General features: G+C 41.7%; 2 protein-coding genes across 2 annotated transcripts in view; one reads left to right on the top strand and one right to left on the bottom strand.

The window, feature by feature from the left end:
* DEK (DEK proto-oncogene) overlaps positions 1-12,234 on the bottom strand; it is a 17,144-nt gene extending 4,910 nt beyond the window's left edge. Inside the window, exons 1-8 of the mRNA XM_059481083.1 lie at positions 12,030-12,234; positions 10,221-10,370; positions 8,455-8,556; positions 7,828-7,937; positions 5,930-6,024; positions 4,403-4,523; positions 3,248-3,430; positions 1,313-1,445 (exon numbers count right to left, since the gene is read on the bottom strand). Coding sequence (XP_059337066.1) covers positions 1,313-1,445; positions 3,248-3,430; positions 4,403-4,523; positions 5,930-6,024; positions 7,828-7,937; positions 8,455-8,556; positions 10,221-10,359 — 883 coding nt within the window. The 5' untranslated portion in view covers positions 10,360-10,370; positions 12,030-12,234. The remainder of the gene's footprint in view (positions 1-1,312; positions 1,446-3,247; positions 3,431-4,402; positions 4,524-5,929; positions 6,025-7,827; positions 7,938-8,454; positions 8,557-10,220; positions 10,371-12,029) is intronic.
* Positions 12,235-55,132: 42,898 nt separating this feature from the next.
* Positions 55,133-108,413, top strand: RNF144B (ring finger protein 144B). Its single transcript, XM_059476876.1, has 8 exons — positions 55,133-55,340; positions 72,272-72,461; positions 85,443-85,547; positions 93,570-93,630; positions 98,188-98,392; positions 99,547-99,691; positions 101,408-101,497; positions 101,694-108,413. Exons 2-8 carry the CDS (start codon positions 72,297-72,299, stop codon positions 101,832-101,834), a joined length of 912 nt encoding a protein of 303 aa, XP_059332859.1. The 5' UTR covers positions 55,133-55,340; positions 72,272-72,296; the 3' UTR covers positions 101,835-108,413.
* Positions 108,414-144,179: the final 35,766 nt, after the last annotated feature.

Genomic DNA, 144,179 nt, shown 5'->3' with positions numbered 1-144,179 from the left:
AGCATGTATATGCCAGGGGCAGCATTAAAGGAAGTATTTTGCAGTATGGATATAAACTGCATCAGTAACTCACACTACAACTGTGACAGACCTGTCTGCTATCGCAGAGTGTCAGAGAATTTAGGGTGGGAAAGGACCTCGGAAGATCATCTGGTACCAAAGCTGCTACTTGGAACAGGGCCAGCATGGAGCTGGTTACTTGGGCCCCTGCCAGGCTGATGTCCAAACATCTCCACCAGTGAGGATTCCCCTGCTCCTCCAGGCCCCATTTCTGTGACCACCCACATGGTGAAGTTTCTCCCCTAACAAATAACTGCAGAGTCCCTGGTGGCAGCCTGGGCCTGTTGCCTCCCATCCTGTCCCTGTGCGCCTCCAAGCAGAGCCTGGCCCTGCCTTCCCCATCCTCTCCCATTTGGGAGGTGCAGGCTGCAGGATGATCCCCCTTCACCCATCTCTTCTGCAGCCTGAACAGGCCCAGCTCTCTCTGCCTTCCCTCCTCCACCCTGTGCTCCAGCCCCCTCACCATCTTGGTGCCCCTCCACTGGACTCACTCCATGATGTCCATGCCTGCCCACAGCTGGACCCTGCTGCCAGGGCCAGCTCACAGGTGCAGAGCAGGGTGCCAGTCACTTCCCTGAGCCACCAGCCCCACGCTTGCTGAGAGAGCCCTGAGTGCTGTCAGTGCTCCTTATCAGGAGTGCCCATTGCTGAATGGCCTCCATGAGCTGTCTGCAAGAACCATCTGCCCCTGGCCGGGCCCTTTTTGGCAAACTGCTTGGCAAGACAACCCTGCCCTCATTACTGCAATCTTTCTAGAGTTATTAAGAAACTCAATGTCTGTATACCCTTTATGCACATCCTGAGATATGAAAAAATCAACTGCAACAGGATGCATGGAGAAAACAATTTCTATGTTAACAAAACACTTGTATCAAGCTGCTGAACCAAAGACACACACATGGGATACACACCACTGGATCAATTACAAGACTCACATAAAGACAATACAGAGGCCCAAACAGAACTTTACCAATGATTCTTCCAGCAAAATAGAGAATTTGGCTGAAACTTTCAGTTTATACGCAATTAAAAACCATACACATGCTCAGCAGCATGACAGCAGGAAAGGCATGAAATATATCCAAACCAACAGCTTTTAAAATTGCTGTTTCAAGGAAGGAAACATCAAGTAAAAAACCAACAATTTACCAAATTCCATTTTCTTTCACACTAAGGTGCAAAAGCTTGCTTTCTAATAAGCATGCCAGTTAAGCTACAGGGCAATGTATGCTGAAAGATTTAAAGCATTTACCTTTTCTAGAACTGTTCTGGTTTTTCTTAGTAGTGCTGCTGTCTGCCTTCTTGACATTTGCACCCTTCACAGCTTTCTTGGTTTTAGAAGGTGTCTTTTTAGATTTTTCTCTTTTAGATACTTTTCTTGGGGGCTACAAAAAAAAAAAAAAAAAAAAAAGAGAAAATTAAAGTAATGTGTATTACTTCAACAATCCATACCTCTTTTCCAGAAAGGAGAATTTTCCACTCTAAGGACAATTAACTCCAGCCACTCCATGCCTAAGTTTCCAACAGAGCTGGTGGAGCAAAACACTGCCTACATCCTTCCAACTCTAGTATATCAAAAGCTGTCATAAACCTAACTCTTTTTAGAAATTCTGCTATCTTAAAGCTGTAAAAATAGGTATCTTCCATTTCATCAAGCCCTATTTTCAAACTAATCTGACAAAGCAGTGCTTTTGAAATAATTAGGCTTTTTATTCCATGCACCTAAACTTCCACTTTCTGAAGACTTCAATCCACTCAGCCATTGCAGACATACCTAACTCGCACCTTTTGAAAGAAGGCAAAGATAACCCAGTTAGATCAATGGAGTTTACTGTTAGACCTTTTTGTTTGTTAGAATTTTGTTTGTTTGGAGGGTTTTAGATTTTTGGGGTTTTTTAAAAAATAACTGAGTTCTTGGAAATATGGCAACAACTGCCTCTGAAAAAGATATTCCTCTCCTCACAGTAGAAACCCTGTTTTCCTGAAGAAATTAACACATATGTCAACCTTTAATATTTCAGCCCTCTTTCAATTTGCCATTTATAAGTAAAGAAAAAGTCACAATAAGAATTAAGGTTGTTCCCTGGAGGCATAGGAATTTCTTTGAACATTTCCTTTTAACATTAAACCCAACACCTATCAAAATGACCCCAACAAAACAAACTGTTTACATGAACTGCCTTTCAACAAAAGATTGCTACTATTTCCTATAGCTCAGGCTATTAACCTAGCAGCCTGTCACACTTCCAACAGAGAATGTAACCCAAGTGAACAGGGGCCGTATATGACAGTCAAGGGTTCCATAGCTTCCATAAAGAACTTTCCTGGACACCAGCAGTTTGACTAATTGCACTTTGTTGCAGGGGCCTGATAAGGCATAATGGTTTTAAACTGAAGGAGGGTTGATTTAGGGGAGAAATAAGGAAGAATTTCTTTTGCAATGAGGTGGCGAAACACTGAAACAGGTTGCCCAGAGAGGCTGTGAATGCCCATCCTTGGAAACATTCCAGGCCAGGTTGAATGAGGAAACCTGATCCAGCTGATGTCTCTGCCCACTGCAGGACTAGATGACCTTTAAAGGTTTCTTCCAACCCCAACTATTCCATGATTTGATGCTTCTCATCTAGAATGCAGAAAGTTTACAAAAACCACAGAATACAATGAGATTAAGACACTTCAGAGATTGCAGGGATCTTTCAAAGGCCGTCTACTATGTTGTCTACTTTAAGACAAAACCTGAAGAGAGAGTTTAAGATACAAAATCCAGGAGGAATATGGAAACAAGATCCCAAACCAATGTAGTCAGGTAGGTCAGTGACTCCTACTGAACTCAAAGTTAATTCCTAGGTATCAAATCAAACACTGAATTATGAAATTATAATGAAATCATCACAAGATGATATAAGAAATACAATCAATTAATTAGCAATCCTGGCTGCCCCAAAATGACACATAGGAAATGGTTTTATAAGGTGCATACATACACACAAGAACCAGAACTTTTGCCTTTTATCTAAATGATTCTCTAAATTCAACACACTCAGAATTTAAGAAAACCTCTTCTAAATTGCAGATGCGTTCCCTGTTCTTTCAGTTAAATATCACTTGCTCCCCAACTCTGTGTTCCAAGAGTTACCAATTCATAGCAGTGACCATAATGTTGAAAACAAACAAAACAACTCATTACCTCATCTTCACTTTCTTTTTCTTCTGAAGACTCATCCTTTTCCTTTTTTTCATCTTCTTCACTACTGGATTCATCTGACAAGATCTCTGGGTACTTGGTACGTTTCGCTTTTCTTGTTGTTCCAGAGCTAGTGCGCTCTTTTTTACCACCTTTGCTTTGTGGTTTTTTGGACTTAGGCAATGGCTGAGAGACAAGAGATGTGTGTAATCCAAGTAAGAATACAAAAGTGAATTTAAAAAAGATAAATACTTTCCAATCACATCAAAGAATAGTAAACAAATATGGAGGTGTCTAAACACAACCCAGGACTATTTTATGTACACTTAAGGCATAATATTTTGCAGCAAGCAAGTATTCACTATTGAGACAGATTTGAGCAAAATGAAATTTCAGTTCTAAGCTAAGTGCACCACTTCCCTAAGCAAACAAATCTTCAAATACTGGGCGTTAGAGAGGGAAGCAAGAAAAGTTACCTCTAGATTGCTCTTTTACCTACCAATCCGTAAAACAAGCCTTTTCTTCAGGTAACAAGTCAGCTGAGAACTCAGAAGACTTAAAGGCAAGAATTTTGTCACATCTTATACAAACCTGCATTTTCTGCAACTCTGTCTCTAAAGCAGCTTGCTGACCCCTTATTCACATCACCTCCCAGTGTTTGAAGTCTAGCAGTCTTGGCAGTGACACTCTGTGTCTAGTGCACTGGTTTTGCACCCTGCAACAAATTCCATTTGGGGATGTCCAGATGTGATAACATACATGTGCTAAATACAGCAAACACAGGTAACACCCGAAGCTTGATTTTCCTGTCCTTTCATGTATCTTTTCTCCTCCACCCACAAAGCAGAGGCTAACTGGTATTTGGGAATGGATATCCTAATTAGCTCCATGTGTTGAACTCACACTCTGTGCACTATCAGTGTGTAATGGGAACTGCCATATGTAAACAGAATTTCTATTTAGGCCCTCACCCCATTATGGATGCCTGCAGTAGTAGAAGGCATCCACTACTCTCTCTCAACAAGTCATTCCTCCTTCAGTAAGTTAGAACAGAAATCGTATTATCACTGGAAACAAGCAAACAATGAGCAATAGAGAACAGATACATTTTCTATCAGAACAGAGCTATGAAAGCAAGCATAACAACCTGTACCTCACCTTGCCCGAAGATTTTGGATGCATAAGGAAGTTTAATATTCTGGTTACGAGCTCACTATTGACTCCTGATCTTTCCAAGTCAAGAACTTCACAGATACTTTTCAACATTGCATTTCTAAATCTGTAGGGAAAAAAAAAAAGAAAAGAAAAGATTCAGTATCACATACTAAACAATCAACATCTGACTGCTAGAAGCTGCTGTCTGGTTTGCATCAGCCACCTGACAATATATATACACAGTCAACTACATTTCCAGTCTTATCTATGGTCAAGCAAAGAATCACCACTATATTAGATAAAGCAAAAGAAAACAGAATTCCCAAATCTCTATGTCTGTATAACAGGATATTAAAAAAATTAAGGAATCACAGTAAAGAAAGTATAACATTCTTTATGATCTACAGCCTGAATAGTAAGGTTCTGCAAAGTAGATATTGACCTTTGCTCATCTTGTTCAATGCTGCTAAAATATGACATGCAAGTGTAAAGGCTGGGCAGAAATCAACCACAGAGGCAAAACAAATTAAGAAACTGATCAACAGTTTGTGTTCTACACAGCTACAAATAGCAGCAGAAGCTATCACAGTAAGGCAAGCACACAGGGCTCTGCACCTTCATATGCAACCCAAAGCAACCAGGTTTCAGAATATTTGCTGCTAGCAGTTGTTTCATATGGAAAATATGAAAAAAATTGTGCAAAACTACTTTATTTTGCAGCCTCTTTTTTTGATAAGGGGAATTAGCCAATTAAACTTTGGGAAATGGTCAAAACTCCCATCAGGATCTTTTAGATTCCCATGTATTTGACAAACCATAGTCCTGGAAAACTGCATATCTGAGGAAGAAAAATTTAGACATTCCAAATTCTGGAAGCTTTCCACTATCAGCAAACAGGCACTAAAAAACTCCTAAGTTTTAGAATATATTGTGTAGATGTTACTAGTTCTTTCATTTGTTACAACTAGCTACACAAATATGCAAGGGCATTTTAAACCCTTTCAGGACAGCAAAAACTAAGTTGCAGCAGCTTCTCCTGTTGATGGAAAAGCAACTTCAGAAGGGAGTCAGTAACCAAAAAAAAGTTTCTGAGACTAGCTGCTATGGCAATTCTAGTATATTTCATACATAATAAGCAGAAATGGCTTTGGTTCTGAAGGAGGAAGATTTTGAGGCATAGAAGGATGCAGGTTTGCACCATGAATAAAGTACAATATGTTCACAACACTATGCTTGCCCCAGGGAAATAATGCCTTCCTCTCAACTTGGCAGAAGAATCTAATAGTTAGTATGCAATAGTTAAAGTTAGGAATGTAGGACATGTGAATAAAATGTTTACAATATAACTTTTAATACATTTTAAGCTGTCTTAAGAGATCAGTTTGTGTGATTAAAATGAACTTAGAAAAAAAACAGCCACCAGGTTTATAGTTCAACTTTAATCTCAAGTAAAATTGTAGAAGAAAAAAAAGGAAAAATATAGAGTGCAAAACATGAGTCAAGCTATGTTAACTATCAAGAGATCATTACTTTTTTAACATTTCTTCCTTCTTTTTATATTGGTCACTTCCTTTTTCAAATGGAAACCCACTGAACTGACCCACATTCTTCTTTAGGGATGCAACCTAGAACAGAGCACACAGATTACTTTTCATTGCAAGCAGTTTAAAAGATTTCATCAAATGACATTTGTTAACCTTTCATACAAGAAATGTCCTAACATTTTGTTTTCTGTTGACACAGCTACACCTTTTAAGTTATAACATACATGGATTATGCCTTTACTCATCTCATGACAGACAAACTACAACAATTAAGTTCAACTTCTTGTGACTGTGGTACTTTTAATAACTTACTAGACAAAGTTACCTGCCATTTCAAGCTCATTTAAAATGTACTGCATGATGATTTACAGGTTTGCAAAACTATAACATTATGAAGCTTGTTGCTTGCTTTGTATCACATAATTTGTTACAAAATAGGGAATTTTATTTTTTATTCTACAATCTGCTGAAGCAGATTTACTTTACTAGCTATTGTGAAGTCTTACATAGGACCATGACTGTATTTTTGAACCTCTTATTAGTAGGACCAATTTTTGCATTTATGTACCACCCAATCTACAACTTCTACCTGATGTCTGATCTGGGTTGAACTTTCATTGCAACAACCCTTATAATGGGAAAATTGCTCCCATCAAGATCAGAAGTGTATTTAAGGTTTGTTTTTGCTTCATCTTCTTTTGCAAAAAAAACCCCCAAAGTTGTTAAAATGCAACCCCAGATCTCTCCATCTTCTGAGATCTTTATAACACTATCAATAGCTTTCAATACTTTTACAGATTTTGTTTCTGCTGTTACTCCATTAGTTTATAATTTTACCAAAGCTGAGCTCCTTTTCCAAAGAGCTTTGTTCAGCACCTTAAGAAAATTTGCAGGTGATACTAGTACGTTTTAACAAAAATGTTAATTACAATTAAAAGCACACACAAATATGTGCATATGAAACAAGATCTGACCTTCACTATATTAAACAGTATTCTGAGTTGCCAAAAACTCTGATTAAATATAGTTTTGACTGAAACCATACTGATATATTCTTTTTTTGAATACTTGTGGCAACAGATCATTCTTTGCCATTTAAACAAACATTGCATTGGAAGCAGTGGTCTGGCACACAAGTGTACTAGTAGTATTCAACTTCTGGTTTCTATGCTAGCTGTTCAAGTCTCCAAAATACACAAAGGTATTTTAAAAAGTTTCAATAATTATAGTAAATGTATAGAAATAGTACATGTAAATCTGCCTCAATTTTGCCTCTATTAGCATGGAAAACAGGTCATATTTACTCAAAATTATAGGCATAATCAGTGATACATAAACCACTCCAAGAAAGAATTGCCATTATATTTTAAGTGTCACCCTTAAACACAAAATGGATGATATAATATTGTAATTAGCTTAGGAAAACTGTTATATATAAAATCCTAATAGTGATTTTTATCACCTTTAGCTTTCAACTGCTTAGTACAAACAAAGAGAAAAATAGTAGATAAGCAGCAATGTATTAATACATAGAGTATTTTGAGTGTTATCTGCATGTCAGCATCTTTTAGCATGTGAACCATAAATTATTTCCAACTCATCCTTGTAAGGTAATCCACGATTCCCCCATTAAAAAAAAATCCAATCTACATTCAAGAGACTTTTGATTTAGTACACCCTGCTACAGGATTTTTGCAGAAGAGATTTTATAGGAGTTAAAAGGAGGAGACTTACTTAACTGGTCCTGCAAATACCCATTTTCTAAGTAGCTTGTAGTAAATAACACTTAAGAAATCGATCAATATGTGCAAGTGTAAAAAACTGCACTACAAACATTTTCACTATACGTGAGAACTAATGGATATACAAGTTTGAAATTCTTACAGTGCCTGGCCTGTTGTAGAGGAGTTTGTGCAGGTTCCTAAGTTCATCTGTCTTCTTTTTACTCAGAAAGAACTGTATCCTCTCAATTTCACAGAGTTTTTGTCCTTTACCTGAAACAATTAAAATCATTTATGCTATTGCATCACATTTGTATTTACCTATATGTTTATAACTTAAAGTTTCTATCTTTTTTTTTTTTTTTTTTTTTTTTTAAGCAAAGAAGTTGCTTAAAACCAGCAGTAGACATTATAATAGGTCAAATATTAAGCAGGCCTTTTCCTATCAGTTTGGCATCCTGAAAGGCTCTTTACCTGCCTTACTTGATACTACTTATATCAGGGTACAAGAATTTGGCATTTCTTTATATTTTGGCTGTTCTTGCCTTTGTTAGTAGTGGTGAGGCACCAAAGGTCCTATTCCAAGTAAGCTCAAATGTCATGTAACTTTTACAGTTTAAACTGATGCTACAGAATAAAAGAGGGTTTTCATATAATAGCCTTATTGTTTTAAGAAGGATCATGACTCATAAACTAGGTCTCACCTACAACAAATTAGTAATTTCATCTTTTTAGAGTTTTCATTCTCATTGCTAACGCTCACAATTCGTGTGTGAGAAGTCAAGCTTACCCGGTGTAATTGTAAAAGGTTCCTTCTGCAGTGAGGACACTTGCATGGTCAGTCGGTCAACCTTCTTCTTCTCCCTTTTTCCTTCAACAATGAGGCTCTTCTCTGCAAAAGAAAGCTTCCTTAAACACAATATTCTTCATTGCAGATCTGACTGAAGTGACAGGCAACACAACACTGACTCTTTGAAATAGCAAATCAAAACCAGATGATGGTATTAGCAGGTACCATGACACTTTCTGACCTTTGGCTAATAAGCCAATGTGATTCTATGGAGCTTCATGTACATAACTAGAAGCCTCTCTAGCTCTTCACCACAATCTTGTACCCAAGGTAACCTTGAAGACAAGACTAAAGGTAACTTTACATTACCTTTAGACATCTCCTAAAGGTAACTTCAGCATGATGAAGACTGCAGGACTAGGTGTATTCAGAAACCCATCCCTCTCTCCTTTCACTGCCTTTTTCAGGTACAAAATGACCCTGTTTACACATTCTCCTTGGATGCTGCAGTCAGTACACACACAGCTCCACACAAAGCACTCTGAAGAAGAATACTACTACCAAATGGGCAAAAGCAGAGTCAAGGATGCCTGCATACAGATTTGTTTCCCACTACTGGACTGGAGAAACGACACATTTCAGCAGGGGAGGGAGAAGCACAAGTGCAGTGGGACTGTACTACACAGAGAAGGACACTGCAGGGCACAATAACAAGTGTCACAAATACAACAAGAGTATTATTCCCAGTAATTCTGGTAGTGCTTACTAATGAATACATTTGGATTGTTTTACATACACCCTGCACATCACTCATTTAATACCACTCTGAAGAAAAAGCTAAAGCTTCATTTAAACATTTCATACTAAAACACTTGCCCTCAAATAACTCTATCCTTAGAGCTAAACAGATGGGCTGTCCTGGCTTTAACATCTAAAAGTAGCTTCAAAACCTGTATGAACATAATCAAAACCAGAGCAAAAAGATTTTTTTCCTGAAAATCTGATGCTGATTATAATTACTTCACTGTTTTCCAAACCTGTTTTCCTTCTACTACCTTTCCTAAAGACAAACTGCATCTCTTTCAAGGATCCAAGAGCATGAGTGACTTGGTTTTTACTGTGCCACATTACAGCTCTATTTCCATGAATGCTTTCCTTTTGAAAACAGATGCCTGGAGAGTTCACAATAGAAATTAACATTTTTGCATAGTAGTTCCTTTATCTTGTTTTGTTCTCCTTGACTATCTTCAATTACATGCCACAACAAAAAACTTGCCTTGCTTGCTCATCCTTTCATATTGCCACAATTGTTTATTACCAAAATTAGTCTAAAAGAATTTCCGCTGACCCAACATAATTAAATTTGGATACCCAGAAAATTAATTCACTCTAGTTAAGCAAAGACATTTGTGTTGTTTTCAAAACTACTGCACACTTACAAGTTTCTCTTTTGCAAACACAGATCTCTTCAGAGCGTTACGGGCAAAAAAATAATCTGATAAGGGACACTACCTACTATAATCATTGAAAAATTTACACATCAACGAAAAAATCCCTGGTACAGAAGTCCAGGATACTGGCAATTCCTTAAGTCTTTTCTGAGAGAAATCACTGCCTGCTATAGACTACTGGGAAGCTATGATGACACATGAGACAGATGCACCATGGAATCTCCTCAATAACAGTACAATTAGCCAGAGACAGGAGACTGCATTCAATAGCTTGGCATTCATTAAAGAACAACTTATTAAATGGGAAAAAAGTACCCTTTTCTTCTTCCTCTTCCTCCTCTTCCTCTTCTTCATCTTCATCACTTTCCTCAGCTTTGTTTTCAGTTTCAGGTTGTTTCTCGTCTGTTTTTTCTGACGACATTGTATCTTCTTTTGATGAGTCAACAGAAGACATGGTATAAGCTTCTGTAGAAAGAGTCAGGGGAAACCATCAACAGAACAACATCCATAAGAAACACAGGAATCTTGCTTTCAAAAATGATCTCCTTGTGCAGCAGAAGCAGTGTGCTGGTACTGTGACTGTTCACATTCTCTAATCACTGAGGTGTTTGCATACACACAATACACACAACTTTTCAGAACAAGTTGCCACCCGTTCTGCAATTAGTCTGGTTAAGAACACTCCAAAAGGTTATAAATTCTATTCACACACAAGTCTTCAAGCTGCTTTTGTGAAGCATTCGGAAACACCCACTCAAAGCAGCTGATACTGATATCTATTAAAAACTGCAGTGTTTTAAGATATCCCAATTTTACTGCACCCTCCTATAAATTTAATACTTATTCTTGATCATGGTTAACTATGCATACAAGTCTCCTAGTAACTTAAACAAGTTACTTATTTAGACGGGAAATGGGAACAGAAACATTTAAAAAAAATAACTTGCAAGCAATTCAAGAAAGAATTAACACTGCTTTCATAACCCAGACAGCTGCTGCATCTTTAGGCATAAAAATACTTCCTGGTTTTAATTTACAGATCTACAGCAAAAAAGAATAAATGCTTCATACTTCACATATTTAAGAGTCTTTTCTTAACATCTGAAATGGCCTATGTGTAAACTTTAAAACTAAAATATCTTAGTTATACATATACCATTTCCCTACTAACAGAAAGCATCTATCCAATAGAGCAAGATAACCATATGTTTCCTTTTTTTAAATTCTAGCTTTCAAAAATTTTCACCGTTTAGATCTGGAACAGAATTTCACACAACCATTTTCTTTTTGCAATACTAGAGCCAGTATTATCTGCTAGGTGCAATAAGTAACATTTTAATCTGCTGCTTATGTGCAGCATTAGTAGGTATCAGTCACGTTCCAAATGACAGAAAACATGAGTTAATATTTATTACCCATAGTACGGGAAAAGTAAAGTTTCCTGGCTAAATCATCAGGGAAACATACATCCTTCAGGAATTACTACCAGTATTTCATTTGTAGTAAATAATCTGTCACTTCAGTAATCTGGCATTTTCATTTTACTTGAAGGCATGAGTAAAAGCAAGAGAAGCACTACAAGCTGACTTTCCGTTCCCTTTCAATGGGAACTGAAGGGGGAAAGTTAAGAGACTTCTTAGCTTTCCACCGCCGGGGTTCGGGACGACGTTTTGCTTAGGGAAAAAGGGTTCTGGGATGCACCTTTACCGGGAGAGGGTCTCCCGCCCTCGGCTGGGGCTTTTCACACGAGGACTTTACACCTATCCCCCCTTCCCGATCTGTACGCTGGATGCCGGGGCGAACGGACGGCGATGCGCAGCGCCCGGTGGCGCGGGCGGCCAAGGCGGCACCGCCTCCCCGCTGCAGCGGGGCTGAGGAGCGCCCGGCCCGCTCCCGCCGCAGGACACGGCGGGACCCAGCACACACAGCCCGGGCAGGGGCAGGGGGGAGGCAGCGCCGGTGACAAGCGCCCCGCACACGGCGTGTCCATGGGGCGGGACGGGAGCCCGGCGGCGCGGCGGCCGCGTTTCATTTCTCCTCGTCGCAGTCCGTCCCCGCTCGGCCCGGGCGCGGCGAGGCGGGACCGCTCTCGGGCGCCGTTACGGCCATGGCGGCAGGACCCACCTCAGCACGAGCCCAGGCTCCCTCCTCAGGCGCGGCGGCAGCAGCTGAAGGCGGCAGTTACCGCTGGACGAGGCGAGTCCGGGCGCAGCGACACACACACGTCCAGCCGCGGCACAGCGCTACGGCCAGCAGCCACTCTTGCCCTTTCCCTCTCCTTCTCCCTCTTCCCTCCCTCCCGGAATCAACAAGGTTTTCAAAATGGCGGGTTCTCGGGCGGCGAGGAGGAAGCGGGAAGGCGGCGGCCAATCAGCGCCCGCGTTCCCGCCGGCGCGGGGAGGGCAGGGGAGGGCGCGCGTCACGCCCGCCCGCCCGCGGTGACGTCAGGCCGCGCGCGGCGGCGAGCGCGCGCTTCTGCTGAGGGGCGGGGGGGTGTGAGCGGCGCGGCGTTGCGTTTTCCCTTTTAAAAGCGGCACCGTCTGGATTTGTAGCGGCTTAAAAAAACCCAAACAAAATCCCCACAAAACCCAAAAACTTTAAAATAAGGAATCCGTACCTCTTATCCTGCCTAAATTGGGCAGTGATTAATATACGTTCCCTAGACTTTCCTTTTATACACAGTAGCGTTTCCCAATAGCTCTGGCACAGGTTGCCCAGAGAAGCTGTGGGTGCCCCATCCCTGGAAGCGTTCCAAGGCCAGGTTGGATGGGGCTCTCAGCAACCTGGGCTAGTGGAATATGTCCCTGCCCGCATCAGGTTGGGACTAGATGATCTCTAAGGTCCCTTCCAACCCAATCCGTTCTAGGTTCTTAAGTATTTAGTAGTATTTGTGTTACACATGTATCCTACTTTTACTACCACTGCTACGTGACTGCTTCCCGCGCGCCTACGATGAACAATTCTCAGGAGTGTGGCATTCTTCCCGCTTCCTTCGTGTTACTCCAGCGCGGCTCCTCCCCGCGGGGGCTGGCGCAAAGCTCCCGTTCTATGCCGCGGTTCCGTGGGGGGGATCCCTTCCCTGCGCGCATCCCCGCGGCGGCGGCGCCGGGCGGGCCCGCGCCGTGCAACGGCCGCGCCTCGCTCGGGCCGCGGCGGGCCCGGGGGTTGCGGCCAACGGGAGGGAACGGCTGAGGAGCCAAGTCGCCTCCTTGCTCCTGCAAAATGTAGGGTCACAGGCGGCCCCAGAAAGAGCCGAGGGGCCAGCCCCACTCGCTGAGGACTGCGAGTGCGCTGTGGCCCGAGTTCAATTCTTAAGTTTAAGATTTAATCTTGGAGTTTGAGAAGAGGCCAGGCTGGTGTCCACGTTGCCTACAACAAGAGTCGGGAGTACACAGGCGGTATGTTGTAGGAAAGCAGCCCGAACAGCCAGTGCAGGTGTCTTGTCTGAAAGCCATGTTATCCCAAGAGCAGTTTCTTGGCTGCTGTGAGGAGCTGTAGGCACATGGCTCTTTGGGAGGTAAAGGGACAGTAAAACAGAGAGGAAATGAAAAGAGTGTCGCACTTCTGTGAATTGTTCATCTTAGATGCATGTAAAACATAGTCCTGTAGAATTGGTAGTAAACCCAGGAAATATGTGTAACACAAATACTACAAAATATTTAGAATCAAAGAACAGATGGGGTTGGAAGGGACCTTAAAGGTCATTAGGTGCCAGTCCCCATGCTGTGGGCAGAGACACCTTCCACTAGCTCAGATTGCTCGGAGCCCCATCCAACCTGAACTTGAACACTGCCAGGGATGAGGCATCCACAGCTGCTCTGGGCAACCTGTAGGATAAAGATATTAGGAAATACTACAATTTATATGCTGTGTACAAAAGGAGAGTCTGGGGACCATATATTAATCACCGCCCAATTTAGGCAAGAGAGATGCAGATTCCTTATTTTTAAGCTTTTTTTAAAAGCTGGTGCAATCACAGATGGTGGTCATTTTAAAAGGGAAAATGTAAATTATGTACCAACAATATGTAATTAGACAAGCTTATTGTTAACACACAATAATGAGACAAAAATATAATTGAGCCATGGGCTACACAAATGGCATGAGACAGATGTTTGAAGACAACAAACTACTTCCTGTAAGATGAATAAGTTTGGATTAATTCAGAACTGTGACAGAAAACATCCAAAGGCTGTGCTTCGGGTTGTGATGATAAATTAGATCATCATTTTGTAAAGAGGGATGTATTTACCCAGTGGAGATGATTTGCCTAACTGAATTACGTATATTGATATTCTACACATAGCACATTAGATGCACCTTCATCTTGAGGAGAAATAGAAGATAATGGTTTCATTGATCCTTTTAGTGAAGTCATGCCACTTTAGTAGCTGACAGACCCTAAAACATAAACCAAATCGACTATTTTAGGAACTTATATACTTGGCGCAGGTAAATTTCATTTTGTCACAGATTCCTCTGGCAGAACTTCAACAGCTATGATAACTTCTCTTGATTGTGTTTTTTGAAACCTTTGCTGCCCTTCATAGTATTTTTTTCATTTACAGCTTTATGGAGTCATTTCAGTACTCTCTCAACAGTTTAATAATTGGTTGTTGCATTCCCAGATAAACTGAGACAATATGGGTTAAGAAGACTTCACAAAAAAAATCTTCAAAGCTATAATTTAGGAGAAGGAGGGGACCAATTTGAAAAAAAATCAGATATGTTTTAAAGGGACATTTCTAAATTCAAGAAAATAGTTTGAAACTGGTTTGTCTTCTCATTTTGAGTATAAGTAAGAATGCTGATTCTCAATGTACTGCTTTGGGATGATATGCTGTATCAACACTTCTATATTGCTGTCTTCTCCCAGTCTGAGGAAGTTCACTTAATTATATTATTCAGTTGAGATTTGAAACACCTAGATGTGATAATGGTATTGGTATAAAATATTAGCATTATCTCAGGAGTTTAGACAGTTTAATGAAAGGTTCTAAATGCAACCTAAAAGCCTTAATCCTGGAAGAAGGACAAATTAGAAGGGGATAAGTAATTTTAAGTGGTTCTTAAGAGTTGCTTCCTATAACCTGCTCTTCTTATTCCATCACAGAGAGTGTGCTTCTCTACTGTCAGAGTCCTAATGTTAAGGACACACTGAGTTTTGACATCTAGCTCCATCTGCAGAGGCCAGTTCTGTGAAACACTGTTCTCCTGGAGGTATCTGGGGCTCACTTTTAGATGTCAAAGGGTATGTTTCTTAGACATCATAGCTCAGTAGCATTAAATGGTGAAAACTGCTTTGAGGGGGCTGTAAAAAGAGGCAGCTTCATGTTTCAGCGTACATTACAAGCTTGTATTTTATGTTGAAGTGCAGTTTTAAACATGGTCACCAGCTGCTGTTAATTAATAAAAACAGCTCTTTTCAGTTAGTTGGGAGCAGCTTGTATTAGCAAACAACGTTTATTGGCTCTCAGTATAGAGCATAAAACAATGTATGAGAAGCTTTTGGGAGCAGAAATGTAGGCTTCCCTTTACAAAGTCCCCCAGGGTTGCATTTATTTTGTTTACAAAATGACCTGTTTCCTGCAGTGTCCTGCCATCAGCACAGAAACTGGCAAGTCTGTGGGCAAAACTACAGCAAAGGTCATCTGTGGATTGCACAGAGAAAGTGCCCTGCATCAAAGTAGACACCAAGTACCTCTCATTTGGATTTTTATCCATAGAGTAAAATACCACAGCAGCAAATGATGGGATGCTACTTTTCTAGTAATGTAGGTACTGTAGCTTTTGTGTTCCTATGAGTAATTTAAATATATATGTGTGTGTGTCCACACTTCAGGGTTTTTCTAACAGTCATGTGACAAGGTTTCCTAGAAATGTCAAAATGCCTGGCCTGTGAAATTCTGAGAAAATTCTGTTCAAATGCCAAGTACATCTTTATTACCATTAGGAGCAGTGTGTGGTTTTGAATCTAAGGGTTATTTAATCGCTGTTGAAAGCAGGAATCTAAATATGAACCAATAGTTGTGCTAATTAATACAATTTAAAAGACAAGAACTTGAAAACTATTTGGGTAGTATGCAGTTAAGTCGTGATGTGATCAATAGCATAAGCTGAGACTCTTCAGGTTTGCATATTTGTGCAAGGTGTTTTACTTTTATTGACTGATAAGAAGACTCAATTTGCACAGTGTTTCCTAAGGGGGTCCTGCATCCTACATTAATTTTCTTTTTTATACCCCATCTAAGTGTTTCAGAATTTTAGCAGGCTGTTGCATCTATCATCAGGCTTGTCATGCCTGATCCTTAAGAAGCTTAAAGAGCTGTCCCTGTAAATACAAATACTTGCAAGCATGAAATGCGTAATCAATGTGAAGTCAATCCAAACAGTTTCACTGTACTTTAGAAATCTCTTTTTGTGCCATGATTCAGGGTAAGTATGTGCAAGATTCAGCAAAATTGTAAAGTACAAAGAAACATCAGAGATAGCCAATGAATCAAAGGAGGGTATGAAGGCACATTTTTCATCTGTGTCTAATAACAACACTGATGTTTTGTCAGACTGAGCTCTGTGTGGGAATTTCTGTTTACCTTCCACTTACCACAAAGTCAAATCTTACTTTGCAGGGTTTGAAAATTACCACTTTGTGTGTGTTTGAGAAGACCTACAACTCTGTGTTCAGTCAAAGCATGCATGTCTTTCTGTGTTCTATGCAATGCTCCGATCTACTGCTAGTTGCAGTATTTAGAAGGAAGAGCCTGGGAACTGTGCACAGACGACCTGTAGCTCCCATAGGTGACAGCCCTAAAGAACTCTGCTGTTGACACCAAGGAGAGGGGTGTAAAAGGGCCCTTGCCTTAGTGTCTCACTATCGAGCTGTGCTCAGGATGGTTTCCAGAGCAAAGCATGGCAAGGACAGAATCTGACCTGCAGTGAATGCTCACTCAGTTACCAGCCTCCCGCTACCTTGGGAGAGCGTTGCAATGAATAGTCCCTGGATGTGCCAGCAAGCTATGCAAATGTTATGGAACCCACACTTTGGAAAAAGAAACACTGTCCATTCATTTATGCCTTAAAGGTTTGAGTCTGCAAATTTCTACTTGGCAAGTCCATAGGTATTTGCACAATTCATTTACAATTACACATTTTTGAACTTACTGTAAATGGAAAACATCGCTGAGGCCATTACTACGTTGCACTAGAAGGAGTTTACACTTAGACCATCAAGTTGTATGACATGGTTTTCCACATGCATTGCATGTAGGTATTGGCAACCTCTATTTAAACAAAAAAAGGAAACACCGAAGAACCAAAGATGAGAAAAAGGAAAACACTGTGGCTTTCTAATAATTTAAGGTGATCATGGTAATAACTTGTCTTCCTGACATGATATAATTCCACGCTGTCCAGAAGACAAGAGGCTTTTCTTTCCCGAGCGAGGTCCTCCCCCCGCAGCCGCCCGGTAGCGGTGGGACCCACCCGCCCCCGAGCCTTTCCGCCGCCGCGCTCGGGACGTGGAAAATGAATTTGTCCTTTGTGGGAGGCGGCGGCGGCGGCACCGCCTGCAGCTGCACGCCCGGGGCCGCCACCGGCAGCGGCCTGGGCGGCCGGAGCCCCGCGGTGCCCGCGCTCGCCGCCAGTCCCCGGGCCGGGAGGCCGATGCGCGACACAGAGAGCGGCTGCGAGGGCGGCAGGAGCCGAGCGCTGCCCGGGGGCTCGCAGCAGCTCCCCGGCCGCCTTCCCGCGGGATACCCCCGCAGTGCCGCCCCCCCGCACCCAGGAGAAACCCGCGGGCGGGCAGAGGCAGGGAGCGGCAGCCGGGGCTCGGGGGCCCCGTAGCGGCCCGGCAGCGGGAGGCGCTGCGCTCCCAGCGCCGGCACCGCGCTGTTCCCTCAGGGACCCGGGTGGGCGCCGCCCGGCACCTGCGAGCGCGGGGAAGGGAGCTGAGCCCTTCCCGCCTTCCCCCCGAAGCTTCTCCACCCCCGCCTTTCAGGTGAAGAGGAGGTGATTGCTAGCTCGAGGCATGTGTGTTAATTGCGTTATCTTATGCGAAAGAGGTGAACTTTTAAAGTTTAACTGAAGTTTGCTTTGGGATTTGCGTGGGGTTCCTCTCGACTGGATGCTTCGGAATGCAAGTATGCTCCGGGGCTAATATAATGGGATAATGGCATTTAGTGGGGTTTTCATTTTTCATTCTTACAAGTAATATTCTGAAGCCTAATTGAGGTTTCATTTTTATTTTAAATAACATTCATTTAAGCCTGTACTCTTTGTAATTTTTGCAGTTGTTAAGTTGTTCTTCACATATCTTTTTTTTAGGTGTGCTTTGCTACGTGTAAGGTGCAAGTGCAAGTCTACAAAAGCTTCTTAGCCTTGAAGAGACTGCTGCTCTGATTAATTTCACATTTTCCAGATTCAGGCTATTGGTGTTTACTATGAAATGCATAAACTAGATGCAGAAACAAGTATTAAAGTATCTAAGTCTTCCTAGTTGGAAGATACTAGTTGGATACTTTCAACTAGTCCATAGTTGAAACAATTACATTTATTATATGGAAAAAGAAATCCCAACTGAAGTTTAAAGGTTTATACATCTGGCTGTAACAGTCAATCTAATTTAAAATTCCATGTGAATTCTGTATGAATCATACCTTATTTTTAAATGAATGTAATTTTACACTGAAAATATTCATAGCATATTAAAGCAATATCCATGGCCTGGCTTAGAGTAACAAAAGCCATAAAGTTGAGTATGGAAGCAAAGCATTTATCCTCATTTCACCTCTGTATCCTGGGTTTCTAGGCATTTCTTCTCACAAACTATGTAGTTATTCATTGTTTGACCCTTGCAGGGCTTTAGGTTTAGTGAAGTAAGTAAATGCCAGGTGACCAAGTTCATTTCCCAGCTACTTCAGACTTTACACCATGGTAACTTTATTTGTTTCAGAGCTGTCACCACAGATTTACCTGATTGTAACTGAAGCCTAAATTTGTTCCATAGCTTCTGTCATATTTTTTAACTTTGTCAGCTCAAGTTAAAGTTTTTAATACAGGATTTGTATGTAAATTGAATAATGCCATTTAATTAATTCCCCTCTTCACTAGGATTGCAGGATTGCAAATATGCTTTTAGTAGAGACAAGAAACTGCAGTGCTGTTTTGTATGGCTAAAAGCTATAAGCTTTCAGTCCTGGTGACTTTTTAGTGAAAATTCTGATATGCCAGAACTAAAGGCTTTAGGGAAACTATTTTATGTGTACACACATAAATAAACTTGCAAAGTTGAGATGAGAAAGGCTTTTAAAATGTTACAAGAATTCCAGCAATGACATCCTGAAAGAGAAGCAGTTTAAATATAGGAAGCTCATATTTTCCTTTTTGGTGGCTGGACTTCAGAGGCTCCACTGGTTTCTGCATCTGGCTTCTTCTTGGTGTGAGGTGGGCTCCACCATGGCCTAGGACACCAAGGAAAGTAGCTGGGAGCCTGTAGAGAGCTGCAGAGATTTAACATAGGACAGAAGATATACTGTTTTGTATGTCAGGTCTTGGTTTGTTCTTGTTCTGTGTTAATGCATATTTAAGGGGGCATTTAGATAAGTTTCAGTATAAGAACCTAGAAAGGCATATTTTAAATTACTAAAATATGTAAAGGGAAAATGCCTCATTTATTATACAGAAATTTGATGCTCAAATATGCATGAATGGAAATGGATTGTCAAAGTCTTACTTAAATGTTGTCACAATACTTTTAAGTGGAAACAAATTTTATAACACTTACCTGAAGTATCACTTTTGTTAGCAGTATCCTTATTTTGGAGAAAACATGTTTTAATACCTAATTTTGTATGCAAGACTCAACTGCTTGATACATGAAGGGGAAAATTAAACATTCTGAAGTTTTTGCAGAGCTGCAGCCTAATCTAAACATTCTAGAAAGGTTGCTTCTGTCACTATTTCTCCACCCTGTTGCTTTTTTATTTATCATTTTTCCAAGTAAACTTTAATTGGTATGTTTTGAGTTTGGAGCATGATAGATTTGCACTGACACGCACACGTTACGTAATTCCAAGAGGTATCCATATGCAGTAATGGTTATGAAAAAACATAAAAAGGGAGAGTGCATTTAGGCTGAGAGGACAATCAATCACCATTCTTTCTAGTGGATGTACTGGCTGTAGAAGCTCATCATTCTGAAATGTGCCATTGTATAGTGCATTCAAATGATGTGGCAAGGTCTGAAAGCTGTGAAAATAATAATTCCTGACTAGCAGCTGTGGACATGGTGATAAAAATTTCTTTCTTACCAGAGCTTAAAATAAAGACTGCACCTTGGTAATCACCAGATAAAGCAATCTGGCTTGCAGGAATTATAATAGGTAAGAGAAAATTCCCCATGTTAAAACGTGAGGTGGATAATTTTGCTTGTGACAAGCAGGAGTGAAATTCAAGGACACTCATTACTTTTGGTATGAATAAAGAGATGAAGATGCTGGATAGGAGTGATTTGAGATGCTGCTATGCAAAAGCTGGAACCAGTTCTGCAGAATTTCACTTCTCCCAAATTTTACCACTAGGACATCAGCCATTCTTTGTGGAGGAAGACACTCGCTTAAATTCACTGATCTTAAATGGCTGCTCAGCTTTTTTTTCTGTACAGAAGAGGAGCATGGAGTCATAAATTTTATTGTTCTTCTAAACAGACTTTTTGGTATTTCAGTCTTTTTTGCACATTGATAACAGATGCATTCTGAAGTCTTCCTAGTATAAAGCAGTGTATTTACATGTGTTGATGGACTTTAGAAAATATTTGCACAAAATTTAAATATGTTTTAGCAAATATTGCTTAATTCTTAATCTTTGAAAAAGTGGAAAGGCTTTTTCAGTATGGAACTAGAAGACAAGTTGCAAGTCCTACATGTATGAGTCTGATAGTGACCTCCTGTGTCACCAAAGACAAATGATGAAGGTTTCTGTACCTGGGCTTTGTAGGTATAATATGGAGTAAAAAATTACAGATTCACAGAATATTCTGAGTTGGAAGGGACCCACAATGATCCTCAAGTCCAGTTGTTAAGTGAATGGCCCATATGGGGACTGAGCCCACAACCTTGGTGCTGTGAATGAAACATTGTGTGATGCCCAGTGAATGGAAGCTGTGTAAGTTCTCAAAATGGACAATGGAATTGTAGATTGTATTTTAAGCCATGCCTGTAAAGTTGGGCTAATCTTTTCTGGTCAAAATACCCAAACACAAAGAGTATCAACTTACATGGAAATCAGTGCTTTAGTATCCTATTTATTGTGCAGATGATATCAATACACTATTTTACTTGATGAAATCCTGAAAATTGGATTGCTCTCTAAAATACTTTGGTTGCAGCAATCCCTGTGCAAGTCAAAATCATTGCAAGGCTGTCACAGAAGGCAGAATTTGAGTACTGAATTGCCTGAAGATGCCACTTCTGAAATGTGGACACTACAAATACACTTTCCAGGAATAACATCACATTGCTACCCACAGGCATCCATGGGTAGTTGGTTAAGCTTTTCCAGAAAATGCACAGACTAGCTAGGAAAATTCTTAAACCAGTTGGAGTTTGCCAGTTAGTGTCTCTAAGTGAAACTACCTCCTAAACACTGAATTTGGACTAGCTGCTCAGGTAAAGGCAGTGGTTTCTTCGTTTCTTCCTTTTTTTTTTTTTTTTTTTTTGGTTGGTTGGGTTTTTTTTTTTTTTTCTTTTTATGTCTTAGTAAAATGAGGATTAACATAGTATGAATATTATTTAATAGCAGATCTGGAAATAGGCTCTAAGTCTGCTGATTTCCATCCATACTGTGTGGGCAGTGGAAAAAGAAAATGGAAATTTACAACATCTTTCCTGAAAGTCAGTAGAATATTAAGCTGATCAAACTGTACAGTCCCAGAAGACCTTTAATTGCTAACAGGAACAGTTTATCTGGAAATTGTTCTGATGCCCATTCTGACACCTTTGGTGGTTTTGCTGCCTATGAAGCAGCAGCCTCACTGTGCTCTTCAGCTTGGTGTGTTAGGATGAAGTACTGGGTTGCCATCCATGAAAGGCAGCTGGGATTTGGGATAGAAACCTGAACATATACTGGATATAAGCTGATGACTTTTGTCTTCCAAGTATGATTTTCTGTGTTTGTGAATGTGGATGTGTTTTATGATGCATGCTTTGCTGGCATGAAAACTGTGACACAATTATTTTCTTCAGTTTTTGAGGGTGACTTTAGAACTTTGGCTGTTTGTGCTTTTCAGGATTCGAGCTCAAAGCAACCAAACATCTGTTCCTGTAGGTGCCCTATTTTAGGTCAAAGAGGTGCTAGTGACAGTAAAGTATGCAAGGTCTGATGTCTCCTGTATTCTCACTACCACATTTTTATGTACATTGTGAGCAGGTTTTAAGGTAGATCTTGAAACGCAAAATTAACTTCAAAACTGCTATTTTTTGATGTTTGTTAAGATGGTGCATTATTTAGAACATTATGTAGAACAAGTATTTCACTTAAATCTTATTAATGATCCAGTATCCACAGATAGGTGCATTACAAAAATTTTAAAAGATTTAAGAATTGGTAAACTAGACCTTGGGTTTGTTAATTTTCTGCAAAATTTCTGGAGTGTTTCAAATTTTACCCTATAGTTTTTAGTATAAATAATTTTACAAGACACTTCAGACTTTTTCTTCTTACAAAACCTTTGTTATTGCAGGTATATTTATTATTTCTTCTGTTTAGAGTAAGGTGATAGATATTTCAAAATAAATATCTCAGCTTTTCTAAGTAATTACTTTATAAATAAGCTGAAAGTCTTTAATATTGGAAAAATGAAAACCATCAAACTTATCAAAATCCTGTGATTCTATTAAATTATCTACTGTTTTTTGGAACAAAACATGCATAGTTATGTGGACAAAAGTAGCTTTGTGGAGTAGAACATATTCATTCTCATCCCTTTTGATCATTCACTCCTGATGCTGAAGATTAATGTACAAAACTCAGACAGTGGTAGACAGCACACAATATAATGCCTTTGCCTTGAATTCAGTTGAGTTTTTGGAAATAAATGATTATGTTATGTTCTTGTTATAGTAGGTGGTAGTCTGTAGTAGCTGCTAAGTGGAAAGTTACATAAGGATTTTCTCCATCGTGTTATGTCTGAATGTTGTCTTTGCGTATTCACAATTTAATGAAATATTCTCCTTTCCTGATGAAGGTTTTATGTTTGGTTTTAGTCCAGAGGTTGACTTTCCTGGAAAGCTTATGGGAAAATACTTTGGCTGGTTTTCATTAAAAAAAAAAATTGTATGCTTTTCCCATTTGAAATGTAGCTGGAGAAAGAGACTGGTGTTATAGAAACACAACTGTATAATCTGACAGTTTTAGCCTGGCCATTTCTCACTGAGGGTTTAATTACTTTGGAAATAAAAAATTGAAAAAGCATTTTCAAATTTTGACGTCTGTTTCTAGTTTACTATTAGCTGCTTTATGTTGTTTTGAAAGACTTGCGTGCTGTTACTACGTTTTGGTGAGGCTTATAACTGCTGTGCCCTTAAACTGCTGTAAATTAGTACAAATTAATAAATACCTACTACACTTGCTTGCTGCCTTTGGTGGGATGAGGCTTCCTTGGATGCTGAGTTAGGCCTTAAGGGAAATTCTTAACACCCACTATGTAAAGCAGCTTCTATTACTCATGAGAATTAGACTTTTTGGTGGTGGATTGCACATTGATTACAAGACCCTTGGTCACATGGAGCTTTGTAACTTGAACACTCTGATGTGTTGGAAGAAGTCTGCATCTCAGAAACAGGTCCTGAAACCCCAATGCTTTAAATACCTATGAGAGTGGTTTCCTGATTTGCTCACCATATAAAGATGGATTATTCACATACTCAAGATTTCTACAGTTGTGCAGGATTGTAGACCTTAAAAATGTAACATAGCTGACATCTCTGTAACAGTTTTTAAAGCTTTATATAAGACAGTACTACCTAATATTATTAGGTCTGGTTGTTCTATAACACTTGCCATTTTGGGCTTTAAAAGTAAACATGTCCGAAACACTAACAATTTGCTTAATTTTCCTTAAAATTTGCTATAAGATCTGTCAGGTCCTAAAGCCTCATAAAATCTTTCCAATGTTTTAACAAAGTCCTGGATGTAGCAATTGTGAGAAAAGTATTTTTGTCCATGGTGAATTGCAATCTGATGTATCCTGTTACTGAAGCCAGCTGGGAGTGTACCCAGACTGAGTGATTCAATTGCAGAGTTTCTGTGTGTCACTTCTGACTTGTAAATGTCAGTTCAATTTGTAAGTTTAAGCCTCCATCTAATCTGCAGCAGGCTTTGCTGTGAGGGAATGCAGATGCTGAACAGTGAAGCAGGATGTAGCATTTACTACAGAACTTAAGGCTTATTAAAAACAAATGCCATGGCTCTCATTAGAGTAAGAACTTTGTTATGTTGTGGCTATTTCTTATTTAAAATGTGCATACATATGTCATTTTCTGTTTTTTTTTTTTTTCTGGTGTGTTTAAGAGGTGACTTTGCAAGGTAGAATTTGGCCTGCAATATGCATCAGAATGGTCAATAATACAGGGGTGGTATCATATATGCATTTTCTTAGAAGTCTGAGTGTTGTTAGATTACATCTCTTTTGTGTGTTTCATTGACTAAGCAATTATCCTTTAGAAAATGCATTCACCTTTAGTTTTCCAAAAAAGTTTTGCTTGTCTTTTCAGAGTATTTTTTACTTTTAAACTGTATTGAAAAAAACCCCAAAACCCAGATATGTGACCTTACTTGGCATAGAAGGTCACATATCTTGGCTTACCATCTGGTTAAGTAATTCAGCTGAAAAATGAGCTAGGCAACAGAGCAATTTTTGTCATATTTGCAAGTGCCTTACAAAAATACTTACTTGAAATGCTTTCGCTTCACACTTCTTCATAGCTACCTTCCTGCTCAGTTCTAAACAGAGCCCTCTGTCTTTACTGCATTTTCTGTCTCAGAAAAAATGAATAGCAGTCTCTCAGCTTGCATACATAGCAACATTCAGGAAAAATATTCTAAATTGCTGCATGAACATTCTTTATTTTTAATTTGAGCTAACTTCAAAAGTTTATCAATTAAATCACATTCAAATCTGTTATGGGTTTTTATTTGGAATTTACTTTTGTTTTGAATTCTAAAGTAAATTAAGTTAAATTTACTTCTTAAGTAAATTAAACAAGAGCATTTAAACTTTAGTTGTGGTTTAACTAATACATTTTAAAAGCTTTTTCAAATTAATCTTCCTGAAAGTTCTGGCTAATAAACCCTTCTAAGTTGTGGTATGGTGATTGCAGAGTTTACTATGTCTAGTTCTCTGTTCTGCTCCTCTCCTCAGTCTGCTGAACAAAGAGCAGCAGAACAACATGGGTACTTGTTGAGCAGCCAGGGTGATTCACAGATGGTGCACAGCACAAACTTACATTCAGAAAAACCAAATTCAGGGAACTGCGAACTGGGGAGGCACGAGGCACGGACAGGTTGCTTATTGTGCTGCATCAAGGGCCATCTTCTGCAGAAAGTGGGCCAGGCAGCAAAAAGGGGTAACATCTTCAGTGTTCCCTGACACCTTCAGGTTTTGGCAGGACTTGCGTCAGTAGCAAGAACATCCCTGTAAATGATCTGTCTACAAACAGTGAAATAGGCATGTGCTCTCTCCTGGAAATCTCTGTTAAGTTAAGTGAGGTACTTTTGGTTATTTGTTCGTTTGTTGTTTTGTTTCTGCTTTTTGTTTTAAGTTTGTATTTTACTGATACTGAAAATGCTTCTTCCAAGGGAATTTGCTGGGGGAAAAGGCAGAATGTACAAAACACACGTTGCTCCACATTGACTCCACTTTTGGGTGTTACTGAATATTCTTGTTCAATGTAAATTATACTGAATTATAATGCTCATTATACTGGAGTGTTCAGCTCATTGCATGTGGAAGTAGTTGTTGAGTATTTGAATTTGTACTATATATTCATACTCTCAATTAATACTGAGTAATTTATTTGTGCAGATAAGCTGTAAGAGTCCTTTTCTTTATTCATGCAATTCTTGAATGTATTCTTGATATCTTTCCACACTTTTCAAGGAGTACAAAAGTCTTCTTCGCATGTGGGCATTCCTGATTCCAAAGATCCTCACACAGTGAAACTCTGGAACAGAACTGGAGAAACTGTGCAAGAGGAAATTTTGAATGCAGTTAGTGGTGGGATAAGGCAAGCTTCCTTCTCTGGAATTATGATTATATTCTATACAGATAGATTCCACATGTTCATCCAAATCATTCTTGTTTATATGGTTCTGGCTGGGAACACTGACTGCTTTTCAAACTTAGCGTGGAGTAATGCATATTGAGCTTCTTTATAACCTGTAAGTAGTTACACATCACTTTCTTCTCCTGTAATATAGACCAAATAATCTGAAACTTTCTTGGTAGTAACCTGCAAAAGCCTCCAAATATGCCCCCTTGAACATTCCTGAAGCTTCCCAAACCAAATACTCCCTTTTGACTAGTGAAACAGATCATGTTCTTTGGCACGGACTCTGCTCCTGACCTCAGAGAAACAGTCATGAAAATCAATTGAAACAGTTCAGAGCAGTTGGAAGCAACTTCTTTGGAATTATTACTAGGTGTTGGTTTCTGCATTCTTCTGAGGATACCTGGTTTTGTGCTTGGGGTTCTTCTGTAAAGGGTTAATAAGTCATCTTCATAGACTTGCAGCTATTTCTGTTCTGTATTTTGCTCATGTAAATTAAATGTTTCATCCTTACAGTATATATTTTTGTGCCAGTTGACATTTTCAGATACATTTGAGAAAGAACTCAGGTGTTGCAGGATATTTTAAAAGCAAATGTGTAGGTAATTGAAAAAATGAATTAATCTATGTTTATAGCTGATGAGGAGAGGCAGGAAGGGACGAATGTTGCATGTAGAGTTATTGCACATTTGTTTGGCAGTAGATTTCCAGATCCTTTTAGTGTACAATGAGATGAAGATGGGAAGAAAACAAACCAAAAAACAACAAAACAGCTTAAATGAAATGATTTGATTTATTTATTTTTTAAAATAGTAATGGACTAGGAAGAGAACTCCTATTTATTTATTGCAAAAGTGGTGCTGCTTCAGCAGGATCACTCTGCCATTCATTAAACTGTCAGAGGAAAATGCACAATACTGGGGAGTGGAAGGATGTGAAAACTGTGGAACCCACTGAAACACAAAAAAGTTTCTCATGTGCCTGACTATTCATCCATCACAAGGGACTGTGCAAGGATACAGAGAATGAATGTGCTGGTTGGTGCCTGTTGGCCTCACGAGGTGGAGCTGCTCTCCTTCCTTACCTTACTCTGGGCCCTTGGAGGAATTGCCCTTCTCCTCAACATTGCATAGAAATACCTTCAGTCTGTGCTTCTGTCTCTGTCCTCCTCCTGGCCTCTCACCAAGTGCTGCTGCCCTCTTTTGTGCTACTTCTAGCATTTATTAGCTACAAGATTAAGTGGGTAATAGACATGGACCAGTTGGAGAGGGATCAGGTTTTTTGCTATTTAAGGCTCTGACCTTGCAGATCACGTGCCTACACCAGTGCTATTCTGGTACAAATAGAAGTCAGGACCCTCTTTCTTTTTGGGGAGCAAGATGAAATTAGATCAGTTTTGGCTTAAAACTATGCCCTGAGCTTGTGGCTGGATATGAAACTGTCTAGTACAACTGCCATTCCCATAGGAAGAAGGGGATTTCTGTTACATTTTGGTGCCAATTCATATATTTCCTCTGTTGATGGGGCAAGTCCAGTGAACTGGTCTGGTGAAAATGATTTTTCTTTTTCAAAGGTTGGCAGAAGACTGACTAAATCTTCTGTCAGGCCAATCAGCAGGACTGTCTTTGTAGTTGCACTGTTACCAGGTCTGGTGGAGAGGATGTTAAGGAAGAGAGAGATGAGGGGGAACAAGGCAAGTAGGAGCTCTTCTTTCAGGGAAGCCCACAGTTGCACCAGATTGGAAGGTGTTGGAGACATATTAACTCTAAATATTTAAAATAACAAAGTACAAATTTGAGTAGAATTTAATTTCTTTCTGTCCTCACAGTTCTAATGACTTGCTTTTGAATAAAAAAAGTTAGTCTTCTGTCATAAAGGGAAGATTTAATAAGAACTACTTTGTTATTAACAAAACGAACCACTGTTTTAATTATTTTGAATGCTTCTGGGATATTTTAGCACTTACGAAATATTTTTCTTTTTTTTGTGTGTTAATAAAGTCAGACTTAATCATCAGATTTTGCAGTATCCACAGAGATTAGCTGACTTGGGTCTTAAAACCAAATGTAAAGTAATATGAATAATAGTTCATTGAATAACTTTATTTACTGAATAAAACATTAGATTTTTTACATAGTATACATGGACATATTTTTATGAATAAAACAAAATAAATTACAATTCTAATATCTCTTAAAACCTGAAACTTATACTTGCTTGTTTTTAACATTTGAATACGTTGATTTTTTTGTTACAGATGACTCAAATTCCCACCAGCCTGCTAAGTGTGTTAATTTACAAAAGCTGTAAAAGGCAAGCATTAAAAAAAGTCACAGAGTGTGCAGAGTGCCCTCCAGCACTGATACATGATCATTTCCTCTGACTCTTCTTGTGCACTTTGTATCCTGGTTCTTTATTCTCAGGAGACACATGCATGTGCTACTTTGTCCTGAGCTGCTGCCTGGGAATTAAGGGAGCTGTGATGGTCTGTTGTCCAGCAGCTCAGGAGATCCCACTAGGGAATGAAAGGGTGCAGGAATGAATTAAAGCACAGGCAGAAGCACTGGCACAATGTGTAGAGAAATCACAAGTGTGTATGTGGTGACACCCTTGGGGTGGCAGGAGGGAATTGAAGGCCCCTGAGGACCTCCCTCATCCAGAATATTGGTGTGTGTGTGTATTCACTGAGCTCCCGCCTCTCTACATCCATCTTCTGGATGAGTGCCACCAAGCACTCGTTTGTCATTTTCCTGTTCATTGGCTGTCCTCTGACAGAAGAGTTTGGGATACAAAGCTGTTAGTTCAAGTTCAACTCAGATAACCTGATGACATAAACAAGGGAAAGGGGGGAGGTGTTCTGAGAAAACAGTGGGTTCTTTGTTCACTGACATTATTTTTGGTTTAGGACTACTGTTGGTACTTGAGTAGTACAAGCAAGACCAACTCAGCAAGTTTGTTGATGACACCAAACTGTGTGTGGTGAGGTCAACAGGCTGGAGGGAAGGGATGCCATCCAGAGGGACCTGAGAGGTGGGAGTGTGCAAACCTCATGAAGTTCATCAAGCCAAGTGCAAGGTCCTGCGCCTGGGCTGGGGCAATCCCGAATATGGATACAGGCTTGGCAATGAGTGGATTGAGAACAGCCCTGTGGAGAGGGTCTAGGGGGAATTGCTGGATGAAAAACTGAATATGAAAGCCTGTTGCATTCTGGGCTGCATCAAAAGAAGTGTGATGCATGTTGAGGCAGGGGATTCTGCCCCTCTGCTGTGCTCTGGTGAGACCCAACCTGGAGTGCTGTGTCCAGCTTTGGGGACCCCAGCATAAGTAAGATGTGGATCTGTTGGGGCAAGTCCAGTGGAAGGCCATAAGGACTATCAGAGGCCTGGAGGACCTTCCATATGAGGCCAGGCTGAGAGGGTTGGGGTAGTTCAGCCTGAAAAAGGCTCCAGGAAGAACTTAGAGCAGTCTCCCAGTACCTAAAGAGGGCTCAGCTATGCCATATGAGCCACAGATATGAAAGTACACAGCGAAGCTTTGTGGAGCTGGACAACTTTCCAGAACAGGTCGTTTTCCCCCCACTACTTCTTCATTAAATAAATAGTTAAATTTATATAAAGACTTCTGCAAAGAGCACTTTTAAAAACTCCCAAATTCTGTTGCTTTTCCAATTAGGTTTATTTTAGAAGAGAAAGCTTGCTGGTTCTAATGTATGGAGCCAAGTTCTAATACATTCTTTTCTTTTTCATTATGTCAATGTTGGTAAAGTTGAGCTTTGAAGGCACCCTAAAAGTTTGAGTGTATTTTTGTGGGAATTTTTGAGTGTATTTTAGTCATAATAAGTGCATAAAATCAGGTTTTATAATGTTATTTAAATATTGGGGATTCATGTGCCAAATATTGCTTCTCATGTGATATGTTACCATGAGGCACAATGCTGTAAATGCAGGGAATCAAAATTATGCTTGTCTAAAGTCTGTGCACAGCTGCAGGCAGCCCCTCAGCACTGCAGAGCTGTGCTCAGAACTGCCCTGCTGGACCAGGAGAGCAGCCACTGCTGAGATGTGAGCATTCCAGTTGCCTCTGGAAGGTCCAAGAGTTTGGCTGCTTTTCTGGTTGTTTGCTATTATGATTTGCTCTGAAATGCTGAATTTTAATGTCCCACCATTCTTAATTCTGTATAATTCAACCAGTTTCCAATGTGAGGCCTTTGAAGATCTGGTGGCTGCTCTCTTTAAAGCTTTCATAGCTAGAAGTGAGCATTGAGTACAGGGCTACAAATGGATTTTTCTAGGCAGGATGGTGGCTGTAGCATGTACTGCCATTGTGCAGCAGCTCCCTGCTTTGTTCTGGGTTCCACAGAATTTGAAGGAGCTTCAGTTTCAGCTACGAGCTCAGTTCACACTTGACTTTACATGAAACAGTTGTAAAACTTTTAATGTCTGACTTTTATTTCACTTGAAATGGGTTGAAAGCATCTCAGGCAAACATATAAATCTCCTCATCTTTCACATGTAATGTTAACAGGCATTTGAAGAGATCAATGTAGAGTCTTATGAGATCCATAAACCTTTTTGATTGCAGAAGGAAAATGCATTCATTTCTGAAACTTCTCTGGGAAGTGGAAAAGAAAAATAGGTCATTAATCCAACGTGGAACAGAAAGTGTGAAGCTACAGCTTGCAAATTATTTTTGTTCAATGTACTATTAAAAGATGAAGACAGAAGCACTTGTAACCTTTGTAACTACAGAATTACAGTTCTTTTTAAAGCATTTGCAGAAGATGCTATGGTTTTCAGTTTTTATGCTATGGTTTTCAGTTTTCAGGTGAAGAAAATATGCTTACTTACTTGAGTTGACCTTTGCAGAGTCATCTCTCAACAGGGATCTGTGGTGCATGGTTTTTTCCTTACCCTGACCTTTTTTGAAGGAGGAGAAGAAAAAATGTTGAATGAATTTGGTATATTATGTCTTTCTCAGGGGATAGATTGGTTGATAGTTTTGGCTATATCAGGGTGAAAATGAAACTGTGTTTGTGACAGTTGACCTGAGAGCAGCCGTCAGACATGTTTTTGAGTCATGAAAGTATTTGAAAATGTTCTTGTCAAATAATGGCATACAAAGTTCTTCCCCGACCTTGGAAATCATTGCTTGTTTCAACAAAATCTTGTGGCATTTCTAGTTTCTGTGACTTAGGACCAGTAGGGTTCTTCAAAATTAATCTGTATAATCATTAATATAATAAAACAATCCAATCCCCTCTGTCAGAGCATCATAATTAATTTGTTCTAGTGTCAGTCTGCTTTCTTTCATGCTGCATTTCATTTTCTAATGGAGGTTACAGGAAGAGAGAAATCATAACAGGACACTGAGAATTGAACTCTAATTTACATGGGAAAATATAAAAATAGTAAAGTAGCAGTAAATTTCCTTTGGGAAAACAAGGTTTTCTTTGGTATTTTTGTTCTTGGTGAAGTTGTATGTGCTTTGACCTTGTCATCAATGACCTCAACAGAATGATTCCATAGACCTGAATTCACTACAGGATTTAATGTATTTTCCTTTTTCTTATATTCCCTAGATAATTTTACTGATTTAATAGGAAACATAAATTTCATTTACTTTTAGATAACCAGCTTCTGCTAATGCCAGGATGTTATGAACATTTCTAAAGCTTTTGCACAAATGTTCTGTAACTGAGTTAAGTAAATTAACATTTTCATTCCATATTTAAAATAATTTACACTTCTTATTCTTACAGTGACTGCAACACAGAAATATCCTTTCAAGTCCCTGAAGAGAGAATTGTGTAAGTAAACATATGGGAATTAAGACTGTGTTAAATATTCTATATTCTTCCTAATGGAAGAGTGAACAAAAAGTCACTCTGTGGCTTTTCATATGTCCAGCTTGCCTAACAGAACTCAAACAAAGGCAGATGTAACACCTCCTAATCCTGTTAATTTAGCAGTGATTTTGATTGCACGTAATATAACATTATACTAAAGCAAATCTAAAGGTGGGCTTTGAAATGACATCTCAAGGATGAATATCAGTTTAGTCAGAGGGCCTGTCTTTGCTACCAAACTTTATTCTCAAAACTTTTGCACAGTCTTTCTAAAAATGAAGTAATTATAGAAATATAATATTTTTGTAAGACTATTTAATACATTAGCTTTTATCTCACTGCAGCATTACATTTCTAGCCCTTTTTCAATTTCAGTCATGCTGTGGATATAAAAAACTACTACAAAAAATGAAAGACGCAGAAATAAAATATCATAATACTTTGACATTTATTGCATTATCTCCCTAAAGAAAATGCTTTGGTGTAGATGAAGAATTGCTTCTCTTGCTGACAACATGGATCCTTCAGGTTGAGAAACTTTTAAAAATTCACTTTTAAGAGCTGTATCAAGTGCTGTAGAAGTACCAGTGTAACCATTTAGTCGATACAAGTAATAACTTAAAGAACACAGTAGTTTTATTTTTGTCATCTCATTATCCTCTAGACACATATATTCCCTACTCCTGGCTCAGGTTATAGAAGTACTTTGTCCTGGACAATTTTGGGTGCATACTGGAGTCTAGAATTGTGCAAGCTGAAGAGATCTCATAATCTCCCATGCAAGTTTCATGTCTCTAAGGTGGCAGTCTTATATCCAACACTTGGCTGTTGCTAAGACCAAAGGCTCTGTCTGTCCCTCAGTAAGTAGAAGATATATAGGTCCTCAGCTAAATTAGAGGGGAGCTTTGGTACTTTGGGGAACTTCACAGGTTTTTTGTGTGGTTTTTTTTTTTTTTTTTTTTTTTGAAAGCTTCCTACAGAGTCTGGGCATGGACTTTTGTATGATGCTGGCATGTGTTTGTAAGTATACGTAAGTGTAAGTAGTTTCTTAAATTCAAAGTGCAGAGAATGTGTATTTCTTTCACATCTGAATTCTGACTGCAGTTGACTAAACAGTGTTTCTAAGGTATAAGTGACAGTAAATTTCTGATATTAGGATAAGAAAAGGAAATTAGTTACAATTTTGTATTAACTTCATTCTAATATTACAGCTGCTTGGATTAGAATCAGTTTCCCCTTAAAAATGGGAATGGTATTCATTGTAGGATAGCTGGCAACCACCCTTCACTGGTAAATCCATTATGTGATTGTTACTGGTGGGGGTTGGAAGATTCAATAACAAGTACTGTGCTGCTAAAAGAAACTTTTTTAGGATCAGGAACTCAGGATATTGGACATTACAGAGTGGATCAAATTAGTCTATCAGTAGACTTCCTCCAGACAAAATGTAAGAAAATTTTGTGCAATTTTATGGATTGCCATATCTCTGTCTTGCAGCTCTTTAAAGTGGGGAAATTGGTTAAAATGCCTTCTCAGATGGTGGATAGGGAACTTGAAGCCATACTCTCTATATGTTTTTTCTATAGCCTGTGGTAGCACTGAGGAATGTTGTGGTGTGGTTCACAGCTCATCTCCACAGGCAGTTTTGTTGACCCAGATGAGGGAGTGGGGCATGTGAATGAATAAGAAGTCTTAAGCTAATAGCACCTTTTCTCCACAACATGATCTGGAGGCTTTCGTTTAAAGTGAATTAATTGTTTAAAGTGGAATGGGGTGGTCCTTCATGGACTTACCTGAATAGAACCACTGTGGAAAAAAATACTCTCTGGAGATGATTGCAGTGTGGCTCATTAGTCACTGACTTTCATCAGTGATGACTGAGAGAGCTGAATAATTTTGAAAACTGAAGGCTCTTTTTCTATATATAAATAAACTTATTAGTTTATTAAAATTATTAGTGGATGACTGAAATGTTGTTTAAACCCATGAGTCCTTTGAAATTATAAGAAAGCAATGTAAACATATTTTCCAAATAGCAAAATATGGAATTTAAGTTACTTGCTTCATGTAGATGTATCATCCAGTGCCTCAGATTCATTTTTTTTTTCCCTTAGCTGGAGGTGTTTGGTAGAGCTAATAGGCAGAGATTTGCAAGGAAGTTCCTTACTTATTTGAGATAATATATTATGGTTGCCATCAGTGAGCACTAGAGGGCTCCTTAGACTAAAGGAAAAGAATACAATGTCATGTTTGTCATCAAGGATATGTCTGAGGCATTTTGGTATCTTGAATTAAACAATCAAAACCACTGTTTTCATTAGAATAGTTTAAGGCTTCCCTTTTCAAGAAAAAAATAAATCAATGTATTTGAAAGGAGAGGAATATAGCCTGTTGTTACATAGCAAGTGTTTGAATTTTTGAGAAGTGTTGCCTTTATATGTAGGCATCCTGCTGGCTTAAATTTTTATACATTTTTTTCATTAGCAGTAAAGATTTTTTTCATGTTCCCTTTCCAAGTGGTTTATTTTAAGATAGCTTAAGTGCATGGTTTATATTTCTTTCTGCTTATCTGCTTATCTGCTTTCTGCTTATCCACCTTTAAATGTCTTTCTTTACATGGTGGTTAGTTTATAATTGCCCCCTGCATTATAAAGCCCAAGTCTGCCTTGCAATCTAATAAAAGTGATTGCTGTATCCAGAGATGAATGTAAAATATAGCTATGCTTCTTTGGAAGTGTTTTTCAATCACTTTGGACTTGCTTTTCAAAAAAGGGCCGAACATTATATATTTCATGAGTGTCAAAAATGATTCTTAGCTGGTCTGAATTTCTAGTGCAGCCCAAAGAGGCTTTGCCATCTTACACTGGCTGATATATGGATTGAGTGTGTTTATTCCAGTGTTAGTTGATGCCTAGTTAGTTGATTTGGTGGGAGAGGAGGACCTATAAAACCTACTCTATGCTGATGGAGAAAAAAAACATAAAAAAGGGCCTCTCTATAAGCTGTAGGGGAACAGTGGTCTTGTTGTCTTGGTTTACAGAGTCTTGTAGTCAGATATATTTTTTTTCATACATCCTCTTGATTTTTCCTTGTATAATGGTTCTTGTGCAGAATTTTTTGAGTATTTTTCAAGGACAGCATGGTGTTGCAGAAGGTAATTGACATTAGAAAAAGGGAGAGACATTAAAAATTGAATTAGTTATTATAGTACCCAATTTACATCACTCTAGGTAGCATAATTTTTTATTGTCAGAGGGAAGTCTGAAATTATGAGCCAAAATTAGTTCAACTGTGCTTTCAATATGTAAAGCTTTTACATAGACACAAATGTACCCTTGTTTCAAGTGTAGACTTTGTAGAGAACAATGAGTAGGCTGCTTATTTAGAAAAATGAAGGGCATTTTTTTCCCAATAGCAAGTCAATCATCAAAGCAGAAAATGAGACTTTAAATTAAGGCTGAGAGATAGTTTATTTATGGGACCAACGTTGTAGAAACCAGTGGAGATTTTTCTGTCTTAAATAATATTGGCAGCAGCAGCAGCAGGGTAATTTTACTTAAAACACTTTCTTTGTCTGTCATACATTCCCCACTTTCTTGAATTTTCCTGGCCCTGATGTACTGTTTCCAGTCACAGGTATATGCAACTTATTTTTAGCCCTTGGTGGTGGTGTTCTGTACAAAACATTCTGCCTCCAAGTGGAATTTTTGGAAGTAAAGAAATGTAATGATGTAGTGGGCCCAAGAGCAGGAGATCTAGTTGAACTGTTTCAAGAGTGATCTATTCCCATCTGGCTTTTCTTTCAGGTTCCTGACACTTGGTGACTCAAAATATCCACTGTTCAAAGGGGGGCTATGAATTTACAAGAAGGAATCTTTTCTGGTCAGAGAGGATTCTTACTGATGTTGAGTGAAGTGTTAACTGACCAGAACAGCTTGCAAAGAGAGCAAGGAAAGAACATTGTGGTCCATTTTATAATTTTCTCTCCCCCAAGTCCCATCAAGTTCACTTAATTGTTCATACATGGTCTTGGGGGGAGTGGGAGAAAGAATATTTGGAAAATGGTATCTAAGAGTGATGTAGGTGGAATTGGGGTGCTTTTCCTGCCAGGAAAAAAGATAGGGAAAGAAGATGAAAAGCAATGTGTTGAAAAGCAATAGGCTAAGGCATCTGCTGTATTGAGGTTAGATTGTGAGGAGGAATGGGGAAGGTTAGGGGGAAAGGAGACAAAGAAAACCTACTACAAGCACAAATTGTCCCTGGCTGCTCCTAAACCTTCTACCCCTCTCACAACCCTCTAATCCCTTGCTGGTACCCACTCCCTAGGGACATTTGGGAATCCCTCCAGACCTCTTTCATATCCTCACCCTTTCTCCACTGCAGTCCAACAACTTTCCCACCTACCATAACCCCACTCCTATCACCTCTGCCCTACCTTTATCCCTGCTCTGCTGCTGTTTCCAAATATTGCTGGCACAGGAATGAGGACAGAAGTACTTAGTTTCTTCTCATCCTCGGGGCAGTAGCATTTGGTTTTATCCATCTTGCTGAAGTGCCTTGAAGTGATTCCATGGAGGATAGCATAGCTCTCTTCTCCCAAACACTGCCAATATTAGACCTAACAATTACCAGAATCAAAGTAATTTCAGTTTTCTTTGAGGATGAATGCACTGTCTGTGTAGTTCAGTTTGCTGCACACAAAGTGAATTTGAGCTAGGATGTTAGACTTCATTAAAATGTCTTCTGGACACTCTATGGCCAAAGATGTGTCTGGATGCTATATTTCTATTTTCATCACTGATGAAGCATGATGCCGTGTGGTGACTTAGATTAGAAGATGACAGGCTTGGATCTGTCTCAGCTGCTGCTTCTAACTATCATAGAACCAAAATAGCATAAGCTACAACACAGTTCATAGAGCTTGCAAAACACACTTGCCTAGGGAAAATGCCAGCCAGGTATCAAACACTTTGGCAATGAGAAGGTTCCTTTGATATAATCAGCAGTTTATCCCATGAGTGCAGTCTAGGATTTCAGGAGAGCCTGTGTTGGCACTAGGCTGAACAGACTGAATGCTCAGTGGAAAGAATATAATGCATTTAGAAAATATTTCAGTCTTCTGTGTCATGTTAGCTCTATTTGGCTAGGCTTTGCTTGAATAAAAAATAGAATGTGAAATTCTGTGATTCTGGGAAGCCCAAGCTCATTTCCTAGCTCTACTAAGTTTTTGCTAATGTGACTTAATATATACATACATCTAATTCTATGTAATTCCTACTTGAAATAATATTTTTAGCTTTTTCAATTCTAGGTTTTAGGGCAAGATTCAAATAATTGCCAAGAATTGCAGCACATCAGGAGGAAACTAAATTGTGACAAACATAGTCAGGAAAGATTAATGTGTTTCACATTATTAGAAGATAAAGGCTTATGTTTAAAAGAATCAAATAATTCTAAAATGCTAACTTGTCCAAGGACAGGGTTCTTTGAAAGAGAGTAATTTTGTTCAGTATTACATAAATTCTGAAGCAAAAACTTGCTGCAGACAACATTTGACTATATTGCTGGTAAAAACATTTTGAACAATTAATGAAATGTATAATTTTGACATTTTGTAAACAAGTAATTATGCCAAGCCTAATCATCAACAAAAAAATCAAGAATTAAAAGCACATTTAGAACTCTGTCTTTCTGATGAAAGAAATTCTGTTGGGAATTTTAACAAATGTAGGGATTGGGAATTTTAACAAATGTGAGGAATCCTCTTTAATATGTAGTATTATTTGCCTCAATGCCTCTTTCAGTCTATAACAAGTTATATTAATATTGTTCTTCAAAGGCATGGTTCTTTCTAGACAAAAAGATAATGTCTACCTGGATTGTAGAGAGGCAGTGAAAGAAAAGGAAGGGAAGAAAGGGAAATGTTAATGTTAGACCCTGACTTCTGCTGATAGAAAACAGTGGTGATGGGGCCAAACCAATTCCCATTACTTTGTATACCAGTAGGTGTGGGAATGCTGAAGAGGTCTATGGTTTTGATGAAGTTTATAAAACTCACAGATATTTAGTAACCCATATAAGCAATATAATTAATGTTAATAGCTTTTCATATAAATGCAGCTTATTCTCAATCTCAGAAGGTGGGAGTTGGAGAATATTATCACAGCTAAATAGTTTTCTGTGATAGGTATGCAGATATATTTTTCTCTACCCATTATCTAAAATTGATGTTTCCCAGTTTTCAGCTGAGAAGTTAGATGGAAGTGGGAAATTTTATGTTGGTGGTGGTAAAAAATAACCCCTTTTCCAATGCAAAACATACAGATACTCTCAGTGTAACCACGACTGTGTCCCTATCTTTCCATTCTTGCTTTTTATTTAGTTTTCATGGGACAAAGATTCACAAAGACAGGCTGGATCCTGTGGACTTGCCCCAACCATCCACGTTCATTTTGCCAAGAGTTCATACTTTTTCCAATTGCACATTTCCTCCATAAAGCAAATTTTGCTCTAGGCTCCATGACACAGTTTAAAAATACGAACACAAAAATTGCCTGACTGCTATTGAGATCTCTCTTATAATACAGCAGCCAAAACCTTATTAAATCTCTTGCTGATACAGCTCTGATAGCTCACAGCTGAGGGGAAAAACTGAACAGCTTGCCACAAGTCCATCTTTTTTGAGGAACTGCATAGTGCATCCTCTTCTGTCATGCCAAGGCCTTTCTGTAGGTGGAAGGTAGGGCTGAGAACCTCAGTCTGAGGCAGCAGCACTGATCCTCTTAGACAGCTTCTTATTGGCTTCAATAAAGTGCATAAAACTTAATATCACACTTAGTGGCTATTTTCTTTCTTTTGAGTTAGCTGTGCAAGTAAACTCCCAGAAGCAGAAGTTGTGCAATGAAAATAATTATCTCAGGACATTTTGAAAGGTAAATTTTCTGGTAAGTCTGTCATGCTGACATGTTTCCTGAAAAGAAGCAAAAAGAAGCATCTCAGCAGCCTTCTCAAGAGACTAGATTTTCTGCTTTCAAGAAAACACAGTGTGTGCAACCACCCTATGTATCCCTTTGTCGGTCCATCTTCCCTCTCATGGTGTTGGACTCGCTGCCCAGCTTGTAGTGGTTCCTGCCAGGTTGGAGGAGACAGAGCTCAGGTCTAGTTCATCATGTTCAGCTGCTGCTGGTCACCCCTCAGTGCAGATGTAGCACCAGGCTGGCAGGAGTTGGGAGGGAGGAAGGATGAGTGAGGTGACTCTGGGAAGGGGAAGGGCATGGAGAGGAGGCAGTGGAGAAATGCTGTGGGAGGACACTGGGGCAGAGCTGTGTGTGTTGGAGCAGTTCAGGTGTTGTGCAAGATTGCTGTGAGGGAACATGGGCAATACAGCTGTGCTGCACTGGAGGGCTCAGGAACTGCATTACACTGTGGGTGCTAAATGTAGGACATGATTCTGTAGGAAACCAGGCTTCATTAGTCCTGCTATTCCCAGGGTGACTTACAGAACAGTAGGCATGCTTTGACATATGGCTGTGTACCAGCAAAACTTTGTGTGAATGGCTGGAAGACTGAGTGCTTTCTTTTGTTCCAAAGACACATTTTCATTTCTACAGAAAATGGAATTATTGAGGGCCTGCTGAGGATAGAAAGCCTGTAATTTATCGAGGAACTGCACTGGTAGGCATATCTAATCTGCCTAATCCATTGCCATTAGCATTGAGCAGACAAAATGTTGAAAGCATACCTAAGCCTGCTGGTGATACAAAAGCGCCTAAAGCTAAATAGATTTTTTTTGTTTCTTGAGATTTATAGCTCACATATGTTTGCTCTACAAAAAAACCCAAATCCAACTGAATAATATTACTGTAACTTAGTTAAAGCTTTTCTATTGACAGTATAAATCATGAGGACAAAGCTAGATTCCCTTTTATGTGCCTTTAGAATGTTGATATAAAAATAGATCTTTTTCTGTTCATATTTCTTCACAATAGTTTAAAAGAATGCAGAGGCAGTTGCTCTACTGAAATGTATCTTTAAAATTGAGACTGGCATGTAGTTGCATCAAAAGCGAAATTCAAGCTCTTCTCACAAGCCACAGTTTTGGAGGGGATGGAATCATATTTGCAACTCCTCTGCTGATTTTCCCACTGAATTATTTCAAAAGGATACTTTTTTCTAACATTCACAAATGTGGTTGTTTAACACCATTATCCCACACATTGTAATTCAGAGCAAAATAAAAAGACAGAAAGAGGAGTGAATAAAGCAGCTATGGTCAGTAGAAAAACAAGCAAACAAAAAAAAAGGTAAAGTGTAGTTTGGTGCACTGTTTGGTGCTCTGGATCTCAAAGGCATTTATCCTGCAAGTGAGCCACTGGGAACACCAATAACTTCCTCTTCCAGGAGCGTCTATCTGATTTCAGTTAACAAAGATCCTCATGAACCTGTTTGGTGTAGTCTGATGAGATAATGTGTTAAATCCTGTGATAGCTGGTCCTAATTGCACACCTCTTCAGACATTATTCATCTTTTACACAGTAGTGTGTTTTCCTTCAGCCTACTAATGCCAGACACCATCCAGTTATCGCAGCTCTTAATTTGCATTCTCTCTTTAATGTTTTCTGTGTTTTTTTACTGCGGTAGCTTTGACTGAGTAGTCTTCTATTTTATTGACTATTCCCCTTTTAAGCTAGGGTAAATAATAGCTGTGACCTGCGTTTTGAAGTGTTCAGTATTTATTTTTGTTCTTGAAGATCCACTGAATAACTGGTCAGAGCTGGTTTTCAGGTGACCTTGTAGCATGTTCATTTAGCACTTTGCTCAGCAGCTCTTTGAAGGAGATGGGGTACAGAAGCAAAGGGCTTTCATCACCTTTTTTTTGCTTCTTGGAAATCTTATTGGAAACTCACACACAGTGCTAGGATGCATTAGTGATTTTGCCTTTTGCAGAAGTTGAAAAGCTCATTAGATACCATCAGGTTTGTTTAGTGCATGATATTAAGACAAATAATGCAATTGTATGATCAAAATACTTGACTAAAGGTTGTCCAACACTCCAGATATTAGTAACATGCTGTGTGAACCTTTTGACTTTCAGGCCAGACCCCTCTGTCTGTGGTTTTTTGTTTTACTGTAGTTTTACCCAACATGGAGCAGTTGTCCCAAGAGGAAGTCTACAAATGTAGCATTGCCCAGAAGAGGCTGAATAGCTGCAGGGAGCACAAATGGACCAATACTGTTTCCTTGCAGTGGGTGTCAATATGGGGGGAAGGGACTGAAATATATATATAAAACTATAAAAGAGGATAGCTTGTTCAATTGGGTCAGGCTGGCAAAAAAGATTAATTGTTCTCATTTGGAAATGGAGAGGGAGCTCTGGAGGCCATGATGTTTCTCAAAGGCCGAAATCTTTCCCAGTGTCTAAAATCATGGCAAGGCAATGCTCAAGAGTTATCTGAACTTCAGGGTAGCAGAATACTGTTCTGCACACACATCAAGGGCTTCAATTACTCTGGCAGACAGTATTGAGTAGTATTGAATCTGCCACTTGAGTGGAGACAGGCTTGATAAAGACAGCATTCATGATAATTAAATGGCTCAAACGGACTTTGAAAAGAGAAACGTGTCTAGCTAAGGACTAGGACAGTTGATCCCTTGCTGACTTTGTCAGCAGGGCTTGGGACTTTGTATCCAAGAAAAGGCAAAGCTTTGTGTGACACTACAAGGGGACTGAGTCAGGAGATCACTAACCTGTCTGCCTGGCTACTGCCAACCCCAGTGACAGACAGACACACAAACAGATGCTTTCTAGAGCCTGGTCTCTGCATTCTTCTACGTCTGTTTTTCAGGAAGCTAATCCACACAGAACTGTTCCTCCAGAGTGGTCTGTGGAGCGTTCCTTGATTTCATGGCATTTAAACACTCTGCTTTGTTTCTATCTCCTAACTAAGAGCTAATCCCTCCTAGAATAGTTTCCTTGTATCATTTTTCAGGACAATCAGTTACTGGGGCTCCAATTACAAATGCCAGGGAAAGCTCCTCTCAGTTGTGCACGTCAGCAAAATGTCTTCCTTTATTAAGGTGACTCCCATTGTGGAGGAAGACTGCATGGCAAAACAGAGACTCTGCCAGAAACACCTCCGCATCTGAGGTGTTGGCAATATTTGTGTCATGATGAAGTAATTGGAGCATCCTACTGATTACTAAAACAGGTTCTCCCCAGACCTGGCTGAAACAGTGAGGATTTTTGAGGGGGGGTGGGGGTTGGTGGATGAACTAGGAAAAGCTGAAAAGGGAGAAAGTCTCCCAGGAATTGTTCATTTAATGCCATGCAGGGACTGTCAGCTTTGTGATAAAATGTTTGACATCAGCTGATGCAGGAGTGCTTCATGGGATGGGGCTCTTGAGTCTGGAAAAGTGTTCTGGCCAATGGATAAAATCTGCTTGAAAAAGTTTCTCGTTGTTTTGGAGATTTTTTTGGGTTTTTTTGAAGTGACAAAATGACTGATTCTGGAAACAAGTGAAAGGAAATGTGTGGTTTTGTTGTGAGTGTTTTTTAGGCATTAGGTGTTACCATCAAACATCCTGTGGTGCTGGCTGTGGCTGTTCAGCTGTTTGTACAGTCCCTACACTGGCCAGTAGCTCGTGCTGAGAACCCTCTCTCCGACCCACAACCTTTCAGCAGGGAGGATTGCTGCTTCTCCTCTCTACCCTTCTAATCCTCCACAACTCACTGCTACTCCCTTGTCTTCTGCCATCGATGTCATCCTTGCTTGTGTTGTTATGTTCTATGTGGGCCCCTCTATAAAAAAAAGCACCTTGCCTTATTATTCATAAGGGAAACATTTCTTCTTTCAGCTTCTTTGCTCCCTCTATGACTTGTACCAGTGGCCAGCCAACAGTGATGACTAGTTAATGCTGGTCAAAAATTGTGGCTATTTATTTTCTTGATGAGGAGGAAAGGAGGCTGAAGAAGAAATGTCAAATATTCAGACTGGTTTAATTGTGAACAAAGGTATCTTGTATCTTCTTCCTGTCACATTCTTCCTGCCTTCTTTTTCGTGTTATTTCACAACTCTTCCTCTGGTTTCCTCTGACTGCAACTCAGACTGTGAACTCTTTCTCTCAGTGTGTTTGGGTGATGCCTTGCGGGGGACTGCAGTCTGAAGTAGGGTACAGAAAATCTGTAACATAAAAAGTATTGACACCAGGCTACTTCATAGTCTCAAAGTACAACCTCTTATCATTACTTTTAAAAGTAGAAATCTTAGCTGTTAGGAATTGTCAAATAGGTGTTACCTGAAGGAGTTGCCTTCTGATAATCCTATGCACACATTAATGACAAACATTAAAATGTCATGGTGATGCACATTACATTGGCAGTAGCATAGGAACCCAGATGTAAATACTGAAGCAAAAATTGTTTGTTCAACACATTTCACAAGAAGGGCTTTAAGGCAAAAACAAGATCAAGCACACTGGAGCATGCTATATATTTCTACAGATATAAAAAATCATGAGCTAGTGCCATATTCACAGTGGGATATTTGGGATTTTGCTTACTGATGGAAGTAACTATTCTGAAGAAAAGGTGAAAAGATTTTAGACTTTTAGAGTAGATTCAGACAGGTTTCAGACAGGTAGTGCAGGAAGTTTTTGGAACTGTCTGCCAAACATTTTGTGTGGCTGAGATAACAAGATAGAAAGGGCATGAGTCAAAGGGAAGATGGTGGGAAGGTGGGAGGAAAAATACAGGAAGAGATTCAGAAATGAGAGGTATCAGTGGCCCTTGGCTCCTCTGCAAGCATTTGTATTTATTTTGTATTAGCATCTAATATTTAGGCAGGTAGAATGTATATGGCATTTTTTTCTTCTACCTCAGTTTGGCAGGATTGATGGAAACACATGTAGACACTTTGTATTATTTAAATGATCATTTGTATAATCTTCCAAACAAATATACTTCATCAGATCAGTGATGTTCACTAGAAAACTTATTTTTATAGGGACTAACTTTTCATCTTTGAATTCACTCCAGATTTCCCTTTGAAAATTTGTGTTTCACTGCTTTGCCCTTGAATGCAAGGCACTTTACAGTCTGTAGCAAAGCACACGGGACAGCTGAGGCATGTGTTGTATACTTTGTATACAAGTAAGTAAGTGGTGTTACAGATGATAAAATTACTGTGCTTTTCCAAGGTCAGAGGGTGTTTGTAGCAAAGCATAGAAAAGAAGAAGAAAAAATTCTAACCCTTTTATTTGTACTTCAGGTGTTTTTTGTTAAAGAGATGGAAAGCCTATTGCAAAACTCCTGAAGTTGACTTCCAATGGTCAAAACCAGCATGTCAAATGAAAGTGTTTCCTCTTCCTACTGTGTATAATGAAACTGAAAGGCTGGGTATTCTCCACACATTTGGAGACTACCCAGTAAAGAGCCCTGATTTCTGCTATGATTTTGTGAAACAATCAGTCTAATCCTAAAAGGTTTGAGCTGATTTAGGTCTCCTGCTTAACTGAATTTCTTAGGGAAATAGAGCTCATGTGGATTACACTATTTGTCTACTGATATGCTTGACAACTTTCTGAGCCATAGATGTAAAAAGGCAGGCAGGACTCCCCTGTTGTACATTTTCTGCTACATCCAGTCAAAAAACCAGTATCACATATAAGGCTCACTAATCAGTGTGCATGTGGGGCAGTGCAGTTTATGACTGCTCCAGGGGCACTTTGGAAGCAATACCAGGGAACTAGGGTTATTGTTTTAGTAGTCTTAAGGCACATAAATCCTTAGAAACCAGGCTTTGTCAGTTTTGCTGTTCAACCATTTCTTCACATACAAGTTTGGAGCATAAAATTTGCCGAATTAATAAACCTCCATTCCTGAGGAAAACCATGGTTTGCAATTCCTTCTGAGTGAGGAAAATAATTTACTCACTGACTGTTTTTCAGCCACATGCTGGAAACACTTGTACAACTGTTCATTATTTTAAATTCATAAGCTTTTGGGAATCTTTTCACAATAGAAAAAATAAAGTTGTTTGGCAATGGATGGTATAGAGAGCAGAGATCTTGATCAGCAGTTCAGGGATGCTTTAATGTGAGAGAATCTTAAACCTTCATGCAGTGCCAATAACAGAGTTTGTGTGGTCTAGACAGAGTGATGGATGGGTCTTGTGACCCATAATAGTACTGAAACTCAAAACATCTTGGTATGTGGAGTGTTGCACATTTGGGTTATCACTAAGAGATAAAAAATTTATTGCGCACTTGTTGCCATTTGAAGGAGGCTGAAGCAACTTCTCTATTTCCTGGAAAGACAATCAAAGAATGAAAGCACATTATTGGAATTTTTCCTTCACAGTCACTATCTCCATTCCCGTCATACTCTGCTGTGTTTAGGGGAAATTAACTGCAGCAGAACATCCAGAGAACATCTGATTTCCTGTAAACCATTAATTTTATTTATTCTTCCTATGGGTTTTTCAGTTCTCTCCTCTCCTTCCTAATCCTATTGACAACAAAAGAAATCACACAAAAGATCAGCTGTTGGCTTTATGTAAAATATTGCATCAAAATAATGATTCATTAGAAAAAGATTTCACACAGTAAACACACAAATACCCACTCAGGCCACAAAAACAAAAATGTTATCAATAAGGACAAAGGAAGTTGTTATTTTAGTTTTTGAACAGTCTTGATTCATGTTTCCTGTCATTTTCCTTGGGGAAAGAGAAACAATTATGCTTAAATAAACAATTTAACAGAACTGCCAGAAATTCTTCAAATCCTTAAACCAGTATTATCAGGAATAAATCCATAGTTGAAATAAGCTATGTTCTCCTGCTGTCCAGATTTGGTTTCCACATTCAAGTTTGAGTGCTACATCTCACATCATGATCTAATACTGTTTTTAACCCAAAGGTGAGAAGCCATTGTTGTAAACCCTGTTCCTGTGGCATAGTGTGATGATCACCATATTTCAAGAGGATTTCAGGTGGAGTTTCTTGGTTCTTACCAAGTTGTGCTGTATAATTACTCTGAGGTTTGCTCAGTAGGAAGCAGCCTGTTTGTTCCAGTTTTGTCAGCCCAGAGAGATGCTTTGTGCTGAAGGCTGTGGCAGCTTGCTCCCTGGGACACCCAGAGACTGGTGGGATGTTTGTGATCAGCAAGAGGGGTGCTGGGGATGCTACATGTCTAGATTTTGACACTGAGTTTGTTCTCTGCAAGGCTATTGGGAAGTGTTGTTTGTCATCTTTTTGTTTATGTTGTTCAAAAAGCCATTCAGATATACAAAGCTAAAAGGTCTTAATGTTTTTTTCATACAATGTTAGAAATATTCTGTAAATGTGTATGATTCTTCTTTCCTTTCACTTGCTTTTTATTCAGTGTAGCAAAATTACTCTATTAATGAACCAAAACCAGAAAGACTGGAGAGTGTTATACTCAGTCTCTTCATGTTGCTAATTTCATATTCAGGAGAGTCAAGTGGTTTCCATGCCTTTGGCTTCTGTTAGAATTATGGAGCATCTTGGCTTGAAGGGACGTGTCTAGTACAACTCCCCTGCAATGAGCAGGGACATCTTCAACGGGCTGAGGTCTCTCAGCGCCACATCCAACCTGACCTAGAACAGGAATGGGGCATCACCAGCTTCCTAGGCAATGTGTTCCAGGGTTTTACCACCCTACGTTCCTAATATCTAATTTAAACTGACTCTCAGTTTAAAGGCATTCCCCTTTGACCTGTCACTACTTGCCTTTGTAAAAGGTTTCTCCCTAGCTCTCATGTAGGTCCCTGGAAAGTGCTATAAGGTCCTCCTGAACCCTTCTCTTCTCCAGGCTGAAAAACCCCAATTCTCTCAGCCTGTCTTCGTAGGAGGTGTGCTCCAGCCCTCTGATCATCTTTGTGGTCCTCCTTTGAACTCACCCCAGCAGGTCCATGGCCTTCTTGTGTGTGGGACCCAGGAGGGGCAGGCATCACTGCAGGTGGGGTCTCATGAGAGCAGAGAGGGGGAGAATCCCCTCCCTCACTCTGCTGGCCGTGGTTCCTGTTATGCAGCCCTGCGTACAATTGGCTTTCTGGGCTGCAAGTGCCCATTGCTGGGTCATGTCCAGCCTCTCATCACCAAACCTTCCTTGAACTTTGTGTTGAGTTCCTCTTTAAGCTTCATGTTCTCTCACACCTCTTCGGCAGATTTCAGGATCCTGGAAGTTTCTTCCCATCTGCCTTCTGCAGGTGGGATCTGACCTAGCTTTGCTCGTTTGGTAAGTGAGAAAGGTGTCAGGTTCTTCCTTGCAAGTAGGCCAGTTGTTTCTCCTTTTGTCTAAAGTCTCTTTCTCTTCTTCCACAGTGCAGCATTTCCATTCTCTGTGATTTAGGATATTGTTTTTCCCAAGCTATGTAAATTGCAAGCATGTAGAGAGTTAGCCTAAGGATACAATAAGAAGAAATTTAGTTTAGAAAAATTTACTCACAGTCAGAGGTCACTAAACAGATTTCTTCACCTTGTAAGACAGAACTCATGGAAACTAAAAATTCAGAGTTCACACTTAAAAGCTTTATTTATATATTATATATATTTGTTTATATTGTATAATGCAAAGTAATTCTCAGTGGAAACAGATTTATTGATGCATTTTGCCTTGACTATGTTATGTCATGTCCCAGGAAGTATATATACATGTACAAAATCAAAACTTGGAGGAAATACTTGATGTGTTTAAATTTCTTCCTGATGAGTATAGGGCAGTAAAGTGGAGCCAGGGGCTTTTCAAAGATGAAGTCAAGCTTAACAAAAAGATGAGCTCACTTGTAATTTCTTCAGTGACCGCAGATAGTACTGAAACAAAAAACACCTTTTGCTTGGATTTTAGCAGCGTTTGGAAAACCAAAGGTTTTGGTATTCCTCTTGCCCTCCTGCCCCTGATCAGTCTTGTAAAACTCAGATTTCTTTTCCTAGAGATTCTCTCTGCCCAGCTGGGTATCCCTAATTTTATAAGAGTCTTAAACAAATTGCTAGGTTAAAAGCACATATTTTTAATGAAGTTATCTGGCAGTTAACATAAAAATAAACATTAACAAAAATTGTAACATACACAAATTTAAATTAATTTTTAACAGACACAAAAAGACCCATTAAGTAAACACTTCCCAAATTATTTCAGTACAACTAAATAAATTCTTACGTCACTTGCAAGCAAGCCACGTGCTTGGTTTTGAGTTCCCACTATCCTAATTTTGGAATTGTTGAATTTAACAACTGCTTGCTAGCTGGTGTGTGGAAGGTGTCCTTTCAAGGAGATTGTTGTAATTGCTGTCTGCTCTGCTCTGAGCAAAGAAAAAAGTTTTATCACTATCCTAACAAGAATGTGAAGCAATCTTGGATTTTGTTACTACAGCTGTGATGTGATAAGAATGCTGACAGCAAACAGTTGCACATGTTTTAACACTTTGCTGCTTCTCATCTGGGAAGTGGTACTGTGTCCTTGTTGGATGCTGCCATTACAAAGGTGGCCAGCCTAAAGCAGCAGGCAGAAAACAGGATCACTCAAACATTGCCCTGTTGTGTTGTGGTGCACTGAGAGGCTGAAATCCTTAGAAACTATTAGTTGTGTTACATGACCAGGTGATTGAATTCCATAGAGAGAAAAGTGGATCTGGACAAATCTTTTCATATCTGGTCTCATCATAAAAAGGCGCGATGTAAATTCTGGTGGGGAAAGGAGACTGTAAAAGGGAGTGGAATGGCATGGAGACCCTTCCTGGAAGTTGAGTAAGGAGAGGGATGCTGGGAGAGAGGATCGAGTTCTTGGTTTTCCCCTATAGGTATGCTTCAGCTCCATTATTTCCCTGCATAGCCAGTCCTTTGGAGTAACCCCTCTCCATCCTCTCTTGGAAAATATTTCTCACCCTAAATAAACCAGAGGCTGTGTGTGTCATACTTAAATACTAAAGAAAATTTATGACTCAAAGATACATATTAGCTCCTCACCTTGGTTCTTCCTGCCAGATGTCAGTGAAAGTCCTCTTGTTGGCTTTTATAGCCATAAAATTAAGTGCCTCAGCTCTGTCTCATCTCTGACCTGCCCATCCTTGGCTTCAAAGATTAGTTAAATCAACCAAGACTGGGCTGAAATGTATTATTAGGTGCCCCCTGCCACCCTCTCCTCCAAATTCTACCTGTCTTGTAAATCTGTACATAGAGTCTCACCAGGCTAAGGCAAAACCATCACCTAGGAGACTGGCTTGGGTTGGACGGAATAAAGCTATCTCTTACTATTTCCAAGAAAAACAGTCAAGAGCTTGAGGCAGGACAGAAAACACAGTAGAATCAAAGATGAAAACAGTGCACATTTTTATCTCATGACAAGGACAGGTTGATGACCTCCTCTGTTACAGAGGAAGCTTCCTGCATTGGCTGCCAGGATGGTTTTCCCCTCTCAGTTTTTAAACTGATGGTGATTCTGATGTCTGAAATCATTGCAATTCCAGGTACATTACAAAAACACTTTGTTAAAAGTCAACAGAATGTGTCATTTTGGGCACACAATCAAAAGGAGAAAAAAAAAATCTATGCATGATTGAAGGTCTGTGCCATGCTCTGAAGTTAGCTATAAGCACTGTTAATAGAAAAGAAATTAATTTATCTGAGTCTTAGGTTATCTCCATTCAATTGTTATATTCTCTTGTTAAAAATGTATGCTAACTTTAAGAGAAGGCAGGAGAAGAGGACAGCTTCAGTGCCTCCTCTTTCATGTGTAATTAGTGTGGTTCCTTCCATGCTGCTTTATAAATTACTCTTTTCACATCTAGAGAATCTCACCTGTTACCTGATGCCCGTAAGAACTGAGCAACTCCACTTCTGTACGTGTAACACATGAATATGAGAGCAAAGCAAGCTGTTTGGTTCCATTTTATTTTTTATCATCAGTTCCCGAGGTGGTGCTGGCTTGGGGGGGGCTACATGGGCCCGAGAGGTGTCCCATGACCCTGGCTGCAGTGTCTCCAGAAGCAGTGCTGTCACCTCATTGATGGCCACTGTGTGGCTGGGGAGGGACAGAACTGCCTTGTGAAGTGGTGGCTGGCACGTCTCGTGTCACAGGAGAAGGTCAAGGGGGAGTGTGACAGCAGCCTGCCCCCAGTGTGTCCCCAGTGCAAGGAGGTGCCTGCGGACGTGCCCTGAGCTGAGGGTGCTGCTCTGGCTGTCCCTGGGCTGGGTGACTGCTGCTCACTGGCAGCTCATCAGTGTCTTACTTATGGCAGGCTCATAGAAACCTAGCTTGTTTTCTTCCAGCAGACTGGTTCTTCATGCACCTAGTGAGCAGGAAGGAGTTAGCCTAAGCAAAAATTTCTGTAGAGCTGTTTGGTGCCAGTGGCAAAATGCCCACTCCTGGTGGTACTGCCAGTAGAGTTCTGCCACCAGGAGGTTTTGCTATGGGGGCAAATCCACTTTGTCTCTTTTGATGCTTCCAGATCCCAAGGAGAGAAGTTGCACTGGAATTCCAGTAATATGCTGTCAAAGCCATCAGCCTGGATCTTTAAGCTGAAATTTCTAAGCACCTGAAACCCACCCACTGGGTTAGCAGGCTGATTTCTCATGGTTTTCTGCTGAGGCTCTATTTTATTTTTTCCCCTCTAGCACAGTTCTGTATGGATCAAATACCAAAAGATAGTTTAAAGTATAAACACAGGAAAAAATACGAATGGAGAAGAAATATAGAACTTATGGAAGCCATATGATTTTCTTTGGAGATTATCCACTATGCCAACAAAGTCTAATGAATATTGCATTTTGCTTTGTTCGTAGGAACAGGATGAGTGTAAGTCACCTACCACTCTTCTTTGTGTCTGAGACAAATTCACTCATTTTTGAGATCATAATCATAGATGTTCAGTAGAGACAGTGGGCCATCCCACTCCCTTTTTTACTGTAAGATTAAAAGCTCTTTACATAGCACCTACAATTATTTAAAAAAAAATTTAACTTGATTTATTTCACTCTAATAGAAAACTCCTTATAATAAAGTTTTATGTTTTAGCTAAAGGGATTAATGAAGATTTCAAGCCTGGTTTGTCAGTGAGTGACTTGCATACCAAGTCAGAATTGTAGAACAATAGGGTTATTTAAACAGAAAAAGATGTGGTCCTGATTTTCTTGTAGCTATACTCATTAAAGCTTATCTGCATGCAAAATATTACATAGCTCTGTATTTTTCTGCACTGTCATCTGATTTCTAGCACCGTGTGATTGTATAAATACATATATGGAATAGAGATCCCTTTTTAAAACATTTGGTTTATGAAGGTACCACAAATGACTTTTTATGGTTTAATTCCCCTTTAAAATAGTTCCCATTGAAGACAACTATTAATAGTCCATGACTTCAGGGGCGTCACACTTTCAACTTCAGATAATATATGTATACTCCCTGTGCAAAACCCCTTCCTGTTTTGTTTTCAGTATTGGTTATGTTACTCATTAGTATCTATTTTTGTTGTGAAACTGTCTCTCTCACATCTACAAATACTTTCTTTTTCCATAGCAAAATGGATTATTTGCATGTACACTAAATAAAATTGATTCTCATTTTTTTTAGTCAGGCTCTGATTTTAAAAAGCTTGTTATAAAACCTGTTTTTACATTACACCTATGGATGCCAATTGCTTTTCAGGTGATTTGTTTTCTTTTAGTTGAAAACTGTGAAACAGGGTAGTGAAATTTTTTTTGCCCTCATAAGCTAGTCCTATTTTCTTTATGTAGAATTACAATGAAACCGTTAGTTATACACTAACTCAGTGTTTTCACTCGCTGTTAATGGTATTTTGTTTGTGGGATGTCAGCTATCTTTTCACTGGTCACGCTATTACTTTTTTACCCATCTATGTCAAAAATTAATTAGCAATTTCAGTTAATGAAGAGTGGCTTAGTCATTTCTGAAGTATTTCAAGTCACTGCAAGGATGACACAGCCATGTTAGTAATTAACTAGGCCAGCCTTCATTCTTATTTTGGCTAGTAACTCAACTAAAAGTTTCCAGTGATAGTGCATTTTGGCATCTTAAAGGCTCAGCTATTCCCCCAGTCTGGAGGTATAAAAGCATCAGTTAAGCTTGTCCAAAAATTAATTGGACCCTTTCAGTTTTGTGCTTTATATCACAGCTGTCCAAGAAGAAGGCAAATGGGGAGAACTTAGCTTGTGCCTTGTCTGGAATTGTGTGACAATGTGAACTTCTTTTCTATTTGCTGGCTCAGAAAGGAAGCCAATCAGTCTGGGTTAAGAGATTCAGGGATTTGAGCTGGGTAGCAATTTTAGCATGACTCATAACACTTCATAAAATTAGCTTGCCAAGAAGATGTGCTTCTGTGAAACTGTGAAGTACCTGGGCTAAAGGTACAGCTGGAAGAGAAATCATTTTGACAGAAGAGCTCATAAAAGTCCAGCTCACGTCTTTGGGTGACGGCAATTGAAAGAATCATCAGTATCGATCATTTCAAGTCCTTATAGCCTGAGCTTCTGTACAGTGCCACATCACCTTCAGCTCACCTTTGCTGTAGAGATCCTGGAGAAGCACAAAAGTAGGGGCAAATACTGAAGAGAAGATGGAAGCAGAGGCATAGCCAGCTGTCCAAAGAACATCAGTAAGTGATTGTCTGCCATGGAAATCCGGGCCCCACAGTTTAGGATTTGATACCCAAGAAGTGGAGTGCTTGAAACAAGCATTTCTTAACATTTCTAGTTAATTAAATGTCTCGAGAAACATTATTTTTCTCACTAATTTTGTGATGTCTAAAGGAAAATAATTTTGTTGTAAGCAGTTTTGCATGTTTATGGAATCACATTATAACTTGCATGGAGACAGTAGGAAATGGGATAAAAATACTGTGGGATGTTTGTAGATGAAGTTTCCAGAATGTCTGTGCATTTTAATGTACTAAATCTAGTTTTCATAGTTTAAAAGAACATTCCCCCCAGATACAAGCTGGTCTCATCATTTATCTGAAGGGAAGATGGCTGATCTTTGTTGTAGTTCTGTCTCTTCACTGGTGGAGGCTACTTCAGTGAAGCTTGTTTTTGTTTTGTTGTGCCAGCAAGGAGTAAGTACCAAACCAGATGCTACTTTTGCTACTCTGCTATTGGCAGCTGCCCTGCTATTTTTCCTACACCTGCATGGATGACTTGATTTCCTTCATCCTCTCTCTCTCACCACTCTCCTCCTTGAGATAATTGCCTTTTGCTTGTTTATGTGCTGTGGTGCTGAGCACAGGGGCTGAGAACAGGCAGAGTTTTCCTGCTGATCTTCATCTGTGGCCTACCAAGTACTTGTGTGATTGAGGCAGAGTAGCAAAGGGGGAGCTGCAGGAGGAAAATATAGGAGCTGGAAGCAGAGGGAAGGTAGTGAAGAGAGTAGTGATAGAGGCTCATGCTATTTCATACTAGAACAGAACATGGAGGATGAAAATCTAATCACAGAAGGAGAATAGTTTTCTACTTGTAAAGTTTTCCAAAGAATTCCACATTTTCAGTACTGTTCTAGAGCCTAAAAAATAGCTCTGAGCCTTCAATGTTTCTTGAGTCTTGTCTAGGACTGGCCACTGCTGAGAATACATACGTCTGCATCTGCTGGGAAATGCTCTCCTAGTTCAAGTGGCAGTAAATGTGACATGGCTCTAGTTTGCCTAATCCTGTTGTAACCCTGTTGATGAACACCATAAGAATCAACAACATCCCACATGTTAGAGCAGCTGTTTTTTTTCTGGTTATTATCCCCTCCCTCCCTAAATATATATAAAAATATATGAAAATTGTATTGATAAAATTATATAAATTATATATATTATATAACTATATATAAAAGTATTTACAGCACCCAGTGTTAAATAGATAAATTCTAAGTTTGTACTTGTTCTGAGATGAAAAGAGTATATGATGGTAATTCAAGCAAAGCTGTAATATAAAGGAATAATTTAGCAAGGAGGCTGAATTGAAGTTGCACAAGCTTTTTTTTTTTTTTTTCCTTAAATTAATCTGATGCAGTATAATTGTCTGAAAATAACTAAAAGCTCAGCTGTGAGCTTTTATACACCCCGGAAGAAATGCCTATATATAATTTTTCACAGGAAAGTACTGAAGGCAAAATGCCAGCAATGATTGCATGAAATACAAAGTAAATTTATTTCATCATAAGAAAATTGTAGATTAACATTTATACTTCCTTCTGTTTTTGTGCACTCTCTGCACTCTGATGTATCTATATTTCTTATCTGTGGGTGTGGTGCATTTCCTACAGCAGGAAAAGTTCTTGAGGGTTTGGTGTCATGTGGCACAATTAGATATTCTCTCCTGCTGCTTGGCTGCTGTGAATCACACCCGTAGGTCTGGAATACGGAACTGCAGGATTCCCAACCCCTCTTGCACACAGGGACCGCTTAAAGAGTGTAATTTTAGTATTGACAGAGTTAGATGAGCACCATCATCATTAAACACTCAGATCTGAAATTACACGGGTACTTTACTTTTGAGTTCAGATTTTTTGCTCAATTCCTCTCCAACGTGAAGAAATAATTTTTTTTAGATGACATTTTTCACAAGCAGAAGCCAGCGAGGTTTCAGACATCAGCAGCTATGCAAAGTGCTCTCCCCAAACAGGTTAATTTGGGAGGGTTTTGATGAGTGTCACATCTGAAAGAAGCCTCGCTGCTTTCAGTTTTTTACCTTGCGGGGCTGGGGTGGGAGCCGTGGCCGGGAGCTGCCCAGGGACCCCGAGCAGAAGGTGAGGCGTTCCCTGGCCGGGAGCTGCCCAGGGACCCCGAGCAGAAGGTGAGGTGTGCCCTGGCCGGGAGCTGCCCAGGGACCCCGAGCAGAAGGTGAGGTGTGCCCTGCCGGGAGCTGCCCGGGTGCCGGCGATCACCTGCGGCTGAAGTGAGTCTGGCATGGGAAGTAGGAAGTGCTGTGCTCACGCTTCCTGTACAAATAAATGCGGCTTTCCCACAGCCGCTGCATGCGGGCTGTGAGGCGCGGGTGAGATATAATGGCAGCACGCACTTAATAGCAGGGAGGGGATGGTTTCTCGCAGTGGCACAGGGGCTGGCAGACGAGCCCTGCTGCAGCCCTTAGAAGCGTTCAGCTGTCAGAGCGCCAGGGACCAGGAATCGGCTGCGCTCCTCGCTGCGAGCTGCGCGGCTCGGTGGCATCGTGGTTCCTTGGGAATGCCCGAGTCTGAGTGCAGCTGCTGAAAAGTCACACGGCTGGCACTGAGCGCTGCTCTCCTTTCAAGGTATGTTGGAATGCAGCTTTCTGTCTGTTTTAGGATACCTGCAAAGAACAGAAAGCCAGCATTTGCTTCTAATGCAAGAAAATGGAAAAGGCTTTTTTTCTTTTTTTTTTCCCTTCCCCCCCCCCCCCCCCCCCCCCCCCCCCCAAGGTAAGGACTAGAATGATTAAATAGCTAAAATAAATGTTATTTGTGGTTTGGCTAAAATCAAACTACGTGGTGCTTAGAGCTGAGGCAGAAGGAAACCTTGGTGTCCTGACTGTTAAAAGGCTGAAAATAAATAGACGTCAAGTACTTCCCAAAAGGGTGAAATGACTTTTGTCAGTGTAACTTTTGGAGAAATATCTATGTGAAGTGTTTGAAAATGCTGCAGAATTAGGATATGTCTGTGTGAAAGGCAGTTGCTAAAATGGCTTATGTTTTAGTTTAAATAGAGGAACTTTCATACTGAAAAAATACCTGATTAAGCTGGAGGAAGCCTGAGTTTAAAATGCTGATACTTCCTCCTGGTTTAAAGGCATTTCTTCTGGCAGAGTTTCATGCAGCTGGTATCAGGAAGGAAAAAAGGCATTCATCTGTATTGTGCATGTGTTAACTTCTAATCCGTGTTAATGTACACTTCTAATCTGATCAGGGTTTAGGGTTATGTCGTTTATGTAAGCACATACAAAATCTGCCATACTTTAGTTTCCTAGTTTGCATTTAAATTTTTTTTGATGCTGAGAATAGACAACTGCATTTACTGGAATGTTTGCCCTGCTTTCTCATCATAAGGCTTTCTCAGTGCGAAGCAGCTTTAGTAATAAAGATATTTCAGTCTAGTTTATTTTAAAGCTCTGTATTTTCTGTAATACAAAAGTACTTTGCTTCCTAACTGCATGCAGCAATATCGAATGTCTTCCTTCAGAGAGCACTGTAAGTTGTAAAATATTTAGAATTACTATAGTAAAGAAAGCATTGCAGGGTGCCTTCGAATCTTCTTGGTCAATAGACACCGAATGCTTTAAAGAAGTAAATTTTAGCAGAGATACACAAGCTGTGACTGAAAATACCCCCATGCAACTTTCCATGTGCCTGTGAGCAGGCAATCTGATATGTTTGGCTGCCCTCAGCCTGAAGGGCAAGCGGTCTCGGTTAAGGGCAGGCACTGCGTTTGGGATTCCAATATTTACGGAAACAGAAGTTTCAAAATCTTGTTTTAAATATTTTTCAAAACAAGCAGATTGTCCTGATGCTTGTCCTGTATAGGACTTGTCTGTGCCTGAATGTGAGTGGGTGTCTGGGTTGTTGCTTTAACATGAAAGTGGCTGAAACGCTTCCATCAATGAACATAAGCTATTTTGGAGAAAGAACTGCACATTGATAGGGCTGCATGGCTGCAGTTATGCTGCTGAAAGTAATACTTTAGATTATGGATTGAGAAGTGTGTGTTTGCAGAGTGTCTAAAGCTGTAGTAAAGTGGAGGTATTCTTTCAGAATAAACCACAGCTACTCCAGAGCCAAGCAAGTGTGATGACAATCAAACTCCTTTTCTTCCATGCATCTTACTGGCTGATGGGGGTGTTTCACACAAAGTCCTGTATGCTCACGTCAGGACACAGAAACCTCCCTAGGCTTCATGTGGAACTAGCATTTGGCAACCTGGAATAGTTTCTGCTCCCCATTCTGCATGCACTTCAGTGGTGGTTGTGGGCTTCTTTCCCGCAGATGTGACATTTTGGTGATTCTGTTTTTGTGGTAGTATGCCTTGGAGCAAAAGTTAGCAGTATAAATAGCAAACAATATGGAGTTTTTTCTTTCTAGCTAGGTTTTTTGATTGCACTCTATTCTCTAAATGCTTCATAACCTTTGTAGAAATAAACAGTGTGGAAGTGATTGTCTGCCCTTTCCCTTTTGGTGGAGGAAAGTGTCCATATTATTGTGCACATACTTGTCCATATTATTATTGTGAGTTTAAAATGCAGCTGTGAGAATCAGCAAACCCCTCTGTAGGGAAACAAGCAGTGCTAATGCTTAACCTGGTTCCCAGCTCATTAGTATGCCTCTGATATCATCTGTGGTGTGAGCCTGAGCCCTGTGCCTGCAGTTCACCCTGTTCAGACCTTTCAGTGACTGAGACCCAGTGGAGTGTGTTGCTTTGATGTAGCTTGAAAGAACTGCTACAGACTTGCTGTCCCTCTTCTGGAGTGGGGAGTTTTCTTGAATGTGCCTGTAACTTCACAGTGCCTATAGGTTGTGCGTATCAGATCCATAAATATCTCCTGGGCTAGTAGTACTGTGACATCTGAGACCATAATTACAGCTCTGGGCCCATGGATAGCTCAGGCACACGTGAACAAAATACTGTGGCAGGCTGCCAGTGTCGCCATGAGCTGAGTCCATCAGACCTCCTTGCATATCTTAAAGCAGACTTTGCCTTCAGCTTTGTGAGGCTGAAAGTGATTCTGGAGCTGTGCTTTTCCTCTGGTACTTGCCCAGAGCTGGGTACATTTCCCTTCTCTTCCTCTGGTTTCTCCATGCCAAAGCGGAGCCCAGTAAAATGCACTTCACAAATCGTCTTCTTTGCCCTTACATTCATTCCATTTGAAATCTGATCTTCTTTTGGTTTGCAAAAGGAAACATTGAGGAAAACAAGAAAGAACAGATCCAAAGGGAAAGACAGCAGTGATATTAAGCTCAGCCTCTAGCATTCTGTATTTCTCCTGAAGCATAGCTGAGCTGCAGTGCTAGACTATGAGCCTTCTCACTTGACAGAAGCACAGGTCTGAGGGCCATCGTACACTGCAAATTTACCTAGTCTTGGACAAACATTTACAGAGATGCTTGTGCCAAATAACTTTGTGCTGATCAGTAAGAAAATAGTGTTCAGTAATCGTTCTGTGTCTCTTCTAAATAGTTTCGGCTCAGTGGGAACTGAGTGGGCTTTACATTCATAAAGTAGGTCACTGCTAGGAGATACTAAAACACTAAAACAAAAATAAAAAATCTCAAGTTACAAAGGTCCTTATCCTTCCCTTCCTGCTGAAGTAGAACTTTTCCAACTCCTAGTCTTCCAGGAGGAACAGAGGTGCCAAGTAGAAATTTTTAGGCTCCAGAGCATAACTAGGTTAATTGCATTGCAAACATACTTTCAAATAAAAATGCAGCTATGTAAAAAAACACTTTTTTTTGAAGTTTCCTAGATCTCTTTGTATGTATTGGTACTTGTGCACAATGACATACGTGTTGCTCATTTTTAGTTTCTTTTATTCTATTGTAATAATAAAAAAATGTCATTAGTTACCCAAGATCTGGGTGGGTTTTTTTTTTATATTTTTAGGGGAATCTGCTCAGCCCGCAAGAGAAAACCCATAATATGTAGTTAGAAAGGTCACCAGTGTACCTTCTGCTCTGAGTGTACTTGGTTCCTGCAAGCACAGTTCCAGCTTTGGTTGAGTTTGGGCTAACTTAGCATCCTTGCTCCTTCTGAGTGAGTCAATATCTCTCTGGAGTCAATATCTCTTTGGAGTCCCAAAGCCAGCCAGCAGCAGGCACAATGATTTGGGACACATGAATCTGGGTCACACTTTTGGGTCCATGCACATTAGAACAAATTCCCTGCATGGAGTTTCTTCCTGTGTATTTCCCAAGCCTGTTGTAGGCACAGCCATCAGGGGTACTCGTTATACATGCTTTTTGTTGCAAGGAGAGACAAGAGAGCATAGAATCATGGAATGGCTTGGGTTGAAAGGGACTTTGATGACCATCTAGTTCCAGCCTACCTGCCATGGTCAGGGACATCTTCCACTAGACCAGGTTGTTAATAGTTCTGTCCAACCTGGCCTTCCAAGGATGAGACATACACAGCTTCTCTAGGCAGTCTATTCTGGTGTCTCACTATCCTTCTGAGGAAAGAATTTATTCCTAACACCTAATGTAAATCTCCTCTCTTCTAGTTTAAAACCATTCCACTTCTTTGATCACTATCTGCCTGTGTAAAAATTGCTTTTCCTTTTTTATAGACCCCCTTTAGCTACTGGAATGCTATACTGATGTGTTCCGGGAGCCTTCCCCTCTCCAGGCGGGACAATCACAGCTCTCAGCCTGTCTTTGGAGGAGAGTTGTTCCAGCCCTCTGATCATCTTTGTTGCCCTTTTCTAGATGTGCTCTAAACAGGGCCATTGTGCTTCCTGTACTGAGGACCACAGGGCTGGATTCAGAATTCCAGGTGGGGTGTCAGCAGAGTAGAGGGGCAGAATCCCCTCCCTTGATCTCCTGCCCGCTTTGCTTTTGGTGCAGCCGAGGGTGTGGTTGGCATTTTGGACTGCAAGCACTGATGCTGTTGACTCATGTCCAGGTTTTCATCCATGAGAACCACCAAGTCCTTTTTGGCAGAGCAGCTCTCAATGAGTTCTTCTCACATTCTGTACCCATGTCTGGGATTACTCTGACCCAGGTGCAGCACTTTGCACTTGGACTTGCTGAACCATTTAGTTCTTATGCACCCATTTCTCTAGTTTGTCCAGATGCTGGTTAGGAGACAGAATACAGAATCACTTTTTATTAGAAGGAAAAATTACCATTTTACTGTCATGCTCATGCTTCTGCCCTTTAATTGAGACTGTCAGTATTTGTGTCTGTTGCAAGCTTTTCTGCCTTTTGCTTTGTTGTAAAAATGAGGAGAGGATGGAAAGCATAAGACATGAGTCATTACTCAAGGAGTGGACATTGTCTGAGTATCTGACAGAGGCTTTGATGATATTGAATTCATGTTGAATTTTCAGATAGATGGGAACAAAACTTGCAGATCTGAAAACATTGTTGTGTTCTGTATATTTGCAAAAGGAAAAATCATGGGCACAGAAGAGCTGTATCTGTTTTTGGGGACTGAAACGATTAATTGGAGGCTACCACTGCTTACACTCTTAGTGCTGTATGTTGCTGTGGCGTGGGGGAGATTTCTTTGCACATGTGTGCATATATAGCTGCAAATAGTTCAAAATTGCACGCTCTAAATCCCTATGTACGTAGAAGGAAAAACACATTTAATGACAACTCGCATCCAGGCTAATCCTTTGCATGCAAAGAAAATTCCAGAATTAAGTAGAAGCAGTGACACACAGGCTGGCACTGGTTATGTCTGAGCAGTAGATGGGAGAGTTCATATGTTCTGCCTGTGATTAATTTTTGAAGCATTCTGATGGAGGTGGGGAGATGATGAAGGAAAACAAGCCAGTCTCCCCACCCCCCCCCCCTTAAAAAAAAAGAAGGTTACAGTGCTGTAGTCATTGGGGAAATGGAGCTGATCCTGTGGGCTGTTTACCATTGCAGTCACTGGAACATTTTTCACAGCAGTGGGTGCTCTGCCAGCCACTGATACTGGAACTCTTCCCCATGGGGTTTGCCCATTTTAGGGCTATGATAACATCCACAGGGCCAGCAATAACTTGCTTGCTGAAATTTTGCACAATGGAGAAGATGCAATCTTGCACCCTCTTGACCTCTCCACAGTTGCCCTGATGGTTTCAGTGGTGGAGATTCTTCATCACAGTTTCCACAGAAAATCTGTGGGAAAGGCAATCATGCCCTTTGCCAGGGGTGAAGTAGAAGCCACATACATGTACATAATTTAGACAATACTACTATGAGGATGTGTATTTTTAGTGTTGGTCAATGTTTTTGTTGCAAATACCCAAGCAATGAGCATGGCTTGAGCAATTTCAACCCCCTTGTTAACTTTGCTTATCGCATTTTGGGAGGAAGGACCAACAAATTAAGGAAACATACACTTTTGAAGAGTAGAAAAAAGTCAGGAATTCTTGTCTTTTCTCCAAATTCCACAACAACGAGGACAAAATGCCTATTTTGCCTATGGGCATTAGTTGTCATGGTCATAATTAAAAGACCAGCTAGCAGAAAGTTTCTAGAAAATTTTCTGTAAGACTGTAATCCTGTAATGTAACAAGTCTATGAGCTCTTTTCAGCTCTACTTACTCATTTTTCTGAGAGTTTGGGAGGTGGGGCAGCTTCTTACAAAGATAAGCTCCCAGTTGCTTATCTTTGCACACATAATGCACAGGTCTATTGAAAAGCACTCCTTTGGAAACACTCCTCTTGGCAGGATTTGGACTGCATGGCTAAGATCATGTAGAGACTAGCCAATTGTTAGCAGAGGCTGAGGCACTTGAGGCTGAAATCTCATATGTTTACAGGTTGCTGTTCTCCCTTGTAATTATTTCTGCAATGAATGTTGAAATTTGGATCTGAAGTGAAGGAGTGATGAATGCAAACCTCTTACTGCACTTGATGGACACTTCTGGTTTATTACATGTCTTGTACTAACATCTGGATTTCTGAGTATTACATCGAGCCCCTGAGAAACTAACTGTGTTCCCTGTGCTTGGCACAATACAGGCAGAAATCTTCTTGTAAATGCTTGGAGCCTGAAGCACAGAGACAGAAGGTGGATGTAGAAATAGGGTGGGAGAGGGCAGGGCAGCAATGAGACAGCGTTGTGTTGTGTGATATACAGTGTCATTAGCCAAACAGCGTTTTTACCCAGGTTTAAGCAAATACTGTATTTGTCTTACACTGTTAATAAAATGCAGAGCAAAATAGTGTGTTAAAAATGTTTATTAATAAAAATGTTAATATACAGTTGTTTTAAAAATACATGTCTGTTAAAGTTCGTCAATAGTGTAAGACTAATAGTAGTTGAAGGTATTCCAGCATAGTTCACATCTGTTCAGTAGCATGTCCGTGAAGTCTGTCAGTGGTTAGAGGTGCCCCGAATTCAAAGCCTGGGCACATGGGGCTCCTCCACACTGGAGCAGTAGGCAATATGGAAGGAGTTGCCTGCAGCAGAATTCCTCCCAGGATCTGTCTCCCAGCGTGCTGGGTTCTTACCCTTTCCCATGTGTGGGCTGGGAAAGAGGGAGATGAAATGTGAATACCGAGAGGACAAGCAGAGAGATGTAAAGTCAGGGGACTGCTACTGGTGTTTACTTCTCCTTTTTTGCCTCTGCAGATCAGGTCAGAGCTGGAACTTGTCCTTTCCTCATCTCCAGTTGCCTTTGGAAGGACTTGTTGAAGAGCTGGCAGAGGAGTGGTTTAGGGATAGACTCTGACTAGTTTAACTACCAGTCATGAAAAGCAGTAGTAATAAATGTGTTTAGTTTCAAAACAGCCTCATGTCCGGGTCCAAACCTCTACTATTGTTTCTTGCCAAATTTCAGCATAGTCAGTAGCTGTTCATGTTGTTTTCTTAATGGCAAAGGCTTATGTTAGAGATAGTGACTTCCCCAAGGTCTAATCCTCAGATTTGACTTCCAGTCTTTGATTCACTGACTGTCCTTGTAGCTAAGACTTGAAAGTTACCACTGGGTAAGTTTTCTAAGTCACTGAGATACATTTGGGTCAAGGGCAGTTTTCAATGTTTCAGTTTTTATTTTGGTGACCTCAAACAGCATATTTATTGTATAATAATCAGCAGTGTATTTGGCTGTAAGATTAGATAGGGGCAGATTAAAATATTATATGTATTAGTTTTGTTCACTGAGCAGTCACACAAAAATCATTATAGGAGGAAAATCAACTTATTCTGTCATTTCTGTTGATGTAAATCTAAAGTTGCTAAAAGTGCTTTTCAATGCTTGCAGTGAAAAAAGTTTGTAGGGCTATATTCTTGCAAGTTTGCACTTTCTGTGGCTTAACAAAACTATATGGACAGAGATGTTAAAGGTATTATCTTATTGCAAGCACTGAAAGAAAAATTCTCAGGTCATCCCTTCTAAAAACAAACACACGGTAATTTTTTTTCCCAATAGTTGGCTTTCAGTACCTTTTGCAGAATTCAGTGAAGGATCAGGTTCATTGTTCCTGTCAGTTGTGTTGTTCCTTGGCTTCTGGCAAACTCTGCATTCTCCTCTTGACACCAGTAAGGTTCTTGCTGGCCCTTTGGAGGCCTGGCTTTGTGTCACATCTCTGCCTTGACCTGCTTGCCTTGTAGTTGGGACACTGCTTGCTCCAGACACAGCTTTGGCAGTCTCCAGCCAAGGGACCCCAAGAGTCCAGTTAGTTTCTTGTTAGAAGAAGAGTGCAGACTACAGTCACATGGAGCTGGTCCCTCTGTTTTCCACTGTTTTTCCATTGCTTTCACTTTAACAATGTGTGTTTACAAGTCTCTCCTAAAAATCTTTTATGTTAGAACAGGCTAGTGTTGCAAATGTCTTCTGAACACACCCTATTAAACTGTAAACATTCCAGCTCAGAGATTTAGCATATCCCAGGGTTTTGTTATCTGATTAACAAAAATAAACATTTTTTTCTGTGTCAAAGGCAAATTGTTACATCTGACTTTCTATTCCTGTCTTAGCAAAGACAGCTAGCCAAGTTATCAACCCATTTGACCTGCCAAAAGGTCAATTCCTTTTACTTAGTAAATTCCACAGTTACCAAAAGCCTTCATGTGGTCTGAAAGAAAGATCTGTCATTTGTCATTTTGAGGAATGTGTTTTTATTTAATAGTGGTATATTACCTCTTGTCAACAGGATATTAAAAGTAAAGTACACCAAGCTAGTTTGAGTGGAAATTCCTTGTAGCTTAGCATTAGCATATGTTGCATTGTGTCATTAAGAACAGGGGATGTTATTTAGAAAAGCTTTAGATTTTAATCTCAGACCTGGTAACCAGTACTTGGGATTCCACTTGGTATAATTTTGTTGTTTGAATGTGTTTTGGAAATATTTGGAAATGTTTGATGCCAAAACCACTCTAGTTCTCTTTTCTGACTGCATTTTGTTTCACTGCATTTTGTGCTGATCAGCTTTGCTGAGCACTGTGACCAGGATGAACATAAAACCTTAGGAGAATCCTGCTGTTGACCTCCTGCAGGACCAGGGGTCACTATAAGCCTGTGTCTGGGGCCAGCACCATCCCCCTGCTCAGTAAGGCACAGTAAGCCTGATACGTCTGAGTCACCCTGAGATGGAAACCCACAGGCCTGCCCAGCACTCACATCCAGGAGATCTGGTGCAGGAAGCTGTGGCTTTCCAGGCTGCCAGTGTTGATAGAGCTGTGTCCTGAACTTGGATATGTGCTGGTTTCAAGCACAGAACTGAGTGAAAGTGGTGGCTTCTGCAATATGGTCTGACCTCATCCCATGCAGAATGGCTTGCTCCCATCCTCATGGACTCCATGAGTATTGCCATTGTGTGGCTCCTGTCAGTATTGCAACGAGTCAAATACCATGTTTTGATTATGCCTTTCAGTTTAATAACAGGCTGAATTATTTCTCTTTTAGCTGACATGTTTTTATATTTAAGTGATCCAAAAGTGCTTTTCCTAGCTCCCTTCAGCTGTGAGTGGCAGCATTTATTTACCATTATCTTGTAGATTCCCTGTTCTTGAACTCTCCTGCTTTTTAAGAGTGGAAGGGGGAAATTCCCATTTTTTTCCCCTCTTACCTGTTCTCAAGCAGTATTGCAAGGAAATCTATAGAGGATTCCCACAACTGCAGTCACATCTGTTTCAGAAAAAAGGTATATATTCTGCTATTTTCAGTTAATAACCATGGTCTTCTTGCAAAAAACCCCACCTCCCTGAGGACATATTGACATAGGCTCACAAGAAGTTGCTGTGAAGAACTGCTGTTCTAAATGTTCAAAGTTACTCATACCTCACAGTATTGCAGTACAGTAGAGAAGTTATCCAACAAGTGTATTCTCAAAGCCTTGTGGAGACTGATCTGCGTGTGTTCTAGTGGTGTTCTGGTTTATTGGGAAGCTGTTCAATGTGTATTTTAAATATCCTAAAGTGCTGGTATAAAAATTCTTGGCAGAAATCCAGATCATATTCTGAATTACTGTAGTCAGTCCCTTAACTCTCTTAATTTTTTTTTTTTTTTTTTTTTTGGGTGCAAGAGGCTTTCCACTCACTGCATTTCTTTAGAAGTATTTGAAATATTTATTTTTTGGTTGCTAGCTTGATATGAAAATACTCCATATAGCTACTGCTTCTTGAATAGCAGCTCAGCAGCTCAAGGTTTTGGGTTTTTTTTCCAGGCATTCCAATGAAAACAAGTGAGAGAAATTGCCTTTGGTGTGTTCTCATGTACCAGCGCATTTACTTAGGCTGCTTGTCCTTTAAACAAGTTTTCTGACAATAAAAATTTCACAGTGTAGAAAGCTGTCATGAAATATTATACATCTGACTTTTCTTAAACCTTGCTCAAAGAGAACAGATATTGAAATGCTTTTATGCTCTCTAATGCTTCGGCTTGGTAGCATATTATGGTAATCCAGAAATGGGTTCTCCTTGTACATGCATGTAATCAACTGCTTGCTGTTTTAAGGCTCAGATGTAATGCAGTAATTCTGAATATATTAAAAATGTATTTAAAATGAGACCTTCTATTTGTGAATTTGGTTGCTTTTTTTGAGACCGTGATTTCAGAAAATTTAAGTACTTGTTTAACGTCTTAATAACCTCATTTAAATAAAGCAGAACATTGAGGCTTTGATACACAGGAGCACTTAAACATATGATTAAATGTAATTCTTGAAGATGAAGCCTTTTTAAAATTGTGGGTTTAATCATATGTTTACAGCCTAACTGGATCGCTGCCTGATAAGTCATGCTGTATGGACTGGGTAGGTAGCTCTGTGAAGGCAGCGGAGAAATTATTGCACCAAGGGTTAGTGGTCTGTGTGTAAGACCACAGAAGCTGTAGTGCACTTGGCTCAGACTAATCATCTGAGCAGAGATGCTGAGTTTAAAAAATCTGCCATAGTAATGAATTTTGAATGACATTGTCTTGAGAGAGTTGGGACAGCTAAGGACTTGTAACCAAAAGTGGTAATGATGGCATTTCACTGAAATGGATAGAAATGTGGGTTTCTGACAGCTGTCTTCACAAGTCCTAATTTCATAGCTCAGTTTATATCTTGCAATTTGACTCCATTATCTTACTACCACTCTGTTACATGCTTTAAATCTTTCTGTAATTACTCTTTTTCCCCAAGGACCTGATTTTTAGCATTGGTTTTGAACACTCATGTTTTTCAGGTAGTTTTCTTTTTCAATTTTGTTTTTTAAGGAGGGAGCCTTGGTTACAGGAAACAACAGAATCCTGAGTGAACAATGTCAAACCATGTTTTTGTATGGCACTGAATTAATTTCATATGGGTGGATTACTTGAAAAATCTCTAGGGCATGAGAAAGAATTACTTGCAGTGCTTGCAAATGTGTCTCCAAGAGAGTTTAGTAAATACCTGGTACACTAAATAGGAGTGTAGCACACATGCTGTGAGTTTGCTTGATGGTAAATTCTTTCATTTTTTTTTTTTTTTTTGTAAAAGGGAGGGTTGCTGTGCTAGGTGTTAGACCCACATGCATCCTTATACCTTTTTTCAATCTCACCATGTTTATGCAAGTCCACATGCCTGGCTGTTGGTTTATGGGTGTACTGGGGCAGAGGGGCCTCTCAGGATGGACATGCCAGCCCACAGGGGAAAACACATTAAGGACCCTTTTTGTTCCATTAATGTTTCCTGGAGCAATGTGTCTCATACCTGTGCATTTCTTGGCTTCCTTCTAATTGCAGCTTGACTAACTTCAGCAGAATTTTTTGTAAGCAGAGGACTTAAAGTAGCTTCTCCAAGAGCTCTGTTTTTTTGCAATTGGATGCAGCATGTGAAAAATGAAAGCATAACTTGTGGTGCTAAACATACTCCATTCATTCTCTTCCAGCTTCAGTGCAGGAGGCATTAATGAATTCTGTGTGATGTTTCTAAGTGGTGAAAGTCACATTCAGACACATTTTTTTTAGCTAAATACAGTGAGTTGGTTGCAGGCATATCGACAATGTCCAGCTCAGGAGACTGCCTGGCTTGTTTTCTCTATTGCATATACAGAGTAACTTCTGTTCTTGGGTTGTAGTCATGATTTGAACCAGCTGAGCAGGCTCAAGTGAGCCTTTGTGTGACTGTAACAAGGATGTTACCTTAAAATTCCTGCTTATAGGAAATGTTTCAGCAGTAGGTTACATCAATTTTTGATACTTCTGTGGAGCTGGGGTGGCTTGGCTTTGGATGTCTCCCAGACACTCACTCACCCAGCTGCTCTGTCACTCCCATCACCGGGAATTAGTAGTTTCCACTTTGGGATGCTAATGCCAGAATTTGCAATGAGTACCTGTCTAGAAGCAGGTATTACAGATATTTGCTGTTAGGAAGTAATTTTCAAGGTTAGACACCAGACACTCTAATGTCAGGAGGCCCTGAAGGCAGACAAGTTCTGCATTCCTTCCTCCAGTGCTTTTCTGCTGGTTTTTGTACTTCACTCAAAAGCTCCAATCTTTCGTGTTAGTGTTTCTGCTTGTATTACCCTTCTCAGCCCATTCTGCTTTGAGCACTCTCTAATGTTTTCTTGCTTATGGGCAGTGTTGAGATGTTCCAGTGCTACAGAAAGCACAAAGCTTTGTCACCTCCCAGAGACAAAGGGAAAGTGTCTGCAGGCAGATGAGTGAAATGGAAACGTTGGCAGGTCTGAGCTCTTGGCGAGCTGTGGTCCTGGTGACTGTGCAGTTTGCGCCTCACAGGGCTGACCCTCCCTAGCTCACTCACATTTGTTCAGACTTTCTGGTCCTGCCTTGTCCTGTGCCATCAGCACTGTCAGGGTCACAGCCAGGAAAGTATGAGTGTTCTTATGAGCTGAGCAGCAGACAATTTGAGGAAAGATGTCCAATTTCCTGGAAATCCTGTGCAATGTGAAAGGGGTATGATCTGCGTGTGTGTATGTGGCTGATAGAAGTAGACCAAAAAAGTGGATCTTCCAAGTTCCTGAGTGTTGATGCATGCCAGGGCCAGTTTGACCCTTCCTTGCCATGATTCACGCTGGTGCAGGATTCACACCAGTATATTTCTCTGGATTAGAATGCCCTCAAGAAGTCTTTGTCCGTATTCCACGACATCTCATGGAGCCTGTGCTGCTGTTCAGTGGAGGTTTTTTGCAGCATTGAGGTGCTGCACTACAGTTTCAGTGACACATTTCTTGCTTTGTTTGGGATGCTTTCCTAAACAGGTCATTTGTGTTTGTAAACATGAAAGCGAAGATTTTAGTGCTTAACTATATGTTGTATTTATATGAGTGTCCATTGTTTTCCAGAAACTTTCAATTTACTTTAATTTCTGATCAGTTTTGTTCATATAACTAAACACAGAATGATGTTTTACTTTTTGTTCTCGACTCATTTTTCAGACTCCCGCTTCTCGTGCACAACACATACACCCAAGATGCTTAATTTTCAATCTAGCCTATTGGCAACTCAGTTGCAATTACAATAGGAATTTTAATCCTCTGTAAAGAGGACTGATGGATATGTAATTAAGTAATGACAGTCTGTGGGACAATTGTAGCAAAGTGAAAGCCATGAAAATTCAGAGCAGCTGAGGTGGAACTTCATGGCTTCCCTGCCGAACCTGGAAGAGTCAGTTCTGCTGGGCTCATAAAGTTGAGGAGATAGTTGCAGATCTTGAGAGAGGACAACGCATTTTGAAGTGTTGGGGAAGAACAGGAGGAGCAGAGGCTGGGAACTGGAGGAAGATACTGTTATAACCATCTGATCTGATGATGATGAGAATGAACCTCCCCTGCAGACCTGATCTCAGAGCCCAGCTGCTGGTGAATGGGATTACCCTTCTCTGTAACCCTGACCTCTTCCCTGAACAAGTGTCCCTTGGCAGCAGTAGCAGAAGTCCCAATTCTCATGGGCAGATGGAAGGACCAGTGTGGGCTGGGTTGCTCTGGGAAAAGGAGCAGGGCCAGCAGGCCACGGGTCTGCTGCCCCTTTGACAGGCAGGTGTCCAGCGCTAACAGGATGGCTTTGCCTGTGCCAGCCTGACCCAGAGAGCTGCTTGTGGACAAGCTGGCCTCTCAGGGAGGAGTGCTCTTCCTGGTAGCCATGGTGTTTCCTTCAAGGGCTGAGCAGGCAGGACACAGAGCTGTCTCTGTGTTCTCTGATCCTGTTGTCTTTTGTTTGATGAACTCTGATGGAGTTAATGGGGCTGCAGTGAGCTGAGCCAGCCTGGGCTGGCTGGGGGTGGATCCTTTGTTGTGCCAGGCTTGCTTGGTGCTTGGTGTTGTCTGCTGGAGTTTTCCACAGGGTGCTCTGCCTGTTTCACAGAGAACCTCAGCTGTGCTCTGGCATCTTGGTGTGAGGGAAGGGTGAATATGTGGAGGGACAAGGAGTAAAACTGAATTTAACCTACAGTCTTCAGGGACAGGGGTTATCATCAATGAGAACAGGATATCATAATGAGTCCCTACAGCCATCACACTGTGGCATTAGCCTGCTACTAGCACAGAGCAGTGTGTCAGGAGCCTGTTCCTTGCTGTCACACTGAGTGCTGGATTTAGGCCATCTAAAATTAGCCTCTAGCCCTAAAACTCAATCACACACCTGAATCTTCCTACAGCTGCCTTAATGCTGCCTGCATGCAGGGTCATAACCCTTTTAGTTATACGAAGAACAGTGACTTTTGAAATGGTTGTATCCATTTTATATCCATTCCCACATCTTGAAATATTCCTACCTGTTCTTTTGTGCATCTGTCCTTTTAGCTTCGCTGCCTTTTACTGTGTAGAAATCTCAGATCACTGCAGAGTGAGGGTGAGTAGCTCACCTGTACAGATGCAGCTGCTGTTGAAAAGCAACCTGAGTAAATGTGTTACAGTTCTCCTAAATACTGAGATAATGTCTAGCATGTGGGTTTAAATAACAGGTAGTTCTTGATCTGCCATAGCATTTCCAGTGACTCAGTGCTCCCTCCCACCCTTCTGCAGCAATTACAGAAGATTGTTGGAGTTCCTGACTCAGAGGGAGACTTCCTTCTAAGCCTTCTGGCCATACTGGAGCTCAAGCTCTGGAGTTGTACGGAGCAAATTGTGAGGGGCATCAGGGTAGTTGGCCCCAGGACTGCATCAAGAATTGTGTGGGAGTAGTGTATGTTATGGGCTAGTTGATAGCAAGCCATAAAAAGAAGTTTGCTTTGGAGTTTGGTTGCCAGAATCTTGGCCATGATGCTCATATCTCTTGAAACTGTGTGTTTACAAGAAAGACATTCCAAGGTATAAATCTGATGGCTTCTCTGATGGGATAGTCTAGGAAACTACCAAGTGTAAAAATTAAAAAGGGCTTAGTATCCTCTGACCCAGATTTATTGTGGATAAAGTGTCTTCCTGCAGATTGTGGGAGCACAAGGCATGAGGCTTTGGGGGCAGGCCTGGGGATGGGCTCAGCTGTGAGTAAGGTTATGAGATGAGAGCTGCAGGGAAGGGTTCCACAAACTCCATGAGCCCCATCATTCTCCCCCTAGGGAGGAATTCAGCAGGCACTGCAAGTCAGTACATCACATATGCATTGACGGTCTGCAGCTGCGTTGGCTGCTCTGGCAGCCACTGAATGGCAGCGGGGACGTGCTGCCAAATGTGACCTGACAGCCCTGCCCAGAGTGTGCTCAGGGCTGCAGGGGAGGCCAGCAGAAGAGGACCAAAGGGCTCAAGTCTCTGGTTTCCCTCATGAGATGTCAGATCTGACAAGCACATCAATAGGTTTTGATTGGTTTCATGTTCATGCAGCTTTCATTTGTGATGCAGCTCTTCAGATTTAGTAGAGCTGCACTCTTGGTGCTGCTGCAAGCAGCTGTGCACAGCTGGCCATCAGGTCTCTGCTTGTAAAATATGTGTGAAGGTTGTCTTGCCATCAGCAAAGTGTATTCAGAAGGAAGTCTGTAGAATCTGGGCCAAGTTTCTTAGAGATGTGGATAGATTTTTCTGTGCCTTAAATACAGTAGTGAAGCCCACTGTCTGTGCTGAGGTGAGTAAAATCTGCAAATAGGCTTTGCATTGTTTCAGCTTAAGCACAAGGATATTCTCTTTAATTGCTTTTTCAGTGTTTCTGTGTAAGAACGAGGGTCTTGAGATTTTTTACGATTATGGTGCAGTGTTTTCAAATGCTTAGGCCAGAAAGCATTACATGCAGACATAGCATTTCCATCTGCTGCTCATCAAAGAAGAGAAATTTCATTCCTAAGCACTGCTGTGATGTGTAGTGAAAACATGGCTTTGGTGAGCATCTCTCTGTCAAAGTACTAGTGCACTTGGTTCACAAACATCAGTTAAATGCCTCAGAGGTCTATGAAATAAATAGAAGAGCTGGATGCCAGGAAGAGGGATGCACAAAAGCTACTTTTTGGCATCATTAAGGCAATGCAAAGAAGAGTACTGTGCATAAAATGCTCTTACTCATTTGATTTTAAGCTCCAGCCCTGTGTGAAGTACCACATACAAGCTGAAGTCCTTTCCTGGGTTAGATGCCTTCACCATCCCTCTTGGCAGTTCACTGTCTCAGTGACGAGAAGGTGGAGTTCATGGTACCCACCACCAGCATTACAGACTAAATGTTTGAAGTGCTTGCCTGGAAAGTGGGAGTCTGTTCTTGTCTTGCACTGCCTAGGGCAGTTTCCAAGTCACCAACAGGAATAGAAAGTGGGAGTGGAGACACTCACTGAAACTGTGTGGGTGCACTGAAGACTGAAGGATCCCATTTGGGTGGGAGTATGAGTCTGAAACTCATTTGAAAAGGCAGAGTGATATATATATATATGTAATGCCTCATCTGTATGTGTTTTGTTTTTGTTTGGCTTTTTTTTTATTTTGATGTTAAGCAGCCTGACTGAGGTGCTTTTTGCCAGCAAGGTGAATGTTCTCAGAGAACTCAGCCAGTTCAGGTCTCTTTGTAAATTTTGAATGGCCTGAAGTTGAGACTGGCTCCAAGATGTTGAGTAGTTCATTTGGGTGTGCAGGTACTTTTATGGATCTGAGATGTAAATTTTCAAAGCAACGGAAGTGACTGCATGGCTTGTACAAAGTTTCAGCTGCCAATTTCTCTTTTCAGGCTGAGTTGCACCATTAATGACTGCATGGACTCTGCTGAGAAGGCTTGTCCTGACACCATGACAGCTGATGAGTCAGAAGCTGGAGAGTTAGCTCTGGAGCCTCTCCTCACGTGCAAGCTATGTCTCTGTGAATATTCCCGGGATAAGATGACCACTCTTCAGGAATGCAACTGTGTCTTTTGTACAGCGGTAAGATCTGTCAGTGCCTTTACATTACAGAAGCAGGGTAATGGAAGATGGACAGAGCTGTGAGATGGGATTGCTTGTCTTGTTACAAGCATGTGCTACACCCGTGCTGACACAGGATGCTTTTCTAAAGAGCATTTGGTGTTAGCCTGTCTTGCGTTATTTAAAAGATTTCTCTTGTCATTTTACTTTTGATGATTTGTAACTAGTATATGTTCCCATCACAAGCACTAGTAAAAAGTATAAATAAAAGGAAATAAGATGCAGTTTGAGTGTTGGAGAACATACACAGTTTGCATGCAATCTCAGTATTTACTTTTTTCTGTAGCAAAACCTTGAAATATCATAGGATACCTGTGAGTTTTTGTTTCCCTGCTATCCTTTTCTGAGTTCTCACGGACCTTTAAAGTCTTCTATGTAACTTTTAAGGGCAATCAGAAAACCTAAACAAAAGTGGCCTTTTGAACCTTTGCCTCTGTGCTGCAGAGATGTTGCTCAGGTCATGCATTGCCTATAGTAGTCAGTAAAGACTTTTTGGCCTGCAAATTCAGATCAAATAAAGCTCGTGGAAGTGATAGAGGGAGAAGTTGAATGAGCTGATAAAAGCCCTACAGATAGTAGTACTCTTCCAGTCTCTTTGTCAGCATGGGAAAAATGGACCTTGTTTCTCTGGTGGTAGTGACTTTGATGTACCTCACTAATGGTTACTAAAGTACCTGACCTGAAAACAGGTCAGAAGTTACTAGAGGATGTTGGTGTGCTGCTTTTTGTTTTTTTTTTGTTTGCTTGTTTTGTTTTCTTTTTTTTTTTTGTGGGGGGGGTGGGGTGGGTGTTGGTTTGGTTTTATTTTAAACTCTAGAATAAATGTACTTGATTTTATTTTTAAAAATTTGTGGATAAACATCAAGCAAGTATGTTTAATTTTACCCTTGCTTGTTCGAATTCATGAAGAAATTGGATATTTGTGATGCCAGCTAGGGTGAGAATATCTTGACTTATGCTGAATTCAGGGTAGCTTAAACAGGATGAGAATCTAGCTGTGTATTTCAAGAAACGAAGATAAGATTGGTTAATATGCATTTCAACCTGAACTTCATGAAGTTTGTTTTCCATACTGACTTGCACCAAAGATTTCTGTGTTTTAGTTTGTAACAAAACTTTGAAGTTCATGTAACCTAAAAGGTAGATATGAAAATACTGCTTTAAATAAAAAAAAACCCCAGAAAACTGGAGAAGTTGATGCTTTTACAGTGGTCCCACTCCTATGCCAAGAACTCAGTGTCTCTGATTTAGTATTAATGGTACAAGAACCTCAGTGCTAGCTGGGTAGAGTAACCCTCAGGGAAGCATGGGCTGCTGAGGACTGTGCCAGGCAGAGCTGGACTCTGCCCTCCAGCATGGCACTGGCCAAAGGGAGAGGTCAGGGATGGCTGGGAGTGTTGTTGTGCCTGCAAGCCCCCTGTCAGTGCCACAGCTGCCATCACATCCATACACTCCTTCCCTGCCCAGCACCAGGAAGAGTCTCCTGTGAGCTTGGTGCTCCAGTGCTGTGACAGTGTCACGGAAGGTGCAGTCACAGTTACTTGGCATCTGTGCAAACTTTGCTGACTTTGAACCAAGAGCCAGCCATAGGTGAGCCTGAATGCAGCTGGGAGAAGCCTTTAGACACGCTCTATTTGTTTCAATGAGCATAATATGTCTCAATTGTGTTCGTGCTCCCAAGTCCAGCGTTTGTCTGACTGTTGCCTGTGTCCCAGTGTCCTCCCGATGGATGTGTCTGGGCTGATGCATGCCCAGACATGTAGATCTTGCATCCTGTAACAGTGAGGGCTCTGGAAACTTTTAATCTGGCTATATGGCTCTCTGTCTTGAAGCCAGAGCAGTTTCTGGGAGGCCATATGAGTTGCATTTTTGGGCAGCCTCCAAAAAACAGTGTCAGGAGCAGCTTGACATGGAGTGTCAGGACTTGCATGGGAGATTGCTTGGGGCACAGCCTGCAGCAGCTCTGCTGGTGTGCCATGCCCTAAATTTCCCCTCACCCATGCCAGGACATCTAGATACCTTCACATTACACTGAAGAAAGATTTTGGGGTAAGAATATCCACTGTGAGCTCTGGGATTGAGCACCAATCAGTTTTGCAGTTTTTCAGCTAGCAATGCTCTCAGCTTGTATAGCTTATTCTTCTGTCACTAAGGGTAATTTTATATATCCAGGAGCAGTATTAAACTTGAAATAGAAAAGGGCTTGACATGGAAATAATAGGTTCTGGTCCAATAGTCCAATAAGTTGAAACCATTGTTTTTGTTAATTTTTTGTTCTGTTACATGTGAAGTCTTCTGTTTTTTGTTTTTGGTTTTTTTTTTTTTTTTTTTTTGGGGGTTTTTTTTTTTCCTTCCTAACTGTAATGGTGATGCTGCAACGATAATTATTTTTCATAGTATTTGTGTCTGTGGAAATAATTGGAAATTGTTACTATTTAGATATCTGTGAGGGTGAGGTTATATTTCCTTTTCATTTGTAGACTGTAAAACCAAGGCATTCAGACAACTTAGAATTGTGTACAGCTATTTTTTTTATTCTTAGAAACTTGCTGTAAACAAAATACCCCATAAAAGCTGTGTTCTAGCCAAAGTAAGTGAACTGTGCTTTAGCATGTGTATGTTTACATTTTGGTGGAATGTTGCTAGTAGGGCAGGAGTTTTTCAAATAACTGTAAGCATTTTTACTCTCTCTCTCTCAGCAGAAAAAGCAGATGGCTTGCAGAGCATACTTGCCATCTTACTTGGTAGCTCAGTCAGGTCTCAAGAGGCATGAGCCTTGTATTTTTCAACATGTGTTGCACTTGGCATAAGATTCCACTGCAGTGTGAGATAAAGCACACACACATCCCAAGAATTTGAAAATGGCTGTAGTGTACCTAATGACTTGGTTTCATTGTGTTTGGATTTACATGAGTTTTTAATGAAAGGCTGATCTCTGAAGAGGGCTGGGAAGAGATGTGAGATAGATTTTATCTGTGAAAGTTTTAGAGGACTGAACTTTACATTATTCAGTTCATTTCACGTGTCTATAAAATATTTGCAGGGTGCCATGCTGTGGTGCACACTTTCACATATGGATATTCAGCAACATCTGTACTGGTCAAGCTCCATGATTTTATGGTCCCTTTGTCACCTTTACTTATCCCTTTCCCAAAAGGGGAGGGGGGTCTCATCTGTTCCTGATACTGCTCATCTTGTACCTTGTCTTCCCACTCATCCTTGTATATTTGGTGGGGATGTCCTTCTTATCAGCAGGCCCTTACATTTACCTTTTGTTACAATTTTCTCTTCCTTGGATGTGCAGCTGCTCAGGTTTTTGCCCCCATGGTGGTCATGGTGCTCACATATGTATGTGAAATAACTATACACTGTGTCTGTCCACACCATTACAGTGTTAAAAAATACAGTATTTTATTGCACTTTAGTGCATCTGGGTCCAAAGCAGACTAACTAATTACTTCTTGATTGATCCACTTACAGAATAATACTTTGAATATTATACTTAGTTCTGATAAAAGTCCCTGAATGTTTGCTCTTTTCCTTCCTTCTTTGCCCAGAGAGCTCTCACAGTGCCTCACTCAGGTAAGGCTCTGGAGTGCTCTGGTGAGGCAGTGCCAGGAATGGGTGGGCCACCCTCCCCACCCTGCCTTTGCACAGCACACTGGGTGTTGCCTGGGCTTTGGTGCTCATTAGACAGTCTGGAAAGTGTGTATCTAGGAGACTCCTGCCTTTTCAAAACATGGCTGAAACTGGGAAGGCAGCAGGGAGAGACAGTGAGTGGTGTGCTCCTTGCATCCCCTGGGCTAGAACTGCCCTGGTGTCTGGCACAGCACACTCTACCCTTTGGAAGTGCTAGAGAGGAGTGCAGGACTAGCAGGAACACTGGAAATACCAAGGGCCCTATGAAAGACTCCATGTGAGTCTGTAGCCTGTAAGCAGTCGTGGAGGTGAGGTTTTAGCAGGTGGGGTAAGATTGCCCTGGTGGCAGCGGTGACAGGAGGAACCAGTGCACTGCTGTTGCAGAAACATGGTCTTAGGGGTCAGTAAAAATTACCAGTGTTGGCTTTACCCTGCACACCAATTCTTTCTGGTTTTGTCTTTCCTCTTTTCTTTGCCTCCTCTTAAGCATTTCAGGGCCTCAGTGAGAGCCAGGTGAGCAATAAATGGGATTGCTGCTATTTATGTCAAGCAGCAGCTCATGTCCATCTGTCTTGTGTTATTTACTGGCACAGGGTGTGAGATGTCGAAGACAATGTGTAACAAACTGAAAACAGAAAATGCTTTCATGTATGTTATTCTGTGTTGTTGGCACAGGTTTATGCAGAACTAGCATGATTCACCCTTTCTTTTTCCCAAGCAAATTCTTTGTTGAGTCTTGTACTTCTGAGAAGTGTGTGAGGCAACTGGGTTACAAAATGCGCAAAACAAATACCATGATGATCTACCTGTTTGTTATTTTGGTGCACACAATGCAGTCCAAATGAGATTAAACTTCAATGCAACCTTAGAAGAAGCAGGAGCCAGCATGCTAGCCAAAGTAGCTTCTGTGCTTTCTTGTGCTTCTACAAGTAGGCAGTGTTCCAAAGGCAGTTGGAGAACAAGATTTTCTGCTGCAGCGGTGTGTGACAGCAAGGCTAGGGCTAGGCATGGGCTCAGAAGGCTCCTTTGCTGCCATGGATGGTGTGGTGCCATGGACAGTCACCTGCCTGGGCCCTGGGGGGGCTTCAGCCTCAGAAAGAGGCTGCTGATGGCTGCTTTTACTAGAGGAGAAGAAGAAACTGTTAGAGAAATAGGAGTCTCCCTGTTGGTATTTCATCAACAACAGACTCTAAGGCTCCTCTGCTTTCCCTAATGTTTTCAGGAGCAGCTGTGAATTGTCCTGCCTCCTTTGGGTGGCTGAACAGTGACATTTGGCCCTTAGTGCCGTGAAGTTTCAGATTGTTTGTGGAGGGGGGCACTGGGAAAATGGAAAAACCAATATGAGGGGTCTTTGGAAAAACATGAGCAGAAGAATCAGAGAGCAGAGGAGATCAAGCAGATCAAGGACAAGGAGGACGCAAAAAAGAATGGGATACCTGCTCAGTGAAACAGCTGTGTATCAATAACCCACTGAAATAATACTTAGTAAAACTTATGTAAGGGAATATTTGGATTTGCCATCATCTAGCCAACACTGGGTTTTAGTATCACTTCTGTTTGTTTGTCCTCATTTTCAAGAATGGGTTTGTTCTCTTTTTTCTCCCCATCCTATAAGACACCTTCTCACAACTGCACCAGAACACTCACGACCTTCTCCTCTTCCTAAATATACCTTGTGCTGCAATGCCCCACTTACTTTATATAGAGCTCATCTCAGGTTGTTTTCCATTTGGAAGTGTTGACATTTGGGATTCTTTTTTTCCCTGCTCAACATTTGAAATGTTTCAGAATAATTTTTTTTCAAGTTTTAAAAAAGAGAATTCCTACACCTGGTAATTTGGTACTGAACACAGAGCAGTTCTGTAGTAATTTTGATGGTTTAAGAACTTCTTGAATGTGTTTCTGTGCAGAGTAACACCAAAGGCAGAGTTGGGTTATCAAAACAGTATAGATGTACCCATTGACTTTTGAGGGATACCACAATTCCGGAAGAGGGACTGCATGTTTCCGAAGTCAGTAGAGGTGGCAGCCTCTGGATGGTGGCCAAGGGAGGATGGGAGGAAGAGGGAACTAACATTTTAATGACAGCATTGCATTGATGCAGTTGGTGTTATCTCCATTTAACCAATGAAGAAATCTGTATGAAGTAGGTTGTCAGTGCCTTGAAGTGCCACAGTAACTGAGCCAGACTGTGACATAAGCCTCATGCTCGTGTCTGTTTTGTAGCTGTTGTAAGGCCAGGTTTGGCCTGACACGAATTTTTGGCAAGAGAAATTATATTTGCAGCTGGTTTAATTTGGTGAAGTATGAGTTTGTCTGGGCCTTTTCTGTTTGGTGGTACCTCTTCGTGGCAGCAATTACCAGGAACCTTGCCTGCTTTTTATGAAAGGCTGCTAGGATGTCTTGGACCTCATGGTTTCATACTGTGTTTCTGAGCAGAATTCAGCATCACTGGTAGATATTTTGAAACAAAGCTGATGACAATATATTTCTCAGGTACATTTGAAGGATCCCATAAAAAATAGGCTTGTGGACCAAGAGGAGGCAATTATGTTCTGGTCCACTGTCTTGTTTGCTTGGTGTTTTCACTTGGTCATTACAAAATTAAATTCTTGTTAGTGATGTTATTCCTTCCTTCCTTCTGAGCCATGAACTGAGTATATGTTCTTTGAAGCTACAGGGGCATTTTTTCACTTCCTTTCAAGCATCTTTATTGATAAGACTCTTATGTGGCCTGATCTTCTGTCTGTTCATTTATCACTGTATCTGGTTCTTAGCAGTTAAAATAGAGATTGGGCAATATTTCATTGGAATTTTGCTCCTTGCTTTAAACTGTGCCTATCATAAGTTTATCTGTAGCAAATGAAGAGATTTCTATTTTTGTCTAAAAACTTTAATTGGAAGAGCCTCACTTTTTTTTCCAAGTGAAGTGCAAATGCCTCCAAGCTAATTGCCAATAAACTTGTTTCATCTAGTTTTAAGACTTTCTTAGAGATACTTGAGGAGTTTGAGTACCACACATTGAAAGTGACTGATCCATTTTGGTGATGGAACATGTGGAAGTGCAGATGTCACAGCAATGATGAACATATTATTAAACATTACATAGGTCTGCCATAAACGCTATGAGTACTGTCTAGGGGAGTACATTTATCTTGGTACATGTTTGATTAGATGCTGGGTAGATCAAGGTAGTTAAATTTAGAGTTCTGATGTGAACTGTCTCACCAAAATTCATAATAGTAGATTGTGTACATGCTAAAGAACAGGTAACATTTCTAAAGTATAAGAAAAAAATGAATGTTATGTCTCACTGAATAAAAAGTACATAACCATGCCCAGAACTAAAATAAAAACCGAATGCCTATCTGTTCATCTGCTCTGAATCATGAGACACTCTGGAATGTCAGCTGAAAAGTGAAGTATTCTCTCCATATACAGTGTTTCTGCCCTCTGCCCTCAAACTTGGAGTTTGTAAAAAAGCCTAGGCTAAACAAAACCTGAACCCCAAACAAACAGAGTTTTGAGAAGATCTTTGGAAGACAGATTTAACATTGTAAATAATTCCTGTAGATTTTAAGAGGGAGACCTGGGTTTTTCTTCTTTTTTTTTTGGAATGGAAATTATCTTCAAGTTAAATGTTAGGAGGAAAGACCTTGTTTTGGCAATATACCTTCAATCATTTTTTGAATTTTCACATTTAATGTAGATAATGGCTTCGTACTGTCTGGGAAATACTGTAGGTCTGTTCTTTACCTTTGCATAATTGAATTAAAGACAAATACCCTTACTTGTCCTGTACCAGCTGCTGCACAGGGGCTGGCAGCAGTATTGGTGGCATTTGACAGGAAAATAAGCCAGTGTTTTCTGTTTCTTTTTTGTTTCTAGCCCTTCCTCCATGTTTCTTAATAAAGATACCTGTTCAGTTTTGTCATATTACACAAGGGGTTTCTTTTATGCTTTTGTATCCAAAATAATGAGGCTGTATTTTGGGATCTGAGGCAGGTTGGAGAGGGGCAAGGTGATGAAACATGTCCAGATACTTGAAAAGCAGTATGTAGGAATGATTGAGATCCATCTTTTGTTTTTGATACATAAATTATCTGAAAGTGGATTTGAATAGAAACCTCAGATTTCACAGTGAAAGGGATATAGTGCCTTTGTCACATCATTACCTAGCAATCTAACGCTAAAGTTACACTTTGAACTCATTTTTATGTCAAAATGCAGAACTGTTATGATCCCTTTGCAGAGTAAATACATAACCAAACAGATGTCTTTTTCTTGGTAAGTACGTTAAAAATAGCTTCTGTACAATATACTTTTGGGGAAAAAAAAAAGTTGAAGTTAGAGCAGCATGCAGAAGTGTTGAAATAAAAATCCATTAATAGCCTGAACAGAATTTTCATTCTTAGACTCAAAGCTGACCACAGAAAGCACTTCTGTTTATTATTGAAGAAGGAATCTTTTACATTACTGGTTCATGCATTCCTTGATTAGGCTTTTCAGTGTATTATTAAAGATGACTCCATTGCATTTCAATGTACTCTTTCAACAGCCCCTTAGCTCCAGGAGGGGAATATTTACTTGGGGAACTTGTAAGAATTTGCCTAAATAATAATGTTTCCTACAAGTTTTGCAAGGTACAAAAAAAACCAAAACAAAAACCCCAAAAAAACCAAAAAAAAACCCCAACAAAACTCCACCAAAAAAACCTCATGGGTAGCATTTTGTGACATAGGTAACTGGATATTGATGTTATTTTAATCAACAGAGGAAGGCAATGGCCTGAAAGACAAAACCAGCATAAGAGGAAAAAATCTTGCCCCAAAATGCTTAGACAGCAAATTATTGAAAAAAAAAGTCATTACATATTATGAATTTCAGGCAGAGAAAAAAATAGTTGTAGTCCTCTTTTGACTGAAGTTGTCAGTAGTCCTGTGTGAGCAAAACGTGCTTCACAAAGCTAGATCAGCAACAAAACATTCTGTTAGGTGTACTGAGTTTTACTAGTGGAATTATATTATCACATTTGAATTGATCTCTCTTGCTTGAATGCCTCAGGATTTTATTATGTTTCCCAGACCACAGATAATGTAGATGATATAGTTGCTCAGTGGGGCAAAATCTGAGTTAACTGATTAGAGCACACTTGCAGGTATGGGAATTAAAACTACTTGTGTTGGTGTCTGCTTTTTATTTGAGGGGTGAACATAATGGAATCAAACCTCCAGCGTGTGTTCTGTGGTCAGCAGGATTCTAACCTGTTCAGCAGGACCTTGGTCAATTTTTAGTTTGTTGTCTCAACCATCCTGCCTTGGCTATGTGAAACTTTCATGGAAACTTTGCTGGCTCTGGCCATGGAAAGGAAGAGGATGGCATTAATGTCACCATAAGTCACAGATCCTGTGTTGAGGTCACCCCAGCCACTGACTGCTCTCCGTGCTCAAAAGTCACTGTACTGCAAGAAATTGCTGGGAGAGTGTAGCCCAGGGTGTTGATATCTCATAATTTCTAGCATGTCAAGATTAAGACCCTTTCAGGAAGTTCTTTGTATCACAGAAGGCAGAGCATCTTGATTTTCCCTTCACTTTGAAGAGCAATTAAGTAGCATATGTAGTGTATGCAGTTTTCCTGAGACACTGATGATTTTTGTAGACAAAATGCCCAAAAAATCTTGCCATTTTATGTCTGTAATAATGTATTCTCTAAAGTGTGGGAGGACACATTGCTGAGAAGGTCAGTTGTGATTCATTATACAGACATGAAAGCATCTTTTCATCACGTTTTTGGCTTGCATCTTTTCAGATACTCTTAGTTGCCGCTTCTCAAGTAAGCAGCTGAATTAGTAGCTGAGCTGTAAATAATGGTGAAACCCCTCTGAGAAGAGTTTCTCTGCAAGATGAAGGCATATTTTAAAGTTTTAGTGATTTTCCAATGTTTCTTCTTTGGTGCTAAGAGGGAACAAGAAATTCACATCTTCATTTATGTACATCCTTTGGTAAAAAGCCTAATCCTTCAGCAATAAATATTAAATGCTTCCTTCAAGTTTCCCGGCAACTTTAAGCCTTTCTTGTATTGCACCCAAAGCACCTTCTCCAAGCACAGAAAGTCAAGACCAAATATTTCATATCTATAAAAATGATTTAACAGAGAGATTTTCTGGGAAATGCTTGAAGATCCATGGCACTGCATAGCCCAATTACATAATCTCCCCAAGCTGAAAACACAGCAACCTCTAAAAGAACCACAGAATGTTGGTTGGCCACTTACGTTCACCTACAATCAAGCAGTGGGTTAGAAGAGAAGAAGAATCCAGATCATTAGCAATCCTCAGAAACCTCTGTTCTCCTGGCTTGGTACCCATAATGACTTAGATACTGCATATGGAAAATGATTGCAAAATCCATACTGTGGATCGAAGCTCCTTAAGAGCTTCATGCCCATCCTTGTACGAAAGTGTAATCGTCAGTGCTCCGAGCTCCTGTCCTGAGAGTCTAAATTAAGAACAAGCCTCTGGGCTGCTGCTGGGCTTGCAGTAACTTCTCAGGCTTTGTCCTCCCTCTGTAACCACCTGACCTGAGCTGCCCCCAGAATACAAATCTACTGTTCTATGCTGTCAAAACAAATTACTAAATATCAGGCGGCCCCACAGAGGAGACAGAAGCCAGGATCTTAGCAAAAGTAAAAGGTTGCTCTCTCATGCTTGCTGAGGAATTAAGGCAACCTAAATGCTTTGGTGGGAAGGAAACATTTGCCCTTCACCAAATGCTGCCCTGAGACTTGATCCAGAAAATAATCAGGTCTCCCATGAGGAGATGAAGTGAGATGTAAGGAGGTTCTGCCCACGGATTTAAGAAGTACACTTAACGCACTGCAGCCTGTGCAGGCCTTGGGGAAAGAGCTCTGAGGGCAGAATTTTCTGTTTACTTTATTTGTGGAGGAGGCTGTGAACAGGTACAAACCAGGGAGAAAATCTGTGTAGGGAGTGAGTACTTGCTGCCCCATTTCTCCTGTGATATGTGCTGAAGCATGTGGGCAATGCTCAGTGCTTAATGAATGTGGAGCTGCCGGACAAGGTCACCCACAGCCTCCATCTGCATCAGTAACACCACTGGGAGCCACCCTGGGCTCTGGGCATGCTTTTTTTGGGCTTTCCCTATGTCACCTGCTGCCACTGCCCAGCCCATGGTGGCGGATGTGGGCACAGCCGTGGCAGCTCCAGTGTCACCAGGAGCCCACTCCAGGCACCACTGTGCTTCCATACCTGCTTCTGTTTGCTGCTCACTGCTCTGTGATGGAGCTGCTGTGCCAGGGGGTGCTTTGATCCCGTGGGTAAACTGACTTTATAAAAGCACTGTGCCTGGGTGCCTTTGGGAGCAGTGGGCACGAAGATGGGACAGGGCATGGAGACTGCTGTTGGAATAATAAAAGAATAACGCTGGTTAAATCTGGGCTGATAATCTCTAGGGAGCTAATACTGCCTTCAGTAGCTGACATGATTTCTTTTTTGCTCTTCACCTGTGAGTATCTCCCTCGCCTCCCACACACTACTTGCACCATCAATTCCTTACAACCTGCTCTACTGCTTTCTTATAGGGGTGCATGCTGGATCTGAATACATTAGTTCTTAATGAGATACACATTTAAAGCTTACCAGTTAGGTTATATCCCAATGTTCTTCTAAGAGAGTACACTTCAAATATTTACAAATCAAAAGTAAGTTAATTTAAAATGCCAGTAAGTTAAGATTATTCTACTTGCTTAAGCTAGTATCTCTATAGCTCATCAGAATTCAACAAAATGTGGATTTGGAGATTTCAGTAGAGAGACAGACAGAATAATAAGGAAATCTCATTTCCATTTGTAAGGGTCCTAATTATCCTGGTGGCTTAGAGGGAATCAGTTTTCCAATAAAAAATACAAATGAGGAAATTTCTTTAATCAGAGCGCAATATGCAAGGCCTTCTCAAAATAGTCCAGACTAACGCAGACTTGAGTGTTACATGCCTATAAATAATAAAACAATGTTTTTTGAAGAGTCTAAGGCTGCCATACTCGGAAGGGCTGTGATTTCCCCATCACTCACCTATTAGCTTTGGAACTCAGTGCCTCTTCCAAAAGTTGGCAGAGAGACAGAGGTCTCAAAACCCTATTTCACTTTGACATATTTCTTGAAAATCGATGGGGCAATAATGAAGAAATCAGCAGTACTGGGGAGGAGGTTTGTAATGTGGGCATGAAATATAAAACTGTAGGGGAAAAAACTACATCGGTTCTACTTTTCATAACATGTTTATTTTCATTTACAGTAAACATTGCAAGCTGATACCAAAATCTGTCAGAAGTCCATGCTTTGTTTTTCTGTTAATGGTGACTTGCAATTTATTGTATGCTTTGCCATTATTTTGAGGAGACTTTGTTGTTTTGTTTTCTGTAGAAGTGACCTTACTTACTTACCTAGGCAATTTGGAGGAACAGTTCAAGCACTGTTCTTTGGTCCATTGCATGAGTTTTGTGCCATGATTTTACTGAAGAATATGTGTTATAAAGACAAGTTGAATATATTTGAAACTGGCATACCAAATAAAGTGTGAGGAGAGTAGAGGGCTCTTTGAGCTTGGAGGGGAAGCCTACTGTTTTTGTAATGGAACAATTTGGATACATTCATAAAGTGGCCTCCATGCTGAAAATAGACTTTGGAGTCTATAGAGTAGGGGCTGATGATAAATTGTAATAAATTGTGGATATTATTTGAACTATGGGGGGGCAGCGTTGAGGGGGAGGAAAAACTGATAGCTGCACATCTTCTAGGGCACATTATAACCTCCCAAGCAGGTGCTAAACCCCTTTCCTCTTTTGTGCAGCTGAGAACAGTGTTGTAAAGGAGTTCTCCTACAATGGTGACTGCTGGATGAGAGTCTGAATTAGGAACACAGGAGGAAAAACGAAGGCACAAAGCCTGTTTAATTAGGATAAAAGATACTCACCCCTGCCAAATTCTCCAATCCCAGTTTAGCAGAGCATAAGAGTTGTTAGGGCTGAAAGGTCTGACTTGCTGACTTAGGTAAATGCAATGCTTGGCAGATGAAGTCATGCATAATTAATTGTTCTTTGTTGCATTCTTTCCAATGTAATGACTTGTAGCATTCACACTTACAATAATTGATGTTTGCTGTGTGCTGGAGCTTCAGGACAGCCAATTAAGGTGGTGAAGGTGGGAACTGCAAGGCATCTCTGACATCTGGTTGTTACCAACATGTGGGCTATAACGTTTTTTTTCTTTTCTTTGCTTGTTTCTAGTGTTTAAAACAGTACGTGGAGCTGGCAATTCAAGAAGGTTGTGGTTCCCCTATCACATGTCCAGACATGGTATGCTTGAACCATGGGACCCTACAAGAAGCAGAGGTATCTATACTTCTCATACTTCTTTCTCTCTCTCTCTCTCTTTTTTTAAAACATATATCCCCCAAATTTCTTTATCTGCATAATAATAAATGTAATCATACAAGTTTTCCTCCCTTTAATTACTTTTAATGAGCTTTTGGCAAGAGGCCTGACTGACAAGAGGTGATAGAAACAAGCAGATGTTTTCCAAGGGTTTTGCTCTTTTTTCCCTCCCTCTATGCCTTGGAGGAGAAGTTCCCTTGGCATCTGGACAGCCTCTGAATTACCCATGCAGGTGACTTAACCAGAGTACCCTGTATCCCAGAATTGCTGAGCCTCCATTAGACTGTCATTTCAGTCAGATTTGATTTGACTGCAAACACTGAAATTCTCACATCTTTCTTAAGAGCAAGAACTCAGATTGATGGTATGCAAGGCCAGAATTTCCTTGTGTATGTTGATCTTGGGCTGCAACAACCAATTTGCAGTCCAGTCTAATAATGCAGGGCTGTATAATTATATTGAGAGAAAGCTACCTGCACAACACCAGGTAAGTCTTAAGAGATATGGAAGTTGTCTCTTGGGATACACCCAAGGATGCTTGCTCGCCTGCTTTGTGAGGCGGGAATGTCTCTGCTGAGCCTGAGAATACAAATAGGACAAAAAAAAAAAAAAAAAAGGCAAACCAAAAAACCAGGAAAAATAACATGGCTAAGGGATTTTTGGTAAGTTTTGTACATTCTCCCAGTATTTGAGAAATAAAATCAAGGAGAATTAGATCTCCATCCTTGAACTGCAGAAGAGAAGTTTGTCTTCTGGGTTATCTTGAGCTCTGTGCACACAGATGCCATAACTATGGCAGAAGTATATAATCCTATTCAAATGTCATCAGTGACAGTGTGATTCCCAATACCAAAAATTACTTTTTCTCCAGAAAAAATTCTGGATCTATTCCCCAGCATTTGAAACATTTGAAATGTTGTGCTTAGTTTAATCAGGTCATGGGACTTTCAGCTATGTTAGTTATGGTGGAGCCTTTTTATTTGGCTGAATCCAGCTATTGTGAAAAGCAGCCAGCTGTTTCCCTTTCTCCTCTTTCTGCAAAGATACAGAGAGGGTGTAGCAATGTCCTTCCACCCATTGCACCAGATTGGAGGCATCTAGCCTTTATTGAAAATGTATTTTTAAAGAAAAATTACTGAATGACAGGAAGAGTTTTGCTCTGTTCAACCAGGGTTATAATGCTATAGGAATTAAGAAATATATATTTCCCCTTAGTAAAGGAGACTCCAGGGGTATTTAAAAATGGACCACTGGCCTAATCCTTGGGTGTTTTTTGGGCTGACAGCAGAATGACTGAACAGCCCGAATGTGCATTAGTGTCCCATGGATGACTGAAGGTTCTGACACTCCCTTTTGGCAAGGTGCTTGAAACACAATCTTTTGCTTGAATAGCAAACAAATCCCCAGCCTGGTTAAAATTACTGCTTATGTGTTTTACCAAATACCTATTTCTTTAATGAAAAAAAAAAAAACCACCCTGAAAAACAGTAATGAAATAAAGAATAAACTGACTCCGTTCACAATATAAAAGAACAGTATGTAAACTAGAGATTTATGTATGAATACTTTCTATTACTTTTTTTCCTCTCTATAAATAAAGGCTGTTCTTTGTGAAAATGCAGCCTTTTAAAGCTATTTCTTAAAAAAGCAGAACCTTATCAGATGATACAGAATGTGCTTAACTAGGACTATTGTTTGTCATGGAAGTACTATTTAGAGTTACAGTTCATTCCTTACACTCTCAAACTCCTGGTGTAAAAGTGGGCGGCTTCTCACCTCTGAGGGGGTCCTGGATTTTTTCTCTAGCTTCTGGCAGGACTAGGTTCCTCACCAGGACCATGGTGAGAATACACGTTGCCTGTACTGTGGGGAAAAACAAAAATAAAAGATCCTTTTTTTTTCTCCTCTGAGATAGCATCAGTGTTTTGTAAAGGTATATTTTTCATGTCATGTTCATTTCAGACTATGCTGTGACTGCTGCTCATCAGGTTCTGTTACAATTTGAAGAAAAAATAACAGTTCGAACTGTCTTTGTCATGGATGTGTTGCTAAATTGGCTCCTATACTTTGAGCTAAATGCATCTCACTGTGTTAGCTAAAGCAGTTGTTTTGTTTATGTTTTGTTTTTGCCATAGCCTGAAAAAGGGAGCTAAAGGTGAATTTGGGCATAATTTGAAGTGAAGGAAAGCCTCTTCATTGGCTTCAGTGCATTTTGGATTGAGCTTTCTTCAATAAGGAAACTGAACAATTAATAACAAAGCTTATAAGCATATATAACACAGTATAGCTATGAACACAGTATAGCTTTGAAATTTCACCTTCTTCTCCCTCTCAAGGTCCTTATTCAAGCTGTGTAACATTCCTTCAGTGCTTTCCAGTGACCTGTTTGTCTTCATTTAGACAAATCAGAATTAAGTCCTGTTTATTTTCTCAGTAAAATTCTGAAGAGTTTGTCTAGTTTGGTGCTAAATTACTAGAGCCTTTTCAAAGCTCTTGCCTTGCTTCTGATTTGTGTTCTTCTTCAGTTGCTTTTAGGGGATGGAGGGAGGGAAAAGCTCTGGTTAACATTTTAAACACAGAATAGAATTTTTTCTTGTATGTCTCATGAAGAAATGAGCAAGTGTGAATAGTAGGAATGTGTTTCTCTAAAACAGTTGAATATTTAATCAGTGCTTAGGGAATAAACTTCTTATTCATAGAGTATAGGAGATGTTGGGAATTAAGGCTTTACTTTCTGAGGTCCCTCTGGACCTCAGAAAAAAAATGTTCCAGGTTTTTTGATCTTAAAATGCATAAAGTGAAAAGTCATTTGAACTAGAAAATTATACTTTTCAGTACTTTGAAAATATGTTTTCTGAAACCCCTCTGGCTTGGGTTTCTTTTTCCTTCAACAAAATCTAGTTGAAACTGGTTTATTTCCCAGTAGTTTTTTGTTTTGACAAATAGTGCATTTGAACAGAAGGAACTGTTCCACTGAAGTGCTTGAAATCAAGTGCAATCCTAGGTCACATCTTGACCTGTTACATCTAGATAGCAGCTTGTAGTATAGCTGTCTTGTAGCAGAAATAAATGAGGGGTGGTGGTGGTAAGGCAGTGACTTTGGCTACAGACTCTCTTTCAAATAGCTGGTTACACAAAACAGGGGAAGTCCAAAACAGTCTTGTTAAACAAAATGCTTGCCCTTTCAAGCTCCAGTGGCACAATAAACAAAGATTACTTGGATTCCTTCCTGGAAGCAGAAGGTAGAAGGAACATCTTATGTTAATACAGTTCTCTTTAAACATGCAGAATTCTTATGTCTAGAATATTCCTGCCTCTCTTGGGAACTTGCTCCATTGATGTAATTGGACCAGTTAATACCGCTAATCTAAATAAGGGGTAATTTATCATGGTTTGAAATTATTTTGCTTGGTGTGAATCCAGTCATCAGTGTAAGCTATGAATCAGGGTAAATCTCCACTGCATACAGGGATTTCTACTGTAATACTCACTTGGATAATATCTAGGGCATTGTGCTTTGCTGTTTCTGATTCCTGTATTGTTCTGTGGTTTATAACATCGATGCAGTGATCCATGTATACACAATCTGATTTGGACTAAAGCTGTGCAGCAGTCAGTAAAGGAGGCACTGATTTGGGTTCTTTGTCCAGAATTCCCCCTTTGCACGCAGTGCAGGTTCTGCTCATTGTCCCTCTGTCTGTGTAAATCTGTGATCCATGCCAGTGCTAACCTGACAGAGGGCTGTCAGCACTCTGTAAAGCAATGCTGAAATAGGACAGTAACCCAGATCTTAGAATTCTTAATTGCCTTATATTCCATACCTAGCCAAACACAAAATCCCACTAGGACTCAGTCTAAAATATCAGTTTTATTTTTAATTTCAAAATTGGTTTATGCTTTGCTCCAGAAGAGATTGAAATGGTAAAATGAGAAGCAATGTGAGAACATGTTGCACGCTGGCCTATCTTTTTCACGGTCAAAATAAAAATTTTTGTTCTTCTTATTTACTTGTTTTTATGTAAAACCTAGGGGAGCAAGTGAGAGAGCCTTAATTTTGTTTTTATTTGTCGCTAAATAAGAGAAGAGCTCTTTAATGGAGAACATGAATAATTTAGTGTTTCATTATGAGTCTAGTGAGCATAGTAGCTTGACAAAGAAAGTTGTGGGTGTAATTTCTAGCGACATAGAGACTGAGCTCCCATACCCCTTTCAAAAGCAAACCAGAGCCCCTGTTGGAACCATTTTACACTGCTTGCAAAAGAAGACAGTGCCTCTGTGAGTGGGGCTTTGGCAGAGGTGGGCAATGCCACCCTTAGCAAATTCTTCTGCCAGTGTAGGATCTGCCCTTGCTGGCTGTCTGCTAAAGTGAGAGAGGGAGAAGCTTTTGGCCCGCTGAACTTCCCTCCCTTGGCATTATCAAAGTTTGATTCATATGGGTGTGAAAGGAAGTAAGATCTATTCAATTTGCTTGATTGCCTCCTTGCATGCCCCTTGAAAGTCTGAGAATAGGTGGAGTAGTGATTTTCCCTTTCCACTGTGGTAGCCAGTATTTAAAAACAGGGGAGTTGTTCTTCCTTGGGTCCTGGTTACTGCACTGCCTGGAAAAGTTTGTTGCTGTGTACACTGAACCAAATTATTTTGAACCATTTCAATTTCCTTTCTTTGCTCTTTTGTCTCATGTAGTAGCAGGGACCCTGGTTATTGTGACACATTTCATGACATGATCTTTTTGAATGCTTGACAAGGATCCAGCTGGAGCCCTTTGTGGTAGTAAGCCTTCAGAATTTTGCTTTTGTCCATCAATGTTTTTACTTCAGGTGAATGCTGCTGTTCTTAGCAATAGCTCTTGTGTATCCTTGTGCTGTATAGCAAGAGGATTTTAACTGCAGATATTGCTTACAGGGTGTGGGAAATCAGAAAACTTATTTCAACTCCTAACAGCCTAATAAGTCTCAAATCAAGATATTTTCAGGAGAGGAGTGTTCTTACCTGTATATTTTTTTAATTTAAACCCCCAGTATTAAAAAGAAAAAAAAGACAAGTTCACCAGACTGTCCTCTAGCATTTCTTCCTACATTGAATAATTTCATAGCATAGAATAAGAAAAGCCTGTTTTCTGGTATGCTCATGGTCTTCCTATTTTGGCTCTTTGCCATCTGCTGGGTTGCTGGTTTGCTGCATCCCCAGATTTCCATGCCCTGACCAGCCCAGAGACATGAGTGATTGTGCAGGAGAGGAGGTGTTTGGGATGGACAGACACCCAGGTGGGGCTTGAGAAGTTGTCTGGAAATGGACATTTAGACTGATGCCAAGTAGGAGGAGATAAACACCTAATCCCCTTATTGTACTTAATACTGTCCTTCTTGATTAGGTATAAATAAGATTAAAAGTTCCCTGAGGAAAGGATTGGCTGTTTTTTAATAGGGACCTGATATTCATGTTTGTTTGGTTTTTTTTTTTTTTTTTCCTCAATTAAGTTTGCACATACAGCTTTCACGTGGCACTGAATTCAGGCAGCAGCAGGAATTTGTGCATTGTTTTCCTCATGCCTGAAGATGCTAAATCTGTCAGAGGCTTTGGCTCAGCCCCTCTCAGGCTGACCTGTGTGTGGGTGCCATCAGGACCTGGCCTTACCAAGCCTGTGGGAGTCAGTGGCCCTGGTGATGGGCTGCATGTGTTCAGCGCCCAGAGCTGCACCCAGGGAGGGGCAAGCTGAGCTCTGAAGAAGACATGTAGGAAAAAGAGTGGAGCTGAGTGAAGCCAGTGGGGAAAGCTGGCATGGCAAGCTCAAGTTTTCCCCAGGAGAATGGGAAGCTTTCAGCACTGCCTCTGCTTCCTATTGAAATCTGAGTTAAGATGCATAACTCCGCTCCCACTGTAATGAAAAAGGCTGATTTTTAATACATGGGAAATTCTGGGCTCAATAGAACTGCTCTTGAAAAAACTGTTTGTTAGAAGTAAAAGCAAGTACAGAAGGACCCCAGCCAACTAAAAAATTCACTCAAGTGGCTCTTACAGCATTGAGACTCACTGTTTTAATTTAGTTGTAATGAAGGAAAATTTAAAGTAGTTGCCAGTGCTCACCCAGCTAAAGAAATGCAGATGACTCTTTTCATTTTCCAAACTATTTATATGTGAAGCTGCCCTGGGGAGGAGCGGGCAAAACTGAAATGATGTGTCATTGCTGAAATTGCTAAAATTCACTCTTTTTACCCATTTGATTTTTTTAAAAAGTATTTTCCAAGAGTATTTCAGCTGACTTCCTATGAACAGGTGAAGAGTTTCCCAGAAAAATCTCTGTGTCTTACAGTCACATTAATCTTAAATATTAATTAATTAAAGCCATTTGAATCTTTAAATTATTAAATCTTGACATAATTTGGATTCATCCTCTGGCTTCAGTTAAATAAATGAGCCAAGTATCTGCTACAAAATACAGTTGAGTACAATCAAGTCCAAATTATTTGAGTTATTAATAAAGCAATTTTGTATTTTATAGTACAATTTTTTCCATCTGTGAAAGAAAATGTATTCATAGCATGATTTATAGCATGATATTGAATATATATTGGATTTTTGTCATTTTATTTCTTCTCATGGGTGCTATGCCCTGCAACTGAGGAGGACAGCAAGGGCCAGCGTCCACTTCACTGAGGGCAAATTTTGCCCTTTACAATAATCTGAAGGACTGTGGTTGGATACTGGATGTGAGATTTGAAAGCCTCTCACTGAGGCCATTTTGAAGCTGTCAGTTCTACACTGTCTCACTGTGCTTCAAATGATCAGGTCCTAGGTCTTATGTTATTCTAGGTTTATTTTCAGTAAAAGAGAAAAATATTTCCAGTGCTGGTACAATATTACAAACGGATAAGATAAAGAGAATGGTCCCACATTCTGAATCTGACAAACATGTGACTCCTGAAGTGCCTGTGAAGTTCCTTTTAAACCCCTCCATAGCCTGTATGCAGGTTTTCTTATTAGTTTTAAATAGGACACTTGGTCTTCTTACGTAGAGTGTTAATTGGAGATTAGAGCATTTAGCCTTTTAGGCTGCTAGTTTAATTAGGGTAATGTGCAAAATGTATCATCAAAGCCTGTTTGGCTATGCCAACTACATTTGTTAACTTCAGTCAGCAACCAATAGGTTGCTCCGTGTCTAAGGCAAATTCCAACAGCAATGGCATTATCTGTCTTGGTCCAAACCCCATGGAATGAATAAAAACTGGAAACCAGACTGCCTTTCAGCTCCTGAGAGCTAAGTGGCTCCTGCCATTAACACTGGGAGATGTGAATGAAGAACCATTCATTTGAGCTGTATTCTTGTGCATGAACAGCATGCTGCAGTCTCCAGGGCTGGCAGCATGTCACCCTTTGCTACACTAAACCAACATAAAATAAAACTGGGGAGCCTGAAGTAAATATGGAATCCACAGAGAAGGTTTGCATGTGCATGGAAAGAAAGACATGGGCTGCACTACTGGGTTGTGTGGCTGAAACAGGGGAGGTTCAGAACCACTTTTTTGAGAAGAAGTCAGGGTGTGGAAGAATGTGGTGCTGAAAGCAAGCAGGAACAAAAAGGTGAATTTGAGAGCCAGCTCAGGAAAGCAGGTGTGTAGAACATAGTGCTTATTTGTCATCCTGTTCTTCTAAGTTCTTCTAAGCCTTCTGATGTTTACATTTTTGTAATAGAGTTTCTCACACACTTTTCATGTAAATAATGATTGTTTTGCATTCCTTTCTGGAAAAAAATTTGATGAATTGTTAGTTTGACCAGTGTGGCTGGAGAAGTGGCAATTTCATCCTCCAATCCATAGTCACTTTTGAAAGTCTATAAATATTGGAGTTCGAAAATAAACTATACTCTTTGTACCTTGGACGTTTCAGCTTGTGCGTATAGTTCATTTTGTGTCCTATTGCAACACTTTTTAACTTTTAAAAGTTTCTATTTCTAATGCTTCTTTTGTGTGTTTCTCATTTCAGATTGCCTGTTTGGTTCCTGTTGACCAGTTTGAGTTATACAAGAGGTTGAAGTTTGAACGAGGTGTGAAGCTTTTTGTCTCTATTACTTTCTCTTTTGTCAGTGGAGGCAGCACTGTTATATATGGCAGAGACAGAGCCTGTGGAGTGAGTGAAGGAAGAGACAGAGAAGATGTCTTTGCTTTTAAATAGTTCAGGAGCAGTCACTAGGTCAGGCTGTGCTCCACAGACAAAGTCGAAATTCTGTTTTGCAGACTCAAAGAAGCAGCGTCTTAATGAATTACCAGACTTCAACTCAAGCTTGTGGGCAACACTCTCAGACTGTGTGCCTGGCGCTCCACTGTTCTTCTGATGGCATGTTCATCTTGGGTCCTTGAGGTGGTTGTACTGGTAGAACTTGACAAGGTGCTAGAGGCCGGTGCTGGCTAGGGCACACAGTCCTTTTACACATCCCTAGGGATCTTCAGAGCTTCTGGGGGACACATACTCTGAAATGCAATGTGAATTTTTACAAGCATCCCTTCAAAATAGCTTTGCTTACGTAGAAGCCTCACATGTATTCGTCTAGTAGAGTTTTTCTTCCCAAGGAATAGTAGTCCCCTCATTCCTGAGGAAGGCCTACTTTGTAAAGAAATTTAAAACTGAAGGTCTCACTGAGGTCAAGATTTCCTATGCCCAGAGGTCACTCTTCTGCATCAAGAGATGGTCCTTGACAAGGCTGAAGAAGAAACTTGCTAGTCAGAAAGATGAGATCCCCTTCCTGGTTTTAAAGACTGCCACCAGCTTCAAAGTTTCAGCTGGAAGGTGCAGTGTTTTTAAAGACCTCAGTGCATGGTAGCGTGCAGAATGGTGTGTCTGAGACACTGCCCCACTCTGCCAGTTCTCAAACTTTCCTTGAAAGACTGGATTTATATTCTTACTCTGCATGCCTGCTTAGATGCAGTGGATTGTGTAAGACAGTGCAGAGGTCTATAAAAATTAGGCAAAATAATGCACTTGAAAAGTTGGTCAGGTAGAAGAATATATAGGTTTTTACAGAATCTCATCTGACATGAATCCTTGTGAATGACCACAAAGTAGAAAAACTGCTCATAATACTCAAATATACCCCAGAGTTTATGGGCAAATGCAGATTGTAGATATGATATTCAGGCACTCAGGTCAAACAAAAAGAAAAAAAAATCCCAAACCTTGGTTTTATTTTTTGTTTCTTTCTCCTGTTTTACCACCTTCTTGTTTATTTTTAATTTCTTACAAAGTCTCTCCAGTTCATGATCTAATCAGTGGCTTGTCTACAGTCCTAGACAATGGAAGTCACAGCTTGTTAATTCACCATATTAAAGGGTTAAAAAAAAGGCACTTTCTTGCAATACATGAATCTGTTTTATGTAAAACCTTTTTTTACTGATGACTCTGAAACTATTGGTTTCCTGGTATCTCTTCCTCTATAACTAGCCAAAGCTGAACTCATGATCTTTTGTTACTTTTTTTTTACTGCCTCCCACGCAGAGAAGCCTAAAACTTGTCTAGTTTATAAATCCTCCTTTCCTTTTCTTTCTTGCCTAAGTCTGACAAATTCTCTTCCACCTCTGCTATCTCTCTTCATTATGATTTTAAGATCTGCCCTTACTCCTTTATGATAAAACTGGTGTCCGAGCAGCAGACTTAGGCATAGCCCTTTTGCCTTGCCTTTTGGCCCCGGCAATAAATCCAGCTTACTGATGTCTGGGAACGATTCCTGCTAGCTAAAGCTCTGACCTGGACACCCAGCACTAATCCCAGCCTTAGCCAAGACCTTTTGCCTATCCTGGATTTAATGCTGTCGCCAAGGCTGACCTTTCTGCACTCATCAGTGGAACTTGGGACTTGGCTTATTAGTTTCTGCTGGCCTGAAGCACCAGTCTCAGACCTGAGCCTTACCTGGCAAAGCCTGCCTGCCCTGCTCTGACACTCGTTTTCTGAAACCAGCAATAGACCTCACTAATGGCATCTGCTGGGGATGAATTCTCACCCAGAATCTGTCCAGAGACTCCTTCCTGATCTTCAACTTATTGTCCAGACATTTTCCATTGTGAGATTTATTTTTAGGAAAATTTGGAACACCCCAGGAAGGACTTACTCATCCAACAGCCGTTTCCCTCATCCCCAATCTATGCTAGCTATGTTAATAGAATATATATCTTCTCATTTTCTTTGCTTTCTTTTTTTAATGGGCCAATAATATTGTGTGGAAACATAGTGAGAAGTAATTGGTATAGAATGGTGTATCTACAGACAATTGTTAAATTTAATAATAGATGCACTGATAATAAGCTATTCTCTTGTGGGGTTTGTGTTCTTAGAATGCAAATGTGTTTTTAAAAACAAGATTTTTTGCATATCTGTAACTTCTCTGCGTCCAGTCAGGGCTAAGCCATAGAGTTTCTGTGAAGCATATTTATTAGAAAAACAGGAATTGTTCTATGTCTATAAGGATGGTGTTGATGTAGTCAACAGAAGTAAAGAAATAGAGGAATGGTAAGTGGTTAGGGCACATGCATAATATTTGCCAGTAGGCTGAGGGGTAGATGAGGAGAATCTCCATTTTATGCCTGACTCAAAAGTAGTCTGTTTTAAGTGGAGATTTCTGTGAAACACAGTCTTATCCTTTCAGTCCTATCCTTCTGAGCCAGAAATTATTTTCTTCAGGATGCTGCATTCCTCCTGTCTGCCACCTACATCTCACCTGCTTGCTTGGATGTTTTATGAAAACTGGCCAGATCCCTGCCCAAAACTGGCACTGTTTGGGAAGGCTTTCCTCCTGAGAGTTGAGGGAGCTGTGGCTGAACTGGCTGCAGGGTAGCAGGGGAAAAGCTCAGGAGAGAAATGGCCCTAACCAAGAGATGGAGCAACTTGCCAGAGCAGGCTGATAGCCTCTTTCCCTTTTTTGGCTGCGCCTTTTTAGCTGTTACTGGTTTTGCTTGTGCTCCATGGCAAACCAAACAGTATGAGACAGCGTGGATTGCAAAACACCATCTGTAGGTTCTTTGTAAGATGGAGGAAGTGGGAGAGGAGGGACTTTCATCTGTTGCATTACATCTTGCTGCAACAAATTTGTAAAAAACAGGTTTACAACCCAATTCTCCTCCTCCCAATGATGTCAAAACCAGACATTCTGTCTTTCACCCAAACACAGGATAGGGGAATTTAGGTTTACAAAGCTGAATTTTCAACAGAAAACATGCAGAATCTATTGTGTGAAGGATTAAATGCAATAGCAAGTACTAGGCCATAGTCTTAACCAATTCAGGGTTTCTTTTAAGAGACACCAAAGGAACCTAGAGAAATAAAATTTTCTCAGTCAGGACATTACTTTTTAAAACTATGTAAATATGAAAAGTTACTTGATTTGCTGTGGCTCTCTTCTCCCTACTAATGAAGCCGAGATCTAATTTGGTTTTGCTTTCATTCAATAGAAAGCAAAATGTTTGTTTTGGGAGGCAAACAAAGTGTGTGCAAGACAGTAAGAGAAAAGAATGCAACTAAATCCATGAAATGGCTGAAGGTAGATGGCACAGGTGTTTTGCTGTCCTGCCTAAATTATAGGTGACAACCTTTGCATGGAAATAGAAATTCTCTACATATGTTGGAGCTCTCTGACACAGACTCAGAAGTTACCCAAAGTCAGAGTAGTGTGTACCTGTGTGTCCATATGTGCTTTCAGCAAAATTTGCTGGAGAACTCGTATATGACGTCCTTGTGCAGCTTTTTGTTTCAAGTGGGACAACTAATTTTATCTGCTGGAGGTACCTTGTAATGTCTTTTGCCATCTCACAGTCAGGATTTCCATTGACTTTGGAGACATCCCCTCCATCTATTGATTTTCAGTGGTGGTCCCAGAGAGCAACCAGGGAAGGAGGAGGGGCAAGGTAGCCCCTGACAGCCCTTTTCTGGGGAGGCTCTGCAGGGTGTGAGTGTTCATGCACTTCATGGAATTGAGTAGCAAATGACCAACGGTGAATGTGTCCCAGCTGGGTTTTTGTTGCAAAGTCCTTGAATAAAGATTGGGAAGTGAGAGAGAGGATCAACATTTATCATTCTCTGCCATGTGGTGATGACTGTAACTCAGTGTCTACACACTGAATCTTGACTCCTGTGATAATCTGATACCGGACAAATAGTAATGATATGATGCAGTGAATATTAACTGCAATTTATAGATAAAGGATAGTACATAAGGCATGGAAAGTGACTTGACATTAATTTAATTACAGTCCTTCTGCTGTTTACATGGAAGTTACTGCATGGCTTGCACATGTCCAAGACTAGTGCTACAAAAGACACTTGCTTCTCAGCCAGCAGCAGCTAGGTTCATATTTTGAACCTTGCTATAAAAAGGCAAGGAACACATTCTGTGTAGTGTATTTCTATTGTCGCAATGCTTTCAGTGCAACTGCTTAGCAGAGGACAAATGCAGACCTGCCTGAAGAAGAGCAGGCCCAAATGCCCGTGGGTGTGGGTGTGGAGCGCTTTGGCTTCCACACCCTTGTGCAGAATTGGGTGCTGTGTACCTAGACACATGTCACTGGGACAAGAAGAGGACTGCATAAAGAGTTTTATTTCTCTCTCTGTTGCATTTCAGAAGTCCATTTGGACCCCCAGAGAACATGGTGCCCGACAGCCGACTGCCAAACCGTGTGCCACATCGCACCGAGCGAGTCGGGAGCGCCGGTGCCAGTGGAGTGCCCCGCCTGCCGCCTGACCTTCTGCTCCTCCTGCAAGGAGCCATGGCACGGGCAGCACCTGTGCCAGGAAAACCAAATGACCCCGGTACCCACTGAGCAGGGGTAAGATGGGAATCCATGATGGCCGTGCCATCTTTTGGTTCTTTTCATCACAGGGCCTCACGTTGCGTTCATGGAGCAGCTTCCTTCTAGGTCCACAGCTTCAGCTTGGAGACTGTCCAACTCTCCTGGTGTTTCCTAAATACAATTCCAGTCTAAATATTACTTTAAATGCTAAATTTTATTTTCACATACTTAGTATTATCTGTGTACTTATCAAGCTTGGGTTGCAACTGACACTTCTAAAAGGTGAAGCCCTCCAGGACTTTAAATCTGCCTAAAGGCTTTGTTCACGTGCTAGAATTATGACCTGTGCCCATACCAAAAATCCAATATACCAATATTGCAGGATCCAAATTTTGCTTATACTGTGGTTAAGAAATCACCCCTGCTTAATATTTACAGAATCTTTGCATAGAAAAACCTTAACTCCTACACAGTGTAAATTTCACTTGGAGTGAGAAGCCTTATTTATGCTCATTTTCCTTAACTGCAAACAGCCTGCAGATCAGGTTGTAAAAGCCATTGATCTATAGAAGAGAGGCTTTTGTGTTTAAACTATGTCATGTCTTCGGCTATCCATCTTTGTTTTCAGAATCAAGTTATATTGAGTCATGTTTTCAAAGTTTTATATAATTTTTTTTCAATAAATGAAAAACTTAAAACCTAGAGCATTCTGCTTGCTAGAAACTCCATGGAATAGGTGTTGCCAAAAAGCTCTTGCTGTGATTTTTCTTCTCTAGGTGTGATCTCTGGCTGTGGTAGAGTTTAAGCCTATTTTATTCAGACAAGGAGGATTCAGACAAGGATTATGAGTTGCATAATCTAGTCCTGTTAAATGAATTGTGTAAGGTCTCTGTAACAAAATGCTAAGTTTTAATGCTATAGGTGATTAATTGTGAGTGTAGTGAGTGTTACTTTTATACAGCATAAAGGAACAAGGCAAGGGATTTTCACTTTTGTGTGACATTAATAGTCTTACGCCTAGTAGCGAGTGTGTTTCAATGTATTGTACTGAATATAGAAGCTTCACACACTGAGGACACTTAGGACAACATTAGATGCTCTGAAAGATAAGCACGATACACATCAGGCAGTGGACCTGAATACCGACCAATATGTTCACATCTCACTTTAATGTTTCCTTACTTTTCTAGATTTCTTATTGGAGCAGAGACAGAGGCACCAATTAAGCAGTGCCCAGTTTGTCGAATTTATATTGAGCGAAACGAGGGCTGTGCTCAGATGATGTGCAAGAACTGCAAGCACACATTTTGCTGGTATTGTCTACAGAACTTGGATGTAAGTGCTGCAGAAAAAACACCAGGATGAAGAATAATGGGGTTAAGGGTTAGTCCAAGGCCCTGCACAAGCTTTTTGTTTGTTCATTGCTGTCCTAGCAAATTTCTTGGCTCAATTCAGCTTCTGACTCAGTTGTTTTCTTTTCTTTCACCCAGTCCTTTTAATTATATCAATATAGTTTTTTATTTCTTCCATAAAGGGTTATGGCCATGTCTATGGGTCCCATGTTAGTTCTATGAGGGAGATGGGACTAACACATTGCTTTCTGGAGGTTTGTTTCAGCAATACCTTGCTTGGATTCTCTCTTCCTAAAAACAGTTTGGTTGAGAGTGAGGGAAATAGATGTCTTCCACCTGTTTCAACAGCAAAGGACACAGTCTGTCTAAAAATGGTATGGTGCTGGGTGAAGGGGGTTGTTCCATGGTATGGTGGCTAGGGAGCACCAGGTCTCCTTTTCTAGTCCATCTTTAGTGCCATGTTTGCTGAAGAGAACGATTGGCTATTAGGCTTGAGGATAAAAATGTTGGATCATGAACACAGATTGTGAAGTGCATGTTGCTAGTTACTTCTCAAAGGTTACAAACCAGTCTCAGCTTGTGTGGACTTCAAGTATCCTAGCAGCATGAAGAGTCTTGGAAGTAATGCACTTGTATATATGGCAGCTTGCCCTTTTGGCACAGTCATCAGTAACAGCTGTGGGAGCATGAAAAGGACTTTACCAGCACTTGAACTAAAATGTTATGTGCTGCGTAGCTTTTCTTGTCTTTTTTGTACTCCACAGCCAGCAAACAATGAGACTTCCTCAGTCTTCATCCTTTACTCAGCACACTAAACGGATTTCTCTTAGTGTTATGTCCCCTTTCTGTGTGGGCGAACGTGCTCTTTCAACATGAGTCTTAGGGCTTGCCTCAGAGTACATGCAGTACACGGTGATTGCTTAACACTGTGCTGAACCTGAGGAGTGTCATATTCTTGCAGACTCCACAGACATGCCCTTATCGAGTTTTTGTCAGTTCAAAGGGAGAAAGAGAGAAAGAAACTGTAGTTGTGTGATTCAAATGTAGTTTTTCTGAATGTGTGGGGGTTACAGGAGCTCCAGGTGTAGATGAAGGTAGTACCTGCAAAGCCAGAGAGCAGAGCTGAAAAATGAAAGGGGAAGCAGCATCAGGTTACAGCACAGTGGTTTAGGGAGGGTAATGCAGGGCATGAGTCACCTTCTGAAGAAAAGAATGAGTAGTTTGATGAGTATTAATGGTAAAAGAAAAATTCAACAGGATTTTTGTACTTTTTATATTTTCCTGTTGAGTCTAAGAAGAGAATTACTGTGAAGTAGGTACAGCAGGAGTACAGAAGGTAAAATACTTCAGGAGGACGATCCCTCACATTGCTAGGTTTCAGAAATGCCTGTTGTTTTCAGTTCCCTTTATCATCACCAAATTATAGCCTAGGTACTTGTGCAATTAGGTGGAACTCATGTGCTTATGCTTTTTAAAAGTGGAGGAGGAAAGATGCTGTATGATAGCTCAGGTGCCAAACATACATCAATTTCTGAAATTGCAAGTTACTCTAGGTAATGATTTGGAAGATAGGTGAACTTGTCTGCTGGCAGCTGGCAATTTCAAAGCAGTGCCAGGAAGGTTGTGTTTCCACTCTGGTCTTGAACTTCTCCCTGCAGTTCTCTAACCTGCTCTTACAGCTTCTCCTTTTGTTTTTCAGAATGATATTTTCTTACGGCATTACGACAGAGGCCCTTGCAGAAACAAGCTGGGCCACTCACGGGCTTCAGTGATGTGGAACAGAACACAGGTGTGTTCCTAACCAGCTGGGCAGAGCTCTCATGCATGCTGAAGCAAAGAGATTTTAGCCTTCAGAGAAGACCCAAGATGATTATTTTTATATTTTCATCTTTTTTTTGGTGACCAATGCTATGTTTATGCATGCACATGCATATTTTATTTTCCATACTATCTAAATATGTATTTTTCACCACCCTTTCTTTCAGGTTGTGGGGATCCTCGTTGGACTAGGTATCATAGCGTTGGTGACCTCCCCCTTGCTGCTTGTGGCATCTCCATGCATCATCTGTTGCATTTGCAAATCTTGCCGGAGCAAAAAGAAAAAACCCAGCCTGCCAACAACCTAAAACTCTGTGTCTTTTTGAGTCTCCATCTGTACAGCATACGTATGTGAGGAAGCACAATGGTTGTGTTTTGGTGCCATACCTACCAAATAATGCTCCCTTTTTTTGCCAGTTCTTGGGATAAGTGCCTATTCTTTTCAGGCTACTCTATCACTAACAAGTCCAGATTATTGTGCAGTACATGCAGTGTAGGTTTTTGCTTCCTGAAGAGGAAAACAGGACACCATTCAGTCCTTCATACCCTATTCAAGACTGATAGAACATTCCCATTTTCCATCAGCTGCACATGACTTGATCCTGCTGCATTACTCTTCTTTGCAGATTCAGTCATTACTGTTGTGCTTGCTGTTGGTTCTTGGTGACACTCAGATTTCTCAGAAAGTTTTGGGTCTTTAGTGAAAGAGGGAGAGGGAAAAGCCTGATTAGGTTCTTCTGTCTGATAGCTTATGTACAGTTAAATGTAACAAACCATTAAGGAAATACATTTGGTAGTTTCCTGTCAATTGGCTGCCATGGCATTTCTTTCAGCATTGAAATCAATTTGATTTTTGCCATTGATCTCAACTACAGAAGTAAAAAACCAACAAAACTGTTTCTAAGATAGGGCTCTCTTTTGAGAGACTGGACCTTGAGAAAGCTGCTATTTTTTTCACATTAACATGACATATCTACCATGAAATATTAGGAATATGCATATTTCCCTACCATTGGGCATGCCTTTTGTCAGTACCACGGGTGTAGAAAACTCACAGTGAAGGTAATATCGTAAGAAAGACTGTGATACAGTTCCCACTTTGTGCAGAGCATTGGGATCCTGGTTGGGTCTGTGCAGAGTGGCAGCATGGGCACAGATATACTAAGTACATATGGGCAGTCAGTATATTTTTTTCAACAGTTTACATGGGGTGGCAGCAAGAACCCTGATAAAAAGTTATTGAAACCAGGCTAAGCCAAGCCCTCCTTCAAAACCTTATGGACCTGCTGAAGTGAATCTTGAGAAATGCTGTGTAAATGTGACCTCCGTCAGTTGGTGGGTATTTCTCTTGTCCTGCTCAAGGTTAACAAACTCTGTTAGTGATGTTTTTTAGTTACTCTAAATCTGGAAGGCTGTCAGTTAATAAGTGTTTCACTTTAATTTGGTGCATCACTGCCAAACCAGTTCAAGCCCTGGTATCAGTTACACCTGTGTAAGTTCACTGAAAGCTCACTGAAGAGCTGGAATTACTGCAGCTCTTCAGTCAGGAGTAGCTGAGATCAGACTCTGCTCCCTGGAGTTTATTTCCTTAATGGATGGTGCTCCTCACAACCGGGGCCGGTGGCGCTTTTGTTCTGGACTCCCGTCTGTGCATTCTATATCTGTGGGAGCAGATTCAAGTTTGCACTGTACAATTGGTTGTAATTCCAAACCCCTTTCTGCAAGGGCTGCAGGGTTTGAAGGAGATGCTGGGCCCGAGCGCGGTGTCGGGCTGGCGCTGGGCCCGGCTGCCCCTGTCGGAGCTCAGCTGGGAGTGCTGCGAGGGTGCTGCGAGTGCTGCCTGTGTGTGTGTGCTGCTTGGCCGAGCCTCAGGAACTTTGCCTTCTTGGCAGCTGTAAATGTGACCTTTTTTCTGTTTAACTTTGCTCTCTGGTTACTGTAACAAAAGTGGCAGGTTTTCTTCTTTTGAGAAAGTGTAGTCTGTTGAGCAGACTAGCAAGGACAGAGGCCTTAAATGATACTGTCTGTTTTACTTTTTAATTGATTTCTTTTATAAATACTGTCTGACTTTGCTACCAGTCGTGGCTGGAGGGCAGGCAGTGCTCGCCAGTGTGAAAGGCTGTATTTATTCTTCATCCTCAGCTTTGAAGGGAAGCAGAATGGTAGACAGTATATTCTAAATACAGAGTGCAATGAAGGCAACTGCCATTTATAATAAATAAAGAATGTTTTCTGTATGTGTTTTCTTGAAGAGCACTAATGGTAGTGCTTTGGGGTACTCGCGACAGATTAAAGTGTCCAGCCCTTGGCTTTGCACTATTTTTCTACCTACGTTTTTATGGCACTACTGTCATTTCCATTTTATTTATGAACTTGAAGTTGCAAGTCTTACTTTAACAGAGCCTCAAGGACAAAGACGTAGGAGCTGTACAGTCTCTTTAACCATAACCAGCATTGCAATGTACCAATATCCTTTGCATGTTGAAATTTGAGTGTTTTTCATGTTTTGTGATCTTACCCATGACCGATGCATCCTTTGCTAGTCTGGTTTCTTTCCTTTTCCTCTCCCTCCTGCTGTTGGCCTGGTTTTGCTACAATGCCTATTGGAATGAGGGTGGCAAATCTTTTTTTCATTAGCACTGTTGTGTTAACAAAACTGTCAGGTTCTCCCTCTGCTAAAGAAAGGCTGCTGAAGGCAGTTTAAGTGCCTGGTGGGCACACCAAAACTCATATAAATTAACCATGCAGGAGTTAACACATCCTGGCAGTCTCAGTGCCAGTCCAGGCATCTAAGAAATCTAGATGTGGATTAGTAGCCCAAGCTTTTGCTGGAGGTCTTTACACAAAAACTGGATAAGGAGAACACAAGCTATAGGCACCCCTTCCTTTGGCTGTGTAGGTGCAACAAATGGACCAAGAAAAGCTCTGGATATCTTAAGAGCTTAAAATTAAAGTTTTACAACATTGATTTTTTAAAAAAGGCTGTGTCCAGTGCCCCATGTATCCTGGCTTTTCATTGCATGGGAATACTTGAGCATGTGCATTAAGTAGACCCTGGCCTGGCTGAGTCAAGCATTACCTATGCTGAAGTGCTGGGAGCAGGAAAGTCCTGATGCTTTGTTTTCCAGAAGGCAGCTATTTTGCACCAACTGGCTATGCTCACAGAGTTTCCACAGAAGCATTTTAGCAGGAATCTTTTTACAGTGTTGGCTTTTGCTTTTGTGTTGCTTTGGTTTGTTTTTCAATTTTGTAGGAAACATTAAAGTCACTTTATAAAAGATTTATTGAAAGCATGACAAATAATACTAGTAATAATTAGGTAGAACTAAAAAAGAGGACTGACTACATCTAACTCTTTTTAATCGAGGTATCTGTAAATCCACTCTCCTGAGCTCCCTCTGTGCGATGTAGTTGGTGCACATCACCAACTACCAGGCTTCACTGCTCTTACCATCTCTCTTCTTGCCCTTGTAGCAGGTGGCTGGTGTGGGGATGGCAGCCAGGGGAGAGCCCAGGGCTGTGGCAGTGCAGGTGCCACACAGGAGCAATTGCCCACCCTGGACTCATCACCAGTTTGTCCTTGGGCCTTTGACCACTGAGAGACACCTTGGGGGTTTTGGGCCTTTAATGTTACACTGAGAGCATTCACAGATGTCTCTCTTGGAGAACAGAAGTGGAAAGTACTCCATTCCTTCTGAACCAGGGGCATTCAGACCTTATGAAAATTGGGCCCTAAGTGTTTAAAGGTCAGCTCCTAAACTTAAGAGACCAGTGCTAGAAATCTGGATTTGTACTGCATCTGGCCACAAATCTCCATGGACACATATCACACCATTTCCCATCAGTCACTGGATCTGTGTCCAATACAGCCGAAGATCCCATTCAGCACTTCATGTCCTTGTGTTAAAATGAGCATGATGATACCTGCTCCCAAATCCATCTCTTAGTAAAAAGAAGACACTTGTCATGCTACAGCACAAGTGCATCTCTGCAATATTTATTCCAGAGCTATAGTGGGTGCCCTTCAGTAAGTGATGGTTTATTTTTGGTGCATGGGGTTGCTTCCCCCAAAGAAGGGCACAAGGGGTAACAATAATGAATGTTTCTCAGTGCTTTAATGATACTAAATGCCACATCTTGTTGTCTGTCCAGTTACACAGCATGAAATCCAAAGACATGTTTAAAATGTACACAAAGTTTACTTGAATGAACTAAGAGAAACTGGATATTGCCTCCATATTTGCATGAAGAAATAAATACAAGTGGGCAGGTAAAACTGCATTTCCACAATGGGACAATAAAATCAATTTTTGGCAACTCCATTTTTTGGTACCGCAATGGATGGTTGTACTGTAGTGCCTGCTGCTTTAAAAATTTGAAATCTGTTTTGCACTGTAATCTCCTTCTCCCAGTCATTCTTTCTCAAACTAATTCCTTTTGTGATCTTATTTTTCATCCTGTATTTCAGGCCAAAGAGTCTTAGAGCAAAGCTAGTAGATTTCTTTGTATGAGGATAAAAATCTTCCAGCCATTTTCTCCCAGGTTTTAAAAAGAAATTTGATGCTGAGTTACCTGACCAAAGTTAGAAATTCCAGACTTGGCTTGTTTAGAAAAACTTATTGAGACTTAAGAAGTTCTCTTTTAACACCTAAATAAGGGCTGCTTTGTTAGAGCTAATAGATAAGGGAGCCATGCAGCTTTTGAGCTTCACAGAGGAGATGCTTCTGTTGTTAAGCAGACTTCTTTGGAAATGTGCTGGGGGGAAAAAAAGCCAAAAACCCCTATACCCTGTATACATATTTTTCTTATATAAATAAAAAATACTTATCATGTATAGATTCATAATTTAAGAATTCAAGCTCTCTGGAGGCTTTCTAGGGTACACTTACCCAGGAAGATAATCTTATAAATATGCTGAGGCAGTTGAACAGAGTGTGCTAGTTATAAAATAGTTGTCAGACATCTCTCACACATGATTGTGTAGGATGAGATCATAATTTACATGGCTCGAAATAAAGATGTGAAAATTTACCTTTCCTGGAACAGCAAGAGTTGGTTCTTGCAGCCTTCTGGAAGGTTAACTTACTGCTAAGACTCTGCAGAACTTCAGTCTCATTTTAATTTGTACTCTGGTTAGCAAAGTAATGAAGTGAGAGCTGAATGATGTTGCTGAATACAAAGCCCAAAGGTCTGTCTTGTGTCACGACAGTCAAGTTTCTCATAACCAATGTGGTTTTATAATTTATTATTATAATTTATGCAATGCAAATATAATTTATAATTAGTAATTATAAAATACTAAGGATGAAGTATCATTGCCTTTATCATATGATATTTATTTTAATTGCATTCATACTGGAAGGCTTTTCTCTTCTGCTTCCAGTAGAGAAGGTCATGGTGCACCTGCAAAGTAAATTTCTGTGATATGGTGCAGTCCACAGTAAATGTTTCCTACTGTTTTGTAGTTATATCAGAGGGTTTTCTTATGATCCTTCAGGTTAGTTCTTTGAGTCGAGCAAATCTCTATTGTTAGGGAAGGTGATTTCCTAGCAATGAGTTTTATTGACCATCACAATCTGAGCTGTAAAAGATGATACTGATTGACAAGGTCCACCAGCTCTTTCAAGGACACAGCCTCATTCTTCTCCCTTCTTCCCCAGAAACTTTATCTTTTCTTGGATGAAAATTATGGATGTCAGTAATTTGCTGATGCCTTCTGGATGTCCAGACAGAAGCTGCAGCTTCTGGTGGCCACGTGCCAGGAGATCCCAGACAGATTGAATGTATGAAGCTGCAGCACGTGTGCAGTGAGTTGCTCAAATTTCCAGAAGGTGCCTGAGCTTTACGGCTTCCTGGGGCCCAGGGTGGATGTGGTGCACAAGGGACTCGGCCAGGTGAGGCTTTGGGTGTCACCAGCTCTATGGCACCTGTTGTGCTGGGCTGTCTCACCGTGTTCAACTGTGTCCCAGATCTTCACCAGCGGCCCTGTCTCAAGCTTGCCCTTTCCATAGCTACCTGCCCACCTTCAAAACACCCCAGAACCCAGAGCAAATCCATTCATTCTCCAAGTCTCTCGCTGCTGGTCTGGTCCAGTTTCACAGAAGCTCCAGTTCACATGAGATATTTGGAGCTCAGCTGGTCTGATCATTGACTTTTCCCTAATGAGCAAGGCTTGGGAATGAAGAGAGCAGAACTGTTCCATATGCTGGTATTGGCATCACAGGCACCAAGGGTCGCTGTGTGAGACCTCTTTTGACTGCCCCAGCATTGCTCATTTCTGAAAAAAGCCTGTGTTTAAAATGTGTGTGCATGGAAGTGTCCGAGTCTGACACTGGGTGTGTTTGTGTGTGTGGTGTGAACCAGCAGCAGCCACAGACCCCTGTCCTGCCCCTCACAGATTTTACCTTCTGTTTATCTGTTATTTTTTGGCGTTTTTTCTTTTCCTCCAGGTAATACACTTTCTTCACCACTTTTCTTCTGGTGAAGGGCAAAAGGGTTTGATCTTTGTAAGATTTGTTAAAATATTTTTGTGTTTATAAGAAGAAAGCTGATATGTATAAAAAAATAAGTGCTTTTGTAAATTTTTTTTGTGGTATGATTCAGCATTTAAATGTTTTACAGATGCAGTTTTTTGCACTCTCTGCATATATTCATAAAAATTATATTTATTTTCTGTCCTTAAGGTTTACTTTGGGGTTTTTTTTTCTTCTGATGTTATAAAATGCGGTATGTGCAACATTAAAAAATCAGTGTAAAGACATCGTCTCATTTTGTTGTAATCTTCAACTGCCTTTAAAAAGATAACAGAAAATTTATGGAAAAAATTTGAATTAATCAGATGTGCTTAATGGAAATTTTGAGGATAAAAGAAGGTTAAAAAGTTTGAATCAAGAGTCTGGACTGTTATTTACTTTCTCAGAATAATTGACATTAAAATCCTTTTAAAGAGTGTGGGGCAGGCTCTGGATTAGCCCTGGGAGCTGCTGCAGGGCGTGCAGCCAGCGGTGGTGCTTGCTCTCCATAGGTGGGGTGCAGGATTACTAAAGATCTGTTCCCCTGCAAAGTCTGGTGGAGACTCTGGCTTGGGAGCTGCCAGGAGCTGGGGCTACCCCAGGAAGTTGTTGTGGGATTTATGGCAGGATGCACAGAGGAAAGCCTGCTGCTTCAGAGCCCCCTTTCTCTTCACTTGCTCCCTCAGCCCTGCCTGTCCTTGCAGCAGAGCGGGGCCTCCTGCCCCGAGTTCCCAAAGGCCTGATGGAAGGCTACATCCTGCTGGGCACTTTCAGACATCCATGCTCCTTTATGCGTTTCCTCACACTCCCACTGCATCCTGCAGTGCTTACGAGAGACAATCACAGCCGTGCTTCTGAGCATCACCCACTAAGGCGATGTTTACTGTTAAATATTTCTAGCTTAGCTACAATTACTCAGCATCTGAAGGCAGGATTTTCCAGCTGGCTGACACATCCTTGAAAACCCCGTGTGTCATCTGTGGGGCTTTTCACCTCAATACATTATCTGAAAGGTCTTGATAGTTTTGCCTCAGAGAATATGTTTTCAGGATGAAGGCTGAGGAGAATACCACCATTGTCGCTTACAGCTCAAATTTTGGTGATGAATGTACATTTTCTCCCCCACTAGTTTGCTTAGAATAAATTCAGCACTGATATTATTCCACTTAAACACAGCATTTTTTTTTTCAAATATGTGTGTGTGTTCAAGGCTCTGGTCTTGTGCAACAAAGCAGGAGCAACTTACCAGTCCACACATTAACAAAGGTGATGACTTGCAGCAGACTGAAGGTTTCCAGCACAGCACTTTTCCTTCAGAGGATCTTGCTGATTGCTGAGGAACCAGCTTTCTGATGGGAATTTGTCCATTCTGTCAGACTTGTGATGGACACCAGCTGCTGGCAGCCAGTGTGCTTGGTACCCTGCCAGCCTACCAGCTGCCAGTGGTGGGCAAAGTGCCCGGCTTCCCACCTGGTAGACGGGTGAACTGCCAGCTCCTCACCTGGCAACTTTGAAGAAAACACCAACAAATCTTTTCCAAGAAAAAAGATACACATTTCTGAATTTCCAATATTTAAAATTCCAATCACACTAGTCTAAGCAACCCAAACATCTTCTGGCCAGGAAAATAAAAACAAACTCGATGGATTCAATTTTGATTTGATTCCAGCTTCAAGGTATAATTTTCCCTCCCGGCTCCTGCCCTTGTCACGAAGACTAGTTTTCTTCAAAAGCTTTTTATTTCAGAATTATTTGTGACCAAATCCCTCAATTTTAAACTCTCCATATTTTTTGAGATTACATAAGATGTCATTTACCTTCTTAACCACTGTGTGTGTGTACATCCATCCATTCACCCACACCCGCTTCTACACTACTCACAGTCTGATCCATCCTTCCAGTTTGACAAACACAACCCACATCACCCTCTTAAAACACCTTTCCCGGTCTCCCATTTTTTTCTGGGATGATCCTGTGGGTGGTGCCACCCACGCCATCATCATTCTGTCATATGTCCTGTGGGGCCCGTGACTCCTCCTGGGAATTCTTCCTCCTCTGTAGGCAGCAATCGTTTGCCTCTCAGAAGGATTGCCCTTGCAAATACCTTTCCCAATGTCCTTTGATCCTGGTGCCTGCTTGGCAGCTCCTTTCTCTTTCAAGTTCTACAACTTTTCTGGTCTGAAAACTTAGTTTTTGGAAACCATAAATCACGGAAAATTAGAACAAAAAGGGCTTGTCTTTCTACAGTTTCCACGGATAAAAACCACCAAAAAATCTGAAACCCCAAAGCAATCCACAACAAAAATAAAACTAAACCAACATCCCATACGACCCACAAAATTATATTTTTATATCTCAGAGGAAACACTTTCCACTTAGAGCCCTGTGTTACTTCTTGCGTGGGACGTCTCATGCTGAGCTTCTCAGCCCAGAGAGCACCTTGTTAACAGCTCTGCAGTGAGCCATGTCTGCAGCCACTGCCATGCTGAGCCTCACAGGTGTACAGTGGGCAAACTCAAGGCTTCAAATCTGGACTGTGATGTGGGGGGATAGAATGTAAGAAAATAAAGGTAGTGCAGAAGGTAATCTTACCCCTGAGGAGTTGCAGCTGCACTAATTATCAAAGATTAGGAACAGGCCTACCCTTAACAGGTCACAGCTGTGTTTAATAAGGATGAGTGCTATAAAAGAGTGGGTTAGGTGGGTGAGGAGAGAGTTGGAGTTTGTTGGCTGGGCTGTGAAGAGATGCCCATGAGAAATCACCAAGAAGATATGGAACTTTGGCACTATGACAACACTTTAAAAAAAAAAAACGAAATTCTTTCTTGTCATTCCTTTCCCTAATCTGAGCTAGAGAACAAAGCACCTAGCAATAGGCACACTTTAAAATTCAGCAGGATGCTGGAATAACTGTGTCAGAGCTCTTAAGCAAGTCTTGTGCCCACACCTGCCTGAAGATGTGCTTGTGTTTTATCAAAAAGGGGAAAATTGCAGGATCTCAGATTTCTCAAAATGGGGTTACAATAAATGTCTGCAGAGGGATTAAGCCTCTGAGCAAGAGCACCCCAGCACTTTTTCCTTGATACTACCATGTAGCGAAGAAATGAAAAATCCTTCCTTATGCCGACCCTTTCTTAGCATAATCCAGTATCAAGCATAGTCAGTAATTTCACAGTCTCACCTTCTTGAGATCCATGCCAGTGTCAAGAGCTCAGACTTTGAGAAACCTAGGTAATTGTGTTTTCCTGGGTCTTGGCTAAAAAACTTATATTTAAGCCCAGGTGGGCACAGGTGCCTGTTGTAGTGTGTGTGGTTCCCAGGTATGAGAGGTAAGAGACTACTGCTGCTTCTACTACTTCTAGTAGCTCCTGCTCATCCTGGGCACCATAGCTAGTGGGGAAGCTGCTCTGGCAGCTACTGGATTGACCCATGTGAGTGTGTCTGAACAGCCCAACATTGCTTGGTTGGGTTGCCCAGAGAAGTTGTGGGTGCTCTATCCCTGGAAGAGTTCAACTGGGCTAGGTAAGACTTTGAGCAACTTGGTCCCCTGGAAGTTGTCCCTGCCTGTGGTAAGGGGTTGGAACTAGATGACCTCAAGGACCTTACAACCCTAATCATTTTGTGGGATGGGGGCCTGAGGGTCACGCCGTAGGAAGAGGATTCCAGGTAGTGCCCTGTGGAAGGGCCCACAAGCAGCACTCTGGATAGCAGAGGGGGTAGTTCAGGACCTTGAGCACTGCTCAGCTGAATGTCTCTTCAGAAAGATTTGAATTTTTTTCTAACTGTACCTGCTCCCATTTGGAGGTTTTTCTCCCTGGGATCCCAGTCAGAGTGTACAGTCAGATATGCCATGGGGATAGATCAAGGGATTGATATCTGACTCCCTGGGACATGAGGCTTGATGAAGTTCTGTTCTTCTGCCCTCAGCCTTGCCAGGAGAGGGGAATTAATCTGTTTTCTGCTACTCTGTGTTCAGTTTTTCTGACCTATATGTTGCCTGGAAGGGATGGTGTTCCTGACGATCTTTCAGCTGGAGAAGCCTTGTGGCATGTCTGCTACCAAAGTCAGCTGGAGGGAGCAGTGTTGTAGTGCCAGTGGCACCAAATGAGGTAGTGTCATTTTAAAAACACAATCAGAATGGATAGGAGACTTCTGGCTTTGCTCAGGCTATGACTACAAATAACTAAAATGTGACATGCCCTGGGGCCTCCAGCCTGTGTCATTACGAGGTTCCGCAGGGAGCAGTTTGTGGCTCCTCAGGGGCAGTGGTTTCACAGTGGTAACAGGGATGTTCTGGGCTGCAGCCAGACCCGAGTCCCTCTTGGCTGGGTGAGAAAGTGCAGCAGGGCCTGATAAATCTGTGGTGGCTCAGAAACCAGAAGAGTGCTTGTGGTAGTGGTGGGCTGGCTGGGTTTTACACTCATTCCTACCGCCTCTGAGCTATGTTGCCTTCACATCACTCCTATGTGTGGTCTAGGGCTCTTGGCCACAGGAGAAGTCTGGTAGACAGAGTGGAGGTTTGGGGTGGCTGTAAGAAAACTTTCCTCTTCTCTCTTCCACCAAATGTATAACATTTGGTATGGTGATAGTTTAATTAAAGGCTTCAGTCTGTATTGCAGATAGCTTTTGGAGGAAGAGACACTTCACTAGTGTCAAAGTTTTGACACTGGCACAAGGCCAAATGCCCCCATGAAAATACACTTTCTCTGGTGTCTGCTGTGAGATTTTGACCAGGAATAAACAAAGCAGGCTCCCACTTGAAAAAAAGAAAAATTTATTAACTAAACTACAAAAACAATTACTAAACTACACACAAAAGAAAAAAAAACACAAGGAAAATAAAAACCTCACAAAAACACTCTCCTCCTCCTCCCCCCTTAATTCCCAATACAATACGTCTTCCAAAATCACCAATTCTGGGTCCAGCACCACCCCTTTAGAATGTTCAACTTTCAGTTCCTCAAGAGGAGAGGGAGTCCTTCCGTGTGTTGTGGTGGCCTTTTCCATCCTTGTTCCAGTGTTCTCACCACCAAACAAGAATCAGGGCTGCTTTCAGGGTTGTCTTTTTAAGGATGCTTTGTCCAGTTCCAGAAAAGCACAGTATCTCACCTTTGGGACATCTGTTCCCCCCATATTTTATATACCCCCTGGGGCCGAGGGGTACCCACACTGAATCTTCTTTGGCTCTAGGACATTTCTCCCCCTGGACTCAGTCTCTGTATCACACGGAAACATGGCTCTGTCCATGGCTACACGAAGGAGTCCAGCATAAAATGCCACTCCATCTTCTCCATTCTTCCAACATCTCTCTCTCTCTCTGGTCCAGACCTCCATCACTCGTCTAGGAAGGGTTAATGTTCTGTGAAGTTTTCATTGTCCAAGAAGGGTTAAAAACTCCTCCGAGCGGCTGGACTCCTGGCTCCACCCCCCATCTCCTCAGCCGGGCTGCCTGCTGCCAGCACGTTTACTAAATTTCAAGGTAACGGCCACAAACACAGGCTGCACTCTCTCTCTCTGTCTGTCTCCAAGGGAGGGGAACAGGCTGCACATTGCTTCCCGGCATTTCTTTACTTCTTCCTTCCACCCTTGGGGGGGCCAGGCCTACCTCTCCTGGGCCAGGCCGCATGGCTTTTCCCCTCCCCCCGCCCAGCCAGCAACTGGGCCGGGGGAGAGACCCAACTCCTTCCCGCCGGAAATCCAAAGAGGCCTGCCAGGGGGAGAGCCCTGCTTCTACCCTGTGTTCTCAGAGGTGGATCCAATGCCCAGTGGTTGGGCCAGATGGCAATATTCAAATCTGAGCACTCATTGGCCCTATCTACAGCATCCCAGAAATCCTGTTTCCGGGTCAAACCATGACAACTAGTTAGCCAAAGGTGTCCTGGTTAAAGTTCAGCCTGTAACTATGACCCTCTTACTAATCCTATTTATGAAGATGAGTGATTTCCCATAATGTCCCATCCCTCATATAGACTGTGGTGCTTGTGGGTTTTCTTTCTGCCTGTTCCCTGCAGAAAAGTGGCACAGCTGTTCATGCTGTTTTGTGTTTATTTGAATTGGTGCCCGGTACAGCCACTCCAGAGGATCTCTCTGCCTGAGTGCTGTGAGAGGTGGCAAATGTGTCTCCTTACAGGGCTGTGCTGCTGCACAGAGCTTGGCTGGGACCTCTTTATCACTTGTAGGGAGCTTGGACAGGGTCCTACCACAGCGAGATGAAGGTAGAGTTTTGTTATGAATTTGGTCCTTTCACCTCTCTTCTCCATGTAAGAGTTAACTTCCTAAAACAATACCCTAATCCCATCTTAGATGAGCCAATAAAACTATCTGTGTGCTTAAGGTGAGACCTGTTTATAGAGGAAACACAAGGGGAATGGGAATGGTTGTGGAAGATTTTTGTCCAATGTCCTGAATCCCAGCTTGGGACCTGAACAGGGCATGTGAAGAGCCTGGAAGAGGAGGCAGGTTTGGAGACCCAGGGGATACCTGAATGCTGCTGCCCCAGTGTCTCTCCTGCCTTCCAGGGCTCTGCTCACTTTTGATTCCTGGCAGCTAGCTCCTGGTGTGGCAAGACCCTTCCTATGAGCCCCTCCAAATCGCTCTGGAGATGAATATTGCAGGGGAAAAAACTGACTGCAGAGACAGAAAAACCCTTTCAAAGTAGGGAAAGGCAAATGCCTGTGTTGGAGAACAAATCATGGGAGTAATATACAAGACTACATTATTTTTGTTAATTTTTGTAAGATGACTTGGTTCAGCTGCCAGTGTTGACGCATATGGGATCAATAAAAGAATTCAAAGAAAAGAGCATGTATGAAAACAACAGGGGGTAATTCAGCAAAAATCAACCATGTTCTTCTTTGTTAATTAAAAGCAAGCCCCTAATTCTAAGCTTCTGGTCGTTCATTATCCCTCTAAGGATTTTGGTCTCTCTTCCCAGCTGTGGCTTGGGTTTTGATGGTGCCAGGCCTGGGCTTGTGGTTGTGCTTAGTGTTATAGGTGTATGTGTGTCCCATTGCTGCCAGTGTGTTCTGTGCCAAGTTTGTGCCTGTGTATGAACTTTTGTGGGCTGACAGCTCTGCAGGAGACAAACCCTGGATGGCAGTGGGCATGGAGACTGGTGGGATTGCATGCCAGCCTCCCTCCAGCAGCCTCATCTGCTGCTGATACCACCCAAGGGAATGGAGGGTGGTGCCCTCTTCTTTTCCCAAGCACCTTGTGTCTCCTGATCCATGTATTTTGGGTGTTACTGAGGCATGGGGAGACCCAGCCTTCTAGTTAAAATCAAGGAGAGATTTGATTTTAACTAGGCTGGTGGCTTTTCTAAGTGAACGCCTTTGCTCCTGAGTGACTCCAGCAGCCCTTGGAGCCCGTGCAGGCTGGTGCAGGCTGGGATAGGGGATGTTACAGCTGTAAGTATCTACAGAGAGGGGCTTCTCTGGGACAGGCTGTGATGGTGGCCTGGAGGGAAGCGTGTGCCCCACACCATACCCTGGCAGGGCAGTGTCTGCTGCTCACCTCTTCTCCCCCAGGTTCATCTGTACAGGAGCAGCAAGGTGCTCAGTAATCCTGCTCCCACTCCTCTGGGAAGGCGAGTCCCTCTCAGAGCCAGGGTTTGGTGTCAGTCCACGTCTGCAGCTGTCATTAAACTGAGGTCACACCGAAAGGATAAGCACCAGTGACAACCAGGATTGCTTGTGGAGGTGTTATTATGAGCCCCATTACCCATAAGTTATCATTATACTATCATATAATTTGATATAATTGCCATTATCTAGCTATATATTTATATGCACACGGTGATCTTGGGACACCTGAAGTGACCAGTTTCTTCCCAAACATGGTTGGGCTCCAGTCATGTGAAACTAAAATACCTGGCTGGCTGAGGCCTGCAGAAGTCCAGAGATGATGAGGCACTCAAACTATGCAGGATATTGCTTTGCTGGGGGAGGATGGAGGCATTTTCTGGGGGAAGATGAAGTTATTTTGTTCTTTGCAAATCATGTGTCACCATCATCCTTGTCTCCCTTAGCCTTGGTTCATTCTTTGAAATGACAGTGATTTTGGCTGAAGATGTGCCCTCTGCCTCTTGTTACGGGATTTTGCACATCCAAAGCTTCCTGTAAAGCTGGCACTGATGTGGACCTGCTGGGATTGCTGCTGGGCTCCAGCATTCCTGTGGCCTGTCAGGACAGAGGAAGAAGAGACTCCTTTATACTCTGTGGACTGTGTCTCGCAAAGTATAATAGCTTCCTCCCCAAGATTTGTTTTAAAGAATGGATGCTAATGTACTAAAAGCAAAGATGCCATTTATTTTTAAACAGGGTTTAACTAGAAACCATTTGCACTGTTTCATGCTGTATCATTTGTGTTTCACTTACATCTTTGGGAAAACAGTGGGGGAAAAATATACAAGTCCAAAGTGGGAAAGAGAGAGGAGGAAGAAAAGCCAAATACTGCCTTGGAGGTAGGATTTCTGCCATTTACTGTTGTGGTACCCTCTGTAAATCCATTCAGTGCATCTCTGGGCTAAGCAGGAACACTGAGAGTCAAATGCCCTGAGGTAAAACCCAGCTCACCACCTTGCTGGCATCCCTGAGGAGCACAGGGCAGGTGATGTGTGAGAGAGGAGAAGGAACAGCGACTGCTCACCAGTGACTTGGTGCAGAGGAGAAAGTGAGGGTGGGAAGGGAGAAGGGGAGCGAGAGGCAAACAGTGATGGGTGCCAGAGAGATTTGTCTTGCACTTCTGAAGTTTCCCTTGTCCCTCATAGCCACCATTGGAATGTGGCTATGTTGTGCTACATCATCTCTGTTCCCAGGAAGCAAGGGAGCTGCCAGAAAAGCTGTGCAGGGGCATCAGTAGCTGGCTGTGCTCCTTGCTGTGGATCTCCTGCTTGTGCCATGGCAGGGAAACAACTTGCGAGTGAGGGATTACGTGGGTGAACAGGCAAAACATGGGCCAGGAAACAAAAAGCAGGTTACAATAATTGCCTGACTCAAAGGCGAAAAACCAGTGTGGGATTCTTGCCAGCTGATTTCACGGACTGATTTAACTGTTTTTTCCTTTAATGTTGCCCAGTCACTGCTGGGAAATAGTTGATGTGGGCACACTGTCAGACTTTATGCTCCTGGAGGAGTCAAAAGTGATGTTGGAGGTGGGTGTTGAGGCTCTGGAATTTGGGTTTCTCGAAGCAGTAGTTCAGAGACTGGCACATGGATGGACACCACAGCATGAATGACCCCATGGAGATTCTGCATGTGTTGCTGAGCTGGTGTTGGCTCCACAGGGCACAAGAGAGGTACAGCTGCCCACAGAGGGGGACATGTGGGGACCCTTCTGCCCTGCTGTCATGGGATGTCCTGTGAGATCATGCCTTTTGCCTAGTGGATCCAGCACTGGGGTGGTACAGATCCCTGATCTGGCATCTTAGACACCGGTGCCTAATCTTCTCCAGCGTGTTTGTGGGAATTTTTGCCTATATTAGGGCTTCAGGTGGGCACATCTTTGACTTGACCCTGCAGATGGGGCTCTGCTGCATAACTCTTGGAGGTACCTGACTTGAGCATCCTTGAGCAATAGTGGGGAGCTGTGTTTATGTCCTTGTCCCTCCCTGTTCTCCTCCCCCACTTCCCCCACAGATCTTCCTTGTATGGCCTTGAGGATGGGTGAAGCCAAGACACTGCAGATCCACATTCCTGCTCCAGAAAGCAGGATACCCTTTTTCTCAGAGGTGTGGATTCACCATGGTCACACACTCTGCCACAGCTGGGCCAAGCCTGGGGGCTCTACAGTGACAACAAGGGTCTTGGAAGGGGTGCAGAGGAAATTGAATCATGCCTGTGTGTGCTTGCTGACTAGATAATGGGGCACTCATGGCTCCTGACTGAGCAAGTGTCAGCTCCCAAAATCTGGGAAGAGAGGGGCCGTAAGGGATGGGACCATGGAAGCTGCCAGATGGTGTCCATTTATCTTATCTGACCTCTAGCAAGGGTGGGAATAGAAATGGAATAAACTGGTGAGGTTTGGCCCTACAAGGATCCACAGACAGCAATTTCCCCTTTGCAGCAGTGGGAAGGTTAAACACTGACTCGCAGCACAGCTGAGTGCAAGCTCTGCTCCCCTGCCTGGCTGCGCTGCAGTGGTTGATTCTCTGGAAATAAGAGAAAATTCAGCCAGAGGAAGTAGGTTATGTTCTCCAAATGCCACAACATCTGAAACATCCAAACATGGTTTGTGTGGCTGGGATGATGCAACTTCCCATTAACTGGGATAAGGGGTTTACCATGGATTGCTGTGTGCTTCAGCTGTGATGTGTGAGGCTTTGTGGGAGCAAAACAGTGTTGCTTTTCATGGAAGTTAAAGGATGTCTCTGAAATGCTTCAGACACTTCTCTGTATGGAAAATTTCACTATTACTTGCAGGAACAGAGTCTTTACCAGTCTGGGAACAACCTGGGTTTCTTCTGTGTACCGAAGGGCTTTCTAGGAACTTTTCTTTGCTGCTTCTTCCCCTTTCGTCAGGTGTGACCCAAGGCAATGGCAAGGGGTAGGGTTAAGGGAAATCAGTGATGTTCTTGCCCCTCTGCCAGGCAGCTGCCCGCCCTCCCCACGGGACAAAGCAGAGCACTAATGCAGAGGTTTCAGCTGAGTGTCGTGTCAGAGCCAAAGCTGCATGAGTGCTCTGGAACCGCAGAAGCAGCCACTGTGGCAAGGCCAGGGTGTGACCTTCCCAGCAGGTGGTGAATACAGCTGATGATGACAGCCAGCACTTTGCCTTTTAGAAGATTAGTATCTTTTATCTTGGAGTGGGCACCAGTAAACACAGTTATACTTTTCTTGCTAAAGCCTTTATTTTCTTCTGGGTGTGGGCTCTGAAGGGTCTGGAATTCCAAGGGTTCCCTTCTGCTGCCTGTGAGGTTTTCCCTGGAACTGCTGTTGGGTTGGATAGAAAGCTGGTGAGGCTGAAGGTTGGCTGCAGATAGCAAATATCAGTGGGGTAGTGCTGCAGCAGGTTGGATTATAAATGCTGGGAAAAGAGAGAGAGAGGGTGAAATTGAAGCCTCTGAGTGAAATGGGGCTCTCTGAACAGAGTCACTGCCAGAGTGATGGGTGCAGCATCAGACTAACTGGATCTGGGTGAGACATCAAAGGTCAGAGAGTGTTTTGAAGGAGCAGCTTTAGCAGAGAGGAGGAGAGCAGCCTTAACAGGGAAGGAGAGTTCTTCATACACATAGACTGTATGAAAGAACTCCCTATTCTCACTTTGCTGTGTTTTCACCTGGTCTTTAGAAACCCAGTGCAGTGAAGGAAGGAACCTGGGCAATGTTAGCAAAGAAGGAAAAGGGTCTCACTTTAGCTGGCCACGTTTGTGCATCTTTAAGGCACAAAGTGCAGGTCTGCCAAGAGGACCTCTGACTCTTTGAGGTTGCTGTCAGGTTGGTCAGCTCTCACACACTCACCCCCTGCCATGGGACTGGGGATAGCTGGGGCATGCTGCCCCTCCCTGTAGGGGCATAGAATATAAGAAAATAAAGATAGTGTAGAAAGTAATCTTACGCCTAAGGAGTTGCAGCTGGCCAGTTATCAAAGATTAGGAACAGGCCTGACTTTAACAGGCCACAGCTGTAACCCATGGGAAGAAGAATGCCATAAAAGAGTGGGGTGGCTGGATAAGAAGTGAACTGGAGTCAGTTGGCTCCTTTGTGAAGAAGAACTAGTCAATATCCTGAGGAGCTGCCCATGAGCAACACAAAGAAGGTCTGAAACTTTTCCTATAAGGAGACAATAGTATGGAACCCCAGCTCACACCCAGCCCTGCCCAGGTGTGTCCTGGTTGCAGAGGGCAGCCAGGGCAGGTCCCGGCTCTGGCACCTGTGGCAGAGCAGGCTGCAGAGGAGAGATGAGATATGGGCTGCCTTGAGCCTGGAATAAGTGTCAGGGGTTGGGTGTTGGGGAGAGGATGAAAAAGGGGGATTATGTGCACATGATGCTAAATGTGTCTGATGTCAAAGGGGAACTGTAACTGGAGCATTGGCTTCAGTCAGGTCTCAGCCTTCCTCTGGTAAGAGGTGCTCATGGTCTGCCCTTCTGCCAGTAGGGGGTTGAAAGGTGCTTATTATGGATATGAGACTGGGGAATGTGTGTGCTCCTCTGTACCTTCTGTGGCTGATTCAGGAGGGATTCAAGGCTGAGGCTGGCAGGTTTGGGCCCTCCCAGGAGGAGTCAGGCAGCTTGCAGAGGTAAATACAGGGGATATGTTTTATATTGTGTGGCATGAACATAAACACTGAGCTGCTGTAGACAAAGGAGTCACCTCAATCCTGTCCCATCATCTTCACCTAAAGAATGAGGTTAAAAATGGAGTGTGATAGATTATGTACCCCAGTATATCCTCCTCAGCTTCCCTTGAGGAGCCCTGGAAGTCCCTTAAAATAATCTCTCCAGGTGGCCACTGATTGTCATTGCTTTCAGGGGCTTATGAGGGGTGCACACTTTGGGAAGCTGCACAGTTGGGTGCCTCTGAGTGGGAAATAAAGCTGGGGGAAGCAAAGCTGTGAGCAGCCTCCTTGCTCCTAGTTCTTGTACCACAGAAGAGTTTGAGCCTGTTGTCATGCATTTTAAAGATCCTATTCCATGTTGCTCTTTCTACCCCTGGATAGGAGGTACCAATGTGGTGACAAAAAGCAGGATAGATGAGTGACTCTTCTGCCCTGTGAGAGGAACTGTCATGGATTTTGGTGTGGGGAAATGCAAAATGAATGGTCAGGTGTGTGACTGAAGCTGTCCATGGCCTCTAAGTGAGTATTGAAAAGAGAATGAAGCAAATCCAATGGCTTATTTGAGTTATTTCCTCTTCTCTGGCCTTCCATGCCATCAGGCAGGTGAGGAGGGCATCTCTAGGTATGTCAGGACAGAGGGATGAGCTGGGGCAGGCAGAGACAGTTCTGTCATGCAGATCAGTACAGTTATATAGAAAGTTGGGTTTCTTCTTTATCTTCAAATAGAAAATAAATACATTTTCTAGTAGAAAATAAAGCAAAAGAGATATTGGTGAAAGAAACCCAAGCCTTAGAGCTGAAGGAGAAGTGAGTGTGTGTGGGAACACTCTGAAAATCTGCTCCAAAGTATCCTTGGGAGAAAACTGCTCTGTCAGAGGGGCAGAGACAGAGATAGTGGGGGGATATGGGAGGCCAAGGACAGGTATCTGGTAACTGAGGAAGGTTTTCAGAAAGCACAGCACAGAGCACTCTGCTGACACCAAGTGTGTGTGACCCCTGCTGCTGTAAGCACAGCCTGAGAAATCATCCAGTATCCAGTAGAGAAACCTGTGGCCAGGGGAGGAAAGATCCTCCTGAGGGGGCATTTCCTGTTGGAGGTCCTGATTTGGGATGGACTGGGGCTGCAGCTGGCTGAGGCCTTTTCCAGCAGATCCCTCTCTGCCTCCTGGATGTACAACACTCACTCACTCTTGGGAAAGCAAGAGGTGATGTGAGGCAGGTGTGATAAAAAAGTCATGAAAAGAATTTGGGATCAGGAACATGCCTCCAGCTTCTTGGGAAGGTGAAATTGCATTGTGAAACTTGTGAGATTTTAGGCTCTATCCATGTGATCTTATTGTGTGTTAAGGATGCTGTTGGGTTGGTAAAGCTGGTGGACTGAGGTGGGCAGCAAGCTGTATCCCTGGTGTCCTGGGTAAAAGGGATCAATACTCCTGGGCTGTGGTGGTGTTCACAGGGGTCCCAGGATGAGGGAAGAGACAAGAATCTCGACTCCATGTTTCAGAAGGCTGATTTATTATTTTATTATATATATTATATTAAAAGAAAATGATATATTATAACTATACTAAAAGAATAGAGAAAGGATTTCATCAGAAGGCTAGCAAGGAATGAAAAAGAACGATAATAAAATCTTGTGACTGCTCACAGCCTTGACACAGGTGGCTGTCATTGGTCATCAAGTAAAAACAATTTCACATGCTGGGTAAGCAATTCTCCAAATCACAATCCAAAGCAGCAAAACATGGAGAAGCTGAAGCTTCTCAGGAGAAAAGAGCCTAGCAAAAGGATTTTTCATAAAATATGTCTGTGACACCGGGCAAAGTGAGGGGAAGCTGGGGGCACTCAGGCGGGCAGATGCCCATCGGGTGGCCAAGTGCAGTTTCTTGCTGCCATCTAGTGACGTTCATGGGTACCTAAAAATGTCAAAAAATGCTCGGTTCTGGCGCCGGGCTGCGAGCGGAGTGGCTGCGCTGGCAAACGGCGGGGAAACAATCCCGAAACACCGTGGTTGATGTCTGGCTCCTGCATCTCCTACAAAACAACCGCGGGAAGCTCCGGCACGCCGAGACAGGCTGTAGTGGGTTATTAGTCATGAAATATATTTGTTATTGAATAAGGGTATAAGGTTTCTTCCCAGATTTGAGGCAAAAATTAAAGCTGGGCTTTTTCCTCCATAGCGTTGTGGCTCTGCATTGGAGCAGGCTGTCTTTGCTTGGCTGTGCCCATTCCTTGTAACAGTGCCCTGGTGATGCCCCTGACAGGGCAAGAAACCCCCAAGATAACTCCAGATTCATCAGCAAAGTTTAACTCAAAAAAAAAAAAAGGGAAAATTTATTTATTTTTGTACTTTCAAATGCTTCAGACTCCCCTAATAATGATGGACCACGACCCATAATATTTTTTCCCATGGAGAAGTGTAAGGCAGACCAAGAAAAGCAGAGAAATAGGGCATTAATGGATTGTTTAAATGGTTTATATGGATCACATAAATCTTAACCCTTCCAGATCTAGAAAATTAATAGGACTGCAATTAATCTTCTAACTGGACGTTTTTGAGCTTACAGGTGAAAATCTGTGCATTTTCTACAGAAATTAATGAAGCTTCTATAAATTCTGATTAGGCCAAGATTTCACTATATAACTTGTGAGTCCTTTTACTGCTTCAAAATAAGAACATGGTGAAGATAATATTTTTACCTTGGAAACATTTTTAGAAAGCTTCCTGGAGCTCCTTTGTGTTTGCTGCTGCTGTGGCTCATTCATCCCAGTATAATATGTTTTGGGTACTCTAACCTTGCTCTTGTGTCTCTAAATAACCTTGACATGAACCATCTTTGCATCCTGTTATCACCTAGCAGGCTTCTTCCCTCTCCCTCCAAACAGCCTCTTGCAAGGTCTGTGATGGAAGCAGGACATTGCACAATGACTTTTCCTTATATCCCCTTTATCCCCCTTTTCTGTGCCTTCCTCCCAGCCTGAAGCTTTGCAGGGAGACCCACCAAGAGGTCTTCTGCTGCTGCAAGCCGGATGCCTAGAAATACTACAGGTGGCTCATTCCCATTCCTTCAGTCCTTTTTGTTCCCTGGCATCTTGGGGAGCCGTGGTGCCAGTGGTGATAAATCACTGGTGCTGCTGGTGTCTTTGGGGGCAGCTGTAGTAATTACTTGGAGTGACCCTTACTTTCAGCCATCAGAAAAAACCTTGCCATCATCCCAGAAGAGCTTAAATCCTTGATAAAATGCAAGCTGGTGGCACCAAGGGCAGTGCAAGCAGCCAAACAGGAATATAACACTCAAACTACTGCTCTTCAACCTGTGTATTTTTAAAACAAGGTTAATGATCCCTTGTTAAAAAGGGAACAAATGTGTGATAGCCTAAAAAATGTGTTTATGCATCTGTAATGTTTTAAAGACTGTTACAAGGGAATTAGAGATGACAGTCCCTTCATTGGAAGGGGGAGGTTTGTTTGGACACAGGAAGGTGATGTGTGTGTGACCCCAGAGGAGCTGACAGTGCACTCAGGTGGGATGTGAGAGGTGAACGGGGGCTGCTGGTGGGTCAGACAGCCTCGTGAGGGGATGGTGGTGAAGTACTTCCCTGCTCTGAAGGTGAATCTGTCTTTGCTGTGATAGGTTTGCTATCCTTTTTGATCACTGGGGAGGTAAAAATTTGGACAGAGGTAAAGTCAAAAAGCTCCTGCAGGAGTGTGGATGAGACTAAGGTGGTGAAAGGTGCACAAAAAGCAGAGCAGTGACTTTCACAAGGTGAGGCATATGCCCTTTCCCCACCTGCCACATGCAAACAGGCCAAACTTTCCCTTCCTGGGCCTGTACCATGGCACTGCATAACTAATAAGGTCCATCTGGGTTTGATGAGCCCCTTTTTGCCCCAGCTGCTCCCCAGTAAGCAGCAGGAGGGATGCACCTGTGAGCTTTTGGGCTTGTGGCTGAGGAGGCTGCAGCGTGGGGGCAGCAGAGTTGCTGCTGGGCACAGCCAGCTCCAGATGGACACTGCATCCCTCCTTTGCTGCTGCCATCCGGAGGCCAGCTTTGTGAAACAGCTGGCCACACCACATCTGGGCATTAATTTTGGGGCAGGATAGAACTTTGGGTGTACAGGATAGATGTATCCTCTGCAGCAGTGAAGGTGTCACTGGTCACACTTGATGACCAAGAGTCACTACTCAGGAAGGATTTTGCTCTTTGTCTTGTCCCACTGAGACCATCTGGAGGAATTTAGCCACAAATACCAAACCCTGGGCATGTAGTACCCAACAGGTTCAATAATGGCAAGCTATGAGTGGAAAAGACTCTCATAGAGCGTTATCCAGCACATACAGTGCAAGTCCAGACTGGAAACCAGACCCAGTTTGTAACTAGGAGTGTTACTCTTGGAATAGTTGGTGCAATCTCCATCCTTTTAAGTTGCCAAATCAAGATGCAATATCTTTCCCAAAGTCATGGTGTTACAAAGCCATGAGTAATTGGGCTCAGGGCATAGCAAGAGCAGCAGTATATACCCCAAACTTATTAGGTGATAGTTCATAAGACTTTTATGTTGGTGATGTAAAATCCTAATGGTAGCAGTATCTTCCTTGCAAAGGATTCCAGTGCCTTACATTTCCAGAGCTGTTCTATGTTACTTTTTACCTTCTGCTAGAATAAGAATAGGGAAGCAGGATCTAGCAGGGGTCACACTCAAGTTCTTGCCCTCTATCCTCTATTTCCCCCAATATATATGAGGGTGCAGAAATGACCAGCTGGCTTCAATGAACCAAATCAGAAGATTTCTGACTCCCGTGAAGTAACATTTGACGCAGAGGAAAAAGAGAATTATTATATTATGTACAAAGTCCCATTCACAGCCTTTCCTCATGCTAGGAACCATGCACATGGCTGACATTCAGATCAACTTCACAGCCAGCTGCATCAGAGGACCAAAACTGGGACCTCAGAACTCCTTGTAAAACTGATGAAAAACATCTGAGAAAGTGCTTTTCGTTACTTGGATGGCAGGCAGAAAAATGTGCATGTCTTTTGGAGTTTGGATGAACACATGTAAGCACATGGGTGAAGTATAATCCTCTGATATTGTTTGAATTAAATAGATGGATTAAAAAAACAACTGGTCTGGCTTTGTCTTGAAAGGATGCCAGAAGATATAAGTTGGACAAGAAGCCTAAGTGAGATTGCTGAAGTTTATGTATCAAACCTAAAGCCCCCAGGCTGAGTGTTGGATGCTAAGGCAGGAAAAATTACAGGCCTAAAGTTTCAGCCATCATCTCTTATCAGTCATTTGGGCTGGAACTCCTCAAGCAGAGAGTTTGATTTAAAAATATGTAATTTTTTGTTGTGCTCAGCCACAGGGGTTTAACTGAGGGCAGCCTTCACCAGAGGAGGAGATGTGCAAGGGCTTCTAGTGGTGGATACGTGCAGAAATAAAACAGATGTGATCACCTTGGTTTTTAACACTGCAATCTCTTCATTCCCAGCTGGAGCATTCCTGGGATGAGAAGAGCAGCTACAGTATAACTGCATCCACATAGATTCCCTTTTCTGTTTGATTTGGTGGCTAGAGACTGTCTTTCATCTCTTCACTGGGTCATGATGCCTTGCAGATGTTTTAAAAAAATCAGTGCTTCTATCTGGACAATAATGTTTAATGAAAACCTCTTCACTGAGGTTTTCTGCATCTGAAGGCGTGCTTGCTTTCGTACAAATGAGAATGATTCTGGCCTTTGCTTCCAGTGCCCTTGAGGTGGAAAGTAATGGTGGTTTGCCATCAGGTTTGTCCAGCAGTTCTTGTGGTAGGTAAGGATGGACAAATTCCTTACACGGTAATCCTAATCAGTCCTACTTATCAGCTTTATCTCAGGACATCCCTGTCTGTCCCAAGGGAGCTGCCCTTGTGGGCTCTGTCAAACAGTAGCTGAGCTGGGTAGTTGAAAAAGGAGCTGGCCTTGCCCAGGGAAATTGTTTGGCAAGCCTAGATTTTAACCTCATGTGGATTAAAAATGTTTTGGAATTTAGCATTTGTTTAGGTAACGCATAGAGTCAGAGATCACTCATTTCTTGAACCTCCTTCAAGCCATGTATGCTTGCAGAAGCAGCTGGGACAGTGCTGTAAGGGGCCAGAGTGCCAATCACCCTGGTCCTGGCTCTTTAGCAGCTCTGGTGGCAGAGGGGCTCTGTGGGGTGGCTTGGTACAACACCTGGGTGAGGGGAACTGCCATGTCTGGGTCCAGAGCAAAAATTCTTCTTTCAGCCCTGGTGCGCTTCAGCTGTGCCTTGTGGGACCTGGAAAACACAGAGAGAATCCCTGAGTGTGGGGATTTGATCTGCAACAGGGATTTGCCCCAAATTCACTAGGGGCTTGTTGTATTGGTTTATTTAGATTTATCTGTGCCCTACTCAGAATGTCTTTCTTAGAGTTGAATTTGATGTCTGCAGGATCTACCCAAGCAGGCAGTTGGTTGATAAAATGTCTGTATTCCAAGACTCCCTGTTTTGCTGAGTTAGTAACAGCCCTCAAACATATTCCCATTGAAACCTTATTTTACTTTTTCATATTATAGCTAAGTATTGTGTATTATTATTAAATATAAAAATATTAACAGTGAATTAAGTTTACTTATGAATTTATTAGTGAGACACTTGTCAAATGCTGCCTTCAAGTACATTGTGGCACACATGGGCACTTTTTTGGTTTAAAAGTATTTTGAATATAAGTTTTACTTTTAAGTGGTGAATAAGTTATGAGAGAGTCCCAAGAAGTTCCAGCTGCTCTGTATTTGTTTCAGCGGACTTTGTCACAGTTCTGGTCTCTGACTGGAATGGAAGCTCCTCCATGAAACCAGACTTCCCTTGCTCTCTGTATTCTGACCCAGCACTCTTGGCTGCCGTGATGCTCAATGAACATTTGGTCTCTCTGTTCAGTGTAGCTGAATTTGACTGTAGTCATCTACTGAGGACAAAAAGAGTCTCACCTTCACAGCCTTCACTGATGTTGATTTCTTCAGCTCAAGGTGCCTACAGCAGAGATGCCTGTGTTTAGTCAGACTAATCCCACACCTATTGTTTTACCTGTTTTTTTCCCCTCCCTAATGTGGTTCTGCTGGACATCTGTTTCTTGTCTTCAGTATGTGAAACAGATTTCCTTGGATAAAACATTTAATTCTTAAACACATCCCACTTCTCTCAGTTCTCTCTTCTCTGAATAAATTGGCATTGTTCAAACAATTTTTTCTTATAAAGTAATCCCATTGAGACCTGATTGTTTCTGTGGCTTTCTAAATAATTTAATATTAGTCCTTATCTTTCTCAGTGTGATTCCCAAACCTGTAGACCATGCTCCAGCTGAGGTCTTACTCATCATCCTGAGCAGAAGAAACAAATTGCTATGTATAGGAGCAGCAAATTTTCTTTCCATTTCCTCTGCAGCTTTCTAATATTGGTCTTTTCTGATCAGTTTCTGTTTTCCAGAAAACTCTTAGTGCTCTGTCATGCGTTCATTCCTCAAAACCCTGCAGCTTCAGTATATCTGGCTTTGGTGTGCATTAAATCACTGTCCATGGCTCAGTTCTGCCTGTTCCTGGCTGTGCAGGACACACACACTCCAGGAAAATGCTCAAGTGTGTAAAGCCTGTATGTGCTGGAGGAACAGCCTGAAGTTGCTGCTGCTTCCCTCCCAGCCAGATCATACCCAGGCTTTCTTACAAAATCTTCTCGGTCTGAAGTCTGGAGCAGCCTGGGACCAGGGCCGTCTTAGAAATGTTTGTCCATCTGCACTGTTATAATCACTAGTGGAGATTCTTTAACAGGAGAGGGCAGCCACTAAGAGGGCATTTTCTGGGTTTTTTGAGATCTTTTGAGTTGTTTGCTTTTTAACTTTTCTAATTCCCCCCCCCCTTAATTTTATTTCTATGCAACCTCAGTCAGTGATTCCTCAGGAATAATTTATTTCCCTATCTTTTCAAAGGCTTCAAAGTTAGACATTTGTTTGATGTGGCTTAGAACAATTTTCGTAGGACACTCATAGAACTTTACATTGACTGATATAATTCATTTATCTGCAGAATATGTATTACCTGATATTTTTAAACAGAATACTGGTAAATTTAAGAACTTTTAAAGGAATCTAGGTTTATTTGGTTTTATTGTAACCTGATGAGTTTCTTCCACTGGACAGAGTGTAAGAGAAACATCTCAGTGAGACACTTTGGTGCATAAAACCAGAGCATCACTTATAACTTCCCTGTTGATCCAAGCCCAACTTTGTAATATTGAAAACATCAGAGCAGTGTCTATTTTAAAATTTGACTCTGCAAGGGATGAATGGATGGAGATAAACCGGAGTTAGAAAGAAATTAGAGTGAAAGCAGCCATGAAACAACAGAATCACTGTTCTGGGGAAAGAAGGGAGTGAAAGGAGAAGAAAAAGAGTAGTAAACTTCAAAAAGTAGATGTCAACAAGCCTGGGAAACAGGTAAATGTCTTCTGGGAAGGTAATCCTGGAGAGCAATGAACTGTCAGTTACTGAAACTGCTGTTAACAAAAGCAGAATGGTAAGCTATCCTGATGCAAAAGAAAGAGGAAACCGAGCAGGAGAGCAGCATCCAACTGCACCAGGAGCCAAGACCTAGAAATCAAAGGGATTTATGTGACAGGTGGAAATGGGGACTCATAACTGACAGTGTCTGCAGCAGAGCAGCATAAAACTGCTTGGGTGTAAGCAGAAAAAAAATCACATGTGAAGCCAGTTAGGGAAAAAAAATCAAAACTGCCGCTTTTCTATAAATAGGCAGAGGAAAATACACATATTTAATTTAATGAAAAGAAGTACAAATCGCAGATGAGGCATAAGAGCTGGGAAATCCAGCATTTCCTTCACTTTATTTGCATGACCCTGTTGTGGCAGGCAGAGTGGTGTGGCATGGCTGTGCAGTGGGGCTGGGAAAGCACAGGCTGCACATTGGATGTAAAAATGAAAAAACTCTTATGTACAAAATGACTCCTGCCACGTTTATGGTCTGTTTTATGGCTCTTATCACTAGGCATTTTCAAGGAGTGAGAGCACATTTCCTGCAGGAAGGAGCTCATTATTCCTTATTAATTAGGTCTTCAGTCACTAATCTGTTATGTACCTTTCCAGCAACTGTTTACAGATAAGTGTTGTAGGATCTAATTGATGGAGGATAATTAGCTCCTCCCTAATTAGAGTGAAGTGTGCTTCTTTTCACTCTGTGGATGATCGCTTATGAATGAAAGGCCACAAATGGAAAGCTCAAGATGTGCAATGTATCAGGAACTAATTTGCTTAAACTATTTCTGAAAGCTTATTCAATTAATACCCAAATAGTAGGCTTATATACGAGTGTGTGCAACTGACTTCAGTTGTGGGCAGGCATGTGGTTGCCACAGAGTTGAGCATTAATGTCACCCTCAGTTACCATACGCTGTGCAGGCTCCAGGAGCTGCAAGCACCAGCAGCTTGTGCTGGAGGATACAGCACGTGGAAATAAAGGAAAACCTTCTGGAAGTTTTATCTGCTGCTTCATCATCTCACATCATTTTCTCAACTCTGAAAAAGAACTAGTTGCAGCCTAGTGATTGATAAATTTTGGAATTTTGGGGTGTCTTTTTTTTTTTTAATGGCTAGCCTGTGAAACTTGCAGAGGTGTCTTACTGCCAGAGAACAGATATTCAGTGTCCTTTGGAAGCCAGATGCTTATATGCCATTTGGCACCAAAATGGCTAGCTATTTTCCAAACAGCTTCTCTAAAAAGACTCTAGATTACTCTTTCTGTAACACAGCTATGGGTTATTGTCATAATTGGTCTCTGTTACAGCACTTTTACTTCTTCCCAGAAAGTGGCTGCTTCTGCCTGTGACTGCCCATGGTCTCCTGGCTGCAGAGAGAAAACTGGAGATTGGCTGATGATTGATCACTGTGAAGTACAAGTGCTGAGGCTTGGCGAACGTGCTGATGTATCAGAAAACCTGTAAGAGAAGATGTGGAATTTATATAATTAAAATGTGAATAATTTATAATTACATAATCAAATTGCAATTTATATGGTTAAGATGTGCATCCATATCACAGCCTGAGCGCAGACATAAGTTTATAGGGAGATATGCTTCTTTCTGGATTAAAAGACATTTTGGTGTTTGACACAAACCCACTGCTTGAGAGCCCACCAAAGTTAATGGAAAGTCTGTCCTTGAGTTTCTGTGTACTTTAGCTGAGATGACACAGCTAGAAATACCAAGGGAGAGCAAGCAGGCCTCCTTTCCTAGTTACGAAAAAATCTTGAAATGTGTCCCTTAAGGATTTGAAACCCTGGAAAACAACAACACAAATCCCATAAACTTTTTCTCCCCAAGAGGTTTAAATCAGTTTAATGATTTGGGAAGTTATGTTCTGCTGCATTGCTGCCAATCTAACATATTGAGTGAGACAGAAGCTGGGGAGTCAGAGGGGACACGGATGAGGTTAGGATTACCTGCAAATTTCTCGTGTTCCCTGAGACTGGAGAATTGCTTCAGTTCCCTGGAAGCCTAATACTGTTAATCAGTGAAGAAAGATTTCCCTGTTTCATTACTTGCTGCAGCTGAAACTCAAGGAAATTACTTGGGTCTCATTATCAGATAAAGTTAAGATTCCAGTATAAAAGAAAATTCTTTTTCACACTCAGGTCGACAGTAATTTATTTTTTGTCGCTCAGATTTTAAAAATAGAGAGCCAGCAGAGGAGAATACGACAGAGCCGCACAAAATCTGGGTACTGCAGATCTGCTTTGATACAATAACAGTTTCCAGACTCTCTTTTATCTTCATAACCATTCCTAGGTATGGTGGGAAGAGATTAGAGTGGCAAACTGAGCAGTGCATCCATCCACTGTGAGGCACTTGCCCCACTCTATTATTTTGTGGAGGCTGGAGCTGTAAAAGTGGCTGCTGCCATTGTTGGGACCTGGTGCTGTCCAGTGCACCTTGGAGATTAAATAATGCTCAAGGGGCAGAGTGTGTAACCTTGCAAATCCATGTAGGGAAGCAGGGTTAGACTCTGGGTCTGGTCTGATCTCAACTTTCCCTCATGGGGAGGGACCCTACAGGCCTTCCTTGGGGCAGGGTGTCTCTCTTTGGCATCACTGGCACCATGCTTGGGCTGGGACCCTGGGCCCCCTCTGTTCTTTGTGCTGCCTGCTGCCACACTGACAGGGATACCTGGGAGAGCCTGCTCACTGCCACACAGCTGGTCCTCAGGCACCCTGCCTGGGGGGAGGCTGATAACGGATATGTGGGTCTGTGAATGGCTTTTGAGTGGGATTGGTGGTGTGTCTGTGTGTTTTACTGCTGCAGAAACCCTTGCTGTTGGACCTCTGTACATTTTCTCCTGGGAACTCTTGCTGTAATGAAAGCTGAGCTGAAGGGCTTGGTTACGTCCTAGGCAATGGCCAGTTTCCAGAGGGGTTTGATGCCAAAGTTCAGATGTTTTTCTTTTCCTTGAAAAACACAGCGCTGACTGGCTTAGGCTAGTTACAAGATGTGAACTTACAGAAACAGGATATGCCAGCAGGGATGACAGCATGAATGTCCCCTTCTCTCTTGTGTCATTAGAACGAGATGCAGCTGCCAGCTCAGGTGCCTGATCCCAGAGCAGGACTGAAACAAAGGAGAAGGCCAGACGAGTTCTTGTTTTCCTTCTAAATAACTTGGTAAGTACTTGGCAAAACCTCTGGGAGTCTCAGTGGTGAAACGTAAAACCTTCCTGTCCCTTTGAGTCCCCAGCCACATCTGAACAAGGATATGTGACTTTCTGAAGGGAGCTGACAGGCTAATTGGGAGGTGCTGCGACCTTCACCCTGCTGCTCTTTGCCAATGTCCATCTTTTTCCCATCGTGAGCTGGGAGTGTGGAGAGCCTTGCTTTACAGCCCAGAGGAAGTCTGGAGTGTCAGTGCTGATTAAAAGGGGCAGAGCAGTCTTCCTTGGCAGAAGTCTTGAGGGCCAGTGTAGCTCCAAGCCCAAAATCACCCAGTCTTTAAGCTAAAGAAAACTTTTTGGATGTGCATTATATTTGCTAGAGGGCTTTTTTACTTTCTCTTGTTCGGTGACTGAAATTGGTGTGCTTTTTCTACATCAACTAAATGTGACATAATGACCAAAGCTAAAAGTTGAAGGTATTTCATGGAGGAGAAAAGGCTGATAGAGAACTTGGCTGTCTCTGAAGTCAGATGGTAACTCCCAGGTACAAGGCTGTGTTACCCTAAACTCACTAGCAGTCAAACAACTAGAAGGCTGCCTCTTTTTTCAAAACCCTCATTTCCCTTCACTTCCCCCTTGCTCAAAATCCCCATTCTCTACCTCTCCTATGGGCTGTGCACTGTGGCACACTGATGAAGGGCTTTTCTCCTTCTCCATCTGGATCAGCTTCTCACCAACTCCCTCTGTTATCCTGGCTCTCTGAGCCCTATCATTTTTAACTGAGAGACCTTAGATTTCTAAGGCACCTTATTTGCTTTGTTTTAGGAGAGCAGGATGCCCAGCTTTCCATTTTAGTCATCTATCTGTAGGGAACCAGAATTAACACTTTGCACAAAACTGAAAGGACAGGATCAGCTATGATAGTGGTATGAGTCAAATAACTCTTAGTTGTTATCTTAGCTGTTGGTAGCCAAGGTGAACAGCTCTGGCTGTAGAAATTGTGTGTGCACATTTGGATACATGGGTCATCTTCAGCCTTCTTTTTTTTACTGGGAAGGAGGTCTAAAATGCCAGCACACAGCTATGACTCTCAGAGAACATAACTCTTGCAGTCATGTACCCTCTGGCTTTTCAGGTGCAACATCACTGGCCTCTCCTAAGCTGAGCTCCCCCTTCTTTCTAATAGAGAGCGGAGCAAGACTTGAAGAAACTGCACCAAATTTCAATATTCATGACATTTCTCCAGCACTGTTGTGAGGACAGGGATTGCATCCTTTGCTGTGCTCCGCTCTCCTGACCCTGAGGACTGCTCACAGCATGCAGGGGAGCAGGATGAGCAGCCAGGGATACCAGAATGAGCCAGTGCTGAGGACTCCAGTAGACTTGCCCCTTTGACTTATTGTTGCCCCTTAAATGTTCACTGGTGCACAAGTGAGCAGGAACCCAAGGAAAGGAGCCACGAAAGCAGCTTTGGAGAGAGCAGGATACCCCTTTCTCTAGCACTGGCACATAATCAGATTCTCTCTGAGGCTTTCCTTTCCGTATTTCTTTTCTGTACCTGAGGTGCAAATGAAAGGCAAACAATATGGGTCAGGTGTGATGGTCTTGGGTAATGAACAGCTGGGAATAATTACCTGTTACTAGGAGGAAGGATGATGGATGGAGGCATGGAGCAGCTGTGTGGCATCTTCAGCTGGCTGCTGTGACAGGAGGGGAATCAGAAATGCCCAGAGAAATTTCTTGGAGGGGCTGTGGGGCTGAGGCAAAACATTAGTGCTAGAAACAGGCTACAGCACCCTGCTGGGGAAACGCTTTCAGGGACATTTCTTATTGCGAGACCCCTATGCTTCCTTCTGTAAAATTTAATATTAGCCTTGGCTTCCATCAAGGCATACATTTTCCTAATGGGCTGTGGGAAGCCTCTGCTCCACTCTTTTTAGCCTGGAACTGTGAGATGAGATGTTTCACTGTCTTTCTGTGTAATACATCGCAAGAGCAGAGAATTTTGAGGAGAAAGGGGCAGCAGGCTGAGGTCAGCCTGAGGGTTCAAATGGGAACAAATGTCCTTCTAAGGCTCTGGGATGCTGTGCCTGAGGAGGGAGGAATGAGTGGAGCCAGAGAGCCCCTGCTTTCTGGGATAGCAGAGCCAAACTCGTGTGTCATGGGCTGTGTTATATGGCTGGGACAGTTCCTGAAGACACCAGCTTCTCCCCATGGCTATTTCCTACAGCTGGGGCTGGGAGATTGCTGTCACCAAAATGCATGAGAATCTCCTACATAGCCAGGAGGCCAGTGAAGAGCCCAGGAAACTGTTCCCCTTAAATAGTTAAACGGCTGCCTCTCGACAAGCACAATGTCACATTGAATTTGAAACAGGGAACTTTTTATATTTTCCCCCCTGATTGTGCTGGCACCTGGCAGATGCCTGTTTACCACAGGCATCCATACACACAGCAATCAAAGGAAATCAGAGGCACGGATTAGCAACAGCTGCAAGTCATTAGTGGCAGCCATGGGAAAGCACAGCTCTGCACCCCGCTCGGCAATAACCAACGTGAGTATTCCAGAGCGCAGGGGTTACCGCGGGGCACGCCGCGGGCACCGGGGACAGCAAACAATTGCCTCGCTTGTCTCTGGAGATGGCTTCTTCCCTCTCCCCGAGGCAGCAGCAGTGCTCTATCGATGAATCAATCACACTTTATTGGCCCATGAGCGTTAACTCTTTGGGAGGCTGACTGGGAGCTGTCAGAACGGGAGGATGGGGTCTCCACCTGTACAAAATTTCTAGTTATTCTTTGCTTTCTTTGGGCTGACTGCTGGCATCTTTGGCAGTGTCTCAACACCAGTGAGGACTTGGGATCTCCTAGAGTTAATGCTCATTTTACAGGAAGTTTTATTAGAGCGAATGTAAAGCAAAAGCTGACCAAAAGCCTTATTTGTGTATCTGATTTCTTTATTCAATTCATTTTGAACCAGAATAGAGTCCAAATTTTATTTAAAAACTTAATGTTGATTGAAATTTCCATTGCAGATTTAGGCAGCTTGGGTTTCTATTTTGATCAGTCCCCGGAAAAGCTGATTTTACTTCAAAGCATCTCTGACTCTTGGAGGAGCAGGAAGCTGGTTGCCTATTAATAGAGAGCAGAATCCAACATCACTGAGGCATGGCTGATCCCCAGCAGCCCTGACATATTTGGCTCTCTCTGCCCTCCTTTCTCTCTGGCTCAGCACGGCTTTCACCATCACAGGTTCACAGGTGCAGTGCCCAAGCTGTGTGTGTGGTTTTGTAGTCCACAAGAAGGACCCGCCTGCCTTGCCCCAGCCAGATGGGAACCCCATCCCTGCCTTGCACTGACCATTGCCATGAGGAGGTGGAAGCATGTGAAGGAGATGACAGCAAGATGTACAAATGCTGATAACCAGTACTTCAAAATAATACCCCTTGAACTTCTGTTTTTTTCTCAAGGAGGGGGAATAGGAGGAAAAGGAATGGAATCAAGAAAAGTAGTCACAGAGACTAGGGAAATGGAAATCTGGGGGGACAGAGAAAGACCTTTCTGGAAAGGCCATGGTCACCCTGACCCTTGTAGCCCCTGGGTTTCTTTCCAGCTGCCAAAACTTCAGGTACTTTCAGCTTCCCACCTGCATCTCCCAACACAGGCCTTATTTCTTGTCTTCAGTCCCGAGCCTCACTAATTACAAAGGTTTTGTCAGATGCAGCTTTCTCCAAATCCCTTCTTCATATGTTCTCTCTGCTGTTACTAGAAAAGCTGAATTTGGTTTCCCCACAGATAACATCATTTACACGGAGGCAAAAATGGGATTTAGCCTTGTCTTCCAAGGCCTCTTAAGATGGTTCTGCAAACAGTAAGAAACATGCAAATAGAGCATTAAAGGTAACAAAGGGAAGTATAATTTTAAGGTAAAATAAAAGTGAATAGTCTCAAAAGACCAAGCATTGCAAATACTTGCATCTTCTAGAGCAAAGGTGAAACCAAGGAGAAAAGAGGGTGAGGGCATGTTAGTTCCAACATTCCCTCAGTTCTGCAGCTGTTTCCATTGGAACACTATTATAGGATCACAAAAGTCTACAGAGAACAAGACAGGTATTTGTAAAGGAGCTTCATTGCTACAAGGTGCAGAATGTGAGGTGGCTTTCTGTGTGGTGCCTGAAGGAAGTAGACCAGCTCTGGGAAAAGTCCTAGGTAAGTGCTTGTTTTTTAAAAGATTCACTGATTTTCTCTAAAGTTTTGTGAAATGTTGAAAGAGTGCTCTCCTCCTTCATACTTTTGCTAAAATGGTGAGTAAAGGAAGATGCATATTTCTGAAGAACTATTTCTAGAGGGTTTTTTTCCTCAGTAGGAGACACTGTTTCCTGCATGTTTTTCTGTCCTATCTTCAACTTAGGAGTTAGTGTTTTACTTGCTGAGTTACAAATCATGCTGGATTTTGTTTTGGTACTTTAAAGTAAGACTGTGGTTCCTCCTGCGCTTCAGCTCAATGTCGTCTCAGTGGCTGGTGTTCAAAGTGTGCTCCGTGCATTTGTGGTGCTCAGGTATTCTGGGCTCCTCTTTACCTTTGAAATTCATAATGCAGTTCCTTCTGCTCCAGCTAGACGTGCTAATCCAGACATTTGCTTGCTAATGTTCTGAGAATGGTGCGTGATAACTTGTACCCACACTGTGAAAGGGACTTGGTTGTCAAAACTGGCAAATAGTCATATAAATATTATGCCTTCAGAGAAATTAACTTCCTATCTTCTTGATATTCCTTTTCTCTTCTCTTTTTTTTCCTACCTGTAGCTGTCAAGTTTGTGTTGAAAGGACCATAGTCCATCTCTGAACTCTTAGTAGAATCAGTGCTGATGTGCAGAGAAAATCTGAGGGAAAGTCAGCAAAATTATGAGGGTGTTAGAAACTGTCTGTTTATGAAGTGAATCTGAAGAGGTTTGTGCATTTCAGTGAATCAGAAACAGACTGAGGGATAACTTGAACATTCCATATATGTACCTATATTTGGAAGACGTAGACACCTTTTCCAGAACTATTTTTCTGTGAAAGAGCTGCTCTCTAGTCCCTGCCAGTTCCCCGAGTTTAATCTTGGTAAGAGAGATGGTGTTACAGGTATTTGAGTAGTGCAAATAGAGGAGCAGCTCAGCAGAGGAGAGCTTCACTTGCAGCTTTAAAAGGAAAAAAAATAAGGGAAATTTTATTTGTTTGGTGTATTTTTTTTAACAATAAGATTATATGTGAAGTCAGCAACTACTTCTTGGTACAAGGATCCCTTCATTCACCCGTGTCTTTGAGGATATTCAGGAAAGAAGGGTTTTTTTCATGGGGTAGAGTGCTATGTCCTGTTGGGCCACACCCTATAGAATGGATGTCAAACTTTATTCTTACTTGCTAGTAAGGAGTTTTCCAAGCTTGGGGAATTTGTTCTCCTGTTTTTTAGCTCTTATCTTTCTCTGAAATATCATGGTCGGCAGAGCTCTGGATAGGGGATCTAAAGCCCTATGGATCGGGCTGGTTACGTAATGCCCAAAGTCAGAATGATGTGTGGGATCAAGTAATGAAAACCTTAAGGCTTTTTTGCTTTTCTTTGCAATAGGACACAAATTGCCTTTTCCAGATGTCTCAGCAATTGAATTTCCAGCCATCAGAGAGATGTGGGATCTAATAGTGTCACCAGCCCTTCAAACTCTTTCTGTTACACAGGCAGTGGTGTAGGCTCTTGAATAAACCTTCCAAAAGTTTGAAACCTGGGCTTTGTGGACAATGTGCAGCCCCCTGGTAGGTAGGAAGAAGTGATCTATCAGAGCACTGCTGATGCTTAAAACAGTGTCTCATGGGAAATATGAATCCTGTGTTAAAGGCCTTAATTTCCAAGTGTCAGATTATTCACAAACACAGAGGGAAAATTAAGGATAGATATTAGGAAGAAGTTCTTTACTATGAAGGTAGTTAGTTCCTGGAACAGGTTGCCCAGGAAGGTTATGAATGCTCCATCCCTGGCATTGTCCAATGCCAGGTTGTATAAAGCCTTGAGCAACCTGGCCTAGTGGGAGTTGTCCCTGTCCATGGCAGGAAGGTTGGGACTAAATGATCCTTAAGGTCCCCTTCCAACCCTTAATGTTCTATGATTCTGTGTGTAAGTAACAGGGTTTGGTACTAACTTTCATCATGAGGGGCAGCACGTACTGCTGGCAGTTTGCTTGTACTTGGAAAAACAGATCTCCTGCAGGTTATGTGTGTATCATAGCTGCAGAGCCTACAGAGAGATGGGGTTGTGGAAATTGAAATATGAAGCTTAGTCTCCCTTCTGTAATTAATGATTTCTATGCTATATCAAAGTTAGTGTTTTCAGCTTCCTAAGTTTGAGTGTGCATGAGCAGTGGGTGAAATACATGTTTGGGGAGCCTTAGGAAGAAACTGGGATCTGGATTTGCACTGAGTGTTTTTTATCAGTTCATCCTTCAACACTAAAAGCAAAAGTTTACTATTGTAATTTTGATTCTGTCTTCACTCCAGCAGCCAGGGAAAAGGACATTTGATGTTTTGGTCATTTTATTTCAAAGCTGCCTAAAGTGCCTGATTGCAGCCTGTTAGCTGGTTTCAGCTGGCTTTCTTGTGTGAGGTCTGCTGCACACAGGACACTGACTTGTATCTCAAAAAGTTCTTGACGGGGAGCAGTGGTCCTCACTCAGCCCATCCCACTCTAGTATAGCGTGGGTAGTCACAGCTGTGCTTGGTCAGTCTCCTTGCTCCTGGGACTGCAGAGGAAACTTGTGCTTCTGAGTTTAGCTCCTGCACATAATGTCCAAGCTGGATGGCTGGAATTGCTCTAAGAGGATGCTATGAATACCTGTCTTTATGTAGCACTGGCATCTCTGTTCAGGAAGGCCTTGAATGGAGCATCTATGCTGACTTAACTGCTTTTCACATCTGTTGGAGGCTGTATGTATGTACCCTTTCAGGTCAAGAAAAATGATTTTGTAGAAACCTTGCTGTTAAAATGACTTGCTGCTCAGGATTAAAAACCAGAACGATTCCATTTTCTACTCCTGACAAGGATCTCTAAGTCTCCATGAGCACAAATACTCAGAAAGACTATCTCATTCTTTCCAGGGAGCTGTAATGTCTTTGACAAATCGCAGGGTTTTTTTTCCTTTAAATAAAGCCCTGGGGTTCTTTGCAAGATGCTCTCCGTTCTGATTCACCATCTGAGTGTGTTTGTACATGCAGGGGGAATGGGGCTGTGCTGCACGTAGCCCTAGAGGCCTCATTAAATTGTGATGTGTGGTGTCACATTTCAAACTCACGGTTCTTGCTGTCCCTAGCTTAAAACTTGATGCAAATGATGAGTAGCAATGGTCCAGAAGCTGTCGTGACAAAAAAAAACAAAGGTGCAAAACAATGTATAAAATGATGTGAAGTACCCACTTGTTTCGTGTCCTTGGGTTTTCAATTGCTCAACTCCAAGACCATTGCACTTGAGTTGTCAGAGGTATGACATGCCCTTTACTCCCCTCCAAAACACAGAGCATTAGAACCAAGTAAGCACTTTGGAAAATGCTCTTGATGACTAATGTGCCACTGGCTGTGATATGTTTGGTCACGTCTTTACACTCTCATTTGTGTTTCCTCAGGAAATCTATCAGTGCTCTTTTGATGAAGGTCAGCATCTGTTTGTACTCATTTAACGAAAAGAAATGTATTGAGAAGGTCAGCAGCTCTCTTAGACCTGAGAGAATAATTAGCAATAAATTATTCTACTTCACAATTGTATTTTTTCCCTATTTGTTAATTATCTTCAGCCAACTTATAAAATGTGTCAGCACTAAAAGAATTTATTCACAAATAACTACTTGACAAATAGTTTGAAAGGGTGCTGGCAGGTGGTCTGGGGGTGGCATGCTCCCTGCATGGAGGAAGGCCAACAGGATCACACCGGGGTGGAGAATGGGCAGGACACATGGTATTGGGCTAACCTTGGTGTGTAGAAGAGGTTCCTCTTGGCCACACACAGTTTCTGCTCCTTTCAGCTCCAAGGTGCACTCCTGATACCCCAAAAATCCCCAGGTAGGTGGCAGCAGACTAATCCTGAGGTTTTAGAGAATACAAGCTGCCATTTGTTTGTTCAGAAGAAAAAACTTTAGTTGGGGTGTGTTAATATCAAGCTCTCAGGACCACCAAACCAAAACAAATCATTCCTGGGACAGGAAGAAATTAGTGTTATTTCAAAGATGTCATAGTATTATGAAATGGCTTCAACTGGTGACTCAGTCAAGTTGCGACTTCTTTTTTTCCTTTTTTTTTTTTTGCAAATGTGTTCTCCATGTACTTCTGCCCCTTTGGTGCTGAGCCTAAAAATATGCATGAAAAAATATGGAAGAACAATGTGCTGGTGGTGTTTTGGTGGATGTCTGTCTTCTAGAAGTCTGAGTCGAGATGTTGGATGGGCACCAAAAAGCATTATCTCCTTCATGTCTCAGCAATTATTCTCATGAATGAGAACTATTGGAAGAACCTGTCTACATCAAATTCAGGTCCAACTCTGTTCTTGTGTGAAACACATATAAACCAGGAATATTAATCTTTGCTGATCTGTGCACTCTGTATACTACTTTTAAATTATAAGAAGCAATCTGTTCTTATTGTTTCTTAATAGATTTAAGTGATACAATTTCTGACTTAACAGTATCACAGGGGGGAAAATAAGTCTATAATAAAACACTACGCCATTCAGAATTTGTCATTGTGCAATTGGACTTATGGGCAATGTCTTTGTGGAGTCTGCCTGTCTGTTTTAAAGCTCAGGATTTTGTGTGTACTGGATACAGTAACTGGGTGACTTTTGCTGTCCTTGTGTGCATCCTTTTTTTAGGAGTATCTAAAAGTGTTGACCCAAAGGCCACTTTCTATAGTGGTACAAGATAAGCCTGTCCCTATCTAGATTCGTATTTAAACTTCAGGGGCATAACTCAAGGAAGACAAAGAAGTAATGTTAATGAAATGAGCTCAAGTACTGGCAATCAAGTTAATTCCTTAGGATATGCTTGATTGAGTAATACGCTGGCTAGTAAATAACCCTCCACCTGCACTGATTTCTTTTAAAATTTGTTTGCATAGCTCATGCTTAAGTGGATTTAAGATATCTTCAGAATAATCTTGACATGAAGAGGCTGCCAGAGGACAAGAACAGTCTTTCCTCATTGGTTTACTCATTCCACAGCTTGGAGAATCGCAGCTAATTGATACTGTTTCCATTTAATTACACATAATTTTTCTGTTTTGCTACCCAGTGAGCCAGGAGAAGAAAACAATACTCTGTCTACATGCAAATCTTCCAATCAACAATTTAAAACCTTTATGCTCCCAAATTTGTTCTCTTTTATTTCAGAATTAAAATGTATGTGCTTGGGCAGGTTCTTACAAGCTTTCATCGACTGGGGTTTCTGTCACTGATGTTCAGACCTGTAATTTAGTGCAAGAAGCTTCCCCCTCCCTTTCCCTGCACACTGAGAGTTGGCATTTTGGCATTGAGTGTTCCCAGCTCCCATATTTTTGGGCAGAGGTGCCCCAGAAAGACGAGATGTTCTGGTCCATGGGCTTCTTGTGCTTAGAACTGAACCCCCTTCTGTGTTGTCACGTCCCACCCTTATCTCTGTGCAGGAATGGCTGGACCTGTGTTTTGGTGAATGCTCTGGTGCAGGTACCTGGAATTGGCATTGATGGCACTGGTTAATGAAAGGTGCTGAGGCAAAAAGAGTAAATATAGAGGGATAGGGTGGGGAAGTTGGAGGCTTCAGAGGAGAGTTTTTTAGAATTGATGCTCCAAGGTAGAAGCCAGTAGGAGTTTCCTGTGGGCTTGGACGGAGCTCTTGGGTGAAAAAGACTTTTTGCATGGATGGCAGGAATGTTGTTGGAGCCGGGCAGGAAAGATGTGTGTGTGTGTCCAGTCCCTCTTGGCAGTAGAGTCTGCAGAGGCCTATGCAAAGCTTTTGGAAAGAAAATAGGAAATGCTGTAGGGAGGAGGAAAGGGGGAAGGTTAGAAAGTATTTTTAGTAGAGAACTGCCCATGTTTCCATGAATGATGGCAAAGCCTTCTTGCTCTAGTTTGGAAAAGTAAATATTGGCTATGGGAACGGTGCTCCAGATGCACTGAATCTGCTTTCCTAATGTTGGTGGGCTCAACCCTGTGAGCCTGGGGCTTATGTTTGGTTAATCTAGATGCTTCAGAGGGTAGGAAGGCTGATTTTTGCCTTGCCATGCCTTTTCCTTTAGCCAGGCACTAAGTATGCTCCCTTAGCAAAACCAGACAGTCTGTGTCCCAAGCAAGCCTTACAGACTTATATTGCAAATTTATGATGAAGACCTGAAAGCTGATCCTACAAGGTGACAAAATATGGAGAGTTTTAAAGAAACCATTGTATAACGTCAGCTGTGCTTTTTCTTTTTCATGAGAAACTTTTTCAGCACAAGTGGAGTGTTGAGTCCAGTGGTTTGGATGAAGGAGGGTGTCTCCTGGCACTTCACTGCAGAGAGGTGGGAAGCCACCAGGTGCTGTGGGCCAGCTGCTCTCAGTGGGGCTGTGCTGTGTGGGACCTCCCCAGCTCCCATGGCCAGGATGCCCTTTTGCCCTGGAGACTGTGGCATCTCTCATATCTTTTTTTTCCCTTCCCCTTCTGTTTTAAATTCTTGCAAACCCATCTGTTTGTACCAGGGCTGGTGACTAATGCAATAACTTCTATTAGGTCAAAATAGCTGGAATCATACGGCAATTACACATGCACGCTCACATGCACACAGAAGGGCTGTTCCCCCTGCGCCCCCCTTTTCCCATCGCTGGAACAAAACATTCCCTCACTGTTCCGAGGGCTGCAGCAGCTGCCCAGCTGGCAGGAGCAGAGATGTTAATGCTGTCAGTGAAAGGATGAGTCACTTTGCAAAAGTTATTTAGGAGGGTCACCCTTCTTGTCCCCTTTCCCTTCCAGCCACTGATCCTTTTGGGTTCATCAGATGCTGGAGGCCTGCACTGGCTGCTGCCCGCAGAGAGCACAATGAAGGCTTGTCAGGGCAAGAAGGCTCCTGATGGGAGTTATAAAAATGAGTAGTCCTGTGTCTGACTGATCTGTTAGTCTCCTGAAAAAAGCTTCTGCCTGTCTTGGAAGCATGTGATACCAGGTCCAAGACTGCCCTTTTCTTCATTTCTATGTGTGGTTTTTGTTTTTTTTTTTTTTAAAGTTGATTAGAAGGGAGTTCCCAGTGTGTGAGAGGAAATAAGAAGTTAAAAGATGTATTACAGTTTTCTGTTCTCCTTACAGCTTCCTTTTGGTTCTTATTTTTTGGAAATAGGTCACTTAAAATCTGCCTTCTTCCTAGGAAAAAACGGTTCCTTAAAGGTTTTTGGAGGATGCAGAGCTCTTCTAAGACCTGTCTTTAGCTGAGACCCCTTTCATGATCTGAATCTTATCCTCAACCCATAAGATTGTGACTGATGTTTTCTGCCTCTGCCAACTCCTGTGGGACCAGAGTGCCCCAGGAGCCAAACCTGGTGCACAAGCACTACTTTCTCCCTCAGTGAGAGCTCAGCAATGTGTTCCCAAGTCAGCTGCAGGTTTGTCATAGGGCAAACATGGCTTGTTTACTTTCTCAGCTGGGAAGAGCTCTGACTTTTGTGAAGGTAGCATTTGAAAGAACGCTGGAGGCTAGCTGCTGTGAAGGCTGGTATTGGTGTGGTCACTGTAGTTTTTCTTATTAGATATGTTCTGAAAAAGATAAAATAAAGGTCTCTTTATCCTGATCATTTGCTATTCTTTTCAATTCTCCCTCTTAACCTGAAATTGCTGAGTGGTTGCCATGGCTGTGCCCTGGCACTCTCACGTGCATGCAGTGATGGACACTCAGCCCTGCAGTTCCCCTTCCACAGAGCGTGGCCCTTCAGGCACAGAGCTGTGCTGAACACGTGTAGTGTCCCCTGCATGGCCTAAACCTCCTCAGGTGAGGATGCCACTCTGCAGAGTTCTGGTTATCAATGCTGAAACTGAGCTGTTGCTGGGGTCATGCTGCTGAGGTGGGACTGGAAGTTGTTCTGGCTTCTTCTGTAATTTTTCAATGTGCAAAGTGAGCAGGTGCATGACATGCATGGACCATCTTCTGTGT

This window comes from Ammospiza nelsoni, chromosome 1, assembly GCF_027579445.1.
Source record: "Ammospiza nelsoni isolate bAmmNel1 chromosome 1, bAmmNel1.pri, whole genome shotgun sequence".
In the NCBI taxonomy this organism is placed as follows: domain Eukaryota; kingdom Metazoa; phylum Chordata; class Aves; order Passeriformes; family Passerellidae; genus Ammospiza; species Ammospiza nelsoni.
The sequence above is the reverse complement of the archived record's forward strand: the minus strand, read 5'-3'. Positions and strand labels throughout refer to the sequence as shown.

What these genes read in the sequence shown, in the direction of transcription:
- RNF144B (XM_059476876.1), top strand. Translation starts at nt 72,297, where the DNA reads ATGGACTCTGCTGAGAAGGCTTGTCCTGACACCATGACAGCTGATGAG. An exon ending in GGACCCTACAAGAAGCAGAG is followed by an intron (nt 85,548 to 93,569) that starts GTATCTATACTT and finishes TTCTCATTTCAG; the next exon opens with ATTGCCTGTTTGGTTCCTGT. An exon ending in ATTGTCTACAGAACTTGGAT is followed by an intron (nt 99,692 to 101,407) that starts GTAAGTGCTGCA and finishes TTTGTTTTTCAG; the next exon opens with AATGATATTTTCTTACGGCA.